The 144,179-nt window shown below is 40.1% G+C and overlaps 7 protein-coding genes, 1 long non-coding RNA gene and 1 pseudogene across 8 annotated transcripts; 4 read left to right on the top strand and 5 right to left on the bottom strand.

The window, feature by feature from the left end:
• Window positions 1–15,733: 15,733 nt before the first annotated feature.
• Window positions 15,734–36,474, bottom strand: LOC114464623 (paired box protein Pax-6-like). The gene is made up of 11 exons (XM_028449018.1): window positions 36,364–36,474; window positions 31,897–31,950; window positions 30,165–30,295; window positions 29,775–29,990; window positions 28,833–28,995; window positions 25,750–25,899; window positions 23,563–23,645; window positions 22,290–22,434; window positions 21,798–21,877; window positions 16,182–16,308; window positions 15,734–15,819 (listed from the first exon to the last, which is right to left on the bottom strand). The coding sequence occupies exons 1-11, from the start codon at window positions 36,374–36,376 to the stop codon at window positions 15,734–15,736; spliced, it is 1,248 nt and encodes a 415-aa protein (XP_028304819.1). The 5' UTR covers window positions 36,377–36,474.
• A 7,650-nt stretch (window positions 36,475–44,124) lies between these two features.
• LOC114465962 (transmembrane 9 superfamily member 2 pseudogene) lies at window positions 44,125–45,891 on the bottom strand (annotated as a pseudogene).
• A 5,774-nt stretch (window positions 45,892–51,665) lies between these two features.
• Window positions 51,666–52,775, top strand: LOC114466069 (uncharacterized). The gene is made up of 3 exons (XR_003674378.1): window positions 51,666–51,986; window positions 52,078–52,329; window positions 52,741–52,775. It is a non-coding gene; the product is annotated as an uncharacterized LOC114466069 (long non-coding RNA).
• Window positions 52,776–56,712: 3,937 nt separating this feature from the next.
• Window positions 56,713–60,609, bottom strand: LOC114465276 (acidic repeat-containing protein-like). Its single transcript, XM_028450185.1, has 4 exons — window positions 60,204–60,609; window positions 59,681–59,842; window positions 59,533–59,601; window positions 56,713–57,839 (listed from the first exon to the last, which is right to left on the bottom strand). Exons 1-4 carry the CDS (start codon window positions 60,388–60,390, stop codon window positions 56,941–56,943), a joined length of 1,317 nt encoding a protein of 438 aa, XP_028305986.1. The 5' UTR covers window positions 60,391–60,609; the 3' UTR covers window positions 56,713–56,940.
• A 5,414-nt stretch (window positions 60,610–66,023) lies between these two features.
• Window positions 66,024–98,976, top strand: slc26a5 (solute carrier family 26 member 5). Its single transcript, XM_028450381.1, has 18 exons — window positions 66,024–66,200; window positions 72,580–72,881; window positions 76,037–76,176; window positions 76,299–76,409; window positions 81,377–81,561; window positions 81,663–81,827; window positions 81,914–82,149; window positions 82,267–82,414; window positions 83,275–83,388; window positions 84,938–85,015; window positions 85,116–85,211; window positions 86,583–86,689; window positions 86,824–86,893; window positions 86,972–87,064; window positions 91,442–91,540; window positions 92,079–92,270; window positions 93,118–93,172; window positions 98,337–98,976. Exons 2-18 carry the CDS (start codon window positions 72,655–72,657, stop codon window positions 98,546–98,548), a joined length of 2,328 nt encoding a protein of 775 aa, XP_028306182.1. The 5' UTR covers window positions 66,024–66,200; window positions 72,580–72,654; the 3' UTR covers window positions 98,549–98,976.
• Window positions 98,977–100,152: 1,176 nt separating this feature from the next.
• psmc2 (proteasome 26S subunit, ATPase 2) lies at window positions 100,153–113,813 on the bottom strand. The gene is made up of 12 exons (XM_028450380.1): window positions 113,649–113,813; window positions 109,038–109,075; window positions 107,904–107,985; window positions 107,716–107,815; window positions 107,482–107,613; window positions 107,315–107,387; window positions 105,186–105,281; window positions 104,918–105,082; window positions 104,735–104,822; window positions 103,913–104,115; window positions 103,729–103,825; window positions 100,153–100,373 (listed from the first exon to the last, which is right to left on the bottom strand). Exons 1-12 carry the CDS (start codon window positions 113,716–113,718, stop codon window positions 100,216–100,218), a joined length of 1,302 nt encoding a protein of 433 aa, XP_028306181.1. The 5' UTR covers window positions 113,719–113,813; the 3' UTR covers window positions 100,153–100,215.
• Window positions 113,814–114,851: 1,038 nt separating this feature from the next.
• dnajc2 (DnaJ (Hsp40) homolog, subfamily C, member 2) lies at window positions 114,852–126,643 on the top strand. The gene is made up of 15 exons (XM_028450378.1): window positions 114,852–115,061; window positions 116,206–116,396; window positions 118,189–118,264; window positions 118,335–118,433; window positions 118,500–118,722; window positions 118,811–118,876; window positions 118,978–119,069; window positions 119,146–119,267; window positions 121,228–121,377; window positions 124,434–124,522; window positions 124,890–125,141; window positions 125,245–125,345; window positions 125,546–125,656; window positions 126,256–126,410; window positions 126,489–126,643. Exons 1-15 carry the CDS (start codon window positions 114,920–114,922, stop codon window positions 126,555–126,557), a joined length of 1,938 nt encoding a protein of 645 aa, XP_028306179.1. The 5' UTR covers window positions 114,852–114,919; the 3' UTR covers window positions 126,558–126,643.
• On the bottom strand, window positions 126,579–135,541 carry pmpcb (peptidase, mitochondrial processing subunit beta). Its single transcript, XM_028450379.1, has 13 exons — window positions 135,420–135,541; window positions 133,970–134,107; window positions 132,786–132,872; window positions 132,581–132,710; window positions 130,394–130,592; window positions 130,234–130,313; window positions 129,745–129,857; window positions 129,330–129,473; window positions 129,085–129,245; window positions 128,926–129,011; window positions 128,763–128,851; window positions 128,092–128,167; window positions 126,579–126,761 (listed from the first exon to the last, which is right to left on the bottom strand). The coding sequence occupies exons 1-13, from the start codon at window positions 135,501–135,503 to the stop codon at window positions 126,697–126,699; spliced, it is 1,452 nt and encodes a 483-aa protein (XP_028306180.1). The 5' UTR covers window positions 135,504–135,541; the 3' UTR covers window positions 126,579–126,696.
• Window positions 135,542–136,368: 827 nt separating this feature from the next.
• phax (phosphorylated adaptor for RNA export) lies at window positions 136,369–138,080 on the top strand. Its single transcript, XM_028450345.1, has one exon. The coding sequence runs from the start codon at window positions 136,640–136,642 to the stop codon at window positions 137,792–137,794; it is 1,155 nt and encodes a 384-aa protein (XP_028306146.1). The 5' UTR covers window positions 136,369–136,639; the 3' UTR covers window positions 137,795–138,080.
• The last annotated feature ends 6,099 nt before the right edge of the window (window positions 138,081–144,179 follow it).

The following is a 144,179-nucleotide window of genomic DNA, read 5'->3' as shown; positions in this document are numbered from 1 at the left end:
TTCAGTGCAAGTTTGTGGAAAACTTGTGTCCCGGCCTTATTCCGTCTACGATCTGACCAGGGACCTAGTGTGACTGAGTGTCATGAGATACACAGATGTTTGTGTTGAACAGTTCTTCTTCATATGATGTTCATATTGTGTTGGTGCTTTTATTGATGCTCAAGGACACATGACACATTATTGTGACATCAGAATTTTTTGTTTTATACCCAACGATTGTGGCTTGATTTGTTTCAATAAACTGAGATGAGGAAATTACAATAACATTATTATATGTAAATGCCCTACTTTTTATGTCTTCAATATAACGATATACAAAAAGCAAACAAAGTATAAAAGTGTAACACTGTTGTGGATCGAACTTTAGACTTTAAAGACAACATCATGTCTGCGCTCAATGTCAGTCATTCTTTGCTGTTAACAAAATACATATTCTCTGTTTTTAATGAAACACACAAACACAAAGTGTAGTTAAACTTAAAACAGACACCTTTTGTCCGTGATTGGACTCTGTTTGGTGGTTTGATGCAGTCATGAAGGGAAATAAAACGCGGGCACTTTTCGAAGGCACCTGTAAGGTTACGGCAAAAGGGTTTGGATCAACGCAGAGGGCTACGCGTAGCTATATCAACATGATGCATTAGCATGATTTAGGCTCAACTCTGCATGAAAAGAGAAACATTCACGAGCTGGTCCTCGTAACCACTGATGGACGTCTCTGTGTGTGTAATTGCTCACAAGCGAAAAAGCCTGAAATGCCCAAAAAGAAAAAAAATTACCTTATTTGCATGACATGATAAAGATGAGCCTGTGACCCGTGAAAGTGATCTTGTGACTTTGTCGGGGTCCTAACCCACAAGCTGAGGAGCCAGGCACTAAGTGACAGAGCTATTCCCCTCGCAGCAGGTCGTGACAGACTCACAAAGAGATAAACGCTGATAATCACTGCCTGCAAAGGTCACACCTGACACATCGCTCTATCCTCTCCTCCTTTCACCGCACAGAACAAGAAAAGCAGTAGAAGAGCAAAAAGTTGGAAGTTGTCAGAAGAAGCGAAAGATGGTTTGTTGGAGTAATTATCAGACAGTGGTCAGTGTGTGTATGTGTGTGTGTGTGTGTGTGTGTGTGTGTGTGTGTGTGTGTGTGTGTGTGTGTGTGTGTGTGTGTGTGTGTGTGTGTGTGTGCGTGTGTGTGTGTCCGTGTGTGTGTGTGTGTGTGCGTGTGTGTGTGTGTGTGTGTGTGCGTGAGGGGGCTGACAGCTGATGGTTAATTGAGGGCTTGGTAGAATGTTGATGTGACAGCCACAGAGACATGCTGAGACGTGCTGGGACACAAAATCACTTTCCCTCTGCAACCACCTACAATTAGAGCTCTTTAGATCACTTTCTATCAATCCTCGGCACAAAGGGCCGCTCCCTGCGCGCACACCTCATCACCATCACCTTTCTCCTCTCCTTAAAAACAACTTCTGTAAACTTTCAGCGAGAAAACAGGCCTTTGCTTAACATTTCGATACTAAAAAAGAGATCAGGCAATATCAGAATTCTCAGGTCAGCTACTGTCAGTACACAGATACATACACAAATGCATAAATATGTGAGTACAGTATATAAATATGCATATTAATGTATTAAAAGTGGGATCATATGTTACAACATAAGACAATATTAAAATGTAACAAGACGTATCGTCAAGGGTAGGAGTGGTGTCACAATATAAATGATACATTACTATGTGCACACACATGGTTGTCTGTGAGCGTGCTCGTGTTTACATGGACAGCTGGTTACGGTGTGCACTAAGTCTCCAGGAAGATGAAGCCATTCATTCTTATGTGTGTTTTTATAATAAATGATGCCCTCACCACCTCATTTAGACACAATTAACCCAACCTGGCAACGCAGCTTCTACGGCAGATGTCTTTCCTCTCGTCAGTTACTGATTATGAAGATAAAAATTAGGGTTTTCTGTGAGATCAGAGGTGAGTGCAGGCTGGGCTTCCCGTGGATGACAATAGTGTGGTGGGAGGGAGAGGGAGACCCTGACAGGGCAGGGTTCACAGATTAGGAGCAGAGTGGGGTTCTGTGAGCCAGCTCAGATTACTCACGCTTAACCTGGACTGAAGCAGTTTAAGGCCCAAGCACGCCCCACCCACTACTGGGCTTTTATCTGACAGTCTGTTCAGTGACTGCTTCATACACACACACACACCATTAAATATTTTGGACACTCAGGCCAATTGTTTTATTTTTTCGTTTGTGAATGAATTAGGACTGGGCGATATGGACCAAAATGCATATCTCTATACTTTTTCTCAAAATGGCGATATACGATATAAAATTCAATATTTTTACCTCAATAAAGTCTGAACAGCTGAACAATATGTGCCACTTTTGGCTTTTTCTCCTATAAGGGACAGCACATGTGAGTGCGTTCTGTAGTGTGGCTTGTTTAGGGGTAGGTCTGGATATAGGACACATTCAGAAATTCATCTAACTGTGCTTTTCATGCTCTTCTGAGAAGCAGTGTATGAGTATTTTGATTTAAAAAAAGCTATAAAATAAAAGCTATATTGTCATAGGCAATATTGTCACAAAACAAAAATCACGATATATCTTGACTCTCGATATATTGCCCAGGCCTAGACTGAATATATATTTGGGTTTGACATCAAACAAAGAACATGAGACAGGAGATCAACATTTTAGCTTGGATGTGAAATATCATTCACTTGCATATCATTATAAAGGAACAAGACGACACATAAAATGATAACAAAACACATTCCAAGAGGAGGGAAAACATCTTCATCAAATATCAATGAATATGAAGCAGTCACTGCACAGACTGACAGATAAGGTAGAGAAGTCCGTCATTGATTGCACCTGATGAGCTGTGTCAGCCTCAGGAACACTCACCCCTGTTCCATATTCACACAGTTCATCAGGAGTAAAATGTCATCACAGCAGTGAGCAACAACAGCCGCCATTAAAGCTGGGTTGCTATGTTAGGTTGTGAATAAAGGAGGACAACATATGTTTGTTGTTTGAGCGTATTTTCATTAGGTGGAACAGAAAGATTCCCAGAGGAGGAAAAACGTGATCTCCAAGCTTTCTGATCTCTCACCTGAAGAGACGCTTGGGAGGAATATGAAGAGCTGCACCCACTTCTTCAAGTGAAACACAACACAAATAAATACACAAAACACAAGAAAACTCCACAAAATTACTTCAAAAGCACAAAAAATGACATTAATACACAATTTTACTCCAAAAACATAAAGCAATAACAAAAATACACAAAATGATGCCAAGCCACTAAACATTCGACTTCCACGGACCTCCAGATCACATGGGTCGGTCAGTCTGGACCACATCTGCACGTCTATATGACGTCCAAAATAGGTCGGCATCTGAACGTCATGACCACGACCTCATCTGGACCTTGATATGACGTTCAACGTTTGAAGCAATTTCACAAATAAAATTTAAACAACCTTGCAATTCCACACTCAGTCACAGAGACATGCGTGTGTATGTGCTTCTGTTTATTAAAAATCATTATTCAGTATTATCCACAGTCACTAAGTATATATCCAGGTGTACTTCATTAACATTTATGCTCTGCGATCTTTTTAATAAATAATTAATGTTGAGTTCTCATTGAGCAAGTCAACGTTGAGAAGACGTCTTTTTCGAACGTCGTCGGGTCAACGAATGCACACACAACGAGAACGTCAAAATTACATATAAACATTACAATACCCCCAAAATGAATGGTATTGTATGCTCTCACTGTGCCAAACAGTTATTAAGATGTATTTTAATGCTGTATTTTGTCATAGTGTTTGAGACAATTAATTTGGTAACCGTTTCAAATAACTGATAATGTACCTTTGAAAAATGATGAGGATAGAAAAGATTAATATCTGGCTTTACAAACTTCTAGGTAAGGAAGATAGGGAAACCCACCGTGGGCCATCTTTCTTATCCATCTTTTTTGGAATATCTAGACGACGTCCGAAAAAGACGCTGTAAGCACAAAATACAACAAAAATACACAAAATGACAAAGAATAATTTCTAGAGATGGGAAATGTCTTCAACTTTCCTTTTCTCTCACATGGATATGAAAGAACGGCACAGACTGTCAGAAAAAGCCTTCAAAGATGTGGAGAAGACTATTTTCATCTTTCAGCTCATCAGCTGCATGTTAATGTGCATTCATGAATGGTTAGTTTATATTTGTACATTTAGGAACGTATCTATTCTTTATATGTCTGTAACAGGAACAGACCTATTCTTCATATTTCAGAGAATTGTGAAATGATGGGATCTGTTGTTAGGATCCGTTCAGTCGGACAGATCTCTGTGGCAGTGGATCAGCTGAGGTATTTTGTGTGAACCTTTGGGTTTGAAGAATCCAGGGTGGGCTGGACGTCTTCATCACCTCTCTGTCCTTTGTGATGAGATCATCCAAAGCCTCTTATGGAGCCTCCCTCCTTCACTTCAGCTTGTTCAGGGCTGAACTGCTCGGTGCTCCATTGTCACTGTTTGGGCTCCATTCATTCAGTGAGCATCCAAAGCCTCTTATTTTGGAGGGAGAGGTGGACAGCTGTCACTTAGATGAGAAGCTCATCAGTTTCAACATAAAGGTCTCACATAACTGCTCATTTGGTATCAGAGCCTGTACCTGCTGCTTCTTTGGATTCATGGTAGAGGAAAGATGAGAACGTACTAATCAGTTGGGGTGGGAGGATATCTAAAGTTTACGTAACGACACGATATATACGATACTGGGCTCACAATGACGATATGAGAGGATATTTTTGGAAAGGAAAAAATATATATATATTATTTTATGTGACTAACTCTTAATTGGCATACTTACATTCTTGTTCTGGGTGTGACCGTTTTAACTCAAGTGAATATAAAATATAAAATAAACAATAACAAATAAGACCAATTTGTGTTATTTAAAGTGCAAAAAGTGCCACTCTGCAAACAGAAAGCAAAAACAGAGAATGACCATTCATGTCAGTCTACACAGCCTGGATTTAAGATATGGACTACATTTTTTTGGCAGCAATTGAGACTTTTGCACAATGACTGTGTCTCCTGCAGTTAAAAACACATGTGTCATTGCAAATGAGGACCTGTTCTCAATGACTTAACTGGGTAAATAAAGGTAACATGAATATTAAAACAGATATAACAAATGGAAAGGCTTGCGTCACCCCCCCACCACCAATTCAAGATATCACAATACCACTTGTACCATCGATGAATTATCTTGTGATGTTTTACTAACGCTAAAGCTTGTATCATCCCAATCTTACTAATCAACTCTCCACACTCCTGTAGTGGATCATTCCACCTTATTAATGAGTGGACTATGACGCTAACAGCTTCTCTCCTCAGCACCAAGCAGACTTTTAAAGCAGGACTTTTCTCTAATAACCAAGTAACATCAGTTTATGATGATGATGTTGATGTGTCTGATGCATCCTTTACATTTAAAGCCTCTGTTTCCTTTAAGTCGGTAAAACTGTTTGATCCCAAACACAAACATGCAGCATTTTATTTTGTGTATTCTTTGCTCACAATTTACTCCAAACTCTGAAGGATTAGTTCATCTTTAATCTTCTTAATCGATCTGATCCACACACTGTCAATTGATCCCTTTCATTCAATTAAATAATGAAGTGTGTGTGTGTGTGTGTGTGTGTGTGTGTGTGTGTGTGTGTGTGTGTGTGTGTGTTATTCAGTCTCGTGTTGTCACTCCCAGTCTTGTCAGTGTGTGTGGGCTGTGAGTCATTAGGCTCCCTCTCTGTTTAGCTGAGTGTTTGATGGTTGATCATCATATGCTGCGGTGCCTTCACACCTCCAGGTTAAGTAAAGTCAGGCTTTGTTTCCTTGGGTTTTTGTTACGTTGTGCTGTTTGGAGCTTTGTGGAACAAACATGGATTGGTTTAATGAGCGCTACTTGTGCCTACTGCCTCCTCTCTTTGCTCCTCCAACACTTCACCACATGGCGATGTCATGTTCCTATCTTCAGGTGCATTTGTACGTTTTGGGGACTCGTTAGCATAAGGGCAGTGGTGGCCTAATGGTTTGTGAAGCTACTGTACATTGGCCACGTTTACAGGGGAGCTTTAATTCCCCTTTAATCCAGAGCAAAAGTTAATTTCTCCTTAAACTGACCCTGTAAACACTTAATTCCTAATGCAAATGTAATTCCAAAATAAACTTCAATCCAAATTAAGTGGCTGATTTGAATTCTGAAATAAATCATTCCTCGATCTTGTAAACACTTGATTCCGCTTTAAATTAATTCCGGTTGTTCTGCGCACGTGCTGGTGACGACATAGTTAATGATGGCCACCTGGACTGGAGCCAAGACAATTTATTTAATAACAGCCTTAAAAGACATGGACATAATGAAAACAGTGGATGGACGGAGACATAAACATGCGGACATTCACACGGACACATAGACTTATTACACACACGGACATGAGCAAGCTGAAAGGCTTCATCGGGGCATGAAGCACCAGAGCTTCACTAATAATGCACGGATCATTATGAAGTTCATTTTTCACTCAACGTCCTGTAAAGTGAAGGTAGAACAGCTGTTGCATTAACCCCTGGCTTTGATTGACCAAAGTACAACTTCTATCTCCTTATCCTCCTCAGCTGACCAAAGCAAAACCATATGTTATTGTTGAGCTGTTGCTTCAAAACAACAATCAAAATGAAAGCTGCAAGCAGCGTTGAATGGGCCCTCGCAAACACGCATGTTGGGACGTTGAGATGTGTTGCATGTCGGGGTGTGGTAGAAATTTTAAAGTGTTGAGACGTAGCTGACCATTTTCAAGGATTATATCACAAACATTCCTGCAATGTTCTGTGCACATATAATGCCTTTGATTTCCTTTTACCAATAGGGGGTGCTATGACTATGGATGACTGTTGGGTTAAACCATGACTAATTTTTTTGGCAAACTTAATAACTACCATCAGCTTTGCGCTTGCTCGCTCACCACGCGATGCCCCTCTGCTAAGAATTTTTTTTGGTGAGAAACCTCTTGTGGTAATGTGGTAGAAAGAAACAACAGTACTTACCCGGATCAGGGAAATCCTCAGTGTACTGAAGTAATAGTTCTTCAGTACACTGTAGAATTCTGACAATGTCAGAATTCTACAGAATTTCATAGAAGTTCCACAGTGATGTCATTAGTCCAAGCTGGGAGCCAATACAATTTTCAAGGGGGCGCTATTGAGTCATTTGACCATTCACATGTGCAATTACCCCAAAATATAAATGTTTTGGCAAGTCCTAATATGCGTACAAATTTTCAGGAGTTTTTGAACGTATTATGGCCTTCAAAAATGCAATAATTTGCCGTAAATAAAACAATAGTTATAAAAACTAGATACATTACAATATGGTCCTAACTGGTGCTCCCTTGTGTTGGGGCCCTAATAAAAGTGAATTTGTTGTGTGTTTTTCTTGATAGACCTGAATACGTCACGTTCTCCCCCTGTCCAATCAGAGCCTTCCCAACCCCCAGACCTAAAGTGGAATTGAATAAAGCCGAATAAACCTGTTTTCCATGTATACCTCAATTTGGAATTACTATTTCCATATAAACACAAAGCAGAAGAAGCAGAATTCCAAATGATTTTATTCTGATGAACTCATTCTGAATTTAAAACATGTAACCATGGTCACTGTGACTGCCCACTGCTCCTCAAGGCTGGGTTAAACGCAGAAAACAAATTTTGTGTATGTACCTCGAACAATAAAGTATATTCATCTTCTACACCAGGGGTCACCAACATGGTGCCCATGGCCACCATGTAACCCTCATGGACCATGTGAGGTGCCCTCAGGAGCTCCAGTCACCAATGAGCTCCATTTCAAATCTGATTAACTTTCCAGGATTCAAACTACAAATACATATGACAGATGTAGTTAATACATGGCAGAGTTACTGTAAATGCTGCTGCATTTGATACAGTTTTAGTATCTGATACAGTTTTAGTATCTTTAACTGTTTATTTTCACTGAAACATTGTGACATGTTTTTAAATGCTGCAGATTTGGTGTATGGTCATACATTTGTTTTTATTTTTTTTAAATGCAAAGTGGATTTTACAGATTTTACATGTTATACGATTAGTTAAAAGTGGTTTGTTTGTAGCTAGTAAAAAAGCAACATGGGGATTTTCTATGAAATATAGAAAATTAAACAATTGAATAAATTAGAAGAAATAAAGTGTTGTATGTTGAAAGTTAAACATTTTTGTACTTTTTAAGTGCCTGCTAGCCTTCCCTATTATCTTACCCTCTAATGAAAGTGAAACCGTAAAGTGGATTTAAGAAGCTCTTTTCAAACTGGTAACCTTTCAGACTATACAGTACCTATGAAGTAGCTCACAGTTCCAGAAAGGTTGGTGACCCCTGGTCTAAACCATAAAGTAAAGGGTAAAAAAAATGTATTGAACTTTTTACCCTTTTTGTACTTTTTTAACAAAAATACAAGCACATGACAGTTAAACTAAAAATCTAAACTGTGTAACACCTTAAACATGTTAGTATACATATTTAATACATAATAAACACATTTTACATCTTTACACAGATTTGTTATTGACTTCTGACTAGTTTAAACTAGGGCTTGGACTTTAGCGCGTTAGTTGCGATTAATTAATTACAGAAAAATAAGGCACAAAAAAATTATGTTGTTAATTGCTTTTTTCACTCCTTTTTAATTTATTATATCACCAAAAAGAGTTTGCCGATCACCGGAGATCTTGTAGCCTCTGCTACCACCTCAAAGCTAAACATGTAGCAGCTAGCACAGACAGCTAGCAAGGACACTCAGACAGTGCTAGCTGCTACATGCTTCAAGCAGGCAGATTGGCCAATCCGCACTCAAGATGACAGAAATTAATCCAAAATTAATAAGTACGTGTCTGTTTATTTCATGCCACAGATACTCTAACTGTTTTGCAATGTAAATTTTTCACTTCTCTGGAATGGTTTTTTTCATTTTAATACACAAAAACACATTTGTTTTAGAAAGAAAACCATGAATATAGCTTACTTACATTTAAGTTTTTGCTTTGTGAACAATGCAATCAATAATGTTATTTATTCATACTGCACATTATGTTAGCACTCAGTAATGGAAATAAAAAATGCAATGTTGTTGTTTAAGCTCATTTATTGTTTTCATTGATTCAGTAATATACAAAAATCCATTTAAATTGGAAAAACGTCGCTTCTCGTGTCAAATATTGTTAATGCGAATAATTTTGATCAATCAAGATTAATTAGATACAGTTTTTTTTATTAAGTACCACCACTAGTTTAAATATAGTTAAGAGGTGTTTAAAGTGGTCGAAGGGGCCAATGGCGCACTTTGGCAGCCTTGCTTTCAGTCTGCCCCAGGGCAGCTGTGGCTACAATAGTAGCTTACCACCACTAAGTGTGGAGTGAAAGAACTATACCTTAATTCTGTAAAGTGCCTTGAGTATCTATGATAAAGTACTATATAAAATCCAATGTATTATTATTTATTATTATTATAAAAAGTGGTAGTGATGTAATCACGAGATGGGAGCGTCCTCAGTGTGTGTGTTTTAAATAATGAAGTGTGTCTGTGTGTGTGTACATGAGATGGGAGCGTCCTCAGTGTGAGTGTGTTTGCTCTCCTCCTTCAGATGGATCAGATTAACCTCAGTGTGTAATCACTTTGAAGAGGACAGTAAACACACGTCGTTGGGCTGAATCATGACTCCATGCGTCGTCGGTCGGACCAAACCAACAGGTTTCAGTTAGTGGCGCTGACAAGCATTCAGTTTGCTTAGTCAGCGTTAAGCTGCTGTGGTTATGAGTCAAGCTGAACTCTTGACTGAGTGAAATTCTTCCCATTCATCCCCAGCAACAACAAACTGCTACAGACTTCAGGTGCTGAGTCCAAGCCTCTGAATGGAGCTTTAAGCCCGTGTTTAGATCTGTATTCAGATGTAGTGAGCCGCATTAAGACGCAGCCACACTGCTCTGTAGCTGCATTGAGGAGCACTGAGGTTGAATTGAGATGTTTTGAGCCATATTTAAGTCGTCCAGAGGCCTTATTGAGATGTATCAGAGCAGGGCTAATTGAAGCTGAGCAGCAGAGAATGTTTGGGCTTTGTAGGCCGCAGCAAAGCATTGTGGGCTAAAGGGATCCTCCGTGCTATTGTGGCCTAAGAAGATTGTCCTCAGTGGAAGCTGGGAGGAGCAGAATAGCCACGCAGAAGAAGAAACAGTGGAGCTGCCAGAGGTGGTGTAAATCTGTCTGAGACCAGCGTCTGAATGAGAACCAGGCTGGGATTAAAGCTACTTCACATCCATGGAGCTCAGCCTCTGCGCTCACCATCAAACCCATCATCATCATCATCAAATCCAGTGCTTCCCAAACTGGGGGGCATGACGTCATAACAGGGGCACAATGGGGGAGTGAGAACGTCCTGAGCGTGAAAAATATTTCTTGCTTTGCACTCAGAACTTTATCAGTACTGTTCTAAAATATTTTATTGCACATTGTTATTCTTATGATTTATTTTCTAAACCTTTTTCATTAAAGACTACTTTTTTTTTTTTTTTTTTAACATTTTTTGCAACAGAAAAAGTTTGGGAACTGCTAATCAAATCAATACCATTTGTTTGTTTTACACTATTTTTTTTTTAAAAAATTGCTGCATTTGTTCATTTTGTTTCAAACACTGAGATGAGTGTCACAGTCAGGCACAGAGACGAATGCCTCACCTTGGACTAAACCATCTCCCACAAACTGGGCTGCACGCTGGATGCTCATGGTTAACCGAATGGCCATTAACAAATACTTAACCGATTAATACTAATGGTAGTTTATCTAAATTAAGTAATTATGTCAATCAACTCATTGGGCGTGGGTCAACACGTATCGAAACGTGCAACAGGTTACTACTTAGCAGCAATGAATTGAGCAAAACAGGGCTCTGTATGGTACAATGTCACCCAAAAATAATAATTATTTGGCACAGCCAGGGGATGATTTTTGTTATATGCAATGAATGAATGCATGAATGAATGCAATGCGAGCGACCAAAATGCCCACAATGGCGCCTGAAAAAAAACAAAACTTAGTTTTCAAGACTACCGCTCATTTCCGCATTAGGTTGGTGGAGTATTATCACATCAACTTGCTGATTAGAATCATACAGGTTGCTGTGTGTGCAACACGGGGCAACAAGGCGCACATACATGGGCGCGCGTAGCTGACGTGATCGAAATATATGTCTGAAGTAGGCCCGACCCGTCAGGTCCTGTCGGGTGTGTGTTGGAATCAGTGACGTGCCGTGACCACTAGGGCAATAGCAATTAGCATTAGGTGTTATCAGCCTAATTTGATTCAATGATTCATGCTAAGCTAAAGCCACAAATGGGGTCGCCAGACTCAGAGAACGGCTGGATGAACAGGGGAAAGGTAAAACTCAATAGTTTGGAAAATGAGCATATTTGCCCAAATGGTGGTGTCTCTAACTTGAATATTTTCAGCTTCTCCCTACAAAAACTGATCTTGTCAGTCTCTTTACCCAAGCAGTTACACAACATAGTTCCAGAAAAAGTGCTTGTAGGTAGTCATTCTTAAAAACAAACTTGCGATTTGCAAGAACTCTGCATTAAACAATGCAAGAACAATGCATTAAACTTGAGTTAAAAGGGAATAAGGTAAGAACTGTAGAGAAAAATGTTCTCTAATGTGTATGTGGGCATGAAATTACCGCAACTACTTGCCATGTATTTTATCTACATTATTCAACAAACATTACAAGCAATTAATCATATTTTCATATTAAAAAAAATAGAGTGTGCTTGTGACGTATCAATTGTTGGAGAGTATGGAGTATAGCCTCCATACTCTCCAACAAGATATATCTCATGACACGACAGCACATCTGTTGTTTGTGTTGGAAACACAGAAACACAGAGAAAATGACAACTTAGAACATCCTCAGTGAGGAGCATCCACAAAGCCAATTCTTCCTTTTGTACCATTCACTGTGAAAAGTATGAAACATGTTCTGACCTTACCTTTGCTGAAGCTCTGGTAACTCAGGTGTTGGTCTCCATCTTTTAAAAGCTGTCGTTTTTCCTCAAAACAAAGTTTCTTTATCATCTCTAGCGCTGTCACTCGCCCACTAGCTAGAGAACGTAGCAGCAGCAGTCACGTGTCATCTATTCACTAATGTGCTGTGAACTTACGTATAGCATTTAGCATAGCACAGTTGAGTGCAAAGGCAGCTCTCTACGCTGCCTTTCCGCGTAAATGGATGTCATATTGGGGATCTGACTGCGCATGCGCAAACACGTAAAATCATGCAATGGGAACGGAGGCAGAAGAGCGACGTGCCTTTGGGAGGGGGCGTGGCCTCCCTCTGCCTTACAGCGGAGTGAAAAGAAAAAAAAAAGACTGTGCAGCTGTTCCAGGAAATAGCGCTGTTTAGTAATTTGGGCTATGAAACGCACAAAATGCGGACACTTTCAAACTTATAGGTACTGTAGGCTATTGGAAATGGAAAAATAAATAATTAATAATAAAAAATAAAAATTTAAAAATTAGAATTAAATAATCAAAATATCACTTCACCCTTGGGTAGGCACTGCCTACCTTGCCTACCCTGACGGCACGTCACTGCTACTATGTCTATGGATGGTAGAGAGTCATAGATCTTCTGAAGTGGTGCATAACATTGTATGATGGTAAGCTTTTGAATTATTGACATTAAACTAGCTAAAACAATCATTTCACTCACTGGTGTGACAAGTGACTTGCTGACAGAACCTATTTGAGATAGAGACATTAACTCAAGGTTTTAGTGATATCACCTAGTAACATTAAGGAGCATCCCTTGACATCCGTACCAGCATTTGACCCCAAAATCCACTACTTCCCCACAAATTTCTCATTTAAACAGGGCGGTCCTCACTTTTGCATGTAATAATAAAGCAATAGAAGTCTTAAATCACACACAATTGGCAAACCCTCAGCACTCTTGTTATTTGCGATCTCAGTAAATCATTGCCTTAATGTAGAAAGCTCTTTGAAGAAATATAAATGCCTGGGCAGTTAACGCGTTATCGCATTAGCGCAGCAATTAATTAATGTCGACAATTATTTTATCACGCATTAACGCAGTTTTTCAATGACTATTTTATTTTGAAAGATCGTTGCTCATTGGATTGGATGTTGTTATGTTACATGATGAAGAACCGGAACAGAAAATAACTTGCGGGACAGAAACAAGGCGAAAGGTAGCAAGCTCTTACAATATAATTTTAAATTGCTTCCAGACGGCCAGAAAGAAACTAACTAACTAACGAAGAAACTAACGTTATTCGTATCTACTGCAAGGCTCAATTTTCTCATCACCGGAGTACTTCAAGTCCTAAGTATCACTTAAGCGCAATGCACATTGTTGACGCTGCCAAATCACCCACCCAAACAAACAGCGAACGGAAGCTTCGGCAGTCCACATGGAATGCATCGTGTGGGCGAAGCATCGAAAAGCAAAAGCAAGACAAGTTCACAAATGCCATGGTGAAGTGGATAGCTACAAACAGCAGGCCTTAAAGTATCTTTGCAGATATTGGTCTGAGAAACGTTCTTAGGATTGTACCGAATGACGGCAGGTATGAGCCTCCCATAAGGCACCATCACGAGAAGAATACATGAGTTGTATGAAAAAAAGTCGACGATAAAAGCAACGGCGTTACAACGTGCACCAATGGTTGCTCTCACTGGAGTCTACTGGTACAGAAGAGTAAGAAAATGTAACATTGGAGGACTGGATGGATGCAGTTAATTTTGTCATTGTCAATCTTTTTTATTTATTTGTATTTATTTATTAATCTAGTACAACGTGGACTTCAAAGACTAAAAAGTCCCCTGCAGAGGAAATCGCAGTTTTGTACTTTTTAGTGTGCTCAACCACTTCATCTCACTCATTACATGGACATTTGCTACTGAAAATAGCCTGTTTATGCTGCTCCCTAATAAAATAAAAATGTTTCTGCTGTTACCTGTTTAGAAAAAAAAAATGATTTAAAAATGTTGCTGTTACTCAGACAGTTGATACTGTCTCTGGACTCTGGAGGTATATTATGTTGTACTACTGTGTAAAAGGAATTCTGCTCTTAAGCACCTTATTTGTTTGTGTTAAGTGTTCACAAGCCACATTTTGTGGCACTTTTGTTCATACACCAGTACTTTACAAATAAAAGTGTGCAATACACTACGTTTGAAATTATTATTGAATTTTGTGCACAACACTGCAATTAATCACGACTAATCGCAGAAAATAATGCGATTAATTGCGAGTCAAAATTTTGATTGTTGCCCAGCACTACATAAAATACATTACACTGATTATTAAATATGTCCACCAGCACCAATTTATTTGAATTGGAGTGAAAGTTTGAAATATTTGTGCAAAAACATGTGATATTATTATTATAGTAGTATTAATACATAACACTATGTTCACACTGCAGGTCAATTCTGATTTATTTTTTTTGTGACATATCAGATTTTTTCATGTCAATGTGAACAGTACAATTCCACTTTTTTAAAATCCAACCCAGTCCTCTTTCGTATGTGGATATAAATCATATAGGTATCTGATGCAACTGCAGTCGAGATGCTCAGGTCACGGTCATCTAACCTATACATCATCAAAAGGTGACAAACGTCACAATTGTTGGACAAAGCAGACAGGAGTGAAAAGAAAACAATCAATGGTGAAAAGACGATGCTTTAGAACTATTAAATATATAAGGCACCAGTCAGTTTAAGCAAAAGTAGATATGGTCTAATGCAATTGGGTGGTATGGGGGCTATATTTATATCCACAAAAACACTGAACCACGTGACGACGTGTTTTGTGTGCATAAGGGTCACTTCACGGACACATTCCGTTCACATTAGAAGATGCATTGGTTTTTGTACTGTGAACGACTATATAAAAATATTGGATTTTACGAAAATCCAAATTGGGCATCATACCCTGCAGTGTGAATGTAGCCGTTATTAGTTAACACAGTGTTGATGATATGACAGGTAGGTCCATATTTTGTGTGTGTGTGTGTGTGTGTGTCCTCCCCACTGACGTAAAAGCATTATAAGTCAAGGAGTTAATATTTAATTCTTTTATTACAAACCCTCCTCGATCACATGAGAAGACAAATACTTGACACTTTCACATTAGAAATAGATTTAGGCTGAAGACACACTCAAATCTTTTCCCAGTCCAATGCTGAACAGGAGCTTACATTCATGTCAGGGTTGTTACAGCACCAACCACGAACCACAGGAACCCACATTCATTCCGTCTGTACAGGGCCAGCAGTTTTTGGCTTTGGCTGAAATTAAGGAAAGAAACCACCCAGACGATGCAAACAACTTCCTTTACGTTCCAGTGGATATCTTTGATACAAACACCAGTGATAGAGAGTGTAATCAGAGGTAACAGGTTGTCCAACACAATGCCATAATAACAGTAAAAACCACAGGAACGTCGGGGGAAAGCTTCCTGAGCTTCTCCCAATGGAACTCTTCGCAGAAGGTAAATATCCTTCATCCATGTGTTTTTAGGACATTCTGATAAACGAGTTCATGATGGAGCCGATGTTGGTGAATGACATCACTGCAGTCGAGCCCAGTACTGAGACATGTCTGCTTCACTTCCTGGGACTTGGACTGGAACTGAGACACCAGCTGATATTAGACCTGAAATTAAAGCAGAAGAAAACACCACTTTAATGACAGCAGGAGGAGACCAGTGACCACATCATGGGGATTACATGACTGCTTGGTAATAGTTGGAGGACAGGTTTTGCCTCAAGATAATCAATCACACAAAGTCAGAAAAACAAGGTGACCATGGCTGTTTGTGGAATCAATTTTACGTCATTTTGTTGTCTATTTGTGTCTCCATGAGTTTCTCATGGAATATTGTGTGGCTGTGCCTTAAAAGGGAAATTGTTTTGTTGGTAAACAGGTCAATTTGCATTAATGTTGATGAACAAAGCAAAAAAAAGAAGAATGCAAAGATGTGCTGGTGGTGATGGACACTTGGGGACACGCTGTACCTGTGGATGAAGCTGCAGAGGGAGTCATGTGCTGCTGCACGTGTGCAGACGTGTACGACTCAAAGCTCCGGGCATTGACAACGGGGCTGCTGGGCAGCATGCAGGAGTACGAGTTCTGGTTGGACGTCTGAAACACACAGTAGTGAACCAGTTAGTACCAGTAATGCCTGTCGGCTCCAGGAACACCAGTAACAACTTGTAGCACCATTAAAACAACATTAACACCAGTCAGCATAGATGCCGGTAACTTAGTCACGCGTTACTCTAATATGACCACTTTTTACAGTATTGAGTATTCTGATGTGTTACTATTTCCAAACCAGAGTTAGTATTTTTGCAATTTTCCTCAAGTATGCGACAACTCATTTTTCAGCATGGGGATAACTCACGTGTTACACACAGACAAAATATGTAAATTTAAAAAAAGACAAAAAAAAAAAAAAATCTAGGTAATAGTTTGTCAGGAGTTGATTTGTCGAGGTTACTGTTAAAAATGTACTTCCAATAAAGTGAGTATTACCAAAACCAGATTTAATTTTTATGTTGAGGTGGTGGCGGGTGTTGTTTGCAGCCAGGGGCATCGGACTGGGGGGGTACAGTATATTACCAGCCACCCCTAAATTATAGCAAAAGTACAGTATGTCACAAATGCTAATTCAATATTCAATAAACCACTTAAATATAATAGAACAGATTTATAAAATACAAGCAATGGATATGGAGTCATTAGGTTATTGCAGTTTTTTTCAACCTTGGGGTCAGGGCCCCATGTGGGGTCTCCTGGAATTAAAATTTGTAACGTTTGTGATCTTAATATGGGGTCACAACTCAAAAAATGTTGGAAACTTCTGGGTTAATATGAAGAAAATGCTTATATAATAATGAAAGAATACTAGCATATCCGAGTAAAAAAAAACAGTGTACATAACTTACAGCAGGGGCCCAACAACATGGTTTGTACCCAGGGCCCAAAATGTGGTGCTATGCCCCTGTTTGCAGCTGCTGAATGTAACCAATAAAGTTACTTGTAATCTAACTTACTTCCTTTTAGCAGCAGCACCGCCAGCCGGAATTCTGTATGCACTGTGCGTAAATGTTTTTTGAAGGTGTGGAATTTTTTTTCACGTCTTGCTGGGCTGTATTAATCTGTGTTTCTGTACGCTGTTACCATCCTCTGCCGTAAAACCCAACTGATCCTCATTTTTTGTTGAGTAAAAATATACTTGATTAGAATCGTTTCTTGTTGATATTGTTTTTTGTTTGTTCTGCCGTGCACACTGCCGCTTCATGCTCTGGCAGCTGTTCACAGTGCTGAACTGGGTGACAGCATTACTACTCGGAGCGAAGCATTCGTGTGGCTTGTACGCGAATTGTGCTAGCCGAGCCGCGCTGCTCAGGGACTGGCGGGCCTACATCTGAGTGGTATTCCAGAAATACGGTTCAACAAACTGAGTCCATCCATAAACTCTGAGTCAACATACCCTGTGATGGGAAACTCTGGGTATCTGATTCCATTACAGCTGGTATGTGGGTCTATCAACTCTGAGTATGTAAACCTTGGGTATACGATTGCAATAAAAAGCCATCATCAACTGAGCAAAGATCACATCTCATTTATATTGATTTATAATGTAATGTAGTCGCCTGTCCAAAAAAGACATTATAAAGAATAAAGAAAGAATAAAGCTGCTTACAGAGGCTCTCTCCCCTATCCCCCCCCCCCCCCCCCCCCCCCTCCCACAGAGACACCTTTCTCCATCAAAGAGAGAGATGTAAATAGACTTTTCAGGAGACAAAACCCCCGTAAGGCTTGTGGACCGGACTCTGTCTCTCCTTCTACCTTAAAGCACTGTGCTGATCAGCTGTCTCCAGTGTTCACAGACATTTTTAACACCTCACTGGAGACATGCACCGTACCAGCCTGTTTTAAGGCCTCCACCATCGTTCCTGTCCCTAAAAAGCTGAGGATCACAGGACTTAATGACTACAGACCCGTCGCTCTGACATCTGTGGTCATGAAGTCCTTTGAACGCCTCATGCTCTCCCACATCAAGGACATCACCGACCCCCACCTGGACCCCCTGCAGTTCACCTACAGATCCAACAGGTCTGTAGACGATGCTGTAAACCTGGCTCTCCACTTCATCCTCCAGCACCTGGACTCCCCAGGCTCCTATGCCAGGATCCTGTTTGTGGACTTCAGCTCTGCTTTCAACACTATAATCCCAGCTCTCCTTCAGGACAAGCTTTCCCAGCTGAACGTGCCAGACTCCACCTGCAAGTGGATCACAGACTTCCTGTCTGACAGGAAGCAGCACGTGAAGCTGGGAAAAACCATCTCTGCTCCCCGGACCATCAGCACTGGATCTCCTCAGGGCTGTGTTCTTTCTCCTCTGCTCTTCTCCCTGTACACCAACAGCTGCACCTCCTCTCACCAGTTGGTCAAACTCCTGAAGTTTGCAGACGACACGACCATCATCGGTCTCATCTCTGATGGAGACGAGTCTGACTACAGGTGGGAGACAGACCGGCTGGTGTCCTGGTGCAGCCAGAACAACCTGGAGCTCAACGCTTTAAAGACAGTGGAGATGATAGCAGACTTCAGGAAGAACCCAGCCCCCCTCACCCCCCTCACCCTGGGAGACTCTACAGTGAGCTCTGTGGAGTACTTCTGCTTCCTGGGGACCATCATCACTCAGGACCTCAAGTGGGAGCTGAACATCAGCTCCCTTATCAAAAAAGCTCAGCAGAGGATGTACTTCCTGCGGCAGCTGAAGAAGTTCAGTCTACCAACAAAGATGATGGTGAACTTCTACAGCTCCATCATCCAGTCCATCGTCTGCTCCTCCATCACCATCTGGTACGCTGCAGCTACGGCCAAGGACAAGGCCAGACTGCAGCATATCATCCACTCTGCAGAGAAGGTCATCGGCTGCAATCTGCCCTCCCTCCAGGACCTGTACGCCTCCAGGATTTTGAGGCGTGCAGGAAAGATTGTGGCCAACCCCTCCCACCCCGGTCATAAACTGTTTCAATCTCTCCCTTCTGGAAGAAGGTTTCGGTCCATCAGGACCAGAACCTCCAGACACAAAAACAGCTTCTTTCCCTCTGCCACCATCCACATGAACACACCCCAAGTCACCCACTGAACCCCCACCTCACCCGATCACCACCTCCATGATGACATTATCTGCTGCCCTGTATATATATATATATATATATATATATATATATATATATATCCTATTTATCCTTTATTCTCTATCTATCCTTTATTTATCCCTCATCCTTTATATTTATCATTATTATTATTATTGTTGCTGGGTTGTTTCATTGTTCTTTGTTTTCTTTGTTTTTTGTTTCGTGCACCGACTACCAAGACAAATTCCTTGTACTGTCCTAAAAACTGTACTTGGCCATTAAAACATTTCTGATTCTGATTCTGATTCTGAAAAAAGACATTATAAAGAATATGACTGAGCTTGGATTCTAACCCCCGCCCTTACACTCAAATCAAGTAATAAGTAATCAAGTAAGTAAGTTACTATTAAAAAGAGTCATCTGTATCAGCTAGTACCGAAGGAATTTGGTCGGTACATAAAAAAAATAACTTAAATCCTTGTGATCGGATCAGTGTTTGTTTTTTTTAACTCACTGATCGGTGATCAGCCCAAAAATCCTGATCGTGTGAAGCCCAGTAAACAGTAGTCAGATTATTTTTTATGGTAACTGTGGCAACACTGCCAGTCAACTCCAGTAACAGGATTAACACCAGTAACAGCAGTAATAGCAATAACACCAGTACTACCAGTAACACCAGTCAGCACCAGAAACACTAGTTAGCACCAGTAACACCATTCAGAACCAGTAACACCAAGCAGTACCAGTAACACCAGTCAGCACCAGTAACGCCATTCAGCACCAGTAACACCATTCAGCACCAATAACACCAATCAGCACCAGTAACACCATTCAGCACCAATAACACCATTCAGCACCAGTAACACCATTCAGCACCAATAACACCTTTCAGCACCAGTAACACCATTCAGCACCAATAACACCTTTCAGCACCAATAACACCAATCAGCACCAGTAACACCATTCAGCACCAATAACACCAATCAGCACCAGTAACACCATTCAGCACCAATAACACCATTCAGCACCAATAACACCATTCAGCACCAATAACACCATTCAGCACCAGTAACACTATTCACCACCGGTAATAGCAGTCAGCACCAGTAACACCATTCAACACCAGCAATACCACTCAGCACCAGTAACGCCAGTCAGCACCAATAACACCAATCAGCACCAGTAACACCAATCAGCACCAGTAACACCAATCAGCACCAGTAACACTATTTAGCATCAGCAATACCATTTAGCACCAGTAACGCCAGTCAGCACCAGTAACACCATTCAGCACCAATAACACCATTCAGCACCAGTAACGCCAGTCAGCACCAGTAACACCAATCAGCACCAGTAACACCAATCAGCACCAGTAACACTATTTAGCATCAGCAATACCATTCAGCACCAATAACACCATTCAGCACCAGTAACACCATTCAGCACCAGTAACGCCATTCAGCACCAGTAACGCCATTCAGCACCAGTTACGCCATTCAGCACCAGTAACACCATTCAGCACCAGTATCGCCATTCAGCACCAGTAACACTATTTAGCATCAGCAATAGCATTTAGCACCAGTAAAGCCAGTCAGAACCAGTAACGCCATTCAGCACCAACTACACCATTCCGCACCAGTAACACCATTCAGCACCAGTAACGCCATTCAGCACCAGTAACACCATTCAGCACCAGTATCGCCATTCAGCACCAGTATCGCCATTCAGCACCAGTATCGCCAATCAGCACCAGTAACACCATTTAGCAGCAGGAACACCATTCACTATCAGTAACACCAGTTAGCACCAGGTACACCATTAAGCACTAGTAACACCATTCAGCATCAGCAATACCATTTAGCACCAGTAACACCAGTCAGCACCTGTAATAACAGTCAGCACCAGTAACACAATTCAGCACCAGTAACACCAATCAGAACCAGTAACACCATTTAGCAGCAGGAACACCATTCACTATCAGTAACACCAGTTACACCAGTCAGCACCAGTAACGCTGTTCAGCACCAGTTACACTATTCAGCACCAGTAATGCCATGTAACACCAGTCAGCACCAGTAACGCTATTCAGCACCAGTTACACCATTCAGCACCAGCAACACCATTCAGCACCTGTAATACCAGTCAGCACCAGTAACACAATTCAGCACCAGTAACACCAATCAGCACCAGTAACACCATTTCGCACCAGGAACACTATTCACTATCAGTAACACCATTCAGCACCAGTAACACCAGTCAGCACCAGTAAAACCATTCAGCACCAGTAACACCAGTCAGCACCAGTAACACCATTCAGCAACGGTAATTATACTGGTCATACTAGTGTTACTGGTTATACTGGTATTCCTCAGTAAATCACAAACTCTGACTCGAGGTGATGACAGTGTCAGAAAGCTGCAGCTTTTTATGTCACAGGCTGATAAACTTCACCCAGCAACGCTGAGTAGGCCTTACATGTAGAGGCAGACTGGTAGTCATCGCTGGAATCCCAAAACTACTGGACAGGACTGGATCAGACCTTCCCAGCATGGATCCTACACACACACACACACACACACACACACACACACACACACACACACACACACACACACACACACACACACACACACACACACACACACACACACACACACACACACACACACAGAGGAGGTCAGCAGGTGAGCAAGATAACTAGTCCAAAGTGTCAACAATCCAAGTGAATCACACACACACACACACACACACACACACACACACACACACACACACACACACACAGGAGGTCAGCAGGTGAGCAAGATAACTAGTCCAAAGTGTCAACAATCCAAGTGAATCACACACACACACACACACACACACACACACACACACACACACACACACACACACACACACACACACACACACACACACACACACACACACACACACACACACACACACACACACACACACACCTACCAGCAGGGGGCGGTGGTGGGACAGAGTGGTAAACAGAGGTGTTAAAGCTGCTGCTGATGGGAATGTGACTGGAGGAGTGGTGATGGCGTTGGTTCCTTAACTTCTCCTCCCGCCGCCATTTAGCTCGTCTGTTAGAGAACCACACCTGCAGGAGGCCGGGAACACAAGATTTTATCAAATAGGAACACACACACACACACACACGCCCGAGAAGACATTTTTAACCATTGTGTTGTCCAAAGTTCTGTGTTAAACAGCCATGAAAAGTCCCCTAAATATATTTTTTTTCCACCGTGAAATTCAATTACTTTTTGTAGTTTGATCCCAATGTCAGAATAGGTCAGTATCAGAGGGGGCGGGGCTTTTAGCAAGAGTGTTCTGACGGACTTCCTCCATTGAAATGTAACAGTATTTAGATCTTGTCTGTTTGTGAGCAGTTTCACAGCCTTCACAGACTATTTCCTGCATGCTCTCAGAGGAGACGGACGCTATTTTTCCCTCTCCCTCATTTTCCCTGCTTGCTGCTCTTTTGTCTTGTTCAAATTTAACAGGAGCCTCTATCAGCATCCCAATCCTGAATCTAATCATGGAATTGATTATCTGGTGTCTTTCTTCGCTTTTGGTCAATTTTCTCTCCTATAAGGATGGGCAATGGGAGAGTTCACAAGTCCTGAGGATGTGGAAGACGTCCATCACGATTGGAATGTATGATATCGGGTCTTATGCTGAATGGATCTGGCATTTTCCTGAATTATCGCAAAATTGGATTACGTTGGCAGCACTATTGGAAGCCGCAGTTAACGAAGAAAGGAGCCAAACTCTCCAAACTCTCTCAGATGGATTCCACCGTGGAACTTTAAGAGGAGGATAGTTTGTCTCACAGGATATGGCCACACTATTGGATTACTTATCGAACTGACCAGGAACAGTTGGGCTGGCAGCCATGTTATGGCTAGCCCGTCTCAAAACACCTTCCCTATTCTCATTCTCACCCCCTGTAACATGTGCAATGACAAATAAACTCAACTCTAACACTCAACTCTAACTCATATGTGGGAACAGACAGGTTCTCATGTCTGTAAATGGCACAGGCTGTAAACCTGCTGCAGAGGATAGTGTCTTGGTGCACAAGTATGAGTGTGTGGAACAGGTGCTAAAACTTAAAGAATGATTGTGAGTCTTTGAGTAACTAACTTGAACATGCACAGTTTTAAGTTCCGATGATCAAAACGCAGTGTTTAATCAATGATTTATCCACATATAACAGTCTTACCTGTATTCTTGCTTCAGGAAGGTCGATCTTGTTTGCGAGGCGTTCTCGGGCAAACACATCTGGATAGTGTGTCCTTTCAAACTCTACAATAGAGCAGAACACAGGGGGAGAGTCAGGGATTATTTATCTTCAAGTCTGTCTATCTTCTCATTTATCACCGTTAACTTCTTTCACAATGTGTCCTGCATACTGTTCTTTAGTTAGATCGGTTTAAAAGGTGGAAAAATTACTTGGAGATGCATTTTGTTTGAAGACCCAGCATAATAACTCCAATCAGACACACACAATAAACTGTGAATTGAGTTTCACTGAAATAAAAAAAAAGCATCTGAAAACAGACACAAAATACTTAAATACAAAGTTGATCCACTGGAGCAGAAATATGCAGCTGGTAGCCTAATTTTGTGCAGCCCCAAAACAAAAAGGCAAAATTACAAACATGCAAAAGTTCTACAAAATCATTCAAAATAAGAACAATTATAGCTGATGGGCAGCAATGGTCGGGGCCAGGCAATTTTAGGTAAATCTGAGTAAATGACCAAGTAGCAATGCTGTACGATTAATTACATTTGCGACAGTATCGCGATATGATAAAAAAGATTTCCTGACAGCAAAGCTGCAATTTTGAAAACATTTTTTTTAAGGTTTGGCTATGTGATTTGTAAGTGGAGCAGGGCAAAGCGGAGCAGGCAGATGGAGGGGTAGACGCACTGCGCTTCAACCTGATGCACAACGGCCTCAGGCTCGACAGAAGCCGACATTGAACAAAGTTTAGAACCAAAGAGGAGCAGCACGTCAGTTGTGTGGAAGATGCTGCGCTCCCCCGTCAAGCAACATGTCTCGTGGCCCAGGGCACAGGCACACTTGTGGGGGATGCGCCGGCGTCCGTGATCCAAAACCCCACTCTGTGCCTGGCCGTCACCGCGCCGGGTACCTTACTTTGATTTACCTAAAAAATGTGCTATTTTCTTAAGCACATATTTGTTCTTACTTTTCCTGCTCTTTAGTTTTTCATTCTGTTTGGGAGAATTTTGTTACGTTGTGTCGTGGTGAATGCTTACAAGACTGCACGTTATAGTATTTAAGTTCACAACTGTAATTGAAGTAGATCAATAAATTGCCTTTAATATTAATTCATGCTTCATTTTCCTTTAACTGAGCATAAGCCTAGCCTATAAGAAATAATTATATAACACATCTGATATTATTTATTACAATACATTACATTTATTTATTGATTATGTTTGTTGAAAAATACATGAGAAGAGGACCTTGAAGAAATAATAGTAATGAAAAAATCCAATTAGATTATTTTCCAAAATTGTTAGCCCTACCAAGTAGTTCCAAAGCCCTTTTTAATATCAGATCATTCTCACACCAATAGGACAGTGTTGCCATCACTATAGTTCACCATTTGGAGCAAGTTAGGGCCGGATTCACAAAGATCTGAAATAAAGGGTGGTAATCCAGTTCCTTCCCTAAATCCTTTAGTGACACAGTTTCCTCACCTGCTGTGTGGAATTCACTAAGATTGCAGCAATGATTAGTGCACAAGCAGAACTGGTGCAGACCGCCTCTATTTAAATGAGCGATATCGATCCATGGTCATATCCATATATCCATCTCAGTGCACAGCAAACCACTTGTGGAACTATTTTTGTTGGTGGAGCCAAATGATTAAACAAACAAACAAATCATAATCACTTATTAATGTTAACTAATAAAATGCACCTGTAGAACTGTTGTATAGAAGCAATATCACTCTAGAGGTCATGCTGTTGTGTGAAATATTAGCACTGGTGTGATTATTTTTGACCAAATCACACCAGTGCTGATATTTCATCACAACAGCACTCCCTCTCGTTTGATATTGCTTAAGTAATATGGAACATTCTTAGTGTAAAGGACTAAACATAGTTCAAATCTTTTACAGTATAACAAAACTGTCAATTTTTTTAATTTTTTTTTAAACAAACTAAAATTAGACTAAAACTAATATTGTTTTACACCGACTACATTTTAATTAAAACTAAACTAAACTAAAAGACTGAAAAGTATTTGATGAGCAACTATGACTAAAACAAAATTAATGTTCTTGTCAAAATGGTGACTTGTCTCCACATGTTGCTGTGATATACGAATCAGAACGTAGCAGGTCACAGTTTGAGCTTCAAGGCAAGGCCTTACCTTTCTCCAGAGCTTCAATTTGCTCCTGTGTGAAGGACGTTCTGTTCCTCTGCAGCTTCCTCTTCAGCTGAAGTCTCATCTGAGTCTCCTCCGTGTCCTCACCATTAGACGCCACCGACAGGTCGTCTCCTCCTTCAGTCTGCAAAGCATCTGAGCCAGAAAGGAAGGAAACCACACACACCTATTACACCATTCTCTGACATCCAAATCTGGGCTTCAGTGTAGTGCCCTCTCTGTCACACTGACAGCACACCTCACTGTTGTCTATCATCACTCAGACATGTCCTGGATTTCTGTGACATACTGATCTGTATGTTTTTTGTTCAGCTGATTTGGATTTGTGTGAAAAGTAGGAAACGTCAAAACACCCATCCTCCGCAAGAAGAGAGGAGTGTGAACAAAGCTGAGTCTGAGAATCAGAGTGATGATGATGATGATCTGACAACAGATGAGACTTCAGGCCCTCAAGGAGCTGCTGTTAGTGCTGCGAGCCTAATTATTCATTATCCCAACAGAGAGAGCGCGGCCACACACGCACACACACACACACACACCTAGACGTACAGCAGCAGTTTGTTTCAGTGTTTGTAGTCCCAGAGGAGGCAGATAAGGAAGAGTGTGTGTTTTGGTACAAATTATTAGCAGTCGTTTTTATCTCTTTGACCCTTTCAGCAGCTGTAACAACACATTACGTATAAAGACTTTCATGAAATGCATTACACTTTCTCTTCATGATGTCACAACACCTTGTTTGTTGTCGTCCATTTGTCGTCTGTAGTCTGTGGTTTTTTTTTTTTTGTCCTCTTTATTCAGTTTTTGGTATGTTATGAGTCCTCTTTTGGTCATTTCTGTATTTCTTTATATTTTTGGAATTACATAATACACAATTATATTAAAAAAAACATTAATAATAATGATGTTATATACAGTATGTATGTTAGGGGTGCAACAGACAAAAAAATTAGATCGTATCACAGTTTTGAATCACAGAACGGATCATTTTTAGAATCAGCTAATAAAAAAAAAGAAAGACAAGACAAATATAATTTGTATATCCCATAAAAAACACAACATTCAACTCAAAATGTCCAATATTGCCATTTAAATTATATGGAAACAATTTGAAGAGTAACATGAGGACATGAGCAGCTGTTTTGGTGAAAGTAGGAAACCACTTTGCTGATCCTTCCAAGGAGGCAGTCGGTCTAATTCTCAGTGATTCCTTGGAGCGATGCTAAACTTACTGCATGTGCAAAGCACTCTATCTGTGGGCCCAGTCCTCCCTCATTTACTGCATTTATCCACTCAGCCACATCCTCTATCAGTAGTTGCTCCAGGTTTGTGTCTGTGTGACTCTCATAGAGGGGGCGTGTCTGCAGAACTGGCTGGCTAATCTCCCTCTCTGCTTAATGTAGTGAGCAGTCATCGTTACATAGCTTTCCGTTGTCCTTGAAGTCCACAATTTTTCTATTTTCCTGCTGATAAAGACTTGGCACTAGCGTCTCACTTATGCTGGGGTTACAAAGAGCCACAACACCTTACAAACGCTAAGAATTTGTATTCAATTTTTTACAATTACAGTTTCATTTTGCAGAGCAGTTAGGTTTAAGAGACTTGCTCAACATCCCACAGTAATGGCACAGGTTGGATTCGATTCACGCTACTACACGCCAGTGCGGCTCGTCACAATATGATACATGGCGTCGCGAATGTTGCATGTACCGTAATTTCCAGACTATAAAGTGCACTGCTTTATTAGCTGCATTCCAATAATTTAGCAATTTTCTAAGAAAAATCCACACAAAGGCTGCGTCATCGCATAGGCCGCACTCTATTGGCTGATGAGCTTGCCCTTCAAATGACTCGACTCGAAATCCGTGTTTCAACCGATGTTTCCTTATCCACATGAAGTATCTTTCCTCACTGCCCCACGTCTACATATCATTCAATTTACAGCTTTTTATGGTCACTTTTTACTGGAACCACACCTATACACCGCTTTGTCTGTTCTTCTTATCATGAACTACCGTGGAGCTATCGCGCCGAGGCAAGACTCTGAGTCAGAATGCGAACCTGATTGCTTCTGAACAAATCCAAAGTGGTGATTTAACAACTTTTTTATCTTTATTGTTTCCTTCCAGCGCGCCCTCTCACTCTCTTTCTCCCTCTCTCTGACAACATTTCTCCGTGTCTTTGCCATGATGAGGGTGTGCATCCTGACAAAATGGCTGATCAGAATGATTCAGTGGGAGCGCCAATGATTAAATGTAAACAGTTTCATTGGTCCACCTAGTCTAACATGACAGAGCTTGGCGACATGAAGCTTGTCAAACCAGAAAAAAATCCACAAATTTGCCGTGTCAGGGTTCAAAGCGTGGGACAAAAAATAACCCAATGTGAAAACAGTAGGTGTTATGTTGAGTCATGGAGCATATGTAGCACACAGCTACACCTCAGGTTCATCTGAGTCACTCCCCTTCTGAGGAGCTGCAGGTGTGGAGGGTACTGGCTGCTGTCTGCTCCTGGACTGTGACGTGTACTTCAGCTGTGGCGTCTTGAAACATTGAGAAATAAAGTGAGGATACACTCCGAATGCTTTCAAGCTCTGCTGTGTGCCAAAATGGATCAGCACGAGGAGACACGCATGTTCACGCTCTGCTACGCACTCCATGAATATCGTAACATTCATAGAAGATCTTCTGACACGTCAAACACTTTGAGTGCGCAGCGGGTTTTCATAACCTGGCTCAAGCGCATTCTGCAGTTGAAACCGCTTGTTTTGCACAACAGTGTATAGTCTCATGTCTGCAGTAACAAACACCTTAATAGATTTTTTTGCTTTAGCTCGGTCTGGCAAAGGGCTGCCTAAATGCCGTGGTGATAAGCGGTTGATGAGCAGCCTTTGTGTTGGATCCTGTTGCTTCAAATGGGAGGCTCTCACGTAAAAACAGACAACTTTTTTTTCATCAACCAATCTGTCAAACAGGTGCACCCTGAACCATGAGAGGATCACAGATTCATGAAGATCTGTTGCACCACTAATATATGCACTTTTGTACACTTTACATTATTGGAAATCTTACCTGGTGTACAGAGTGTGGTTCCGGCGTACCAGCCTGACCGTCCTCCCCACGCCGTTTGAACATTGAGCATTTTTACTTTGTCAAAGATCCCTTCTCCTCCTATTGGGCCCATTTGATGCTTATCACTGGTCAAATTCCTGAGCACTCGATTAATTGATGAAACCTGAGGATAAATAGAATAGATGCAGTTGACTGTTTGAGCACCTGGTTAACAAAATAAGATTAAATGTGCTACTCTTAAACTACTATAACAGGATGTTGGATGGATGAATGAAAGTTAGATAAATGAATAATGGATGGATGGATGATGGATTGATTATGTTGGATGGATTTTACCTTGAATAGATGTTTGATAGATGATGGATAAATGGATGTTGAATGGTCGTTGGATGGATAATAATTGGATGTTGAATGAATCATATTTGGAGGAAGAATGATGATGATAGATAATGTTGAGTTAGATGGTGGTTGGATGAACACACTCACAGTAGGGATGGTGATTGGATGATGGTTGGATGAACACACACACTGGAGATGGTGGTTGGATGAACAGACTCACACTAAGGATGGTGACTGGATGATGGTTGGATGAATGCACTCCTACTGAGAATGGTGGTTGGATGAAAACACACACTGGAGATTGTGGTTGGATGAACACACTACTGGAGATGGTGGTTGATGGTGGTGGGATGTTGGTTGGATGGTGGATTATGAACACACATTTGGGATGGTGGTTGCATGTTGGTTGGATGGAAATGGATGAACACACTCACACTGGGGATGTTGGTTGGATGGTGGATTATGAACACACTCACATGGGGGATGTTGGTTGGATGGTGGATTATGAACACACTCACACTGGGGATGTTGGTTGGATGGTGGATTATGAACACACTCACATGGGGGATGTTGGTTGGATGGTGGATGGATGAACACACTCACACTGGGGATGTTGTCGTTGCAGCACACGGCCTCAGCCAGCAGGCGGTCTCTGATCTCCCAGGCAAAGATGGAGGGACACTCTCTCTTGTAGATGGCGATCTTATCCACCACCTCGGGCGTGGCCACTCGGGGTTTGCTCCCTCCGATCGCCCTCGGACGGATCGAGCCCGTCTCATAATAACGACCCAGAATCTTGGACACGCAGCCATTTGATACCTGGGTACAAAAACCAGCACATCAGCTGAATAAGAAGCATGGCTTTGATTAATCAGATGTTTCCATCATTAGAAGGTTCCAACACATTTGACATTTTTAAGACTTCTATTTTAGGTAACTCTTGAGGATGTGTGTGTGTGCGTGTGCGTGTGCGCGTGGGTGTGTGTGAGTGACCTGTAATATCCTGGATATGTCACATGGTCTTGCACCGCTGTGTGCGAGCTCCACAATCTTCTGCCTGGTCGAGTCAGGTAAAGGTCTGCCATTCACAAACACGCCACCGAGCTGGTTTACTCCACTGTGATCTATGATCACACACACACACACACACACAAGCAAGCGCGCACACACATATACAGATTAGATTTTCCTGAAGTCAATAAGTCAATATTTGCCGCAAATACAAAATACACTTTTTACTCTGTTGCACCCCTAACATACATACTGTATACAACATTATTATTATTAATGTATTTTTTTATATAATTGTATATTACATAATTCCAAAAATGTAAAGAAATACAGAAATGACCAAAAGAGGACTCATAACATACCAAAAACTGACTAAAGAGGACAAAAAATAAAACACAGACTACAGACGACAAATGGACGACAAACAAGGTGTTGTGACATCATGAAGAGAAAGTGTAATACATTTCATAAAAGTCTTTATACGTAATGTGTTGTTACAGGTGCTGAAAGGGTCAAAGAGCTAAACACGACTGCTAATAATTTGTACCAAAACACTCACTCTTCCTTTTCTGCCTCCTCTGGGACTACAAACACTGAAACAAACTGCTGCTGTACGTCTAGGTGTGTGTGTGTGTGTGTGTGTGTGTGTGTGTGTGTGTGTGTGGTGATTAATCCCTGTCCTGTTGAGAGGTTTATATGCCAACAATATGCTTTCCCTCACAGAGCCATTAGGAGACAATAGACGATTGGAAAATTTGAAAAATCGACTTAACCCTCAGAGTGTCAGAGAAGCACCACCTACTTCAGTACGCCAAATACACACACACACACACACACACACACAAGTCGTAAACAGCAATTAGTAGACTGCTCCTGTCCTCTGATACAGATGTATAAAGAATAGATCTTTTGCTGCCCTTTGATTAGTCCTGTGTGTGTGTGTGTGTGTGTGTGTGTGTGTGTGTGTGTGTGTGTGTGTGTGTGTGTGTGTGTGTGTGTGTGTGTGTGTGTGTGTGTGTGTGTGTGTGTGTGTGTGTGTCCACTACTGTAATGATCAGAAACTGATTGATCTGAAGACGATGGAGAGGCGCATTTAGCGTCCACATTAAAAACGGTTAAACTTTGATTCCAAGAGGTTAGAAGTTAAGGGGTACAAGGAGTGTCCTTTCTGTAAGTGTTAAAACAGCTGAAGTCTAGAAGAAAGCCATACTTTAATCAGCTAGATAAGACAGTTTAAACTAATAAGTGGACCTGGTAACATAGCCCCGCCCCTTTACCTTTTGACTTCTCTCAGCCAACTCCGCTACATGCTAAGCTAACCAAACATGTGGGACTGCTCCCTGGTATGGAGTTCCTTCCCAGTCTCAGAGGAAGAAGCTCATTTACCGTCTGTAATATACATGGAGCACAAAGATTTGCCATTAAACTTCCTTTTCATTCACCTGGAAAGTTACAGGACAACATGTTTGTCCAGCTGCTGCACAGACTGTCAGAACAGCTGCATGTTAATGTGCATTCATCAGATCTATTCTTGGTATGTCTGTAGCAGAGGACAGGAATTAATCTATTCTTTATATGTCAGTGGCAAAGGACACACTGCCAGTAACTGATGGGTTTTTGTTTTAGTTGTGATGGTTTTTGGATCGGTTAGAGAACAAACCAGTATGAATTCCATAGAAATGCCATCAGTGACATCTGTAATGATGTGACTTACTGTTATGCATCATGGAGGCCACGCCGCTCTCCCAGCTCGTCTGACTTCTGTAGTCTGTCAAAACAAACACAGCAAACTTTTATCTATGTATCTATTATTTATTAAGTTGGGGTGTTTGAATTATTTATTTATTTAATTGTTTATTTAATTATGCAAATAGATTTGTTTTATTCATTTGGTATTTCCCACTTTGGAACAGAAAATGACAACATTGCAGCAGTCTCACTGTGTCCACACTCCTTTACAGAGTAAGGAAAGGTCATTAGGAGATGAAGAACACCTGAGAGGAAACAGTGGGGAGCCAAACAAGCAAATAAAGGAGCCTAAACTTAAAGGGGTTATGCTACAAGGCTAGATAATTCTATCCTGGATTTATCTCCATTAGCGGGATTCACCGAACCAATCATTCCCTGTCAGAGAGAAGCTGTCTTACGAAGCTCGATAACAACAGGCTAATTTAAGCCAGCCAACGTGTGCGCTCCCATAAAAAGGGTGGAAATTACAGAGTCTGACCAATCACTACGATGGAAAAACCTGGCAAAGCAACCTTTTTTTTTTTTTTTACAATGGAGGAACAACTAATGATCTTGAACAAATATAATGGATTCTAAACCAAGAAGAGCAACAGTGTTAGTGCACCACACCACACCAGGAGGGATTTGGGAGGTGGTGCTTTTGATACTCCCTCATATCTGATCCACTTCATAACTTGGTCCCGACCAGGTTATGTGATGTTTAAGTTTAAAATGATGAATAATTAAAATCCATAATTCAGACCAAAAACAACACTGTTGTTACAGAAAATGCAGGAAGCTGGTGATACTGTTAATGCGTAAAAGCGTGAGATTATTTATATTAATCCATGGGATGATAAACAGACAGTGCTCTGATCAGTCAAACTTTATTACAGCACACACGTTTTTCTATTCAGTTCAACCTTTATTTATCACACACACTGGGATGAGAGCACATTGTTTCACTGTAGTATGTTCCTGCTGATGCTCTCAGCCTCACTATAGCGTATGAATGAATGAATGATTTCACCCATCCGTGCATTCAAAGACACAGGCTTCATCAGCTGACTGTAGATCAGATGTAAATCTATTTCTTTCCTAAAGCAGGGGTTCTACACTGCTGGGTCGGGACCCAAAAGTGGGTCACGGACCTGTACTGGGTGGGTCGAAAGCTGGTCAAAAATAAATAAATGCTTAATGTCTCTCATGTTGGACTTGTATTTTATTTTGAAAGAAACTTTTCTTTTGACAGGCATGCTGTGAAATGCATGTTGCACAGGAAAATATATAGATTTACGTTGAAAAAAAGATTATATGTGTGTTTTCAACAGCTATTTTTGAACTAACTTTTGATTAACTTGATGATCAAAATGTTTTAGGCTTCTTTCACTGCACATTCTTTTCTGTGCTTCTGTTGCTTCTGTATGCCTTTAGATCACTCTGTATTTATTTTGGGTTTTTTTTTTTTTTTTGCTCAATATTTTGCGAGTTTGTTGAATCAATTTGTTTATTTTTGTTTTTCTTTTATGTTTTTCTGGGTATTTTGTGTGTTTTGCAGTCATTTCCCACAAGTTACAGCAACATTTTACTGATCACTTCTGATCGGATTGAGGTTTTTTGAAGTAAAGTTGACCTTGGTGATACAAATCGTTTTCTTTCCTCGAACAATTAAAAGAACCTCGTGGTATTTTCACCAGCACTGGTGGATACACGGAGGCCACAGGGTGCTAAATGGAGCTGTGTGAGTTTAAACAGCACTGGACAAATCTGCATATGAAGAGCTTTGAAAGGTTCGGAGGAGAAAGTTGTTGTGAGAAAGACTTCAAAGCTGCCTTTTCTCTGTCACTAACAAAGTGAAGAACACGGGCCGCCTCCCGCACCTTGTTCCCGCGGTACGTGCGCGCTTTGCGCCGTGAAAGCGCACAAAGAGCCGCTAAAGACCCGCCGGGGCTTTGTGCGCCCGTGGCCTCGTTAGCGGCACCTCGTTAAAAACCCGCAGCGGCACAAAACCGCAGCGGGAAGCCCAATTTGTGCAGCACAGCGCACATAAAGGAGCTGCGCTGCACACACACACATATATATATAGGGTTAGAGCAGAGCTTCACCCAATGAAGGAGCCCAGAAAATAATAATAATAATAATAATAATAATAATAATAATAATAATAATAATAATAATAATAATAATAATAATAATCACAACAAATATAATAATCACAACGAAAATAATAGTATAATAATAACAACAACAACGCAAATAATAATAATATTATAATAACAACAACAACAACACATTAAATAGCAGGGTCATGGAACCAATGAGCGACTTCTTATGAACTCTAATATTAGGTTTATCTTGCTTCAGTCTTTGAAAGCAGACATACAGATGTTGGTATTTATTCATTTATTATTTTTCCCCTAAGGTATAATCTAATAATTTCAAGAGTCTATTTTGCCATTTGTGACTTTTTATGACCTATAGTTTGGCTTCTTTGGCCTCAGTCAATTATCATGTTATTGAAAAAAAAAACAAAACAAGAAAATGACAATAAAACTACTGTTCTTTATTTCTCTCTCAAAGAATGTAGGGGAAATGTGAAAATAAATTAGAGGAATTGATTGTGGAGTTATTATCCAATGTAAAATGACTTAAATATGGTTGATGCGACAGTTTAAAATTGACTTAAAAAAACCAATAGTTTCGACTTCTGTTGCTTCAGATTGCAATAGAAATATCTCAACTTCCTCGTAACTTAATTAAAATAGTAAAAAATAAATATAAAAAACAGCTGAAACTAAGAGCCAATATCTAATAATCAAACAAACTGTAGAATGTCGGACAAAGCCAAACATTACAATAACGTGAACCGTCATAAAATGATTCACTAATACAAATAAAGACATTGTATTTATTTATGTCATCCACGCAATTTGGAAAATATGAACAAATTAGTTGATTTTTAATTTTGTTACTCGACATTTTGAAAACTTTCAGCATTAAAGGGTCAGACTTTGAACTATGGGTTTCTTAATAACTTTTTTTTTTAAATTATTATCATTTATTCATCTTTTCAAATATTTTGTTAATAGCTTGATTCTCAGAAAATGTGTTTATACTTCATACAGAACTGGAGTGTGTGGTCCCAGGTGCACATCATGTTTCATGTTTCCATATGGCTCACCTACACACGCGCACACGCGTCCCCAAAACCCCCGTGCACGATGAATTTATTCTGCGTTGATTAATCATGCGTTTAATTGGCTCCAATTCATTTAAGAGGTTTATTAACAGCTGACTAAAGCGGATCATAAACACAAACACGCACCCACACACGCGCGCGCGCACACACACCTAAAAAACACAGCTGATCAACTGTGTGAACACACTCACTAAGTTTTTAAGGACTGATTGTGACAAATATAAATTATAATGTAATCTGTTAATGTGCACAATATTATATGCATGCTATTATCGGTTCACAGAATGATTAGAATCTTATTTATGGCCACAAACTCAGTTTTTTTTTTTTTTTTTTTTATATGACGAAAGTTGTAAAAAAAAATAATAATAATAAATAAATAAAATAAAAATAAAAAAAAGTCTGAAATGTCATGTACACGGTAAAAATAAAACTTGATATCATTAGCTAAATGACGCCAAATATTAAATGAATGCCTCAAAAATCTAGGAAATATAATATTTATGTGGTTTTGATAGAACAGAATCATTATGAGAGGCAGCTGCGCTCCCACATTATTTAAGGTCAGTGCGCAGAGCAACGCGCACAGCGGCCCAACACAGCTCAGGACAGTCATTACAATTTCTGTCAAACATTATAGCGCTTTAAGGGATGTCAGAAATAGTTACACTTTAGAGGAAAATAATAATAAAGACACATTTTCTCTTTTAATCAAAAGGGTAAAAGTTTTAGAATAGGGACGTGAAATGTTCAAAGTGTGAGAGATTATCATTACAATGGGGTTTACAAAAAAATTAATTGGGTTTAAAATAATTTCTGTCTGGTAAATAATAAAAAGAGGTGAAGAGAAGAGATTTGTCTAATTTAGTGTAACTAAACATGCACACGGGCTCACTTTAAACAGCTGTTCAACCTGCATCAACAGTTTCAGTAGCAAAAACTAAAAGAAAAAACAACTTCAAAAACTTTTCTAGTTTATAACTAATATCACACCGACTTAAGTTTTTATTTCAAACATTCAAAAAGATTTTTACAAGTTTCTAAAATCTTCAATTTTCCTTGTCCCGTTTTGTGTTCAGATTCTACACTTTTTAATGCTTTAGGTCTAAACTTACAGAAGCTTCAGTTCTCCGCTGTTAAAAGAGAAATAGAAACAGAGAGAGGGAGGAGAGAAAGAAGGAAAGACAGGGAGGGAGAGAGAGAGAGAGAGAGAGAGAGAGAGAGAGAGAGAGAGCGGAGGGAGGACAAACGTACCTTTCTGAGGCATCCCGTCGTTTAGGAAACTTCACTTCACTTCGTTTTCCAGTGACTACTCTCTTTCTCCTTTTCTTTCTTCCAATTAGTTTCTCCTTGACTGAAGAGACAAGTGCAAAGTGAGTCTGAGCTGAGGAGGGACGGGAGGAGAGCATCGCCCTGCTGGGGAGGGGGGAGGGAGGGGGGGGGGGGGGGGGGTTAAAGGGAGGGACTTTCATCTTTTTTTTTTTTCTGTTCTCTGAGTTAAACATCAGTTTATTTATCTTTTAGATCCAAACATGTAAAGTAACGCAGTACAAATACTTGGTTACTTTCAGTTGGTTTCATCTGAATACAGTATTCATTGTTTTACTTTAACAATAAAAACGGACTCCTTACTTTATAGGAAACTCAGCGGAACAAATTGACATTTGTGCTATTATGCTGCGTTGCCAGATTGGGCTGATTAGATTTTCCAGCTTTTTTTTTTTTTTTTTTTTTTTAAATAAAAAATAAGTTTTCTATCTGTTAGGGGTCAGAGTATTTCAAATTGATCGACTGTCAGGTTTCACTTTCATTTATTTATAAAACAAATAAAAACTCTATGTACAAGGAAACTCCAACAGGGAAAAACAACCAGAGATAATTTAAGATCAAAGTATACTGTATATCTGCAATAACGTGTCTGCTCAAAAGGGAGTGGGAAGAACAAAGACTTATTGAATCCCATCCCCATTTTTAATTGACTAACTATAAATCAGTAACTTAAGATATACAACAATACAATGAAAATACCCGCAATGGTAATAAATTCCATTAAATTCTAATTGTATATAAAGGCAAGACTTGCCATAAATGTAATAGGCCTATTCGTTGCATTAAGCCCCATCCATCTTTAAATCTAATTATCCCTAGTGAAAGGAGACCTACACATCAAGAACAACACAAAAATACTTAAAAGACTCCAAAAACACACTAAACAACAACAAAAACATAAAAAAACAATGCTTAAAAAAAAAATAATAATAAATAAATCAGAACATATTCATAAACTCGTCCAACGATATGCAAAATGACAATACAGAAATGAAGAGGGACCTGATGTCACCAATGTTAAAGCATTTTCCCTGACGCTGCCCCATTCAACAGAGAACATTGATGTTAAACATAATTATCAGTGAAACCATGATTATTAAACACAGAGTGAAGGAGTGACATCTGAGAGCTGATCAGCCGTCCTACAATTACTGTCTGAGGATTCATTCATGGATGTGTCTCAGTGATGGACAGATGATGAAAGAGCAGCGTGCACATGGCTCGACCCTCACTGACAGAGACACGTTAGCTCCTCCCCCTGATGATCCACACACACTGTCCCACTAGACCTTCATTTGTATTAACCTCCTCCACTGCTCCCTGTGCTCACAGCAGCTTTCCCTCACCTGCATGGCCTCCTGCTCGCTCTGCCTCACAGTAACATAATTACAGGTATTTGTCTAAGTGGATAGTAATCACTTACTGTAAGCCTCTGCTTGGACTGTGATTTACTGAGGCTGCTCTCACATATGCAGCATGCTTTCACATTCACTCTCAGGAACATTCTGTACATTCAAGCTTAAAATGAAGCTGTGAAACGGCCTCTGCACAGTTTCATAGTCCACACAGGCAGAGGGGAAGTAACACATTACAAATACTTACATTACTGTAATTGAGTTGATTTTATGTGTACTTGTACTTTCTTACGTATATTTTAAAATCAGTCATTTGACTTCTACTTAAAGTACATTTTAAAAGAAATTAAATAATTTGTTACATTTCTACAACCAACCTTTACTGAGTAAACTATTATTTTTTGTGACTTTTAGTTTTTTCCCATTTCATGATCTCTTCATAAATGAAAGCACATTGAACATAATCCATATGTTCCTAGTTCTGATCAACTCTCAGCCACTTGGGTTCAGGTTGTGGTTTCTACCTGTTATGTTGTTACACACGGCACATTTAGCCAGGCACTGTTTTAGTTCATAAATGTAGCTATATAGTTAGAGCCTGATAACATATTTTATAAATTGAATTAATTGGTGTTATTCATTTATTTTTAATGAATTGTACATTTTTGACAAACAGATGCCTTTGTGGAAAATAAAGCAATTTCTAAATGTAGGTTTGGTCTCTTCCTTTTTAAGTTTATACATGAGATGTTTACTGCAAGGGAACCATGGCAAGATCTATTACCATAATAAATGTGTGTGTCTGTGTGTGTGTGTGTGTGGGGGGGGGGGGGGGGGGGGGGGTGTGAAAATAACTAGTAACTCTTACTTTGGCTATCTCATTCAGCTACTTTTTACTTGTACTTGAGTACCATTTCAATCAAGTAACAATACACTTGAGTACGATATGTCAGTTCTCTTTACACCTCTGGTTGGTTGGTATGCAAACTTGTATTGTGATATGATCAGAAATCTATTCTGCATATTCTTTGTGTCTTTTCTTGGTCCGAACAGTTTAAAAACAATAAATTAACCTTTGAAGACAATTAACACGTTTTGGAAAGAATATGAAACAGCTACTGCACAACTGTCTAAGAAATCCCTGAAAGATGTGATTTCACCCATAGAAGGTGACAATGATAGGAAAAAAACCTCTCAATGTGTCAATTGTTGATAGTTTGACTGCTCCGTGCACCGTTTGGTGCCAGGCCACAAAGAAAGAGTGGAGTTTTTAAGCAACAATTTTTACTTTCATGAGTGTTCTGGGTATTTTATTTGCAAATAAATCTACTTAAAAGAGAACACAATGCATGTAAGGACTCTCCCCATGTTTCACACCACACACACACACACACACACTGGTAACAGCTGACATGTCCCATTTAGTGAATTGCATTGTAGCACTATGCCTTTCATCTTGTAATTAAATGAGTGAGGAGATGAGGCCACATTAATGAGGTCACAAACATATTCTCTCAGCACACACCCACCCACCCAGAAAGTTTTGATAGACGACCCAAATGCAGAGGGAGATGAAAGGGGAGGACAGGAAAGAGTAGTACACAGTGTGTACACAGAAATGCCCCAGCCTTCCTAAAGGAACTCATCCCCCAGACCTCCTCATGCACCCTCCGTTCCGGCAAAGCTCTCCTCCTCAAGTTATGTTCATTGTGGGTCTTAGGCTTTTTTCGTAGCACTTTGAGATTTCTTTAATATAAAGTGCAATACAAATAAAATGTGATTCCAACAAAGTTCAAACTAAAAACCCACACTCAAAAACCCACTAAGTGACTGACTCACAAACTGATTTACTTCCTTACAGACCGACCGACTCTCCGACTCTCACTCACAGACTGACCGTTACGGCCACAAAAAGGAAGACCGTAACTGAACAAACACCACAACTGAAGGACCACAACAAAGAGACATAACAAAGCCTTTTATTTATTGGCAGAGCACTTTTAAATGAAAATTTGCTGGAGGTAAGGACCCATAGGTTGTGCCAAATCAATGTAATTAACAAAACCCAAGCCTATCGACCTCTCTAATCTCAGCAGAAACAAAAATAACTTAAAAAGGCTGACTAACTAATCTACATAAAAAGTTTTAGTAAAAGTAAAGCAGGTGGCACCAACGTCTTACCTAATGTGTGTAGACAACAAGTTACCTATGTGCTGTAAATGTAGGGTACCCAACTTGTCTGAAACCCATACCACCTTGTAACAAACAACAGACATTTCCTAAAGCAGCTCATTTAGTGTCAGGAGAGAGAGACAAGCTGGCAGTCCTTTATAAAGACTGGCTCCAGAGCTGATTGGTGCAGCCACAGCAGAGGAGTCCAATCAGCAGTCCAGCAGCTTCTGATCAGGTGTCTCCAATCCCTCGTTAGTCACTGCAAGACAGGGACAGAAAACAGAAGAAACATACAATATTGTCAGGCACAGACTGACTGACTTACAGACTGACTGACTCACAGACTGATTGACTGACTCAAAGACTGACTGATTCACAGACCGACTCACTCAGACTGACTGACTCACAGACTTACTGACTCACAGACTGATTGACTGACTCAAAGACTGACTGATTCACAGACCGACTCACTCACAGACTGACTGATTTACAGACCGACTGACTCACAGACTCACTCAGATTGACTGACTGACTCACAGACTAATTGACTCACTCACAGATGAACTCACTCACAGACTGACTTAACTCACACACTGACTGACAGACTCATTGACTGACTGACTCACAGACTAAATGACCCACTCAGACTGACTGACTGAAAAACTCCCAGACTGATTGACTTACTCACAGACTGACTGATTCACAGACTGACTCATTCACAAACTGGCTCACAACCTGACTGAATCACGTACATACCCACTCACAGACTGACTGACTCACTCATTCACAGAATGACTGACTACATCACAGACTGATTCACAGACTGAATGACTGACTGACTGACTCTCAGACTCACTCACTGACTGATTGACTCACAGACTTACAGACTGACTGATTGACTCACAGACTTACAGACTGACTGACTGACTCACAGACTCACTCACTGACTGGTTGACTCACAGACTTACAGACTGACTGACTTGCAGACCGATCAACTCACTCACAGACTGACTGGCTGACTGACTTACAGACAAACAGGCTGACTGACTGACTCATTTCCAGAAAGACAAACTGACTCACTCACAGACTGACTGACTGACAGACTCACAGGCTGACTTACAGAATGATTGACTCACAGACTCACAGACTGGCTGACTCACAGACTGACTGACTGACAGACTCACAGGCTGACTTACAGAATGATTGACTCACAGACTCACAGACTGGCTGACTCACAGACTGACAGACTCCCTCACAGACAGACAGACTCACTCACTGACAGACTCCCTCACAGACAGACAGACTCACTCACTGACAGACAGACAGACAGACACTCACTCGCAAATTGACAGGCTGACTCAAAGACTGACTGACTGACTGACTGACTCAAAGACTCACTCACAGACTGACTGACTTACTGACTCACAGACTTACAGACACACTCACAGACTGACTGGCTGACTCACTCACAAATTGACTCACTCAGACTGACTGACTTACAGACTCACCGGCTGACTGACTCACAGAGAGACAGACAGACAGACAGACAGACAGACTCACAGACTCAATCACAGACAGACTGACTCACTCACAGACTGACCGGCTGACTCACTCACAGATTGACTCATAGACTGACTGACTGACTGGCTGGCTGACTCACTCACAGACTGACTGACTCACAGACTGACTGACTGAGTCACAGACTTACAGACTCACTCACAGACAGACAGACTGACTGACTCACAGACTTACAGACTCACTCACAGATTGACTGACTTACAGACTAAATGACCCACTCACAGACTGACTGACAAACTCAGACTGGCAGGCGAGGGGAATAAGAATAGAGAAGGTGTTTTGAGATAGGCTAGCCATAACATTATTCATAGTTTGACTTACAGAAAGACAAACTGACTCACTCACAGACTGACTGACAGATTCACAGGCTGACTGACTGACTGACTGACTGACTCACAGACTGACTGATTCACATACCGACTCACTCAGACTGACTGGCTGACTGACTCCCAGATTGACTGACTCACAGGCTGGCTGACTCAGACTGACAGACTCACTCACAAATTGACTGGCTGACTCAAAGACTGACTGACTGACTCACAGACCCACTCACAGACTGACTGACTGACTCACTCACAGACTGACTGGCTGACTCACTCACTCACAGACAGACAGACTGACTCACAGACTGATGGACTTACAGACACACTCACAGACTGACTGACTCACTGACTCAGACTCAATCACAGACTGACTGACTGACTCACAGCCTGACTGATTAGTCATAGATTGACTCACAGACAAACTAACTGACTCACCGTCTGACTGACAGACTCACACTTGTTCACAATTGTTCCATTCCTGTGCAGGACTTTCCTCCATAAAGAGGTTTGATTGGGCCCAAAAAAATCCAGCCCGACCCGAGCCTGACCCATTAACTTAAATTGTAGGTCAGAGCCCAAAGCAAACCTGACGTAAATGATTATTTCATTGAACGTATTGTTACCGGTAGATTAGTAGTGCGGTGCCTTGTGCAGATGGGGGGAGGGGTGGTGCGTGTAATGTAATGACGTGACTCGAGTCGTTATCACAGTTTTACAGGCTTTAATGGAGGTCATAGTAACACGCCAAAAATAAACAATCAAACACACAAAGAACCGTCTTACACTGTCATACACTCACACTACCGTGGGAATAGAATTTTTTACTACTCTTTTCCCTGCTTACGCCTGCTCTTTCCCCAGCCTCCCAGCCAATCAACACTCAGAACACATGTAAACAAAGACATACATTGGCAGAGAAATCTGCACATAACCATGATACCTTCTCAGCCATGGGAAATCTCAACATCAGTTAACCACTGAATACACATAAGTGGAACATAACCAGACATAGAACCCTGTTCATTACAGTATGCAGACCAGACCGGGCGGCCCGTGCGTGGAACGCAGCCCTGACTGAAGCACGCAATCATATTTGTTCCCTGCGCTCCGCAGCAGCAAGTGAGGAATGAGCAAAATAAGTAATATTCAGTGAATGTGAACGCTGAACAACAAAACGCAACACAACGCCGTCAATATCCTGTCCCACTACTAGAAAAAATCATTTTAGAAATGATACCACACCAATATAGAAACGTTTTTATGTTTATTAAAAAAATAATATTTGTGTAATAGAGATTTAATAAAAAGTGAAAAATGAAACCCAAACATGGCCCAGCCTGACAGCTGAGTGGGAAAATGATGCCCGAGGCTTGGGCCTAGAATCTAAACTCTAACTCTATACAGGTCTAAGCCTTCTCCTCTTTGTCCTTAAGGGTAGACTGAATCTGATGGTGAAAGACCAGCTCTTGACTATGTTGTGTGTAGTTACATAGTAACTACAAGTAACATAAAAAAACAAAAACAAATAACACTTCTTCTAGTACTATAGATGGCAGGACCTGCAGCCTATCAAACTTGCAGCACTTGTTGCTCTTACGATGGGGTTTTCCTCCAGTCAAAACTCTTGCTTGTGTTGTACGTTGCTTTGGACAAAAGCGTCTGATAAAAGAAATTGTAGATCTCTGTGATCACAGCTGGGGTAAACAGAATGAGATCTATCTATCACATTGTCTATGTCACATCTAAAACCTACAGTCAATCAGACTAGTAATATAATTGATTCATTGTGCGTTTGTGTGTGCGCACCTCTCTTTAGTCAGGCTTCTGTTTGTTTCTATATTTCTTTTGTCATGGGCAAAGAGCAGTAGAGATGTATCATTTTACTATCGGTGAGTTGCGGTGTTTTTCCTGTTTCTTTTTTTTATTACATTAGGTTTTTTAATGACACAAAAATAGACAAAAACAATTAATGAACATAATAATAATAAATATCAATATGAGCTGCAAAAAGTAACCAAATAAGTTGACGATGCCTGAACAGGCCACGCCCACTGTCTGAGATTACATCCATCCAATATGTCTGGCTTCAATCCCACGTGCACGACTTCACTCCCACAACAGAAAGAAAGAAATGAAAGAAAAGCAGCTCAGAGTTCACGTGAGTCTCTGGAATCATGGACTGTTCTGGTTCCAGTTCTCAGTCTGCAGCTGGTACAGAGCTTTAAAGCACAGTCTGAGAGGGGGCGGAGCTTTGACCTTCAATCCCCCTTCACCACGCTGTAGATCTTAGTAACGAACCAGAAACAGGCAAAGAAACCTATCGTACCTGTGAAGAGGAAGAAGACCAGGGCCATGTTGATAGTGTATCCAAAGTAGAGAATAGTACTGGCCAGTCCAGTAATCTGTAACTGCCAGTGATAGTCATCAGCACACAGGTGGAAGTAGCACAGCAGGATGGTGGCCTCAGAGCATGTGATGACCAGAATGATGAAGACCAGGAAGAGGAACCCAAACATGTAGTACATCTGATGGGACCAGATGGAGTTGAGGATGAAAAAAAGCTGGATGAAGATGCATCCAAAAGGCAGAACCCCTCCCATGATGAGCCCAGGGAAAGGCTTGGTGTAGAAGGACTGCTGTGGGATCTGACAAGGGATCTGATTGGTCCTCACTGAGTGCTCGATGCCAGTCGTCTTAAAGCCAAAGTACACTCCAATGAAGGTGAGGGGCACTGAGATACAGAACCACAAGGCCAGGATAGCCACCAGGGTCCCAAAGGGCATGGCTGCTGAGGAGCCAGGACACAGGAAGGCCGTCAGCAGCACGTTGGTCTTCCACTTTTCTCCTCCAAAAGATTTGTAGAGGTGAGCAGCCACGTATCCAGGAGTTTCCAGGAGAACCCAGAGAACCACAGAGCAGGTCATCAGAGCTCCACGGTTAGCAGGAGACAGGAACCCAAGGCACGCAAAGAATAGGGTGACAAAGGTCATAATGAAGATCTGAGTTCGAGACCCAAGAAACACTGCGAGCAGCATTCCCTGCTTAGGAGGATGGAACACGTCCCCATAGACCAGCTTCCATCCAAACTCCTCCTAAGCATCCTCCACAGAGTCCATCTGGTTGTATCTAGCGATGTCTTTATGTAAAGTCCTCAGCATGATCATAGCCCCCATCCCATAGAGAAACAACTCGATCACCAAGGAGTTCATGATGCTGAACCACTGGATGTTGGTGTGAGGCACTGATTCCAAGGTGTAGTCCCATAGAGAAGCCCAGCGGATGTTTTTGTCTTCCACAAAGCTGATGGAGTATGTGTACGGGATCGTAAACACTCCAGTGTGCTTGTCCTTCAGAAACTTTGGTTTCTCAAGCGGTCAGGGCTGTCCTCATTAGGATTCTTTGGCCACCACCAACCGAGCTCCGAGCTGCTCGTGTTCAACGATGTGATAATGTATGGTGATGTCCACGTGATTAAAGATCTAAAAAGCATCTTTTTCATTGAAGTTTGTATTAACCACACAGGCATCTTTGGGTCGACCAGCTTCAGTGACAAAACAGCCGATGGAAAAACCAGGATTACAGAACTTCTGACCTTCTACATCATAGCACCAGGTGTTATCTACTATCCAGTGATGCTGGTAGTTGAGTAACATTCCTTTCTTAAGGAAGTCCATCTTGGCTCTGTCTGAAGGCTTGTTGGTGTCATAGAAGCGCGTGCACACCTTCTGACACATCACGGACTTCTTAAACTCAAACTTGTACGGCAAGGGTTCGATCCTCTCTCCAAACAGAACCTGGCCCAGATGCTCTAAGGGTCGCTTCTCTTTCGTCTCTGAGCAAAAGTCAAATGCTGTGTACTCAACGGACTCCACTGAATCCAGCCTGTTCACAAACAGCTCGATGGTAGACTTGCAGTCCGGAACGTTGTTTTTCCTGGGCTCACAGAAGCTGACCGGGACCAGGTCCGGGAGGTAGAAAACAGAGACTGAAGTCGGCAGAGCGGCCCGGAGCAGCCACGGTAGCATGTCGGAGGAGGACGGAGCTCCTTCAGCCCGAACACAGGCTCTGTTCCCAGTCAGCAGTCACTTTGGGCACCGAGGGCCCTGGGTTTTTCCTGTTTCTTTAGGTAATGAGGTACAGGCTGTTTTTTTACTGAAACTATGCAATGTAGGCTACTTGCATAGTCACATAATTTTGGAATATTGCAGGATGGATACAACAATATTTATTATAAGAGAAATAATTAGAAATGTGATTTTTCTCAACCTCTCATCTAAATATATCATCACTTGTCCGCAACATTTGTTTACATGTGATGCTGGACCAGATAGGAAAGGACTCAAATGCGAGAGATTATTCCAAAACAAGTTTGGTACACGGGCAGGCAGTCAAGGATTTACCTTCTTCATATGAAACTGTAGAAAACAGTCTCTAGCTGGGTTTCTATTGGAGATTTTTGCAAAATAAAAGCAATATTTCTAAATGTCGACAAAGTATAACTGTGTTTCAGTTGAACAATGTTTTGGGCAGGAGCCTCGTAACTCCTGTGAAATCTCATCCCGTGAGGCTTCGCCACAGGAAGATAGACACTCAGAACCTCTTTATACAGTAACACTCCGTATTTCTTTGTTGTTTCACGTCTAATGTGGCAGTAAAAATTTTAAAGTCTAATTAATAAATGTCCCAGTCTCCTCTTCTGTTTACACGTACCGCGTTTCTGCGACGTGTATATGCGGAAAAAGTGTTTCCATAGCGCTTTTGTGACATATTTCAATATTGAAACGTCTGAAAATCTTCTTCATGAAAGCGTAAAAACTTTTTAGCAATATTTCAGTGTTTTTTTTCCTCAAAATTCAGGTGTTTCCATTACCTATTTTTATTGCGCTATTTAGATTTTGTGCATTTCCAAAAGTAATGGAAATGTAGCTTCTAACATGTTGCTCCACAGTTTTCTGCTTGTGAAGGCTGAGAAAAGTAAGGGCTGACGGACTTCAATGCTGTAAGTCAGCTGTGATGTCATCCCGTACTCCGACCTCAGACCCAAAGAACGAAATAAAAACTGATGCGCAGCTGGAATTACATGAAAAACAACAGGACATATGACAGGACACACAACACAATGAACAACCCAACTACAAAAGTAAATACACAAATAACAAACAAAACAAAAAATATAAAAAACAACAATTACATTACAAAACAAGAGCACAAACCTCTGCCAAGTTTTTACACTCCAAAGATTGTTCTGGATACTGTATCTACAATACCTGTCGGTTCATCTCCAAAATCAAACTCATTCTTTCTTTTGAGATTGTCTATCAGCTTACCAAATTTCATTCAAATCCTTCCAGAACTTTTTTACCTATCCTGCAAAAAAAAAAAAACATGCACATTAACAGACGGACAAACGCCGTCTCATTATTACCTCATTGGTGGAAACTAGAGACAGAAAAAGACAAAATAAACATATGAAACAAAATTCAATTAAAAACAACACAATCAACAACAAAACCACAGAAAAGGACAACAAAAACATATCAAAGGCAAGGTAAATTGATCTGTATAGCAAGTTAAATTAAGTGCTCAGTGTGCCTAAAAGAAGACATAAAATGTCAAAACACAAGAATCCATGCAGTGACAAAACCGATAAAAATAAAAACTGATTTTTAAAAACAATCAAAAACACACAAAATGTAAAAAGAAAAAAGAAGCAGTTACGTTTCCCTCACCTGAAAAAACGCCATTGAAACGATAGCGTTTGAAAGGAACATGAAATGCCAGATTGACAATCTTTGTTTAGATTGTTATAGTGTTTACTAACCTTTAGCTACTAAAGACTTTATAGAAGTAAAAAATAAATTAAAAAAAGGCTAAAGTTCATAATAACAGATTCACTTCTGTAAACTTTGTTTCTTCAAGCTGTCACCATAAGGTAGCTAACAGCTCTACAGCGCTACCCACTCTCTAAATGGTCACATTCAGAAATGACAACCTGTTTCAGGACAAGCTTTAGGAAATACTGCCACTTTGTGACCAAGCCTGGGAAGAGCATCATACTGTATCTCAGATGTGGGCAACTTTTGTCACAGCAGGGCCACAAAAATTTGATTTTTCTGATTCGAGAGCCACATTATCAATTCGTGTGAGCATTTAGAATAAATGCATTAATACTAATGCAATTTTTAGTGTAATTTTCTTGTTTTGTTTTTGTGGTCATTCTGTGTAATTTCTTTCTCATTCTGCTCTTTCTGTTGTGTTGTCTTATTTTGTCATTTTGTGTGTTTTTGAGGTCATTTAGCGTATTTTCCTCTCATTTGGTTTGTCTTAATGACCCCATTTGTGTATTTTTGTTGTGATTTTGGAGACATTTTTTGAGCCTATGCTACAAATCTAGATCATTATAATCTGGATTCATCTCTGTTAGCGGTCTTCAACTAACCAAACATTCCTTGTCAGAGAGAAGCTGTTCTACGAAGCTCGATAACAACACACTCATTTAAGCCAAGTGTTTTCAGCATCGGTACGTGGGCGTTCACATAAAAGGGGTGGAGATTGCAGCGTCTCACCAATCAATGGAGAACCTGGCAGAGCGACCATCTTTACAATGAAGGAACAGTTTATGATCTTAAACAAATATAATGAATTTAAACCCATGATGGCAGCAAAAAGCAAGTGTCAGTGCAGCGTGCACCAAGTTCGAATCCCACTCTATTCAAGTCATTGTTGTTGTGTCCTTGGGCAAGGCCTCGTAGCTTATGACATAATGGTTTCTGTACTGCTAAGCACTATATAAATCCAAGCCATTATTATTGTAGGTATTGTAGGCAATTATAGGTTATTTATTTCAGGCTCAGTAATTGTGATAACTTGTTATTGAACTTTAATAATTAAGCACATACTTTCTTCCTCTGTTTATGGCCACATCTTTATACTTAAGCAGGGTGTTGCTTCACCCTCTTTAACCTCTCTACATTTGTCACCAGACTGCTTCAACAGATTACACCCCACAAAACAATATGCACAATAGTAGCATCTCATTATACTTTCAAGGACAACCAAAAGAGCTTAGTGATGGGAGCAGGGTCGGGCCAGCTGTGGGGCTTCAGATGGGCTACAAAACCACCTTGGTGGGGGTTGTGGTACCTTTTCACCAACCAATCAGAAAGGGTTTGAAAAACGTAATTTCCACTACTTGACTTCTGTCAAAGTAGAAGTAACCCTAACCCCAAGGCTGCCCTCTTTTTACATCTTCCCTTCCAATAAAGTTTTTCTTCCAATTCCTTAGGGAGAAAATTATGCCATAAAATACATTTATTCGTTTTATTGTAATAATAAAATATGCATAGCTGTCATAAAATTATTGCACTCCATGTAGTGTTGACCTTCCATAGCTCCGGAGCCCCTAAAGGGACAGGGGTGACAAAAAAAACTTTTGCGAGATCTCGCAATGTCATTTCGTGAGCCAGTGAACCGGAAGTAAAACAGACACGACAATGGAGGAGCATATGGGAGCATAATATGAATGTGGGACTGATCATGGAAGACGATTTGGAGCGGTTCTTAGTTTGTAGAGAGGTTCCAAGAGAGGACATAACACGAATGAAGAGAGACAAGGTGAGCATACAATTCATTCTATAACTTAACACACTCGCATTCGTGGCTAACAAAGTTAGCGTTAATGCTATGCTATCGTAAGCTAATATAAGTAACGTTTGTAGAAATGCATCATTGTTTCGTTTTAATATAGGGAAGGCACACTTGACAGCCTAATGGCAGTCATGACATGATATGATTAAACTTGAACAAAGAACAAAAACTTGTTGCCATGGTAACTTTGGACGCCATGGCTGGTTGTGCTTAGCGACTGTAGACTATTGAGGCCGGTCCGGTCTGGTAAATTCGGGTAAATCAGGAAAGTGTATCATCGTGACCAGCTGGTTAACGCTCCTTGCCAGTTATTTATCATAGTATAAAGTTAGAGAAATGAATATAGCCAACACCTTTTGCGGTAAAGGTGGCTTAAAGAGCTGAGCTTGACCTTGTGAGCTTTGCATAAAGTGTAATTTAGCAAAGCAACCTTTGCCAGTGGTCAAAGATCATTCTCAGATTATTTTATTAATCAGGTTAAAACTACTCAATAAAATAACACGTTGATAAGATCTCTGACAGAGCACTGTCTTTTACTTTATTAGCATCAATACCTTTCTGAAACATACATGATTTAATGTAGAAGCCATTTGAAACTAATTGGAAGAATTCATATTTAAGTGGCAAATCAAACCTTAATTTTAAATCAATAAATGATGTATTAATTTCAATATAAGTAAGTGGGTTGTGTATGTTATATTCTATACCTGCCCATAAGAAGCTGGGTTATGGGTGGAGTTGTTTTTCTTCTTTCTTTTGATGCTGAATCATGGAATTCTCATCTGCCAAAATAAGTGGTACATTAACTTTAAGTAATGGAATTATTTAACGAATGAAAGTGGACATATCATTCAGGGTGCTTTTAAAACTGTTAAAGAGGAATCTGCACTACAGTCAATAAGTTTATACATTTGAATGAATAAATACAGAAATAAAAATTTCCATAAACCTGGGTGCTTCTGTCACTGTCAGATGAATGTGAAAGATCCTGCAGATACGTGATGGAATCATCTAAGTGAGATCCATCTTCCAGCAGCTCATTTTTCTCAGATCAGGAGATAGATAATAAATAAATAGCATTTCACTTGCATGGATTAACTAGATTTTTGATTAATAGAAATAGACATAATGTGATATGTGTGAAGTTGGACAGCTTTCTATCTGACATCTCTATGTACAAACTTTTACTGTACTTACTCTAAGACCAGCTATGTCAAATTGCGGGTTACCACTGAAACACTGCATTGACACTGTTCTCTTTCTCTTGTGTTTGCAGGTTGACAAGGCAGTGTTGCGCATCATGACTGATGAGCAAATGACAAAATACATAACGTCATATGGTGACCGAGTAGCTGTCCTATCTTTCTGTGAACAAACACAGTGCCATAGCACCAATAAAGACACTCTTTTACAGAGATTAAAAGCTAAAATAGGGACACGCAAAATAAAATCAAAGACAAAAGGATCACTGAATGGTACCCCAGATGAACCCCAAAATACCATGGCCAGACAAAGAAATTCGGCAGGAGAGAAGACTTCAAGGAAGGTTGAAATTGGGTGGCTTAATTTTGGCAGTAACGGGTACAGTCAAGTACGGACCAACAGTGGTGGAGGTACAAGACATGTTACACTGGCAAAAACAACAACTGTTGCTCAGATCATGGAATTAGGAAAGGACCTATTTTTTCCTGATGGGCAGTCCACAAAAGGACCAGCTGATGACTTCACGATTGACATTTGTGATTTTAAAATGAACAAAATTCCCTTAGATAGCACTGTTGGCCACATGTATGAACAAACTAAACTGAAGCTACTCAGATTTTACATTTGTACAAAAGAGGGAGCTTCAACAGATCACTCCTCATCTGAGAAAAATGAGCTGCTTGAAGATGGATCTCACTCAGATGATTCCATCACAGAACTGCAGGATCATTCACATTCATCTGACACTGATGGAAGCACCCAGGTTTATGAAAATTTCAATTTTTGTAATACCTAAAGTCATATGAGTAGGTACATTCCATGTAATTGTCAGTGCCTTTTGTTTTTAGAGCCATGAGACAGACGTGTGTTGCTCAGTGAACACAGTGGAGGTGAACTAAAGATGAGTTGTAAACCACTCATCACAGAACTATGTCTGGAATGTAGTTCCGTCTATGTATTTGGCATGAAAACAACTCTTTTTGTAATGTTCGTTATTGTTTCATAGCGTGGTGAATGTGCAGATCACAACTTGTCCATTAAGACTGTTCTGAAGTTGTTGGATGATTTATTTGATAAGTTTTGAACAACGGAGCATTCTTTCACCTCCATTGTGTTCACTGAGCAGCGTGTGTCTCTACTTCATGGCTCTAAAAATAACAGGCACTGATAAATAAAGGGAATAGTCCAACTCATATGACTATAGGGATTATTACAATGGTCCAATTCACCTGCATGTTCAATCATCCCTTTTAATAGATTTTGTGTTTTGGTATGTATTCTTACACAGCATTTAATATTAAATTTGGAGTATATGTTCTGATGTTACAGCTGACAACTTTTTATCTTTGACTTGTTTTCAGATACAACCAAGATCAAAAAGGATAAGGGCAATATCTGAGAGTGAGATGGCACAAAGTCCAGATCCATCACATCCCTTTCAGTCAACCCCAACAGACATTAAATATAGTGACATTGGGCAAAGGCAAAACACAAGTGAGGTTAGTTTACCGGACCCCTTGTTTGACGAGGCAGATACACTTCTATGGGATCCCGACGATGACGTGGTGGTTATGCAATTTAATCATGCTGAGGAAGATGAGGACGTCTCACAGGTAATGTTTTATTTAAAATTTCTATATGAAAATATTTTTTTTGGACTTTCATTTCAAATGTTTAGCGGTGTGTCGTGAACAACTTGTATTGAAAACAAATATCCATTGTTATCTTTAGTGAAAGTGGAAGTCAGGCAAGTCCTTTTGATCTAATTCCTGGGATTGTGCAGCAACTTTAACTGGCTAATGATTTTATTATACTGTTGTCTCTGAAATGTAAGATGTTCCCTTTTTTTTATTTCTCAAACCCTAAGTGGACTTTTTATATGTTATTTGGCGTGTTCCTGAATTTGACTCAAAGTTACACTAATCTAGAAGAGTAATTTATAAAGACTTCTATAAAACATAGTCAGCAATGACATCATATATTTTAGGGTTAATGTGTCTGCTGTCATTTATTGTATTCTTCAGGGCGCTGAGGTGAGTGAAACACCTACGCAGGTTATACAGCTTCTATTGCCTTCAGCTGATGGCCTACCTACACTGGATGAGGAGCAGTCCATACATGAGGATGCAGTGCAAACAGCCCCAGTATGACACATCACTTCAATCATTTCTGATATTCTGGGGGGTAACTTGTATTTGGGGTATGAGATCACTAATTTGGAATAGAAAGCAGTTTGTAACAGGGTCTCATAAAACATGCGTTGGTTGAGTTTTTTTATGAGATACATTGGACCCAAAACTACTTTAACCTTGGCACAAACATGCTAAAAGCTATGATACTTTGGCCTCTGCTTTATTCATTGACCACTCTGTTTTTTTGTGTTTGTTTTGTTCTTCTAGTTGGACAGTGGGCTGTATTTCAATTTGGCCTCAGATTCAAGCAACTGGATTTCATCACCAACATCAGCCAGCAACCCAGGAAATCCACAGACAACACGACGTGCTTCAATTTGCAGGATAAAGGTTGTTGATGATCTTTTAGCTGTATTTACCGACAGCAGCATCATGAATATGACTTTAAAGATGGACTTTGTAAATGAAAAAGCTGTTGATGATGCCGGAGTGTCAAGGGACGTGTATACAGCCTTCTGGGAGCAATTTCTTGAACAGTGTGAAGGGGAAACAGAGCGAGTTCCAAGGCTTAGGCCAGATTTTTCTGAGGCTGAATGGCAAGCAGTGGGACGCATTTGGGTGAAAGGATTTGTAGACCATGGTGTCATGCCAGTGAAGCTATCGATGGCTTTCATTTTAGCATGCATCAATGGAATCGACCATGTTGATACAGACATCTTGATGTCATCGTTTCTTAACTATCTACCTCCGGTCGAGAGATCAGCTGTTGAGAAGGCTCTCCAGGGCACAATGGAGGAAAGTGATCAAGAAGACTTGCTCGACCTTTTCACACGAATGGGTTCCCATTTCTTACCTCCAGAGAACAGCATGAAGTCTGCCATAGAAACAATGGCTCACAAAGCCATTCTCCAAGAGCCAAAGTATATAGTTGATTGCTTCTCCACCCCCATGTCACTTGTAAAGTTGAAGCTACCAGATAAGGAAAGTGTGTTGAGTCTGTATGAGTTAAAAAAGCCCACAGGCAAAAGAGTGAAGCAACTGCTTGAAACAACAAAGGTGGTGCTGTCTCAAAGAGAACAAGCAACCTTAAACCATCTCCAACGTTATGTGAAAAATGCTGATCAAGCCAAAGCTGAGAAAATCCTACGCTTCTGCACAGGTTCATCAGTTATATGTGTTGATAAAATTATGGTTAGCTTTAATGCTGAAACTGGGCTCAACAGGAGGCCTGTTGCTCATACCTGTGGAGCTACACTCGATGTTCCATGTACATACAGTTCTTACCCAGAATTCCGTGCAGAGTTTGACAACATTCTGTCCAGCAACTACCTAGAAATGGACATCATTTGAACTTAAGAGCAATCTGGATCAGGCCAAATAGTAGCAGACCTCATTATATGGTTGATTCTATTTTATTTATTTTTTAATTTATTTTAGTTTGTCTCTTTTTGTTATTTAAACATTATGCACTGAACATTGTGGTAAGCAGTCTTTCATTTAATTTTATATCAGCCTGCTATTCTGTTTTTTATTGGTGCAATAGTACACCTCCATAATTTGTAGATTGATTTTATATTTTGAATTATAATTTGAAAATGACTGCTGCATAAATTTCCATCAGATTGAGTCTAACCCGGCGTCAATGCTGAACTTGTTCCTAAAAACCATATTAGTGTCTTATTCTGTACTTAATGAGTTGTCCATCACTTGGAGAATTGTTGATTGTTGATGTTATGCCAGTTGGTTGCTTATTCAGAAACCGTTTGCAATTCAATGTTGAGATACCAATGAGTGTTCCTGTTTACAAAATGTGTGAGATGGCCTTCAGAATGATTTTATTATTTCCATTATATTACTTTAATTTACTGCTGAAACTTAATGCCATCACATGTATTTTTATTGAGTGTGAGTGCATTTTGCCATGAAGTGATCTTGAAGTACTGTAATGTAAATATTTGTATCAACTGTTTTTTAGTGACAGACCAGTCCTATTAGGCAAAATTTACATTTATTCAGGGTGCAGATTTCACATGTTTTTCAAAATTCATACAGAATAATAAATACATTTCCTGCTAAACTCTGACATTACAGTTCTGGGCTACAAAGTTTGTTCATCTGCAGATACTGTATCTTCACTATCAATTACACGTCATTTCATATGAGCTGCAACTAACTATTCCCATCTGTGAAATAGAAAACATTTTGTGACATTTTTAGAAGCAAGTTTCACTTAAACGATTAATCCATTATGAAAATAGTTGGCAATTAAGCGCATAATGAAATATCCCTGACTTACAGAGATGTAGTGATGGCCTCTCTTAGGTGCCTATACAAGTTCACAGCCTAATAGGGATCTCTTGGTAGAGTCAGATGGGACTCTGCCATTAATATGTTGCATAGTTCATACACATCTGAATCGCATGGTATTGGCCGGCGAAAGACACATTCATCTTTGCACAGCTGAAGATGTTCATCTTCAACAGGGGAGGCAATGCATACATCACATTTGGCCGACCACTGGGCACACTGATGTTTTTTGATGGTCTGATGGTGTGTGCATTCCAAACCTGGATAGTGTCATCCAACTCATCCTGTTAAAGACAATGTACAAAATACAATTAGGAAGAACTGTACATACATATAAACCTTAATACTGCATTTATTTATTATATATATACACACACAATTCTCCCTGTCTGTCTCCCCCTCCTGCTTCCTCCATTTTCTTTCTTTCTTTCTGTCTGTCTCTCTCTCTCACACACACACACACACACACACACACACACACACACACACACACACACACACACACACACACACACACACACACACACACACACACACACGCGCTCACACGCTCACCTGGATGAGTCCCATGCAACAAAACTGAAGGATAGCCTTGTCCAGAAAACCGCCGTCAAAGAATCCATTGTCTCTGATATTTGAAAACAAGGACATCCAGAACTCCACACACTGGTTGCGCAGAAAGCACCACCAATACTCGATCCGTTGATTGGCAGTGCTTGCGCCGTCCAGGTAGCTGTCAACAGTCCCGTCTGGATGAATCGGGACGAGGAACCGCTGAAAGCCTCTGACATAGCCGTTTTTGGTCCCGAGATCAGCTCTCACAATCCTAGGGCAGACCCCTAAATGTTGGACTGCATCAATGTAATAACCCCCGATCAACTTTGGATCACTACTCGTGGTATAGGCATTAAGTCAGATTATTTTTTGAGAAAAACCGTCGATGCTTCCGTTGATACAAAAGCCATATGGCTTCAGTTTGTCATAGCTGTCCATGTGCCAAATGAAGTTGGGACCTTTCGAAAAGTAGTTCCGTCGTCTTAGGCGTCTTGCTTGCCTTCGTGACACTCCTCTCGGATCCAGCTCCTTTAACACCAAACGCACATCTTCCTTCTTAACGTGTAGTCCATGTTCTCTACACTTTGAGTACATCCACCTGTATCCGTGAAGCTGGCCAGAGTACTGTAGTTCGTTGCTGATGAATTCAACCAGGACCGCAAGATCAGAGTATCCATTACGACGAGAAAGTCTCCTCGCCCTGAGTGTTCTTTTCAGATGTCTCTCACTTATGTCAAAGCCATGTCTGCGGCCGAGAACGGCTTTAATATCTTTACACTTTAGGCCTATAGCAAAATAGAAATCAATAAACTTCCCCCATGGATGAATATGGTCCTCCATTGTCCTGTGTGTTTTACTTCCGGTTCTCAGGCGAAGGAAATAACGCTACGAAATATCGCAAAAGTTTTTTTTGTCACCTCTGTCCCTTTAGGGGCTCCGTAAATAAGAGATGTGAAAACGACATCAACACAAACTGGAGAGAGAAGAACTGATGCCTTAAAATAAACTTCACACATTTTATTAGGATTTTCAAATCTAAAACATTAGTTTTTCAAAATATTTAGGACACTAAAAAACACTGGAACAATTCATAACATTCATAAAAACAGTATAAAACCTTTAAATGCTTTAGAGGAACTCAAAAAAAATTCAAGATAAACTTAAATGAAGTGTTAATAATCAGTGTGTGTACACACCGGTGTCCTTACTAACAGTCTATGGTTTCTAAAATCATGTGGGGAAATGGCTCCTCTTGTGCTTTTCCAACACATCCACGTTATTACAACGTTTCTCAGATTTTGAGAGCCTCGCTTTCTGCTTTCCTTCGGGTTTCTGAGACTTCTTCAGTGTGCGACGTCTTTTGCATGGCCTTTTTGCTTTGTTGTCATCGCTCCCAGAGGAATTAGAGGTCACGTTTGGGGACCTGTCGGACCTCTTTGCTGCCATGGATTGAGTCTTTTGTCCTCCGGGGACCTTTCTCCGTATTTTAGAAGGTATCTTACAAAACTTGTACTTAACGTCATCCTCGCTGTCTTCCATGTCGCTGTTGGAGGAGTCCAGAGTGGCGTCACTCTCAAATTGTAAAGCCGGAGGAGAGTTTGCTTCCTCGTTGCCGTTGTCGGCACTGCTGCTTTGCAGATCTTCCCGTCGGAGCAGTGGTGGTGGAGGGGTTTCCTTCCTCTCATGCAGGGTTGTGACCACCAGCTCCTGCTGCACATCTGGGGTTTGCTCTTTGGTGGGGCTCTGCTGCAACACCTCCAGCTGCCCATTACATTCACTGGGAGCCTCTGGTTTCACAATAAATTCACTGGGAAGCTCTGATTTCACATTTAAGTCAGTTGGAGCCACTGGTGTCCCAGTCCAGTCACTGGGAGCCTCTGATTTTACAGTGAAGTCATTGGGAGTCACTGGTGTCCCAGTACAGTCACTTGGAGCCACTGGTATTCCAGGCCAGTCACTGGGAGCCACTGGTATTCCAGGCCAGTCACTGGGAGCCTCTGATTTTACAGTAAAGTCACTGGGAGTCTCTGTTCTTCCAGTACAATCACTGGGAGCCTGTAGTTGTCCAGTCCAGTTACCAAGAGTCACTGGATTGCACACTGACAGCTGCAGGGCCTCTGGTGTAAACACTGGAAGACAAGTTTGACCGGTTACAACTCATGCTTTCACACTACACGAGCACTAGTGTTAATTTTGACAGTAAATTTTGATTTAAGTAAGTCAGTAGTTTTATAAAGCGCTTTTTGCACATAAAATCACAAAGTGCTGTACAGAGTTGTGGTAAAAGTACAAGTGCAACACAATAGAATAATAAAACAAGAGTGCATAAATATAAGAACAGTAACATTAAAGAACAAATAAAAATTACTAAAAGCTGGATTTTAATTTAGTTTTAGACAGTCTTTTGACTTAAATGCAACTTAGTTTTAGTCCAAATATTGTCATCAGGAATATTTCAGGTATAGCCTAGTTTTAGTCAACTGAATGAATGAATGAATCAATCAATCAATATTTATTAAAAAAAAACAAAAAAAAACGCTTTTTATACAGAGATTCAGTTCAAAGTGCTTTTACATTGTTAAAAATACACCCACCCCATACAAACCCCGTCCACCACACAGACAAACAAGTTAAAATGAAGACAATGGCACATGGCTGGGTACAGAGGACCTAGGTAAAGAGACATCACACAGAGCCGTCTGCACCAGGAGCAGGACACAGATCGTGGGCACAGGGCACTGAGACAGAGCCCCCAGTCCAGCAAAATAGCAAAAGCTATTCATCATCACTGAGGGCCATGAGACAGACAGCACTGCAGCCAAGGCCCATCACAGCCCCTAGTGTAGAGGGCTTCCTCTGAGGAAACACTGGGATAGTAATCCTAAAACATAACAAAACTATAAAAACAACAAAAGAATATAGCCGCAAGCAGCGATAAACGGCCCTCGCCGCGCCGCCTTCACCAAATTTAAGTGCCTACGGCAATCTGCGCCATCTTTTCCGTGCCACCTTCGTTGCACCGCCTTTGATGCCCTGCCTCAAGTTCATACAAAGACATAATATAGCAGTGATTTTTATACTATCAATACATTATTATTGATTGGTATAGACAGAAATATACTATTAGATATAAACTTAGACATATTTATGATTTTTGTTGTTGCACTAACACATCCAAGAACATTGCTGGAGTAGGAGTAGTAGTAGTAGTAGTAGTGGTAGTAGTGAAAATCACTCCAGGAGGAGTGTGTTAAAGTTTGAGCTGAAGATTTTCAAGATTTGGTCAATGTCCTGTTAACACAAAATGGAGAGTATCTTGATACAAAATAACACGATAAAAAATAAAGCATGCGTCTCATTGACTTTTTAGATCAAGAAGCCAAAACAGAAGTTCATGAAACCAGCATTTGCTTTTTATTTGGGCAAACACCTTATTTTACACATTGAGAATGAAAAAATATATAACAGATGTGTGACTTCTACAGCCACTCGCTTCCACACAATCTTTTCTCCACTCGGACACTGCCCTGAACATTAGACCTAGAACATATGAGGCATGTGGCATCCGTCCTGTATGTTGTGCGTGCATCACGTTTCCCACAACTTGTGAACAAGTTTTTGAATAGTGATGCACAATATTGGATTTTTGGCCGATATTTTACAGCCCATTTGGGGGATAACAGATATCGATATTTTTCCCCCCTTACCCAATTGCAGAGTTAATCTAGTTTCTGTTGAACTGTGGCGGTTAATTCCCAGTGAGACTGTTACAGTGTCCTAACGATGATAATGTGATCAGAATCGATTGGCACCAATACTTACGCTCTTCTCCAGGGGTACACCGCACCTCCTCCTCCTCTTCTTTAATACAGGGAAGAAGAGCCTGGTTACCTGCACATATAATTAACATTGTGGGTAAAAAAAAAAGTCAAACAAACACTTGTTAATGTGCAATAATCTTTACACAAACCGTTTGTAGTGCAGGGTGTGTTGGCATGTGTTTCCTCTGCACTCACAGCAACTATATCACTCACACACATCTTTGTGTTTGGGGGTGTTTGCACAGGCTCTTCTTCACGACTATAGACCCCCTGCTTCTCCAATTTGACCATGGAAGGCTGCTCTGGGATCTCTGCACATAGAAATAAAGGCGTTAGAAAAGAAAATGAATAATACTGTGCAGGCGAGTTCACAGAAGCACAAAATGACATTTGGAAACAACAGGCAGGTGGACTTCTCTGTCTGCTGCACAAACATTCAATAATGTAGAAAACAAAATAAACAAAAACAAGTGTTTATTAAACTTGAAAACCTAATTTTATTTTCCCCTAAATAAAAATACTGTAACTAAATCTGGGTACAGTAAAAATAATTACAGAAATATCACTATTAATAACAAGCTTAAATACAAGAGGATGATGAAGGAAAGGAATTAAGTTCAACTGAGTCAAAGATAAATAACTAAATGATTTGAATAAATAACAAAAACTAGCCTGTGTATTGTTGCGGAGACCGGGCCATGTGTGGCGGGAACAGCGCTTCTTCTCCCGAGTCAGGTGAAGGCGAAGACCGCTCCTCGACGAACTCCCTGATGGTGGTCTGGAACAGATCCATGATCTCATCGGCCATGGTGGCCATGCGCTGTTTCAACAGCTCCCTCAGCCTCTGCATGTCCGCCATAGTTTCTCCTTACAGAAAAACAACAGAGCACCCTCTCTTTACTGCACACTCTTTCTCCTTCTTCTTCTTATTTATATTTCAGGCAGTTTAGACGCTACCAAGGCGAATTACTGCCACCCACTGGTAGAAGGTAGTGAAGTACTGAGCGTGCCGAATCTTCAAAGCGTGTACAAAGATCTAAGCGAGTTTTTTTTCGAAGCTTGGGTCGAGGCGCGTGTTGGTGACGTATGTGGTGATGTTCGAAGCCTTGCGAAGCGGCCGTACCACGTGACTGAATCCGGAAATGATTCGCTGGTTTGGAGCGCGATTCAAAATAAAACAGATGAGTCGACGCAATGGATTCCCCCTCACTTTTTGTGTTTTTGTGTTATTGCGCTTATTTTGGCATCCTATTCGAGCTTCTTCTTTTGCGATGGAACCAGCAAGAAAGAGAAGATTTTCTCCAGTTTGGGAGCACTTTGAGCAGATCTCACCTAATAAGGTAAGGCATAGCAATAATTATGTAATAATAGATTACACAAATATGACAACATATAATTTCTCTTGCTCACATTTGTCTTTTCTAAATAGGTTTGAATAATAGTTTTTTTAATTGTAGGTGAAGTGTCTGTTGTGCTCTAAACAACTGGGTTATAATAATAACACCTCAGCTATGCTAAGGCACTACCGAGCCTTGCATGGCAGTGTGGATTCCAACCTGGGTGAACCAAATATTGCTCGACTTGAAAGTCCCCTTCAATATTGGGAAAAACATAAATCTACATTTCCAAATCTGTACAAACTTGCCATTACATATCTATGTACACCTGCATCATCTGTGCCCTGTGAATGGGTTTTTTTCAAAGGCGGGTGAAATCCTGTGCAAAAAAAGAAATCGCCTAAGTCAAAATACTCTCGAAAAATTATTATTTTTAAATAAAAATGAATAAATGTATTTTTGTTTTTATTAAACTCTGTCAATAGTTGCCTAAGCACATACACGAACAAAGTCACACAAGCTCATTTTACATCACAACTTTCTCCACATTATTGGCTGTATTCTTTCAGACCATAGTTCAGACCCCACCATTTGTTATAGGCCCTTGGCATGTATTACATTTTTTTGTCCACATGATGACCCTTCGAACCATGTGCTGAGTAATAGGCTGCAATCCCTCAATGCTTCATGAGGCTCCATATTGCCATCACAACTAGAAGGGTCTGGGTATCGTTGGATAATCCCAAATTCATCTGTAAACCAAAATTAAATAACCGTTTTTCTTCGTCTCCTTTTCAAACAAAAAACAAAGAAAAAGTTTTACCGTTTTAATCAAAAAACCATAAAACAATTCCAAATTGGCCCGTTTTTCGATTGTCCCGTGTCAATTTCTCCTTTTCCCTTTTACAATTGAACATTGAAAAACAGCAGTTTTTCCTTTTCCATTCTCCTTTCCCCGTTTAGAACTGAAAATAGAAAATCAGCTGTTTTCTTTTTCCGTTCTGAACGTTGAAACAAAAAACGAAGTCACGTGGTCTGGCTTTTTTTCAGCCGACATGCGGAAGTGATGTGTCAGAATAAAAGCATACGATGAGAAAGAATGTAAAGCAGGCACATGATCTATCACAGAGAGTGATACATCATTAAAAGCCTTACAAAAGCTCATAAAGATCAAGTTTTGGTGTTTTTTTTAAAATTTCGACATGAACTCGCTTAGCCGGCCTGTCGTGTTTGAAAAACATAATCCTAAATGACCAGCAGAGGTCCTTACGTCCCAACAAACAATATGAGACACCAAATCCCTCCTGAAATATGATTGCATCCATTGCCTCGGGTCCCATTTACCACATTATCTGCTGTCACAACTTATATACAACTGGTACATTGAAACATACAACTGGTACAGAGACAATTTAAGAAAATGAATGGCTTGAGGCTTTTAAAAATAAGTTTCTTTGAGTCTGGTTTTATATTATATATGTTTTTCTTTTTAGCATATTATTAAATCCACATTTTTTTGTTTTTTATTTTGCAAACTGTTAAAAAAAAACTTTTATAGGTATGCTAATTCAAATATTGTTAGGACTGATTATATGAACATAGCAATTTTTGGATCAACATCAGCATTATAATTGTGATAAACGTAAAGCCACTGTATAGACTCTAGCCTATTAATTGACGCGCTTGCCGGCTTTCTCCTGAGCGTAAGAATGTGAAATAAGACAGTCCAATATCTTCTTTGTTTACAGAATATTTATTTCTCATTCAATAATTGTCTTCATTAATGCCATATGTACAGTATTCAATTAATAGTCCACATATTTCCATTATAAATCTCTATTACTTCATAACGTGGTGTACAGCAGCCAAAAAGGTGTAGGGCCTATGTGTTCTCCGTAGCAACACACCAAACATCCCGTGAAAGTTTCTACCAATAATGAGTATCACCTTAACCGAAAGGCAACATTTGCTGGTACAAATTGTGTCTTACACTTAATTCTCCTAACCACGCCTCCTACAATGATGCTAAACAAAAGCAGGTCAACTGCAGCAACAACCCACAGGAACCAAGGTCACCCAAGATCTCCCAGGAAGAGAAATGGTTTGTGACTGTAATTGTACGTGAAGATAGTTTGTGACATTTTGTAATGTGACAAATGTGTTGTGGTGTATGAATTTTGTTGGTATTGAGTTACCAGATCAGCACAGCCAAGATACTTTTTCTGTGTGTGTACTCTGATATTAAGTTAATTAGACATTTGTATTCCATTCATGAAGTCCAGGAAATGTTGAGTATACATACAATACTTGTCCCCAGCTTGTGCAGTTGTATTCACATTATATAAACACTTAACACAGGGAGGAACACAAACAGTAACCATAGTAACCAATACAACAGTCAATGTTGGAGTTAAAGTTAAGTTCTTCAAACACGAGGGGACAGCACTCTTTCTGAAACGTACTCCCTTCCGAATCAGAGTCATGTATTTCCAAAACGACTTTCTGTCTAGTTTAATTTAATACAGACAAAGGATTAAGAAAATGTTCGTGGCCGAGTGCAGGTTGTTTATTTTTCAGTGTTTATCCAACCAAAAGCATTAGAGTCAGCAGAATTCGGAGTGTATGAGTTAAGAGGAAATAGTTCTATATGTTGTGAAGAGTGTTTGTTCAACAAACTACTAAAATAAATGAACACAGTCTTTTAAAATGAATTTTTGAACATGCTTTAAACCAATAATCAATGCATCACTGACTTTAAATGGGAAATTAAATCACTGTAACAACTCAGTGAAAGACCTAGGTCAAAGTTCACAGATGGGAAATTGACTGTATGAGTCAAGTCTGCATTAACACACAACACAGAAGAGGCTAAAAGGACACTGCAACAGTGTGGCTTTGAATTATAGACAGGATTATTCTGACATTGTTTTCCCAAGGAACCTGGAAGTAATGCTCCATGTCATCATGTGCATATTGTGTGAGGGGACAACAAGAACACCCTTGTGATAGGAGCAATTCTCAATTCTGACATATTGTACATTTTAAATATATTGACTAACACTTGATTTAAACACTAACAAGGATGAAATTAGACGAATATTTATACAATTTAGAAAGGGTGAACCATGACATCTTTTGAAATCCCACTTCATCTGCTTGACTATTTGTCTCTATTGGTGACAGTAACAATGAAATGTGCTTTTATTGTGGCTTATGCCTTGAATGAGAGACAAGTAGCATTTACAGTAAGGGACCTTTGCATGATGTGAATACACACAATGACTAACTTGCTCAGGTGATGTCTATGTTCCTCTATGCTATAGTTGCGACTGTTGTCTAATAATTTACACGTGTGGCTTATCCTCCTCTGTCATCATCTTTGAAATCTTGCGCGTGTTCAAAGTGCATGCTGGGAAATACTGTATAGCTGGATGAGTACGCACAAGTACAGTCAATGGAACAGTTGAAGAAAAGTTTTTCTGATCTATCCTCATGATCTCCGCATTTCTCTGCCCTTTCCATGCAAAACAATCTCGCCTTGCCCCCTCACTCTCCCAACAAGGTAATAGTGTTCTTACTGCAGGGTGACAATCTTCAGAATGTCCTTTAAGATTCACCCAATAATTCATTACTAATTGTATTCTCCTCAAGTGCAAAGGCATCTCGCCCATCTCAACCTGAAGGGCTGAGACAGGAGAAGTCCTAAAAGCCCCACCACAAATCCTCAATGCACTCGATTGCACTACCTCAAGCTTCTTCAACACGCTTACTGTGGCTGAACCGTATACACTACTTCCATAATATAATACTGATCTAATCAGAGCTATATCTTCTTTAATGCTGATCTACTTGCCCCCCACTCCACACCAGAAAGACACCTCATCACATTTAGAATCTTCTTACATTTTGACACAATATGATTTATATGAAAATTCCATGTTAATCCAGAGTCAACCACATTCCCAAAAACTTAAACTCCTTCACTTGTTCCACATGTTGTCCATATATCTTAATATTTGCATCAAATCTCTTTTTCCTTGTAAAAAAAAAAACATTGCTTTCGTTTTCTCCACAGAAAACCTAAACCTAAACCCCCATGAATAATATTTTTTTTTTTTTGCATTCACTATTTCTACTCAATTATGTGATCCATGTTGAATAATTTTTTTTTTCTTCCAGCTGATAAAGATACATTTTGCTCTTGAAAAAAAAACAAACAAACAAAAAAAAAAAAACAATCAATAAAAAAAGCTATTCTTACAACAGCAATAATTCCTTAATGCCTACTAACTTATATTTCTAAAAAAAATTTTTAATATGGTCCAGTGAAAAAAATCCAACATTCTTCAGAGGAAGAATTTATGATCCAACTGTTCAGATTAATTGAGTCATAACAAGCATGTAGTCTCACGAGGCTGACTGTATCTGAGTTTTCTCCACTGTGAGTGTTGCTAATTCCCAATATTACTCTTGACCACCGAGGAGCCGCAAATCTTGCGTCCGTTTATTTACATTAACAATATAACAGTAGTTAACTTACCTCAGGCTGGTGACGAACTTTATTGCCAAGATAACATTATTGGGCAAACTTGCCGCTCTGTCCCGCTCATGCATCTGGTGACTGTGGACAGTATTTGCTCTCCTGGAAAATCAATACAGGACGAAAGTTCCTACCCAGTATAAAGGTTTAAATCCCCATGCGATTAGAGTGTTGAAGACATGACTATTTATTTTAAAAGCATAAAAATGGTTTATGCTGACCAAAAAAATAAAATAATAATAATTTTGATTAAGAATCAATTATATATATATATATATGGTAGGTAAATGGTAAATGGACTTGATTTTACATAGCACTTTATCATCACACTGAAGCAGTCTCAAAGCACTTTACACATCAGCTCATTCACCCAATCACTCTCACATTCACACACCAATGGGACAGGACTGCCATGCAAGGCGCCATGGGAGTAACATAGGGTTCAGTGTCTTGCCCAAGGACACTTCGACACCGGTACTGGGATCGAACCCCCAACCTCTTGATTAGAAGACGACCCACTACCACCTGAGCCACGGTCGCTAGGATAGCCAATCCGTTTTTAGGAGTGTCACGTGCGAGGCCAAGGGGGGGCTTGGCCCCGCCCATGCCGGAAAGTATATAGAATTTCGCTATGGAGTGAGCCATCTTCTTTATCCGCCTATCTGTGGCATATCATTAGCGGTGGTTGTGTGCGCGCCTTTCTAGAGGAACGTCTCTGTTAAAGTTCAACCAGAGACAGCGAAGACCTTTTTACCATCCTCGAGCATCTTTGCAGGGACACGGCGGACGGAGGTAGGTCTCTGTTAGCCTCTGTGTACAGCTGATGCTAGTAGCCAAGCTTAAGGTAACAGACCTGCACAAACACGGACAGCAATGACAGGGCTCGAGGTGAACTCTCAAAGGTTCCGTGTTATGTAGGACAGCCAAACGATGTGACTCATTGCAAGTTAGCATTTTGTCTGGAAAACCAAAGCATGCATCGCTGATAGAAATGGTTACGATAAGATATCTTTTATTGATGGCCCTTTATTGGAATTCAGTACAGGACAAGATAGAATGGAAAATAGTGCCATCTGTCACTCTGTGTCAAACTTAAGGCTCGGGGGCCAAATCCGACCCTGTAAGGCTCGAGCAGGGGTTCTCAAACTTTTTGTATCTAGATGAGAACATATTTCAACGACCCCCTCCTAATCTTCACATTACTTGAACACAATATACTGCCAAATGTAGCCGTAAATGCTATTACGTTTCATCTTAAATACGTTAGATCTGTGTAGTAGAAATGAACTTAATGAGTTCCTGTACTAGTGTACGTTTAATGTATAAGCCTTTTCTCACTCTGGTTCAGTGCTTTCCTATTAGGTCAAAGGTCAAGAGGGATAAACTCCCCACTGACTGTGTATGAAGCGAGTCTGACAGAGATTTAGATTATTTTACCCGTTTGAGCATTGATTCCTTGAAATATTTTTTGCGTAAACGTATCAGTATCCGAGGCAGAAAGACCGAGTTATCTGCTAAAGCTAATGCTGCACAAAAAAAAAAACTAAAAATTCTGTTTTTTTTTTTCCTGATTTTCAAACTGTTTCAGCTGATGGCGTTACCCCAGTTCACTTATCGACCGGTCTGTCTTGTGCACTTCCTTCACATTTGTAAATTGAATTAAAATAATAGCTTAATAAAAATAACCACGGACCTGGTTAGTGACTCATACTGTCCTTTTCACACTTGGAAATCTCACTTGTCCCATCGGTAACAATAATATATTTTATTTATCAGCGCTTTTAAAAAAACTCTAAAACACTTTACAGTGTTTTAGTCAGAAAAAGTCAGAAAAAGATCAACAACAATGAAGTAAATACAGAAAATATATAACAATCAAAAGTGAAAAGCTTGTAGAAGGAGTGTGGAAGCAGAGTAGGTCTGTCGCTTTAATACTGTTTCTCACATCGGTTTTAGATAGATGGGTAAATACTTTATTGATCCCGAAGGAAATTGTGCAGCAGTCTGTTGCTCACATGCACACAAACAGTGCAGGATCGACAGAATTAAGAAGTTAAAAACACAACAGTCCAAGAGATGTTAAGGCACTGCAAGACAATGTTCAATACATTTCCCTCTCTACTCCACTGCTCCTCCCTGAAGTGGCTCTGTTATAAAGCCTGATGGCACGAGGAACAAATTAGTTTTTCAGTCTGTCCTTGGAGCATGCCAGAGAGAGGAGTCTGGAGCTCACGGCGCTTCTCTAGCAGGAGAGACCGAGTTAAGGGGGTGGCTCTGATTGAACAGGATCGCACTGATCTTGGAAAGCGTCCTCTGCTCCACCACCTTCTCCACTGAATCCAGACCCGGTCCAACCACCGCACCCGCCTTTTCAAGTAGCCGGTTCAGCCTCTGAGTTTGCTTTGCACTACCCCCCCAACAAACAGCAAAAAAAGGACACTGGACCCAATGGACTGATAAAACATGTACAGTAGCTTAAAACAGACCCTGAAAGAGGCCAGCGTTCTGAGAAAGTACATCCTACTCTGCCCCTTCCTGTATACATATCCGAGCACTTTTACAAAAGTGCTCAGATATGTGCATCATTCCCGGGTAGAGTCAGAATCCGCCTGCTGGAGACCCAGGTATTTGGGGTGGAAGTGAGGGGACTGCCCTTGCTTAGCTGCTCCCATCAGTTTTTAAAAGTGCTCGGATCGGCCAAAATCGGCATCAGCGGAAAATGCTGGACACCTCGAGTCCGAATATGTGTAATATTAATAATATAAACACTATTAAAACACTAACAATCTCTGGAATAACATTACAAACGCTGTTAGGTTGGAAATATCAACAGCGTGGACAAGCTTGTTTACGTTTTTTATCCCTCTCGACCTATGATCCCTGCAAGTCGCGCATGTGCAGTTCCAGAGCGTGAAAAGGCTTATTGCCAATAAACAAAATATGTGCACATTTTTCTAGGGGTGTCCTGATCAGATATTGGATATCGGTCCGATATCAGCCTGAAAACAAATATTGGATATCGGATGCAAATTCCGGAATTTCCGATTTTTTTTTTTTCTCTCCAATTAATTTTTTATTTATTTTATTATTATTTATTTATACTGTACCTGTAAAGCAGACATTGGCAACTAGTGGCCAGGGGGCCACATGCAGTCCTTGGTCTAATTTTATGCTGCCCCCAAAGTAAACTTACAAAACGACAGAACAAAAGCAAGAAATACATTAAAAAATTACAAATAATTACAGCATTGCATGAAAAAGAAAGTACAGAAAATACTCCATAAACACTCAAAACTACACCAAAAATCAACAAAATGAGCAGTAATACAAAAAATGATTCAGAAAAATATACAAAATTACAAAAAAATGACAACAAAAGTACACAAAAAGACAACAAGAACACAAAAATGATTCTGCAAATCCACAGTACTAACAAATAGAGCTGCAAATAACAATTATTTTTGTCATCGACTAATTACAATAATTTTTTTGTTTTGAAGCACATATTTTTGAATCGCTATTTTAACCCAGCTGTTTAAATCCTGTCTGATAAATAGGATTTAAACCAACCAAGTGCCTTTTTTTTAATCCCTAAAATACTTTCCAGTCTCTGCAGCAGTACATAATCTACTGTATTGAAGGCTGCACTGAGATCTAAGAGCACCAGAAGTGAGACCAACCCTCTGTCTGAGGCTAAGAGGAGATCATTGGTTACTTTTACTAAGGCAGTTTCTGTGCTGTGATGGGCTCTAAAGCCAGACTGAAAGTTCTCGTATAAATTGTTCCTAAGTAGGTGATCACATAGTTGACCTGCAATTATTTTTTTCAAGAATTTTGGAAACAAAAGGGAGATTGGATATTGGCCTATAATTGGACAAGTCACTTGGATCGAGGGTAGGTTTTTGAAGGAGAGGTTTGATTACAGCGGTTTTAAAGTCCTGTGGCACATAACATGTTACTAGAGATGCATTGATCTCGTTCACCATATTAGTGGAAAAACATCTTTAAATAGTGGAGTTGGGATTGGATCTAAAAGACAGGTTGTTGGTTTAGAACCACTAACTATTGAGGTTAGTTCAGACAGACCAATTGGAGTGAAACTGAAAATAAAAGCTACATGTTGGGGTTATTTCAGGAGCTGCTTTGTTTAAGAAATGATTGAGCACTCCTGCTATTTATCAGTAAAAAAGTTGAAGTCATCACTGCTCAGGTTGACAGGAATAGAGGGTTCAACAGAGCTGTGGCTTTTGGTGAGCCTGGCTACAGTGTTGAATAGAAACCGAGGATTGTTCTTGTTTTCCTTAAAGCTGAGTAATAGGAAGTTCTAGCTTTGCAAAGAGCTTTTTATAAGCTAACAAACTATTTCTCCAAGCAATATGAACTTCAACCATGTTTGAAGAGAGCCACCTCCTTTCCAATTTTGGCGATGCCTGTTTTAAAAGACGCAAATCAGAAAGACATCGTCTTCTTTGCACAGTTTACAAGATTATCTATTTTCTCTGTCTTAAGACAATGGCCACGGTTTCTTGTTATTTAATTCAGAATTAGTTATTCCGAATTAAATCATTCGGAATTAAAGTGTTCTGCTTCCTGTTTACATGGAAATAATAACTCCCAAATTGAGGTTTACATGGAAAAATGGTTTATTCTGCTTTATTTAATTCTGCTTTAGGTCTGGGGGTTGGGAAGGCTCTGATTGCACAGTGGGTGAACGTGACATATCAAGTCTATCGGGAAAAACACACAACAAACCTTTTATTGTTGGCTATAACACAGAAAACCACACATGAGAACTGTTTTCACTTTTATTTTGATTGTACTGTAGTTTTGAAGCAGCAGCTCAACAATAACATACGGTTTCAGTTTGGACAGTAAAAAGGCCAGTAAAACCCCAGAAAACAATCACCAGGAATAAATAATTGCTCCCTGGTAAAGGTAGTAGCTCTAACAACAGGTAAAGTGATCAATTTGGTGATATTACAGCCTGTAAATGAAGTACTCCACCTCTGGGTCCTAGTGCCAGCCGTCCGGTGAAGCCTGTTCCCTTTACCCCGTTTACAGAGGTCCGTCTGTGTTTAATAAGTCCGTGTGTAAGTCCGGATGTTTATGCTTTCGTCCATCCACTCTTTTCCTTATATCCATGTAGAGTTGTCACGATACCAAAATGAGTAACCACGATACTATACCAGACAAAGTATCACGGTTCCTGGCAATATCGCAATACTGAAGCTGCAATGTATGTGTACAAGTTAGAAATACTTATTCATTACTTATAGTGTTGTTTGGTGTATGATAGAGTACATGAACAAAAGCATATAAGCAATAAAAAAACTAATAAATGAAGTTCGAATTTATATGGTTGAAATTAAAAAAAATAATCATTCAGTTGCCTTTGCACAATAATTTATTTTTAACTAATATAAATAATCAACTTAGGATAACAAATCCAGTCTTTTTAAAAAAAAAAATAAAAATAAAATAATGCTGCTTCTCCAACATAATGAACCATAGAGGACAAAATACAATAAACAGGAGCTGATTTCCTGTGAAAACTATATTTTTATGCATTTTCTGGATTATGTCACTGGTGTTTTGAGATTGGATGTGATCCCTCCTTTGTATGTACTGTATATCATTTGTAAACATTGTTTGTACATATTGCTGTAAATAAATAATAATATTAAAAAAAAAGAGATTGCTCTGTGTCCGTGCGGAGAAAAACAAAAAAAGTGTTTCCTCCTTTGGCTCCTATAGCTGGTGACAGCGCCTGCACAGTGGACCTCCTATTGCTTTACTGTCTCTGCCTCGTTTAAATCCAAAATAGTTCCAAATGGGACTTTGGAGTTTGGTTTTTTGCTGTTGCACTTTTGCTTAAACCTGGGTTAAAGCTTGAAGTTGTTGAATGACAGAGCCTCATTTACTCTTTATTTTGGAATTGTTCTATGCATTTTAGCTCACTTAAACATTTAATCACAGCAATAAAGTTGCACTTTTGACAATATATCTGATGTCTGCAGTAATGTTTAAGTGCATTAAAAAAAAAAAATCAAAAGTCTAATCGAAACTCAGATTTTTTTTTTAGGCAAAATCGCCCAGCCCTAACAAGGTCTTTTTCTGTAAACTTTAGTTGGTAGTTTTGCTACAGTCAGCTATTTTTTGGATAATTAGGCAATGGTTTAATAGCAGAAGTAACACACACACACACACACAAAATACATGAAGAAATCTAAACTGGTTGAAACTAGAGGAAAAAAAGTTAACAGGAAATACAGATTAGATCAGTTAAGGAACTGGTTGTACTGGAAATGCAGATTAGAAACGGCAAGAGAAGTGCATGGAAATACTGCAAAAGAAAGAAGGATTGGCATTTAATAAAATGCATGATTTGTGCACCGGTTAATGTATCTTAGTTATCTAAAGTTATTGCAGAATAATGAGAAAAGGTTTAGTTTAGGATTACCTTAGTCAGCTTTAACTATACACCTTTTCCAATACAATTTGAAAGGAGTGCTAGCTTTACAAAATAAAACTGGAGCATGTTAGTGCAATTAGTTTAGAAACTGTAGGAATATTGAGTTAAGGGCCAAACATACTCAGGCTGAACGAACGAGGAGCAGACGCTGCACAGACTGATCACACCCCTCAGAGTTTTCATACTCAAGTGTACCAGGCGCGTACCGCCGTGTAGTTGTTTCCTTTGAAATTTCATTAAAATCCTACATTTAGCATGTAGCTCATTACCCAACCTTTTGTGGAACTGCATATTCATTTCAGGAGAAGAGAGATAGATGTTGAAACATGGCTCTACAGGACCAAAAAGGGGCCACCCAAAGATATAGAGCTTGATAATTTTGAATGAAGCAGAGTTTCGTAATGCTGCCTCTCAGGTAGAAGTGGAATCTCATTCCAGGACCTCTTTTGTATCCTATTATTATTCCTAATAATATGTGTGCTTTCACTGCATACCAAGGTTTTCTTTCTAAATTCTAAGAGTTATGACTTATCGTAGTTCAGTTAAGGGACTTGGCCATAGGAAAAAAAAATGAGCTGCTCAATTGTGAATCATTTACAGTGAAGTTGAACTCACAATGAAACAGACATGTCTTGTGGTTCATCCCCAGCAAGATGCATGTCTGATACGTTCATTTTTCTCCTTTTATTTCTTGAGCAGATCGGGGCAGTGGATCAGATCAGCAATGGACTAGTCAGAACAATGAATGAGAAGAACAAGTGTTTAAGATAAACAATGGAGGATACACGAATGGTGAAACAGCAAAGCCTGCACTCTGATCTCCCTCCTATGGAGCAAGAAGAAGAATGTGCAGCATCAGTTGGACCAGAGGAGGACGCAGACAGGCCACTGATGTACAGAATCGAACGTCCAGTTTACAATGAAAGGCTAATTCAGGCGTCTGTTCTGAAGCGCAAAGATAACACCTCCACTCTGCGTCAACGACTGGCTGAAAAGTTCCAGTAAGTTTACATTTTGGTCTTCACTTGTTCTGTTAAAAGTCAACAAGGTTCTAACCGTGTAGGAACATTACAAAAAATGTAATGTTTGACGTTCTTGTTACCTCAGGAGGTATTTAGTAATATATGTTATTTATATGTACAACGTAAATCACTGTTTAGTAACTCATTTGCTTTATGCCAATATTTGATTTAACCTCTTGAACACAACCAAACAATTTTTTTTAAAAAACAATCCTCATATGGTCTTTATTAAAGCTATATATCTTTACTTTTTTTGTTGCCTTTTTACAACTGTTTACGGATAGTAAACAAAGGGTATAATTTTGTCCCATTAAAACTACTATTTTAGACCAAACCTATTTCACTTGGACAAAGGTTAGGGTTTGGAATTTTTTTTATGTGACGCATCATAAAAAAGCCACAGGCTGATTCTGTAGTGAATCAGGTGACGTTCCATAAAACGCTGATGGCACTCCCGTCATCACAGAGAATTGTAACTGATAACGTGGCTGTTAGTAAGTAGTCTGATGACTAACAACACATACTGAAACACCTGCAGCAAGAACAGCCAAGCTAAGTGTAGCCTTTTTTTTTTTTTTTTTTTTAAGATGACGTGGAGATTTTTTCTCTCTCAAAATTTCCCCATATCTGTGACAAAGTATACCAAAGTACATATTTCAGTTTTGTTTTTGTTTCATCGGGTTTCCCTAAACAAATGTCATTACTGGTTATTAAAAGTCCCGAAATTGTGTCACACATGCTTCATACAGTTAATGGAGTTAACTTTTGTCATAACTTTCACATTTATACACAGCAGAAATCCACCAAAAGAAGCACACGCTGAGATTACACACGATTTTAGCGAGACATTGGACCAACCATTTTATAGTGAAATATATTACGGAAATGTGATATTGTCCAGAAACATGTTGGTGAGGGTATAGTCTATGCCATGAAGTTGTTTCCATTTCAGAAGGTGAAACGTCATACTTAGCGTGATAATGGACATTTCTGTCTCTCTAAACACCCATTTACGATGACAGATTGCAGGTAAATGAATGATATTTTCCCCAAAACATGCATGTGAGGCTATACTCAGCTTAAAAAGGCCTTTTCTGCTATAATAGAAAATAAGGATGTTGTAATTTCCGTATCAGGAAGTGAACTTTGTTTTTTTGGTCCGTTTTCTACGATGGCAGAAATTGGGAGTTCTCTGAAGACACACAGTAAAAATGAGTTACGTAAAAATAATTTACATGATAAACACATTTATTAAAAGATAAATGACAATAGCAATGTTACATCTTCATTTTAGATAATAATTTATAAAAGTTAAAAGCATTTTTAACAAAGCAAAAAATCAGCCCAGGTTTACATGTGTGTATCCGAATAGAATATATACCTATGTTTTGAAGAAGTCACATTTTATTTTTCCCAATTTTGCTGCACTGTTGTCTCCGTCCCTAAGCGGGTTCTTCAATCGCGTCATCAATCATTTTTTGTGGGTGCTGCTTTATTCCCACATCCAATTAACAATCTTAATAACACAGATCAAGTACAGTCACGATAAAGTACAGAGGATCCAAAAAGATCTCGTTAAAACTTGTGCTGACAGACTGTAAAGCCAAATTTTATGCTTCGAGGATTTTTTTGGAGGTGCTCGTCAGGCTACGGCGCAGAGTACTACGCGTCTACTGCGTCGCCGTGATGCAGAAAGAGTTGAGAGTGAACTTTTCATAGTTTTCACTCCATGCTCCATCTCAACCTCTTTGCTTGGATGCTTTAGTGCTCAGATGTACTGAAATACGTGCACACCGCAGACACGTTAGCGTATGTTAGCCTCTGTTTTTGTTTACGTCATCTGGTGTCAGCCGGGTTGATTCGGCGATAAAAGTCTTTGTCGAGAAATCAAAAATGCACTTTTGAGCCATTTTCAGCTATACATTTTTGGTGGCCAAATTTTTGGTGCATCACTAACATATATATACAACAACATATATCAAATTTTAATACTTTGGCCATAATGTTAAGAGTCGGACTAGGATCCATAAACAACACTGCATCAAATTGTTTTCAGCAGGAAAGGTTTTGGGGTTTAGTTACTTTTTCAGGTGGAAAGTAATAATTAATGATTAACAACATGTTATTTTTTAGGTTTTAGCTAGTTAACTGGTTTTGCCCAGTCTTTCTATCTTTGCTCCTCTTTACGGAGAAGTGAATATTGATGGCCTTGTGTTTTCACCTGTCTTTTCTTTTTTTCATCACCACTATCTAATATGCAATGTTACATAAGTACATGGCAATATTGACATGATCCAATAATATGCTAGCTTACTTGGTGTTGATTATGTATTGTACATTTGACTTCCACAAAAAAACAAAAAACAAGACTTAAGATAAGAAAAACCAGAGTTTACAGAAAAAATTGTGTATTCATCAGTTTTAGTGCTGCCTATCAAGCTGTTTTCTAGTTTCTGACAGAATTATATTGGTAAGATGCTGTGTTGTCACTCGCCATGACTTGCAGGCTTCACACGACATCCAACATGGCGCTGAGACAAAATCTGTAACAGTATTTGGGAAAGGTTTATTGACTGATCAAAGAGCAGGTTTACTCAAATTTACACCATGTTCCAAGTGAGAGTGGAAAAGGGTGCAAAGGGCTGTTTTTACACTTTCATAGCTTTCCATTTCAGAACTCAAGATGTTTATAGTGAATTAGAGAAATTACAGCTCATTAACGCAAATTAGGAATTTAATGAAGCCCATTGCATGTTTTCTTGTAAAGACATGGCTTTGTTTAGGAGTACAGGTGGCTTCTGAAATAGATCTTGTCTTTTTTACTGTTGTAGACTAGAGACTAACCACATTGAGACAAGTTACCAGTTGGATAGGTCAGTGTTACAAAATGTGTAAAAGAATTGTAGCCTTCTGTTTTAGTCATGGGGTAAAATTAATAAAAGGGACGTTTTAAGTCTTTAATGCTGGTTTTCTGTTTCATCAGGTTAATAATTAACAATATTCTATCAGGATTATAAACATGAAGTTGTGCTGATCTATTCCAGGACCACCTGAAACTGCATATGAAGACATCGACATTGATCAGCTTAGATACACACATAATAAACGCCAAATAAAAACATGTTGTTCCACAGATGCTCGTCGCAGAAGGCCAAATCTGCCGCCCTGAGCTTCCTGCCAATTCTGACATGGCTTCCATACTACCCAGTCAAGCAGTATCTTTTCTCAGATGTGGTCTCAGGTCTCAGCACCGGAGTGGTCCAGTTACCCCAAGGTCAGTAGCTGCAAGGCCTGGAGCACGACTGTGTTTCTGCACAGGCAATGTGACAGTCTTTGTTTTGGTCTCCCCGTGGCTCTGCAGATGTGATGAAATTACTTGTTTGCTTTGCTCCACAGGACTGGCCTACGCCATGCTGGCTGCTCTGCCTCCAGTGTATGGCTTGTACTCGTCCTTCTACCCTGTAGTGCTGTATACCTTCTTTGGCACATCCCGACACATATCAATAGGTGAGCCAAGCGTTTCTATTGAGTGGAAGCCCACTTCGCCACAACTGTGCCAAAGTTTTCCACAAGTTTGAGAACAAGTGTGCATCTGTAATAGAGGTTAGATCAGGCCCAAAAAAATCCAGCCCAGACCTGACCCGAGCCCGGCCCATTAACTTAAATTGTAGGCCCGAGCCCAAAGCAAACCCGACTTAAATTATTTTATTGAACATATTGTTACCGGTAGATTAGTAGCGCTGTGCCTCACGCAGCGAGGGGGGAGCGCGCACCGCAGCTCAGCCCAGCCCAAAAGGTATTACAATGACGTGACTTGAGCCATTATCACAGTTTTACAGGCTTTAATGGAGGTTGTAGTAACACGCCAAAAATAAACAATCAAACACAAAGAGCCATCATACACTCACACTACCGTTGAGAACAGAATTGTTCACTCTTTTCCCTGCTTACGCCTGCTCTTTCCCCAGCCTCCCAGCCAATCAACACTCAGATCACATGTAAACAAAGACGCACATTGGCAGAGAAAGCTGCACGTAACCATGATACCTTCTCGGCCATGGGAAATCTAACCACTAAACACACACAAGTGGAACATAACCAGACATAGAACCCAGTTCGTTTCAGTATGCAGACTAGACCCGGCGGCCCGTGCGTGAAGCGCAGCCCTGACTGAAGCACGCAATCATATTTGTTCCCTGCGCTCCGCAGCAGCAAGTGAGGAATGAGCAAAATAAGTAATATTCAGTGAATATGAACGCTGAGCAACTAAACACAACACAATCCCATCCCACTACTAGCAAAAATCGCTTTAGAAATAATACCACTACAATATAGAAATGTATTTGTGTTCATTATAAAAAATATTAATGTAATAGAGATTAAAAAAAAAAAGGTTAAAAATGAAGCCTGACCCGACAGCTGAGCGGGTCGGGCCATGAATCTAAACTCTAATCTGTAATATGCAAGTAGTATTATTTCCACTTAAACACCAATGGCCTTTTGCATGAACGTTTTGCCAGGCTCACTGTCATGTTCTCAAAGAATTGCAGCTGTGATTGTGTTAAATCATGCTCATCTCAAATGTAGAGTCAGCAGCCACACATACTCTGGTGTGATTATCACATCAGTTAAATGGATCAAATTAAAAGGAAGGAAATGGAGGAAATGTGTCCATTCAAACAGAATTACTGCATCCCCAGCTGGTGTGAGCAGAAGGATTGTGAAATCAGTGACACCTCATCCATCTACAGCCGTCCATTTCCCAGAAGTGACTCCATCTCAGCTGAAATGTCAGCCGCTGCCTGTGAGGCCATCATAAAAAAAAAAAAGGGCTTAGCTTTTAAAAACAACACAGCAGAGTGTGAGTGCTTAGCAGGAATCGTTTGCTTCACTCTCACATGTAGACATGGTGATACCATGGGAGGCTGGCATCAGAAGTAGTGATTCCTGGGCTGCATGCTGGGCAGGATGATAATCATGATACAGGAGAACTTAGAGCAATGATTTCTAAACTAGAAACTATTGCTCTCTCAATATCAAGCTCAATATTCTTTTTTATTTTTGTCATCACTACAGTCCACGTGTATGACGGATGCCTGCTCTCTGCTTGTTTTGTCAAGCAGAGGTGTACAGTTTTTCCTCACAACACCACCTATTGGCATCCAGGTTATGGATGGCCTTAAATGTTCCCATAGTGGTTCTTCTAAGGAGAACTTTTCCCAGCATGATGTCAACGCGAGGGAATTTATGAAGCCCTCCAAGCCTCTGTCATCCCACCTATGTGGCTACTTCTTCACTATAGTAGGGTCCAAGAGATCTCAAATGTCAGTTCAACCTTTAAGTCCAGCTGACTGTCAGGGGCAGTAAACCAAAGCTGTTTGCTGATGAAGCCACTGCAGGGGGTGGCACTTTGTCGGACACTGGGGATGTTGTTGTGATATGGGATTGGATGGTCTCTTCAGGCACTAATAGGCCAGGCAGCCATCAAGTATATATACTTATAAAGATCACCCATCTTATAATACAGAAGTGGGCAACTTGTGTGACAGTGGGGGAAAAATCAGTGCTGTGTTAAGTTGCGGTTTTGTTTATTCAGACCAGCTTTTTCTGGAACTTTTTATCTCCTGACACGTTTTGACTGAAAGGAACATCAAAGGCGATCAGCAGAACTCCTCTAATGAAGACTGGCAGTTGACAGTCAAAACATGTCAGGGAATAAAAAAATTACTGAAAAACCTTGTCTGAATAAACAAAACTTCAACTTAAAGGGGACATATGCTAAATCCACTTTTATAGCCCTTAAATGCATTTTGATGTATATTTAGATTGTTTAGACGCACAGAAAAGTTCAAATTAGTCTCTTCAGGTGCTTCGTTGATATCTTTATATTCTGTTTTGGTCATAGTTTTCAATCTGTGTTGATTTTTCGATTCTCTATTACGTTTTTTGAACAATGACATCACAGTATTTGCAGCGGAACTGCCAAATTAGGACATCGACTCCAGGCCCAACACTTTTTTATTTCTCGCTTTTATTTTGTAGTCCAAGCTCAAGGATGCAGAAGTTACGAGAGGATAAGTCAAAATGTTTGGTTGTTGGATGTAGTAACCCACACGCTTCATTACAACGTCTCCCAGCATCAGAACCTTTTTGAAGTACCTGGTTGAGTTTTATTTTTCACTGAAATGTATCCACATCTGTGGGTAAGGTCATTTTTGTGTGCGCGAAGCACTTCAAGGATGACTGCTTCGCCAGTATAAAGAAGGATTTGCCGAAAGACTTTGTCTGATTGAGGGTTCAATTCCTTCTATCTTTGGAGACGATGAACAGAGCACTTTGGTAAGCTGTAAATAACGCTATAAAGTGTGATGAAAAGACGTCCCTGTCATTGTTTTGTTAGCATTAGCAGTTGCACCGTCTTCATATGTTAGCGCTGTGTGCTCGTTTTAGATCCTTGATGATATGGCCTACGTGATTTAATTTAAGTCTAAAGTTTTCATTAGTCATTTCATTTTGCTGTTTTTGTCTTTGAAAAGACTGTATTAAAATGCATTTCGTGATGTTAGCTAGGCACTAGCGTTAGCTCGGTGCTTGTGTTAGCTCACTTGTTAGGGTTCTGCAGGTTCATCATCTTCATTTTCATCTCGCTCCACCGGGTCAGACTCTGGCTCGAACATGTAAGGCTGGATGGACAAGTCTTCTGTTGTTGAAATTTTGTAAATAACCTCTGAATAAAAAGTTTCTACGCCACTACATAATCATATCTCTTCTATCAAACTACAAAAATGGCCGAACAGGGTGGAGTTGAACCGAGTGTCACCTCTGCAACCTGCAGAGGTGACACTTGCATTTGCATTTAAAGAGACAGCACCAAAACGAGTTGCTCTCAGAAGCACATCAGAAAAGGGGTAGAAAAGGGGCCTGTGGAGCTATAATAATGAGGAATTCAGACCCAAGCATTGCAGTTCCGCTTTATATAGACCACAACTGTATGATTTATATCTAAAAAGGAAGGATTTAAAAGCATGATATGTCTCCTTTAACATACTATACAAAAAGAAGACAAAATTAATATCGCTGGAACTATTAAATGGAAGTCAAGTGAAACTTCAAAAGAACCATGAAAGATGATCAGCAGAACTCCTCTGAGAAAGACTGGCAGTTGACAGTCGAAACATGTCGGGAGATAGAACATTTCCTGAAAAACCTTGTCCCGAATAAGCGAAATCTCAACTTAACATCGCAAATGAATTTCTGTGAATGCAACCATGTCGGAAATGAACTGAATAAATAAATAAAAAATAAATAAACATACTATTCAAAAAGAAGACTAAATTAATCTCGCTGGAACTACAACAACAGTGTTTGTCTGATCTGAGGGTCACATTATCAACATTCATGTCAGGATTAAAACAATGACCGATCTGAGCAATAGTACAGGAAATAACAAATGTTTGTGTTCATTGTTTTGTTGTGTCTAGGATTATTTCTGTTGTCTCATATGCATATGTGCTATGATGGTTGTTGTGACATTTTTCCATGAGAACCAGTTTAAGCTATTTTACTTACAGTAGCTCTTGTGTGTAATTGGACCAAATCACTTGGACATCTTTTCATATTTCACATATGCAAGTATTTTTTCAGTGTGTGGGAGTGAAAATTTCATCTGGTCGCATCTATGCGAGTGCATAGGGTGATCTTATTTTGAAAATCCAAAAGGAGGAAACAGGGAGTTACGCACTGAGGCGTCCGGGCATGCGTAGCAAAAGAGCACATGTTGGATGCGCTTATCGGACCTGGGGTAGGGGGTGGGGAAGAGCGCGCTGAGTGGAGTGATAGAGTACATGTGCAGCGCGTACACGATTCCACTTAATATCGGGTGCAGTCTGCATGAGAGGCTTCTCAGAAGACACCCCACCCACTACAGAAGAAATGTATGTGCCTATTTAACTATATTTTGGATCATTACGACAATTTTCAATGTAGCCTTAGCTTCGTTTTTCACCAGAGAACCTCCCTGTCAAATTAAGATATGTCTATTTACAGTATGTATTGGTTTATTTAACATGGACAGTGTATAGCAAATGTACAAGATTTAGCCAGAAGGCTATTTTTCATCTGTAGTCCCTGGACAATTGTCACCCTAAAAGAGTACAAATGACAGGAAATATGCAATGAAATAAACAGTGAAAAATGCAACTACATAATCCATCCATCCATTTTCAGATTCGCCTGTTCCTGTTTTTCAGGGTCACGGGACAACTACATGACATATAATACTTTCATTTACATTTACATATAAAAAACAACAGTATTTGATTAGAGACAATCATCAGATATTAAAACGTACAAGTTCATGAAATAAAACATTAAAAAGTCACCAAGAGTCACACGCAGTGGGCATGGTCCTAATGTTGTGACAGATTGGTGCAGATTGGACGCCAGTGTTTTTTAGTGTGATGTCTGACCTGCAGGCACCTTTGCTGTCATCAGTCTGATGATTGGAGGCGTTGTTGTGAGAGAGGCTCCAGACTCCATGTTTTACGTCTTTCCTGCCAACGGATCCAACATCTCTGTCCCGGTCGTGAATATTGAGGCTCGTGATACCAGAAGGGTCCAGCTGGCTGTGGTTCTTACCACTCTGGTGGGAATTATCCAGGTCAGCCTCAGTTCTAAACCAATGTTGTGTTTATGCGTTCAGATCTTCATAATAGCTTCAGATTTAACAAAGCTTGTCTACGTCTCCTGTTTTCCTATCAGATGGTCTTTGGCCTACTCCGGTTTGGCTTCGTAGCGATTTACCTCACAGAGCCTCTGGTGCGAGGTTTTACCACTGCAGCTGCTGTGCACGTGGTCGTATCCCAGCTGAAGTACCTGTTAGGGGTGAAAACGCAGCGCTACGCAGGGCCACTCTCTGTTGTCTATGTGAGACTAGATATCATTTAAAAGTTTATAGTGCCACACATGGTGAATGTAGCTAATGATTCCTTTTTACCCACTTTGATCATCAGAGCCTTAAAGCAGTGTTGCTTGACATCCCTAACACCAACGTTACCACTATTCTCCTGGGCCTTGCATGTCTCGTCTTTCTGTACGGAACCAAACACATTAATGAACGCTTCAAGAACAAGCTGCTCATTCCCATTCCAGGAGAGATCATTGTGGTCATCGTGTCTACTGGTATCTCGTATGGACTGTCTCTGTCAGACCACTACCAAGTGGACGTGGTCGGGAAGATACCATCAGGGTGGGTTACATCAGAGAGATCTAAATACTACCAAACTTCCACACTCGTGTCTTTTTCTGCATTTCAGAGTAACCTTTAATGTAAGTGTAACCTGAATTCTTGCTTTTGTCTTTTCAGGCTTCTCCCTCCTTCTGTCCCACACTTCTCCCTGTTACCAAATTTGATCTCCGATTCCTTCGCAGTAGCCATAGTTGGATTCTCTATGGGGATCTCGCTCGCCAAGATCTTCGCCCTGAAACATGGCTACAGTGTGGACGGCAATCAGGTGAGTACAGTTAATGTCAGCTGTTGGTGACTCAGTGTAATTCTGCTAGAGAGTGCTGTGGCTGCCTGTCGGGCATGCATTAAGATATAGTGTTAAGTACAATAAAGAACAGCTTCAATTGCGAATTAGTTGGCATGAAAGCGTTTCAAAAAATTTGAATAGTAAAATACAAAGCGATTTAGTGGCTTCTTCTTCTTCATAGCTTGAGTTACACATCTGTTAATTTTTGTATAAACCTTGAGGTTTGATTTTAAATAGATTCCCATAATCACCTTTATATTAACCAGCTTCTTAAGTTTACGGTTGACTGCATTTTATTTTAAGTTGAGTAATGTGAAAGCAAATACCTTGTATTTGCTTTCAGTAAAGCAAATACAGTAAAGCAAATACAAGGTATTTGACATAGAGTTTTGTGGTGTTTTCTTGATTATTTAAGATGAATGCAATCCTATTTGCAGCAAAGGGGTTTCGTGGGTTGGACTAGTTTGCAGGTTCTCCTGATGCCTGTTTAGGTTTTCCACCAACAGTCCATAAATAAGGATGTCACTCCTAGTCTCCACATTGGCCTTTGTAATGAATGTGATCATCTGTCTCTGTGTGTCCTGCATTATGCCCAAAGTCAGTCTATTGGTCAATCACAGTAACTTAGTTAATTCAGTCATAGTTTGTGTACTGTATGACAATCTGAGTCATTAGTTGTGTTTTACTTTTCGTCCCTCACAGTTTACTGATAAACCGGACGTTTTTGTCAGTTATGTCCCTGAGATTTTCAAACATGTCCTACCCTTTAACCAAACTGTATATATGCATATGTTTATCAAACCCATATTGCAGCTGATCTATTCCTTGTGTTTTCGTAGGAGCTGATTGCCCTGGGCCTGTGTAACTTCATCAGTTCTTTCTTCCAGACATTTGCCATCACATGCTCCATGTCCAGGAGCTTAGTGCAGGAGAGCACTGGAGGAAAAACACAGGTGGTGCACACACACACACGCTGCCAATACACATTTCCTTGACTGCAATGGCTCTAAGGCACTGTTTACACGACAAGGTTTGGCTTCTGTTTACTTTTTTGTTTCCAAAACATTTTGCATTCACACAGCAACATTTTCAAAACAATCTCTGTTTACATAAGACCGCGGGAAACTATGTATAAAAAGCTATGTACTGTAGTAATCATGCTAGGCCGATAGATGGCAGTGTGCAAAAAACCAAAATAAGCACATGCGCAGAGACACTTCTGCTAAACACAAGTAAGACTAGAGTTTCAATGGGACATAAAAAGTTAGACCTGACCTGGCTTATGATGGCCCAAACCTGAATAAAGACTATCTCTTTTTAAGCCCGAATCCATTACTGCCCGGAGCTATTCAAATCACCTCACAAACAGTGTTCCTCACACTGAGGCTCTGCAGCCACAGTGCGCCAGCCCGTGACACAGAATGTCTGTTCCCTGTTTACACGGACACCGAGATGGAAGCATTGTCAAAAACTTACACACTGGAGCTCGTTTTAAAAAAAGTTACATTTTCAAGCACCAAAACGACGTTGCCGTGTCAACGGAATGCAACAAAACGTTTGCGTTTTTACTGGAAAACAAATAACACGCATGCAGTGAATAGGAAAAGCCAGCAGTGCCTCTTCTGTCTCAAAAAGCTGGTTCAATTCCAGGTTTACAGGTCATTGTTAATCATATTTTATTGTTATTTTATAAAGTAAGTGCTCACCTTTTCTTTAATCTGTTGGTTTCAATCTTTAAAAGGGCAGTATTACGAAAAAATTCATTTTATAATGGTTTTGCTACAGTGATATACATTCCTTTAGCCTCATTCTACTTTTAGTAGCCGTTATACCACCTTGTATCGAGTTAGAGAAAATAAACCTTAAATACTATGTTTTTAGGTTTATTAAAACATATAAAGATGGGTGAAAAATAGCATCATACTGGACCCTTAAACATGAAAAACAAAAATGTCCTTTCGAGGGTCGTCAGTCTGCTGCAAAATAATGGGTGTGACTCAGGAACCTTTTCAGGATCTGTACATTAAACAGGTGTGTAACATGGTCCATCATGTCAGATAACTCACATCCTTTACATCACCAATTGGAGCTTCTCCCATCAGGTTCCCATCTCAGACTACCATTGACAAAGCCAATAGATACAAACACTCCTTCATCCCTTCTGCCACCTCCCTTCTTAACTCCAGTAGAAGAAGATAACTCGTCTATTAACTCGACGAGTGTGATGAATTAATGGATCCGTTTCTTCGCTGGATTTATATTTATATTTGTCATTGTTTTTACATAACCTTGTGTTTTTATTGGGTCAAATTGCACTGCTTCATGTTTTTATTTACGTACTCTTATGTTTTGTTGTGGCTTGTATGTAATTTATGCTCTCCATATCTTTGTAGTCTGAATCGCCCCTATTGGTGACAAAAGTTGATTGATTGAAGACAATGCAAACAGGGCCAAAGGAAGTACAGGAGGAGAGTTGAGCCTGTGGTTTGTGTGTGTTTGCAGATTGCAGGGCTGCTGGGCTCTTTACTGGTGCTGCTAGTCGTGGTGGCCATCGGGTTTGTGTTCCAGCCGCTCCCTCAGGTGGGTGGAGTTCAGTTTAATTTATTTGTATCACATCTAGCGATGATACCTATTTATTCTCTCCTCACGTATTTCACATACTTCTTTTATTTTATCGCAGACTGTTCTCGCTGCCATCATCATGGTCAATCTGCTGGGAATGTTTAAGCAGTTCAGAGACATTCCTCATCTGTGGAGGACCAGCAAGATTGAACTGGTCAGTCTGTTTGATCTCTGTGGTTTGGACTTTTACAGATTAGTTCCCAAACCTGCAACATTAGCTCATTGATGTAGTAACTAGATCACAATATAAACAAAAAAAGAGTCTGTTCCCCAGATAGACATTACATCACATTTATCCACTATTCTTGTACACTTCAAGGCAGGGGGGGGGCTCAGAAGTCTGTTTTATACTGTATATATGTACAAAAATGCATTTTAAACATTTTAGTGAAAAAGTCAGAAAAGAGAGGGAGAGAAGGTGAAATGAGGGAAAGCTACTGTTTACTCAATTGTTCAGAGGTGAGCTTTAAAACACTCACATCTTTTTTTAGGCAACATATTATTTTGTTTGAAAAAAACTACGTGCACTGTTGCGTATTTAAATGCTGGCCCATTCCTTTTGCATCTTAATTGGAAATACAATTATTAAAATACAGGATTATTTTGAAGACTAAATTTTGCTGCCTCCATCTTAAGTAGGTCGCCAGAGTGTCTCTATGTTTATCATTCTATCTTTACATTTTATTAACCTTTGTACATGTTTGCTTTATGTGTGTTAGTTATACCCCCCCCCCCCCCCCCCAAAAAAAAAAAATTACCAGCTGCCCCTAAATTGTAGCAAAAATGTCACAAACACAATATTCAATAAACCACTAAAATATGGTAGAACAGTTTTATAAAATACAAGCAATGGATATGGAGTCATTAGGTTCTGGCAGTTTTTTTCAGCCTTAGGTTCAGGACCCCATATGGGGTCGCCTGTAATTAAAATGGGGTCGCCTAAAATGTCTAGTAATTATAAAATAGAAACATTAATTAAAAAAAAATGGAATTGTATTTTTAAAATGTTTTCAATTATTATTTTTCAATTACACATCACACACAATAAAAATCAAATAACTGTATCCTATAACTTAAACTTTTTCAAATATCATTCTAGGTCAAATAAAATTATCTAAGGTGGGGCACTTGTCAATTTGTGTGCTTTCTTGGCTACTCTGTATTTGTAACACACTTTAATAAACATAATCAAAAACTAATTCTAGAAGAAGAAAAAATGTCTCTGGGGTTGCTGGACATTTGTGATATTAAAATGGGGTTACGACCTGAGAAAGGTTGGGAACTTCTGGGTTAATGTGAAGACGAATAAAAGCTTGTATAAGAATACAAAAAATACTAGTATAGTTTCTGGGCACAAAAAAGGTGCACATAATTTACAGTAGGGGCCCAACAAGATGGTTTGTACCCAGGGCCCAAAATGTGGTGCTACGCCTCTGTTTCCACTTGGAAAGAAGATACAATAGATGATTACATTTCCCTTCAGCTGTTAGTCTACGTGTGTAAACTGTGTTGGTTTCTCCTATAGGTCATCTGGCTGGTGGCCTTTGTAGCATCGGTACTGTTGGGTCTGGATTATGGCCTTCTGGTGGCTCTGACGTTTGCCATACTAACGGTTGTTTACAGAACACAGAGGTACTGATCCAATAACTACATTTGATATTTTTGAAACTGATTTCGAGGTGCTTTGTCAGCGTGGAGAAATGTAACTAAATGACTGTCTTAGGTGTGCTTATGGGTTTCTAAGTTTTTGCCTTCTTTTTTTCCAGCCCTAAAAGTTCAGTCCTTGGACATGTTGCCCACACTGGGCTTTACTGTGATGTGGATGAATATGAAGAGGTGTGGAGAAAATACAGAGGCTTTTAAACCAGATTCTCTCCATGTGAACTTTGAGTCTGATGAGTGTTTTGTTCCCAGGCAGCAGAGTACGAGGGGATTAAGATTTTCCACTTCAACTCTTCAATCTACTTTGCCAACAGTGATCTTTATGTGAACACCCTCAAAGACAAGGTAACCCCACCCATGGTGTAACCAGGAGACCATAAACAGAACTGATTATTACTTAGATGGCATTTTGTGCATGGGAAACAGTTTAAGTAAATTGGTGCTCTTAGCAAAATAGCAAGATTGTTTCTTTTCTTTTTACATGGATAGATATAGACATATATATATTTTATTAATCCCCAGAAGGGGGAATTTAAGTGCCCAGTAGCATACAGTGTGCCATACATTCCACACACATACTCATAAATTCATAAATAAAAGGTTAAAAAGTTACTTAAAAAATGTTTAATAAAAGTGCACATTAGCAGGACCTAGGGCTGTAACGATTCACTCAACTCCCGATTCGATTCACGGTACTGGTTTCACGATACGATTCTCTCACGATTTATTTTACAAAATGGGACCGTAGTCAAATGATTACTGAAAAATATTCCTTTATTTTTTTGGGGAAAAAACTAGAAAATACTGTATTATTTTCCTTTTATTTTTAATTGTCAAAAGAATCCCTTGATAAACTATTGAAAACAATGCAATTTAACTAAAAATAAATCTTGAATGATATAAATAAAGGAATAATACAAATGAAGAAGCCTATTACTTTAAATTCTGGTTCTATAGTAAACAATGCAAAACTGCATAATAGTTCTTTTTCTTTTTAAAAGTGCAACTGAAAATGTCAATGTGCTTTAACAATTGGACTTTAAAAAAAAAAAAAAAAATCGTCATTGCACTGATTTACATCAGATATTTGCTTGGACCAGCAGAGGGCGCTGGTAACCCAGTGGTTGGTTGGCATGCAGCTAATCTAGCAGTGAAGAAGAGATGCTATGCTAGCAGACAGAGCTAATAGAAAAACGTAACTTTTACAGATATTCACGTAATATTACAAATATTCTTTCGGTGCTAAACGGGTAAGGAATCAATTACTAACATGTATCATTAACATGTAAGAGTAGAAGGCGGCCAGAAAGAAAATAGTAGCAGATCCTGCCCGCCGGTACACTGCTGGACAAGAGAAGGGATACATATATAGCGCCCTCTGCTGTTTGAAAATTGAATTGCAGTACTTTTTTTTAAAGTATCAATGTCAATCGTGATAGCTATGAATCGATTTTTAACTGCCTTGCGATTAATCGTTACATCCCTAGCAGGACCCATTGTACAGTCTTATGGCAGCTTTGATAAAAGACCTCCTCAGTCCTGCGCATGGAGAGGATTCTGTCACCACCATGTCATGTAGGGAGTGATTTCTGTTACTGAGGATGGATTTCATCAAGTTTATCATCCTACTTTCCACCAGTTCTCCAACAGAGCACACACACCCCTCTCCGTTACTGATACGTACTTACAGACCAGCGTGTCCAGTCGGTTCCCCTCCTTGGCCGTTACACTGTTCCCCCAGCACACAACAGCAAAAAACACAGCACTTACAACTACTGCCTGGTAGAAGATGTACAGCATCTCACGACAGACATCAAAAGATCTTAGTCTTTTTAGGAAGAAGAGTCTCCTCTGTTCCTTTCTGTTGGCTGCATTAGCATGCACTGACCAGTCCAGTTTTAAGTCCATTACAGCTATTGATGCTTTGGCAACACTCAGTGGTGATGCTGAGAAACTGCAGAGCTTTTCTTGTCAGAGACACAGCTACAATTCTACAATTTCATTTAGCAGATGCTTTTATCCAAAGCAACATACAACAGTAGCAGAAGTTAAGGGACTTTCTCAACATCCCACAGTGATGGACCAGGTTGGATGCAAACTGGTGAACCTCTTATTACAAGCACGCTTCCTTAACCGTTACGTCACCACTGCCCTGATATGTCTCAGTGTCTCAATTAAAACAATTTCATGATTCATAATAATGAATCTGAAATGACATCCCCTTTCAACTGGTATTTTAAAATTTAAATTCTAAGGATTTATAAGACCTTCTACCCAAATAATATGATATTGTGACAATCCTCACTGGCACATGACGTCTGTGACCGAGCATCACAGAGCTTTACCATTTGCCGCTGACCCATTCAGTTTTTCGCAATGCATTGTTCGTGGTGTTGGCATGTGAGACTCTCTGTGACTAATCTAAATTACTGGCTTAAACCCCAGCATAACTGGTTAGTTTAGGGAGCCCTCACCTCCTCCTAATCCACAACCAAAATGAGGAGAGCTGATTTAAAGTTTTAGGGTTGAGGGTTGTACAGTTTAAATTTAACATTCAACAGAAAGGGAAATTAGTGAAAAGACCTGGATAGATAGATCAATTGATGGATAGATAGCACTTTATTTATCCCTTGGATAGGCTCCCTCTGGGAAGTTAGTTTCCAGCAGCATTTAAAGAAAAAACAGCAAACATGGTCAATAGAAAATGTAAATACTGAAAATTTAGAGAATATACAAATTTACAGCAATAAATACAGAATGGTGTTTGGTGTATTGACACAAATTACTGCTCATCCTCTGTGTTTCTGATACCCCTCCTCCCCCGAAGTGAGGAGTTGTACAGTTTCATGCCCTGAGGGACAAAGGAGTGTTTTCATCTGTTAGTCCTGTACTTGGGAAGGAGTAGTCTCAATAAATGACAGACAGACAATGGTGCTACTGTATAAGAAATTATTATTTTAGCAGAAGTTAAACTAAAATTTAATTAGCTGAATTTGCTGTTTATGAGTGAACTTAAAATGAATGGAACAAAATGCAGTTCAAAGTAAGAAAGTGTACAAATTAAACTTTAATCAGTAGATAAAGACATGCTCTGAAGGTGGTCAGATCTTTTTTGAATTTGGTTTTGCTCGTGTAAATACCAACGGCCCTCTTATGGGTTCTGATTGCAGATTTGTGAAGTCTTAGCTCTCCTCCTGAGGAGAACAGCAGCTGAGGTTCAAAATCTGTGAGATGTCTTGTAAAAAGCTTATAGACATAGTTATAGAATTTAGTCTCTGAAAGAACAACTTTCCCTCCTGTTGTTGGGTTGTAGCATCTCAAAGCTTTAAAAAGAAAAAAAAAAAAAAATCTGTATTACATCTGAGAACCTTGGGAGCATAAAAGCAACTGGCACCTTTAATGTTTCTGTAGCTCTGTTAGTAGTCTAAGGTTAGTCTTCCATGGACTGTGGAGTTCAACAAACAGCTCGCAAAAGCTTATGTGTGGGCTAACTGCAGCCTGGTATTTATTACCAGTACTGTGCTCTGCTAATCTAAGGGTCATAAGGATAACAGCATCAGGACAACATGTTTAGGGGAAGGGGGGCCTGCCCTGGGTACGTCTCACCCATAGGGGATGCGACACCCGCACTGTAATGAAAACAAAAATTCATACACCTTACTTTTCGCAAAGGGATTCATTGTTGAAAACATATTGGTCCAGTTAGATTGATTGAATGATGATCAAGCCAATCACAGCCAGCCATTTGACGAAGCCGCCTACCGAGAAGGTAAACAAAGAGTCAACATTCATGAGTAAAGTGACAAACAATGCGTAACAGGTGGCAAAAATGGTCCAAAAGTGGCTGAAATGTGGCAAGAAAAGAGTGAAAAGTGACCAAAATGGGCCAAAAGCAGTCAAGAGTAGCAAAAAAATTGACATTGAGGAAACACGTGGTGTATATAATAGCAAAGGGGAGCTTAAATGAGCAAAATGTGGCAAACAATAGTGAAAAAGGGCAAAAATGTGGAACAAAAAGAGGCAAAATGTATCGGGAAAAAAAAGGAAACAAGTGTTATTTATTGGGCAAAAGGTAGCTTATTTAGATGAAAAGTGGCAAAAAATGGTTAAAGAATCAACATAAATTGGATAAGTGTAGAAAGAACTTGCAAGAATGGATAAATAATTAGGAAAAAGGGGTACTTATTGGCAAAAGGAAGCTAAAATTTAAAAAAAAAAAACAAGTGTCTTTTTTGAAAAAGGAGCAAAAATGGGAAGGAAGGAAGTTAAAAATGTCCTCTTTTAATGTTTTCTGGAGAAATGATCATTAAAATGAAGACATATTGAGTATCACTGCTTTAATAACAGCTTTATTTTGGTTTTAGTAAATAAAATTATTAAAGTAATTGGGAGTCGATGGTTGTTCTACCCTTAGAACACAGTCACTTTTAAAATTGCTGCTCCATTGCTGGCCTGCCCTATATCTCACCCCTAATAAAGTCTAACTTCCCCTTCCTTAGGGAGTGCTGCTGATGGTCACACTTACACAATATAACAAATGTACAAGTATACATCTTTTTTTTTTCTTTTTTTCAAAGTAATGCATGCATAGTTGTTGTGGAGATGGCAGTACATGTAGTGTTAACCTATGATGACAAATGCAGACATGGGGGAATAAAGGGAGCTCATGTTGATGTCTGGTCTTGTAAAGGTAAACAGTGATGATCTGCTTTGTTTTTACAGACAGGAGTAAACCTTTCCCAGACACAAACTGTGCAAAAATCTCCACAAAAGCGAAAGAAGAGCAGCAATCTGTCATCTCCTTTGAAGATGTGTGCCACAGTGAGTCCCCTGTCCTCTCCTCCTCCCTCTGGCTGTTTTCTGTTGACACATCAATTCTATTGACAGTGCAAACATAGGACCGTCTGTAATAATTAGAATAATAATGCATAGGATTTTATATAGCGCTTTATTATAGACACTCAAAGCGCTTTACAGAATTAAGGCATTATTCTTTCACTTCACGCTTAGTGGTGGTAAGCTACTATTGTAGCTACAGCCGCCCTGGGCTGACATAGCGCGCCATCGGTCCCTCCGACCACCACACTCACTACATTCATACTTGAATGTATGGGTGAAGTGCCGTGCCCAAGGACACAAGGACAGATACTACTGGAGTGATTGTCATCTACTGCGGCACCTGTAATTGTCAGCGGTCTCCCATCCAACTACTAACCAGGCTTTGCACCTGCTTAGCTTCAGAGATTTAACGAGATCAGGCAATGACAGGCTGTGTTTGGTTGTTTTTCCTAACTCTGCAGGTTTGTAATCATGTCTATGTGCTGTACCGCCATCATATATTGTTTTTTTTGTTCTGCAGTACAAGGATGAGTCTGTCACTCATGAGGTTTTGCCCCGGGAACAGAGGAATGGCCTTCTAGTGGACAAACACAGCTCCGACGTCTCTGAGGAGGTGGTGTCCCTCCAGCCTATCGGCAGCCTCCACTCTGTCATTCTGGACTGGACATCTGTTAGCTTCATCGACTCAGTGGGAGCCAAAGCCATCAAACAGGTCCGTCCGCAAATTTTAGTTACATTGCATTGTTTTGAATAGTTTATCAAGCGATTCTTTTGACAATGAAAAATAAATGGAAAATAGTACAGTATTTTCTAGTTTTTTTTCCCCAAAAAAATAAAGGAATATTTTTCAGTCATCATTTGTCTACAGCCCCATTTTGTAAAATAAATCGTGAGAGAATCGTATCGTGAACCCAGTGTTGTGAATCGAATCGTATCGGGGTGTTGAGAGAATCGTTACATCCCTAGTATATACACTACCAGTCAAAGGTTTTAGAACACCACACATTTTCCAGTTTTTACTGAAAATCATTCAATTTATTGTGTCATTGCACTCTGAAATAAAAGCACTGAACAAATAAGCAATTTGAGTTGATAAAGAAATGATGGAATCATGAACAATAGTGTTCAGCTGATGCTCATGAGGGTCTGGTACCACATTGTGTTCCAACATTGCTTTTATACAGACAGGGGGGGTTGGAAGTAACCAGGAAAAGTTGGAACACCTGTGGGAATTAGTAGCACCAGCTTTCAAGGCTGATTCACCTTCATTGCTGCAGAACAGCTTTAAATTGTTAATCCACTTCCTGTTCCCTGAAAAAGGTCCATTTGTAAAATTATTATTTTTTCTTCAGTTTTGGGTAACCAAACCTTTTCTTAACCTCTGGCTGTTCAGTATTTACCTTTGTACCATTTCAAGCTATTCATTGGACTTTCACGACTTGAACTGCAATAAATAACTGGAAAAATGAGGGTGTTCTAAAGCTTTTGACTGGTAGTGTATATATATATATATGTATATGTATGTGTATGTCTGTGTATAACTGTGCTGCTGTCTGCAGGTGGTGAAGGAATACGCTGCTGTGGATGTTCGAGTGGCCATCGCTGGCTGCAACAGTATGTCATCATTCCTTGTTTCACCAGAGTTTCCATTTACCATGTACCCACATTGTTCATTAGGTTCATACACAATTTTGGTCAGTTAACTTTGTTAAAACAAAATCCATCAAAAGTGATGAAGTAAAGTATTATGTACATTGAAATGTTTACAATAATTGGAATATCCATAAACTGTGTACCTTTCATTCTTTGGTTATTCCGTTTTAAAACCAAATCAAAATAACAAAAAAACAGTGTGGTTATTTTGTACTGATTTGAAACCAAAACAGAAAAATTATGCTTGTCTGGTTTTTGATTTTTCTGTATTTCTGTTTTAAAATTAAATTTTCTGTTTGTGTGAAATTTGGATCTTTATGGCAAGACTATGGACAAGAGCTTCATGTTTTAAGATCACACAGAGGGCACACACAGACGGGGGGAACTCAAGTACCCCCACTGCAGGGGGTACTTGGGAGAGAGATTGTGGAAAATTATCAAATAAAGTGTCAGTCTTGGTCCCACCCCAGGTGTGAGATGACCAGAAATGATAAAAACTATAGAAATACATCTATTCAGGAGCCAATAAATCAGTGTTTTTCAATCTTGGTCAAGAACCCCCTGTGGGGTTGCCTGGAGTTTAAATGAGTTTTTTTTTTTTTTTTTTTTAATTCTTCTTCTGTTTTTTTAATAATAATAAAAAACACACACAATCTTAAACAACTGTGTTTCTACATAGACCACAGCTGAGAGATTGTGTGCTATGTTTGATCCCTGTAATCTGAGTCAATGTGCTATGTTGATAGCTTTATGAAATGTTTTAACTCGCACTGTGGCTCTATTAGAAAGTGGTCTCTACACAACTTACATCATTCCTAGACTCGCACAACATTCAAGACACGTTCCAGTCAGATTTTTGAAAACACCACTCCACAGAAACGGTGCTACTGAAAGTGCCCAGTGACATCATGATGTCTGCCGATTCGTGGAAAACAAACAGTGTTGGTCCTGCTGGTCCTGTCCTCAGCCTTTGACACGGTCGACCATCATATCCTGATAAACAGGCTATGTGATCTGATTGGGCTGTCTGGTCCAGTGCGCCAGTGGTTTTCCTCATACCTGGCTGGTAGGAGTTTTAGTGTGTCTGCCAACCACACTAAGTCCGAGCCATGCAACCTGCTGTTTGGCGTGCCCCAGCGCTCTGTTCTGGGATCACTCCTGTTTTTGTTGTATGTTCTTCCCCTCAGTCGGATAATCCAGCAGTTCAGTGATGTTTCTTACCATCTCTTCGCTGACTATTTTCAGTTGTATTGTTCATGTAAGGCTTCTAAAGTTCACAAATCACAAATTTAACTGCCTGCCACAAACCAAGCAATGGTTAAGCGACAACAGTCTTCAACTGAACACATAATAAACAGACACTTATCATTGCCCTGGCTAAAGCCACTCCTACTATTAAGTAGCACATAGGTGACCTGAGCCTCTCTGCTAAAACTAAAGTGAGGCCGTTTGCAGCTGTGGCCGTAAAGTCTCTGGTGCCTGTCGTGGCGGCAATCCCCGAACCCGGTGGTGGCGCCCGGAAGTAAGGGATGTCGTCAAGCTGAAGAAGGAGACCTACCTGGCCTTTTTGACTGGTAGGACTCCAGAGGCAGCCGAGAGGTACTGGCAGGCCAAGCGTGCTGCAGCCCGCGTGGTCGCTGAGGCAAAAACTTGGGTCTGGGAGGAGTTGGGAGAAGCCATGGAGGAGGACTATCGGTCGGCTTCGAAGAGATTCTGGCAAACCGTTGGGCACCTCAGGAGGGGGAAGCAGTGCTTCACCAACACTGTTTACAGTGCAGGGGGTGAGCTGCTGACCTCAAATGGGGATGTTGTGAGGCAGTGGAAGGAGTACTTTGAGGGTCTCCTCAATCCCACTGCCACGTTTTCCGATGAGGAAGCAGAGGCTGGAGACTCAGAGGCGGACTCGCCCATCACCCGGGCTGAAGTCACCAAGGTGGTTGGAAAGCTCCTCGGGGGCAGGGCTCCGGGGGTGGATGAGATTCGTCCTGAGTACCTTAAAGGGATAGTTCGCCTATTTTAGACATGACGTTGTATGCAATCCTCACCATCACTATAGTGCATACACATTGTTTCACTCAGTGGTCACCTCCCTGGTCCGAGTTCTGGCCGTTTGAAGTTGGTCAAGAAAGTAGTCCCGGTTAGTTTCCGGGGCCACATGACTGTGCGTTTTTAATAGAAAAAGAGATATGCGTTTGAAAGCTTGATTGAATTTACATCACAAAACCGCCCACAAAAAAAAATCATACCTCCAGTTTTAATCGGCACTATTTTCTCTTCCGTTTCCATCAATCTGCGCTGCCGTCTACGTCATCGGTGGCAACTCCATCGGCATCTGCCATCGGTGGAGTCAGACATGTTGTCCGCGAGTCGCGCTATCAACAGCTGAGGATCAGCACCTCTAAATCTGAGGCCATGGTTCTCCACCGGGAAAAGATGGCTTCCCCTTTCTGGGTCAGTGTAGAGTCCTTGCCTCAAGTGGAGGAGTTCAAGTGTCTCGGGGTGTTGTTCACGAGTGAGGGTCGGATGGGGCGTGAGATCGATAGACGGATTGGTGCGGCGTCAGCAGTGATGCGGTTGCTGTATCGGACCGTCGTGGTGAAGAGGGAGCTGAGTCGGGGGGCAAAGCTCTCAATTTACCGATTGATCTACGTTCCTACCCTCACCTATGGTCATGAGATTTGGGTAATGACTGAAAGGACAAGATTGCGGATACAGGCGGCCGAAATGAGTTTCCTTCGCAGGGTGGCTGGGCGCACCCTTCATGATAGGGTGAGAAGCTCAGTCACTCGGGAGGAGCTCGGAGTAGAGTCGCTGCGCCTTCACGTCGAAAGGAGCCAGTTGAGGTGGCTCGGGCATCTGTATCGGATGCCTCCTCGTTGCCTCCCTCGGGAGGAGTTTCAGGCATGTCCTACTGGGAAGAGGCCTCTTGGAAGTCCCAGGACACGCTGGAGGGACTATGTCTCTGAGCTGGCCTGGTGTCGCCTCGGGGTCCCCCCAGAACGGCTGGAGGAGGTGTGCGTGGATCGGGAGGTCTGGGCATCTCTGCTGAGACTGCTGCCTCCGCGACCCGGCCCCGGATAAAAGTGGAAGAAGATGGATGGATGGATGGAATCGTGGGCTGATCTTTGATGAAGCCATGTCCCTTTGGCTACGTTGACACTGCAAGTCTTAACGCTCAATTCCAATTTTTTTCTCGGATCCGATTTTTTGTTTGTCCGTTCACGTTACCATATAAAATGTGACCTGTATCAGACTCCAGTGTGAACTGTTTGCGGCTCCAAACTGACCCGCATGTGCATTGTCGCATTTGTCTTAAAGTTTTTGTGCAGTGGAGCTGGAGAATGAATGAGCAGGTGGAGGAAAATGAGGAGGGGAAAAAAAAGAGCCAAATATTTAGTTTTGGCTTTTTGTGGGCTCAATTTGCTTTTAAACACAGACCATTTATGATATGAACCTTCAAGCTTTGACCAGAACCCGACAAAGCAAAACCGAAACCGACAGGTCTGACAGACATTAGGTGTTTACATCTGTGCCCGACACAAAACTGACTTTGTTTTAGTGGTAAGCCTGATTTTAATAATAAACAACTGTTAATGTCAACAGAACAGATCAACACACACGTGTGCATTTGTGTGCAAGAGACAGTGGATCTATTTACATAATCCATGTTCTTGTGCAGTAAAAAGATTGTATCAGCAGTGGATGCTTAAACCCTGTCCCAAGCCTGTCCCTTTCTGGTCCATGGTGAGAGGACAGCTCACAACTCCAGCTGTTAATAATGACGTCAACGTATCAAACGCGTATTAAATCCGCCTTAATCGTCCACACTGAGGTTGCGTTGAATAAAAAACAATCCGTATCTGATTCAGGACCACATATGAAAGTGGCTTAAAACTGATTTGAAAAGATCAAATTTGAGTGTTCACTCTGCTTTTAAAAAATCAGATCTGGTCACTTGACTCCCAAAAAATCAGATTTTGGGCCACATTTGCCTGCAGTGTGAACACAGCCTCGATCATCACTCAAGGCAGCTCCTTAAAAACTGATTCTTCCAGCTGCGCAATATTGCTAAACTCAGGCTCATGGTATTTAAGGACGAGCTCGGATTGATTATTCATTCTTTTTTCCTCGCGGCTCGACTACTGCAACAGCCTGTTCAGCTGTCTCAACAAGAAATAGTTGGCTCACCTCCAGTACGTCCAAAATTCAGCTGCGAGGCTACTAACCAGCACCAACTGGATGTCCCACATTACACCTGTTATGAAATATCTTCACTGACTCCCTGTGAATCATGTCCAGTTCAAAACTTGGGTGCTTATCTTTTAAACCCTACACAATCAGGCTCCTCTCTACATCGCTGACCTAATCAAGCCCTACAGCTCAGCTCGAAGCCTGAGGTTGTCTGGGTAGAACATACTGATGGTGCCACAAACTTGTTTTAAAACTCAGGGAGACCGGTCGTTATAAGCCACTGCGCCCCGCCTTTGGAAGGGACTTCCTTCAGCAAGCAAATTCTAATCCAACCTGATCTAGCGTTGTTTTGTTTTACTTTATACTATTTACTTGATTACATGCTCTTATACTTATCTATTTTATTTATTTTAATAGCACTTTGTGACTATTGTCTGTCTACAAATACATTTTACCTACTTACTTTCACTTTGTTAAATATAAATCTTGTTCAACTAAAATGCAGTGGGAAAAAAAAAAAACAATTGTCTGAGCTCAGACATGAACAAAAACGAATTCTAGAAAGAAAAAGAAATGTCTAAGGTCACCAGGAATTCTTGAAATCCAAATGGGGTCACGATCCAAAAAAGATTGGGAACCATTGCACTAAGTAGTGTTTATTTCCACCTACTTTCAAAATGAGATACTATGAATTGTGTGTTATCACTCGTTCATTCCATCACTATGCTTTATAGTTGTTTTGAAATTGTTTTCTAAGCAAAATGTCGTGGTCGGACAAAAGGGGGTGCATCGATTCAGAAATAAGAGAAAGGGGGTACTTGAGTCAAAAATGTTTGAGAACCACTGCCGTAGAAGACACCTGTATTTAATTTACCTGGGGTTTAATGTGTGATCCCTGTAAACAAATGCACTGACCTTATGTTTCCTCTTCCAGGAAATGTATTGAGTGAGCTGGACACTTTGCAGTTCTTTACTGGGAACATGAGCACTGATCTAATGTTCCCCACCGTCCATGATGCTGTGTTACACTGTAACAAGCTGCGTTCCCACCAATCCGCTGCTAGCACCAGCAACATGAGCTGGCGGGAGGAGACGCCAGAGACGGAGAACAAACCCTGGGACATGACACCGCGGGACATCCTCTGAAGTTCTCCCAAAGAAGCCAAATGGAAGAAGCCTCCTCAGGTTTCCAGCAGACATTCCCAAAGCCTTATTCCTCTGTGTTGTTAGCAGCACACAAACTTAACGTTGCACTTTTGTTCTGTAGCAGTAGCCAAACACCAGCTGCTGCTTCAGTTTGAGCTAGGGTTCATGTTTATACAATAGTAATGTATGAACACTATGTCTAAGACTGACCATCAGATCCTGCTGCTGCTCCTGAATGTTGTTACTGAGTAAATGTCGTCTCTGCACTTGTGTATTTTCAGCAGAAGCAAATCACGGGTGTCTCAAGTCTGTGTTTTCAATGCCGTTTGTAACACACATTTTTGAGAAATAAGAGCCAGAATAATGCTGTTACTAACCACAATGGGTTCAAATAAAGCTGAACGCTATTTATATCTGTATTGTGAAAACTGGGTCAAACAATATCCTTTTGTGTGTTTGAAATGAGGAAAGAGTTTTTTGTGCATGCACACAGGAGTGGAGCAGCGATTTTAAAAGTGGGGGTGTTCTAATGGTAGTTTATTAAATTAATTTACTATAAAACCATGATAAAACTGTTAAGTCAGTGATATTCAACATATGGCTCTTTGTCTTAGTTGTAATTATTTCCCCAGAAAACCTTAAAAGGGTCAAACTTCAAGCTCTTTACCATTTTCTTTGGCCATTTTGCAACTTCCTTAGTCCCACTTTTGCCCCTTTTCTAAAAAAATTTGACATCCTTTTGCCAATAAACATCCATTTTTTCTAGTTTTAGTCCATTTTTGACAGTTCTGTTTGACACAATGTTTGTCAATTCTTTAAACATTTTTTTTTGCCACTGCCCAACAAATAACACTTTCCCTACATTTTGCCTTTTTTTGTTCCACATTTTTGCCCTTTTTTTTTTTTTTTTTTTTACTATTTTGCAACATTTTGTTAATTTAAGCTACCCTTTACCATTACATACCTATTCCTTTTCTGACTGCTTTTGGCCCATTTTAGTCACTTTTCACACCACCTGTTACTCATTTTTTGTCACACTTTACAGCTTCATCAAATGGCTGGCTGTGATTGGCTTGATCACAATTCAATCAATCCAACAGGACCAATACGTTTTCAACAATGAATCCCCGTAAAAAGTGAGGGGGGATGAATTTGTTTTTATGAAAATGCAGGTGTCTCTTACCCCACGGGTGAGATGCACACGCAATTGCTTAGGCAGTTCTTTGCAGCACAAGCCAAGATAATGAGACAACACTCCAGCATCCATCGTCTCCCTCCTCTCTACAAATAGTTTCCCAGGCTAACAGTCAGTTTTAGGAATGAAAGTTACCCACTATCATAACTTTATTTAATAATATTATGCCTAGCAGCACCAAATCAAACAGGCAAATAATTAAGAAACTTCATATATGAAGCAGGACGGTAGATCACAAAGAGATGGGATTTTGTGTTTTATTTTGGGGAGGCTCAGAGTAAGGCTCTCAAATTATTTTTCCTTGCTTTACCCAAACAAGAGGCAGGAACGATGCCAAGATGCCTTCAAGTGTAACAGAAAATCCTGAGACAATGGTCGTCTTTATAAGTAACTGTTTGGAAAGCAGAAACTTGGAACAGGAATAAAGTTTATTTTGAAAGGAACTCCACCAGAAACTTTTACACACAAACACTCAGTTGTACGTCATGTATCTGGGCGTAGCACTGAACTTGGCGTAGGACTTGATGACTTTGTTGACGGCCTCGAGGAAATCCTTCTCGGTGGCGATCTTCCTGCGGGCTCTGATGGCAAACATTCCCGCCTCTGTGCACACGCTGCGGATCTCAGCACCTGAGAGCAAACACGCACGCACGAGGGGATGAAGACATGCTCATTGAGTAGCAGGAAACTTAGTCAAGTATGCATTCTGAGTTCTAAGCTGACTTATATTGTTTGGCTCCAGGGTCCAACACAGATGTTCTGAGTGTGAGTGGTAGTCTATCTTAGGGCTGTACAATTATAGTCATAACTGAAATCATGATTATTCAAACAATTACTTGTCAACCAAAAACATATTTATTTTTTGTACAAAATGAATATAATTCCTAAAACACTCAAATCAAGTGTGTTCCTTTTTGCACAAAACAAAAATATATCATTTGAATGAAAATGTGTAAAAAAAAAAAGGGGGCGGGGCGGATCAGCTTGCATGTGCGAGCATTAAATAACTTAAAGTTAGTATTGATAATATTTTTTTTCTCATGTGCCAAGCTTCATTCTTTTTAATTGTTATTTTTGTAATCGTAATTGATTTTCGATTAATTGCACAGCCTTGGTCTTTCTTTAGCTTGTGATGGACTGGTGCCCAGACTAGTGTTCCCCCCATTCATAAATCAATGTTTGGCTCCAGTCCTAAATTGGATACCGGACTGGGACTCTAATAACTATGATCTCTAAAATTAAACTAATTGCAAACCTTTTTTTCATGAATAATAAAAAAAAAAAAACAATTAAAAACCCTGTTTTTCCCCCAATGTGCTGTAACTTTAGTTCTCCACTTCTGTTTTCCTGTCAATTTATTTTTTTAACATGAATGCACATATTGTTTTTCCTGTTATCATCTCGTGTACTGACAAACACTTTAATGCAAGTTTTTGCACGAGATGTCGCAGAAAGTTAATCTCCATCTGTAGTCGGTGGTGGTGGGTTAGCTGTTAAAGATGTAAACCAGTAAGTGAATGGTGCCAAGTTGGAGTCACACCCTGATCAATGTGGGTCTCCACAGCTGCTTCACCGTGGCAGCTCACAGCTGTCCATAGGGTAACGGGTCTAAATGAAGAATTTTACTGGAAAAATTTCAAAAGCTTTAAAGTGATCAATGAAGTACTGCATCATCACTATTTGTTAATCGCATTTAGTCCTTATAACTATCATAATTACACCAATAATGTAATGAGAATGTAGCTGATGTATTAAATGTAAATTGATGATATTTTCCTCAGTGTCTTAGTGTAAGTCCAACCTAAAACCACTTTTTCTGTTTAATACATATATGATTAGGTATGAAGTAATGTCGTTTTTGGATCCTAGTCCCACTCTGAACATTATATTTTAAGTATTTAAATTTAGCGTTTTTAACTCATCGAGAGCCATTCACGTCTATAGATGTCAATTGTGTTTTTCGGCTGGGGTTGCGAGGAGACAAAGTGTGACAAAGCTCTCCGGTGAATATTTAACTTGCACAATGATATAGTGACCAACGGGTGACATGTAGGTGGCAGCAGAGCACCTTTGGATGTGAGATCACCCGTGTTTACGAGACAGAAAATGGCGCTACGAGAGTTGATGCTGAAGTTCCAGCAGCGCAGACTCTACCAGAGCATGTGTGGAACTAAGTGGACTATTGAGAGTGTGGCGATGGTGAGAGAAAACAATCAAAAAAACGGGGCAAGCGGTGACACTCGGCATGTCCGGGATGAAGAGGAAGTGGCGTGTGTGCAGACAGAGAGACTTGGAGGAATGCCAAAATACAGTAAGAAAACAATTCAGCTCTGACCCAGATAGCAAAATAATAATAATTTTACCATCAAAAGCCTGGTCTCTGTTGTTTTTGTGGTTTTATAGAAGGAGGTGTTACTAAAGCAAAAAAAAAAAAAAAAATTGGTTTTTTCAGAAAAAGACATTTTTCTCAGCTGTCACAAACTTGTGATATCTGTGAAACTTGCCTCTATTTAACTTCTGATTACAGAAGAACAAAACAAGCTACAAACAAAATCATTTTTATGATGAAACTAGAGAGTCCAATCTTTCAGAATCTGGTTTCAGATTTCAGATCATCATAGTAGAAAATATTCTGTAGGTTTTTAAAAATCAGTCAAAATGCTCTAAAACTGCTGGCACTGAATGAGTTCATTGTAAAATGTCAGAGTGAATGCCCTCTATGGGTTGAACGGCAGCTATTACAATTGAATTTTGCTGTTGGCTGAGATTATATCAGTGACGTCATCAACAGTCACTGCTGGCTCCGCCCCTCCCATATAAGATGGGAGGAGGGACTGGTTTTCTCCTCTGACAGCCTTCAGTGAACATTAATTGACAGCTCCATGTGGAACTGTGTAGCTCTGTGGGGGCGGGGCTGCTGTGACTGGGCGTGTCTTTACTCTAGGAGCGACGCCCATAATCAAGGCATTTTTTAAATTTCTCCCTAGTGGCATGTCAGCAAAAACCTGGAGGTGTAGTTACACTTTAAGTTCAAATTAAGCTGATTTTCATGTTGATACAGCACAATAAGGGTCGGAAAACAAATAGATCTTACAATTTATCGCAATTTTTTTGGGTGTCGATTTTAATAATCGATTCTGCTTCCCCGTATCAATTTTGAAAATTTTATTTTTCACGTTTTTGTGGGCGACCAATGGGTGGCAGTAATGCACCAACAAGTGAGTGCAAACACGAGGAAGACTTGTAGCACGAAGAAGAGTTGCAGCAGCTGCAACTTCCCTTGAGCAAACGAACCAACAACCGTGATGAAACCCACATCTATACGATCGATTCCATGGCGAACGGATTTAGACGTGACCAAAGGTGTATTAAACTCTGCTCCGTGTGTCGAGGTGTGCACGTCAGCTGCAGCTTGTGAAATGAAACTCAGATGTCAGAGTAATGTCCACACTGGTCAACTATTTTAACACAGTGTCCAACGTAAAGCCACAATTTGATCCACTACAGAGTAAATAACAAGTGTAACATTGATGACAGATGATGATAATGATGATGACGACTAATGTGCGCTGATCATTTCTGAAGAAGTTAATAAAATCAGGCTTTCCACACAAACAAACGTTATTCTGTCGTTATTCTGGGGGAAAGAGACATTTTAACTGTGGCTCAGACAAAAAAATGTATTCAAACTGAATACATTGTGACTTGTGCATTGTTTTTGGGAACTGTGACATATTTCTAGAAGTTCAAGATTCCACTTATGTGCTTTTAATGAAGAAAAAAAAGTTGTAATAATCATCACTGTAGAATCGCAATACTTGTAAACGCAGAATCGCAATATAAAGCGAATCAGCACTCAAGAATCAGGATTCAAATCGAATCGTCCCAGCCCTACAGCACTAAGCCCTTTAGTCTCAATAGCCACTTGTATGGACGGAGGTGGGCTACATCTGTACCCACAGTCTGATCTGTCCTTGACTCGTACCTGTGCTGTTAGGGCAGAGACGAGCCAGCAGCTCAAAGCGAATGTCTCTCTCCACACTCATGGAGCGGGCGTGGATCTTGAAGATGTGAGTGCGACCCTGCAGAAAAATACACAGAGTAAGTAAGCAAGAGTTATTTTTAGAAAAGCACACACTCAACACACTTCAGCTGTGTCACATGCTCACCTCCAGGTCAGGCAGGCTGAACTCGATCTTCCTGTCCAGACGTCCAGGTCTCATCAGTGCTGGGTCCAAAGTGTCCGGCCTGTTGGTGGCCATCAGAACCTTGATGTTCCCCCGAGGGTCGAAGCCATCCAGCTGGTTGATGAGCTCCAACATCGTCCTCTGCACCTCATTGTCTCCACCAGCACCGTCGTCAAAACGAGCACCTGCAGCCGGGGTTGGTGTCAATTATTACTGTAATCGCTCAACTTACAATTACAGTTATAATTACATCATAATTGTAATTAATTATAACTTTAAATTACTGTTGTAAGCGTAATTTAGTTCAAGTAATTGACTTAGTAATTGTAATTGGCATAGAAATTACTTTAATTAAATTGTGGATGAAAGTTTTAAACGCAAATTAATACCAATATTTTCATTAATTAGGAAGCCTAACAAGGTAACCAAGAGATGAGAAACAAATTGGATGATAGATAATATTGTGTAGTGTAATTTACAGTAGATTTATTTAGATTTTTCAAAACTGATGCGTTATAAAATATGCTAACAGACAGCAGGAGGGTTGGCTCAGTAATTGTGATTAATTGTAATTGAACTTTAGTAATCGAGGATGTAACTAAGTTACTTGAGGGGTAAAACAATAATTGTAATTTTAATTGTAAGTGGAAAAAATGCTGGTCACCGTAACCGAGTTACAATCAAACATGGATAATTGAATTGTAATTGAAAAATGTAATTGACCCTAAACCTCTGTAATCCATCTACACATTGGAGGCAGTGTATCTGAACAGATGTTGAAATGATCCACAAAGGAACCCGTACCTCCAATTGCATCGATTTCATCAAAAAAGATGAGACAGGCCTTTTTGGTCCTGGCCATTTCAAACAGCTCACGCACCATCCGGGCTCCCTGCACAGTGACACACACACACACACACACACAGTCTCATTGTGGTTCATGATAGAGCACCGTGATCCAAACTGACCCCAGATCAGCCAGCTCACCTCTCCCACATATTTCTGCACCAGCTCAGAGCCGATGACTCTGATGAAGCAGGCATCTGTGCGGTTAGCTACAGCCCGGGCACACAGAGTTTTTCCAGTGCCAGGCGGCCCAAACAACAACACACCTTTGGGGGGCTCGATACCCAGATTGACAAATCTCTCAGGCTGTTTGGCAGAGAGCAGTGGAACAGTTTAGTTCATTTCACACACATGCAGGTGATGTTATGAGCAGCAATAATGTTGATGTGGAGTATTGGTAAAGACGAACATGGAGCAGTGGAGTCTCCACCACTTCTCTCAGCTTCTCTATCTGCTCTTTGCAACCACCGACATCACTGTAGGTCACGTCAGGCTTCTCCTCCACCTGTAGAGCAACAGAAAAATACCTCATCAGCTGGATAACTTTAAAGAAACATCTGCTCCAGTGTTTCCCACACATTCAATTATCTGTGGCGGGCCCCCAAAGATAGATTTTGGCACTGTTCGTCCTTGCTCTATGAATGTAGCATGTCGTGACTACTCCTGTACATTTGGTGGCGGCGTGCATCGCCTCCACCAATAAAACCAAAGAGGAAGACGCGCTTCTTAAGGCACTTGATCCGCCAGACAAGAAAACGACATTGCAAAAGCAGGAGACGAGGCTTAAAACTGCATTTTCGGTTTTTGATAAATAACTTTTCCCACTGGAACAACACAGCCCAAAACTAGACATTGTGATGATGCGACCAAACACTACGTTCATCACGCACGTGTCAGGAAATGGGTCAACGTGTCCACAGAGCAGCTGTCGGTTGAGACAGAGTGAAAACAATGAAGGTTACTCTCAAGTGCCATTTGTGTTTGTCACATCGACGCCTGGCTCCAAAAAATCCTAACTACGCATCAGTTTTAGTCTGTCAGAGCTCGTTTCACAGAAATCATCTGGACTTCATCACAAAGGATTTAATTTGACTCTTTCCGAAACAGAGTCAGTTATAGGCCTGTACATTATTATTTAAAGAGTAGGTACACCCAAAACCAACTTTTTTTCTGTAATTCTGTGGATTGGTCCTAGTCCCACTCTTTACATTTTAGTAAAATTATTCTAATGTTGTGTATTTAGCTGTAAAATATCCAGTATACTGGACACTGAGGGTTGAACACCGGCTATTACAAAGGAATTTTGCAATTGGTTGAACGGTAAGCTGTTGAAATCCCTGCATCATTACTTTAACTGTTGGCCCCGCCCCTCCTATAAAAGTTGAGAGAAGGAAGTGGGTTTCCTCCAATCACAGGCCCCACTGAGCATTGACTAACAGTATAACTAAGGAAGTCTAATGCTCCGTGTGTTCCTGCAGTGAAGTTTTTGACTCTGTGCTTCTATAAAGAGCAGAATCTGTGCTAATCAGAGGGTTCATCAAGCTATGTGTGTATTAACAAACACACAGTGTGCTTATTCCCGTCTTACCCGTCTACTGTGTGTCCGTCTCTCTATGTGCACGGGGTGGTGGGAGAGCAGGACCCTGAGTGGTGTCTGTAATGCTGTGTGTGAGCTTCACATCGTGATTTTGTTTGCCTGTAGATGTAGTGACAATTTTCAGCTTATGAACTCGCTGTGTGTGTGTGTACAAACACAATTGTGTGTCTTACAGTCTGTCTCTGCGAACAGCCACCGGGCTATCTGAGTGGGCGTGTCTTACTGCTACAGCAGTAACGCCCATAATCAAGGCATTTTTTTAATTTCCCTCCTAGTGGCCGGTCAGCAGAAAGCAGGGGCGTACTTACTCTTTAATGTATACATGAATGGGTCAAGTTAAACATATATATATATATATATATTGCATTATTGGAATGTCGGTGCAAAAAAAAGTTTTTTTTTTTTTTTGTTTTTAAGCATCAATATTAATGTATGCAATAGTAATGCTTTATTTTGTTGAGGTTAGTAAAGGTCAGAGCATAAATGCAGCGGTACTAATAAACACCATAATAATTTCTTTCTGCATTTCGGGTTTCAGCCTTGTTTTTCTTATTTTCGGTTTCAGCCAAGAATTTTCCTTTGGGTGCTTCCTAGTTATCATAAAGACCTCTCAGTACAAATATGTGGGCAAACAAGTCCAGAAGTCTGAACAGCTCAAACTTATGTTATATTAACCTGTATCTATATAAATGTAGCTGGAAACTCAACATACACATAAACGTGGCTAGCTGCTGCTGTCGGCTAAGTTACCTCATTTATTTATTCAACTTTATTATTTTATTTCAGTATTTTTGATTTGTTTTGTTATTTAAATGTATTTATTTTAAGTCGAGTATTTCTAACTCCTTCTTTCTTTGTAACTCCCCTGAAACCACAAATAAACTCTGAATGTACAGAACATCACACCTGTCTGTGGTTAAACTCCCCACATCCATCCGTACCTGCATCATGGTGACAGTAGGGTCGATCTTAGGCGGCAGAGGAATGTGAATCTGATATTTGTTCCTGTCCACCCTGAGAGAAGAATAACATCCACATGTAGCAAACTGGCTTGGACTATTATCAACATAATTACACATGCATACTAGAGCATCATCCCGTGGCTCACCCGACTCTCATGCCCTCCTCAATGTCAGTGGGAGCAACCTGATCACTTAGATCCACTACAAACTTGGCGAACTGTTTGACGTTAATGATGTATTTGGGGTCCTCAGAGTCTGCGTTGATGATCTTTGTGCATCTTATCACAACACAGAAATACATTTTAATTAACAACAGAAAACAAATGGAACAATTGCTAATATATGGTGGGGATTTTGGAAGGAGCAGCAGCTGGGTTTACCTCGCTACCTGTAGCGGCTGCTCACTCTGCAGGGTCTGTTTGTCTGCAGCCAGATCCCAGAGCGCAGGTGGAGCTAGGCCTGTGTCCGACTCCTTTATACCTGTTAAACACAGCACAGGTCACGTGACCACCATCACCGCCTGCTGCTATTAAGTCCAATGTGTGACATGCAAACTACAGCTACATACCTGTCAGCTCATTGATCTTTTTCAGCTGCTGCTGAATGTCGTCCTCCACCTGTTTGATCTGTCTGGAGTAGGTACTTTGACCCTGGAAATAAAGAACACAGCTACTAGTCAGCCAATCCAATGAACATATACTCACCCAGGTCTTAAAGTAAGCTTCAATTGGTGACAATAGGGATGAACCGAATATTCAGCCACCGAATTTTTTCGGCCGAATATTGCAAAAAAAGTAACATTCAGCCTTTGGTTTTGTTAGTTAAAAGCAAGGCCGAACAGTAGCGTGTGACGCAATCAAACGTGCAGGGGTTTTAAGTCGGAAAAGTGTGTGCACACTGCACACAAACACAGCCAGACTCTCTCCTTACCGCTCTCCGTTGTCCATCACCACGTAAAAGTTGGAAGCTGTCCAATTCCACGACCAAGTCCGTTGTTAGCGCTGTGAGCCACAAATCCGTAAACATCCCCATCATTTCCTCCTTACACTACACCGGGTCTCGCTGCATAGGCTGGTGTAGCATTAGCAAAGTGCTAACAGCTGATGTGTGTAAACAATGGGTCCGTGGCTCCAAGCAGTGACTCCCAACAACGGCAGCAGAAATAGTAGTGCAGTTTGTGTTTACATATATGGCAATAAAGTATAATATATATTCTATATTAAATAGCAGTGTTGTTTTAGCTGTTAGATAGAGAGGGAGGAGCTCACATGTCCCTCTGAATGAGGCAAAAGGGATGTAATCACTGTAGTAAAACCATTATAAAGTGTTTTTTTCATCATACCTCCCCTTTAATGCACTTTAGCTTTTTCTGGAATGCATGTTTTGTTTTATTTGAAAGGCTCACAAAGGAAAAACTTTGTTGTGCTTTATTTTGAAAAGCAAAGGCTACTGGAATATTTAAAAAATGTCGTAATATTCAATAAACATTTACTTTCTTTAAAAAAAAAACATGTCTAACAATGTATTCTAGGCTATTTATGCACTATTTAAAAAAATAGTGAAAAACTTAACCACATTCGATATTCGGTATTCGGCCATGCGTTTATATTTTAATCGGCTTCGGCCTCAAATTTTCATTTCGGTGCATCCCTAGGTCACACATTACACATGTTCCATGCCTGTGCTCTAAAGCTGTACTTACATATGTTTTAAGTAGAGCGATGTCTCCTTCATCCAGAGCTACGAAGACAAAGATAAAACAATGCATGAGTCAGCACCACAACAGAATTTCCCTGATTCACTTTGGACTTCTTTGCATCAACTGAGCATGTTTCAAACTCTATATTAGCCTATCTGTATCTGTACATACGCTGATGTTCTGTGACCCCGAGAAAGGAACAGAAAATGTTCTGAAACGGAAAAAGCAAGAATCCAAACCAGGTTTATCTCTCTTTTAATTCTAGCCCCAACATGACATGGAAATACCTCACATGCATGTCTTGGGATAATAATATCCCATATTTGCATACATGATCGGTCTCATCTCTGATGGAGACGAGTCTGACTACAGGTGGGAGACAGACCGGCTGGTGTCCTGGTGCAGCCAGAACAACCTGGAGCTCAACGCTTTAAAGACAGTGGAGGTGATAGCAGACTTCAGGAAGAACCCAGCCCCCCTCACCCTGGGAGACTCTACAGTGAGCTCTGTGGAGTACTTCTGCTTCCTGGGGACCATCATCACTCAGGACCTCAAGTGGGAGCTGAACATCAGCTCCCTTATCAAAAAAGCTCAGCAGAGGATGTGCTTCCTGCGGCAGCTGAAGAAGTTCAGTCTGCCAACAAAGATGATGGTGAACTTCTACAGCTCCATCATCCAGTCCATCCTCTGCTCCTCCATCACCATCTGGTACGCTGCAGCTACGGCCAAGTACAAGGCCAGACTGCAGCGTATCATCCACTCTGCAGAGAAGGTCATCGGCTGCAATCTGCCCTCCCTCCAGGACCTGTACGCCTCCAGGATTTTGAGGCGTGCAGGAAAGATTGTGGCCGACCCCTCCCACCCCGGTCATAAACTGTTTCAATCTCTCCCTTCTGGAAGGAGGTTTCGGTCCATCAGGACCAGAACCTCCAGACACAAAAACAACTTCTTTCCCTGTGCCACCATCCACATGAACACACCCCAAGTCACCCACTGAACCCCCCCCCACCCGATCACCACCTCCATGATGACATTATCTGCTGCACTGTATATATATATATTTATCCTTTATTCTCTATCTATCCTTTATTTATCCCTCATCCTTTATATTTATCATTATTATTATTATTATTATTGTTGCTGGGTTGTTCTTTGTTTTTTTTTTTTGTTTTTTTGTTGTTTGTTTATACTGTAGCATCTTGATACATTGTTGGGTTGCACCCTTCTGGTGAACTCCTGTGACCAGTTTGCATCTATATGCATTTATATAGGTGTGTATATATGTTTACTGTATCTGTTGGTCTCCCTCTGTATCTTTGTTAGTGTAGATGCTCCTTCTGGGCTTGATTTTGTCTTGTGGTAAAGTATGTATGTATAAGTTTATTTTTATTCCTGTTGAAAACTAAAAAAAAGTGAATTACAAAACAAACTAAAATAGCATGTAAATGTGGTATTTTTTTTGTCTGGAAAGCCAGTGACAGAATGTCTGACAAATGTAGCAAATAATGATAAATTATCTCCAACTTTCCTCATTTATCTTGTTCAATATTTAATGTTATGGTTCAAGTAGCGATCATGCTATCCTGTGATTGAAAACAAATGCAGATCATCATCAGTGGCTCAGATTATTACCTCCACCAAGGTAATGCTTTCACCAGTGTCTGTCTGTCTGCTAATGTGAATGTTTGTTGGCAGGATATCACAAAAGGTTCTGAACAGATTTAAATAAAATGTAGTGAGCTGATAGACATTGTCCAAAGGAAGAATCATGATTGAGTACGATATTGGAGATGATCCAGCAGGTGTTGTAGATACAGTATCCAGTAGGGGTGTGCACTGCCTGGCATCTGGCGATATGATTTGTATCCCGATATTAAAGTATAAGGCAATTATTGCGATTTTTTATATATGTATGACTTAAGAAACAACTAATCTGTAAATGTGTACACCTTCAAGAGAACATTATGTATGAAATATATTTTATTGGCATATTTTACACTCAAAACATTGGCTACAATCTGCTTAGTGCTCAGTGAATGCATTCAAACCTGAAAAAACATTGGTACAAAGACAAGTTTCGCTGTTGGTGTATTAGCTGAACGAGTGATCGTTTTACCTGGTGACACATCACGGACAAATCATTACACCTCCAATCACACGGCTGTGAGGGATTTTGTGCCAAATGTAATGGTGATTTGCTGGTTGATGGTGATTAAATGTTTCACAAATAATATTTTGGGACCATGTCACATATTTCCATGAGATTTTTTTTTTGTAAAACAGGTGGCTGAGGGTCAAAAGTGTCATGAAAAGACACAATAAGTGTTGCGACCTAATGTCACGTGATTTCAGTGTAACCCGGTTAAAAATTAAAAAAAAACAGTAGTTAGAGAACAGTTTATGGTTAAAATAAGTTTACCACTGATCATGTTCCAAAATAGCTTAACAATAATCATTGGTTATGTTATTATGTGCTCATGAACCACTGATTGAGAACCACTGTATAAAAGGTCACTTTTAGGTAGAGCTGGGCGATATATCGAATATACTCGATATATCGCAGCTTGTAGTCTGTGCGGTGTTGAAAATGACCATACCGTTAAACTCGCGGACTTTTTTTTTTTTTTTTTTTTTTTTTTTTGAAATGTCATTGTAACCCACGTCATAAAGAAATGTATTATATTTATATTATTTAATTATATTATATTTAGCAGAAGTAAATTTATTATAACATCTACTCTTCAGTTATTTATATACAATATTATTTCACCGCACTAATAGACTGCACTGACGTCACTCATCCACACGCGCACACGCCAGCCAATCACAGACCAGTATCCTAGTATAAACAGGAAGCATGAGATACGGGAGGAGAAGGCTTGAATACGGGAAACGATCAAGCAGCAGCTGAAAACGCAGCATATGAACGGTAGCACGCACACCCGGTGCTCAGCAGACAGCACTTTACTAACTGTGCAGACCAGCGGTTGTGCCTTGCACCTGACAAAAGGAGCGATCGGCAGCAGAACGGAGGACTTTGTATAGGCGACTCAGATTGCATCGGCCAGGTTTTTTAAACCCCCCCATGGATCTAAAGATGGTGAACTACCCACGGAGATGACGTAGTGGACGGTGAACTGCAGGTCTACCAGAGCGGTAGGACCGCCGCACCGATCCTCTTACCAGGAACGCATGAACTACAATCCTACCAGGGTGGTAGGATCAACTTTATTTAATTAGGTTCTCTTCCAGTGGACCAACCCAACGAACTTCAGTCCTACCAGGGTGGTAGGACTGACTTCATTTTTCGTTTGAGTGGAACTATTTTTTTTCCCCAGGCTGTGACGCCTTATGAACTGAGCTAAATCCCAGCGGGTGAACTGGAGTCTGTTTTGAGACCACTTTTGTTTATTATTATTTTCTGTAATATAATAAATCCATGGTACTTATTTTCTATAAACAACAAATTGTCTGTCTATTCTCTGCACATCTTAGTAATCATTCCCAACTCACACTTGAACCTAGAAACTAATCTCAGAGAAAAAAATTATTAACCAACAGTAAATGTACAATTGACTACATCATCTTAATGACAACATGCACAAAAGGGCACTATTTGTTTTAAAATATTGTAGTGGCATTATGTACAAAAAGTGCACTTTAATTTTGTGTTTTGAAATGCCATGTGAGTTGCATCCTGCACTAATGTCTTGTTTTGAATTGTCTCTGTGACAATTTTGCACAGAACGTGCACTTTCTGTTGACAATTTTATGTTTGAGCCACTCACTGTTTAATAAATACAGTTATGTCAACTTTGACTTAGTTGTGATATCCCCTTTTTTGCATGAAAGTTTAAAATTGGCATATATTAATGCAGTATGATCAAGAATGTTTTAATGTAGACATATAGAATCATCATACTGGTGTGATTTTGTGCATCAAAGTGTTAATTCAAGGGTAATGCAAAATATCGAGATATATATCGTGTATCGTGACATGGCCTACAAATATCGCGGTATTTATAAAAGGCCATATCGCCCAGCCCTACTTTTAGGATGCTCTGGAATGAGACAGGCTCATCGTGGACATGGACATGTTAACGTGGACCGACATCAGGAAACAGAATCCAATCAAGTAGGAACAAAGTGCAGTCATCGATTTAGGAATGGATTTGGCAATAGATTTGTGGAATTGAGCAGTTTTGTGAATGTGGGATGGGGTCTGTTGTTGTCAGGGTACGGTGGAGAAAAGCTACATGAATAATCACTACTTAAAGTTTCTACTTTTGGATAATCAAGAGTATTTTACCACGTTAAGATTGAGCTGACTGAGCTCATGCAGCGGGAGGCAACGTAAACCAACCGATTCCTGATCATCGGCTAACGTGGACTAAACATTAGGTTAGAGTGCAGCACATAAATTAAAACAAAGTCATGTGATTAACATTAATCATTAAATATACCAATAAAGTCTGATCGGTTTGATAAAATCAGTTTTTTTTTTAAGATGCTAATGTTTACCGAACGAAGCTAACGTTAGCGAAGCAGCTAGCTGACATAGACGCTTCTAACCAATGAGCTCTGAATGTTTAGAAATTCTGAGCTCTAACAAACCTCTGATGGGTGCGTCATCTTTCTCCTCTTCTTTAGTCTTCCTCTGGTCGTCTCCCAAATAGTCCGGCATGGTTAATGTTAAAGAAAGCGAGGTATTACCAATAAACAGAGCAGCAGAACTCAACTATTACACAGCAGCTTTGCGTTTCCGCTGCTCACCGGAAATCTATGTAGGAAGTATATGAGGAGTGCACAGATCACCTTAAGATGTGTCGTTGTTTTTATTTTATTTTTTTTAATTTTTACCTACAACTATTCTGAATTCAACATTGATAAAATATCAAATGAATAGCACTTCGTTGCAATTTTTGAATGTGTAAGATAATTTTAAAAAATTATTTGGCTTCTTCAATTAATCAACAATAAATGTAATTATAAAGACCAATTTGGAATGTTTGTAGAATAAATTCTGAACAAGCATCGGAAGTGTACTTTCTAAGTGTATCCCTAGAATATACGTGTACACCTTTTCGCGTGAGGTCAGCACTTGACTTAGCAACACGCGCCGCCATCTTAAGAGGGGTAAACATTAGCCTGACAACCACTATTTACCACTGATATCATGATGGAGAATTTGTAGTCTGGCTGGTTTTTATCATATAATGCCCAAATCCTGCGTAGTATTTGGTTGTCACAACCACGCCTGGTGGAAGGAAAAGATAGCCTTTTACAGAATACCGACAGAAAAAGGCCAGTAACGTAAATTATGGATCCAAGCACTGAGGCGAACAAACGTAAATGGAACTACATGGAGCCCAAAATCAAAGTTGTCACATGTTTGCAGTAGACATTTCGTTAATGGTAGGTTGTGTATTTTGGGGATCTAATTTCTTCCTGACTGATTTTATAACATCGATTATGAATTAATATTATTTCTTCGACAATATTGTAGGGTGTAAATATTTAAACTCAATATATTTGGGATATTGCTGCTTCTTCATGATAAGGAAGTACCACACATACACAGATTATATGACAGATCGTTTTATTTTGTAAAACATTAAAAAAAAAATTATAGAACAATTAAAACATTGGAAAACGGTTCAAAAACAAATGCTGGGATGATATGAAACTTTCTTAAAAATATATTTTGTAGAAATCAATAAACTAAGAAATAAGAATCAATAGCCCCAAAATATGTAAGTAAATCACACACTTGTTGGTAATAAAATGGTAAAAGAGGAACCTTATCCTAACCGATAGGATGCGGTGAACACGGAGCGGTGAGCGCAGTGCACGGCTCGGTGAATGGAGGCCCATGTGCCGCGTCCATGACGGGATTCGAACCAGGACCTTCCCTCGGAGCTGCCCCCCGGTGCCCTGACCCGCTGTACGGTGCTGTGGGCCCCGGTGTAAACATGCTGCCAGAGGCACAGGACGGAGAGGAGACGGTGGTGTTTAAAGCCGTTGCCGGTGAGACGGGATACTCGCAGCTAGCATGTAGCTAGCTAACCTCTCACACTGACCACTAACTTCACCAACCCATCTATTGGCTTTCACAGCTTTCTGCTCTAAAGTAAACCTTCGGAACATGTCCTATAATTTGTTCTCAAAGCTTCCGTTTAGTGTTGTCATTATAAAATGGTTTTGTGCCAAAGCGATTATCGGGAACGCGCACAGCTTTTTAACCCTGTGCCCAATTTATACTCGATTAATCTGCTTTAATATCCCTTCATACCAGAGATGACAAACTCATTTTAACCCAGGGGCCAAATATAGATCAGTTTGATCTTAACAGGGCCAAAGATTACAGGTGGGAAAAGTGTCTTTTTATGGCCAATTTTTTGACTTCCACATAAAACTGATTTGGTATGTATGAAATTACCATAATTGTATGTATAAAGTGCATATGCACTACACTATCCATTCAAATAACGGTGGTGAATGCCATAACCAAAAACACATTTGTTGGATTTCATAATTAATTTAACTTTGTACTTAAGAAGAAAATATGAGTTGTTCTCAAATCAATTATAGTTTTATTAAAAAGGAAAATAGTAACAGTGAAATAAATCCATATGGTGCATCCCTGGTAGATTTGATTTATAAACAAAAAAAAAAAAAAAAGCCATTATAAATGTTGTGTCTCTTATGTCAGTCTATAAATAGCCACATGACATGGAATACATTCTCACATGCAAATATCTTGCATTTACACCATATTTTCTTGCCATTAAATGTGCAGTCCATTATGTAGCAAGTTTATCAAATGAATGGACATCAATTCTTGTGTGATGTCAGCATGTGAAGCATGCTTCTGGGAAACTAGTGCATCATAGAAATATGAAAGGAATAGTATTAGTGCACTACATTTTCGGAGAGTGTTATTGCTTTTAATGACATCTGATTAGGGATAGTTGATAAAAAGGAAATATGTAAACTGATGCAGTGATGGCTTTGAAATGGCTGAACACTGAAACAGAATTGAGGAAATTTGAAAACAGGAAATCAGAGCCTCTGCTTACCCGTTTTAGTGCATTATTGTTTACTTTACACCATAATGGAACAAAAATCCATGTTCTAAAAGCTGTATCCTAAACCTTCCTTCCCTCCACAGCGTCTGTCCAGGTTCAGGTGGAGCCAGTGGGTCGGTGGTTCGAGGCCTACGTCAAGAGGAGGAACAGGAATGTGTCGGCCTCTTTCCAGGAGCTGGAGGTAGAAGAGTCTTCCTCTGAGGAGGAGGAGGATGATGAACTTCAGCTGGAGGAGCACCCCTTGCTCCGGACGCTGGATCCTAAAGACTGCAAGGTGTGTGTTTGAGAGAGAGAGAGAGAGTTGTTCACTGTCTGTACACGAGCCTCTGATTATAAAGCTGACTGACGGCTGCAGCACAAGTAAAAAAAAAAAAAAAAAAAAAAAAAAAAAGAAGAACCCATAAAACATCAAAAACGGCTCATATGCAGATGAAAGCTGTGAATAGAGGAAGGCCTCTTGATGAGGCATTTGTGGGGAAAAAAGCCAAAGAAATAGAACAGATGATAAAATAGTATAATGTACGGCATTTGGTAGATAGAATATTATTAATTTATTATTTTGTAATTGGTTAGGATTCATTTGTTCTTGACTTTGAAATTTGGAAGAAGAGATGAGTTTTTTTGTCTTAACAAATTACATTTTTAAAAGTGGGGAAAAAAATGATCGTATGGTTGTGGAAGTTATCCATATGGGTGCATCCCTAGTAGATTTTATAATAAAGGCATTATTAATGACACGTTTATCTTTTGTCAGACTAATGACTGTTAATTGCAAATGATCAATTTCTATCAAGATCATTGTTTTGAAGTGCATGTTTGAGTTGTGGTTTTGTGCATTTCATTGTGTACAACAGGTGTCTTTGCACTCAAATGGGTTTGTTTGAAGTGCTAAACAAATAGTTTGTTAATAATTTAGACTTTTTGAACTTTCTATGTTCTTAGTCATTTCCTTTTCAACTTCTGTCACATGCTTGTTGTGTTGTAGTCTCACTGATGGACATGGTAATCTGGGCGGCCTTTGGTTCATTGATTTTCAGGCTGATGGACTCTAAAAATTGTATTCATCATTATGTGAAATAGGTAAACTAGAAATTAGGGCTGCCAACTTTGGTCGTGGTCGACAAGCAATGGCATCAGTTTCAATACCGTTTAGAAAAGAAAAAAAAATGCAATGCACTTATATGGGTGATAAGGATTAAATATCAATATAATGTATTTAACGCCTAAACATGATTCTACATTCAGCAACAGCTGTGTGTGAGTGTGTGCTGGCTGCAAAAAAGAAAGTGTTGCGCCTCAGCTAACAGTGCGCTGTCCTCAGAGCAGATCAGAGAGGGAACAAATTAAGACAGGCTTGAAGCACAAGCATCCACTGTTAAATCAATACTTTTTCTGCACGAGAACATGGATTATCTTTATGTTTGATATGTGGATTATGTAAATAGATTCACTGCTGTCTCTGCGCACCTGTGTTTGACGTGCGTTTGTTTCCCGATGCGCTGATTTGATGTTGACATTAACAGTTTATTAATAAAAGCAGACTTACCACTAAAGCAAATGTAAATATGTCATTTGTATGAGAGAAAAATAGGTTTTAATTGTGGTTTCAGGTCGGGCACGGATATAAATACCTAATGTCTGTCGGACCTGTAGGTTTCACTTTTGCTTTGTCAGGTTCTGGTCAAAGCTTGAATAAGGTTCATATCATAAATGGTCTGTGTTTAAGAGCAAATCGGCACCACAAAACGCCAAAATAAAATGTCTCTTTTTCTTTCTCCTCCTCCTCCTCTGCACCTTGCTCATTCATTCTGTTTTTTTATTTTTTTATTTTCCATTCTCTGTTTTGTTTTTGTTTTTTTGTTTTTTGGTCGACTAATCGCTACGTGTGCCATAGTCTTAGTTGACCAACCATTTCCTTGGTTGACTACAGCCCTAGTAGAAAAAAATAAAAAAATATTTAAAGACGCTAAAAGGGTAGTTGCAGAAATAGAGAAGCTCTGCTATCTTTACTATGGTTTAACAGTGGTTCTGATTCATCATAAGTTGTTCTGTGTGTACTTCCTTAGAACCAGGATCACTATGCCGTCCTTGGGCTCCCACACCTCAGATACAAAGCTACGCAGAGACAGATCAAAGCTGCTCGTAAGTGTGAATCATCCTCTTCCTCTCTCTGCCCAGCTGTGATGAGTCCATCTAACGTTGTGTTCTGTAGATAAAACTGTGGTGTTGAAGCATCACCCTGACAAAAGGAAAGCAGCTGGAGATCAGATCGTAGAAGGGGACAATGACTACTTCACCTGCATCACTAAAGGTATGCAGCTCTAACTCTGGCTCTGCCTCCAAAGTATCCTGAGCCCACTCACTGTTTGTCCCTCAGCTATAGAAACTCTGTCTGACCCTGTGAAGAGGAGAGCCTTCGACAGCGTTGATCCCACCTTCGACAACAGCGTGCCTTCTAAGGGCGAAGGCAAAGAGAACTTCTTTGAGGTGTTTTCTCCCGTGTTTGAGAGGAACGCCCGGTGGTCTTCCAAAAAGCATGTGCCTGCACTCGGAAGCTTGGAATCAACGTTTGAAGAAGTGGATAATTTTTACTCCTTTTGGTAGGACATGGTTTTGTTTTGTGTTTTAAGCCAAAAAATATGTAACCAAAGCAGTTTAGGTTGTAAAGTTAGCTTTTTACTGTCGTAGGTACAACTTTGACTCATGGAGGGAATTCTCATACTTGGATGAAGAGGAGAAGGAAAAAGCAGAATGGTAGGTGGTTCTGCATTGCTGCTCTGTGCAGGACTGCTGAAGCACTACATTCTTCTGTGTGTGTATATATATATGTGTGTGTGTGTGCTTTCCTCCTCCAGTCGAGATGAGAGGAGGTGGATTGAGAAGCAGAATCGAGCATCGCGAGCCCAGAGGAAGAAGGAGGAGATGAACAGAATACGGACTTTAGTCGGTACAGTCAGCACAGGATCCTCCTCATTATTCACCACACACTGTAGGAATCCTAAACTCTGCACGCTTCTCTGCAGACACGGCCTACAGCTGCGACCCAAGGATAAAAAAATTCAAAGAAGACGAAAAGGCCCGGAAGGAGTCCGAGAAAAAAGCTAAAGCTGAAGCCAAGAAGAAGGAGCAAGAGGAGAAGGAAAGAGTGAGTGTAAAATTTGACCTAAATTAACATGCAATTTCCTGCATTCTGGTGCATTTTAGCTTCATGAACAAGTAAAAAATCTTAATAAAAACATTGGCACAATATTTTACTGAACTCGGTCACACTTTTGTCACAACTAGTGATCGACCGATTCATCAGCCTGCCGATTTAATCGGCCGATTTTTATGTGTATCGTCATCGGCCGATGTGCACTGCTGCCTTCGCCGATCCAATTTATAAACAGAACGGCTGCTACAGGCTGCTCTGTGTTACTGGAGACAGAGGCTGCAGAGCCCCTCCCCCCACTAGCAGAGCGTGAAGGAAGCTCTTCAATCCCAACGGCGGGGTTTAAACTTTCAAAGCATCTTTTAACTGTTTAACTTAGTGGTTGTTCCGTGGGTTCAAGTGTTGTTGTCGTCACTGTTGTAGTTAACAAGCAGCTGGCTGGAGGTTTGACGTGTGTATATGTTGTTTCTCCCTCTCTCTCTGCTTCTCTCTCAGCGCTGCGCTGAGAAGAAATTTTTAACTTTGAGAAGCAGTTTACTACATGTATGAATATTTATTTTTGTTGATGCACTTTAGAACAGAAACTCGAACAGTTTGTTGCTTATTGCGCATCTGACATCACGTTATTTTCCTCTGCTAATTTATGTTCAGGGGTTGTGTTGGAATGGACTATTATTCGTGGTTTTTTTTGGTGTTTAATACTATAGTTATATATCTTTATACTCAATAATCCTGTTAATAAAATATATCTTCAGTCAGGCCAACTTTTGTCAAAGCTATTTTCAGGCCAAGGACAAACGTTCTTTCATATAATTTCATGAGATGTCTTACTCTATTTTTTACTTGTTGTTCTACATCACCTGTTTTTATTACTTGTTAAATACTTTTTACTTGGTGTTGTTCTACCTCACCTTTGTTAATTTCAATAAATGTTCTTTTTTTTTTTAAATTGAGACTTGTAGCATTTGTTATCATATTTGTGTAATTTTTGTGATGTAAATTGACAGAGAAAAAGTAGTATCGGCTCCAAACATCGGCTCAAGAAAATCTGCAGTCCGTATCGGTCATTGGCTAAGGCTGATGGGAAAAAAAATCGGTATCTGTCCTAAAAAACCCATATTCGTCGATCCCTAGTCACAACAGTCTGTAATGAATAAACTGTATTTCTTTACTTTTTATTTCATGTTGCAACAAATTATTCACAGAATTACAGGGTTGATACAGGCAGAAGCAAGTCAAATTTAATGCTTTATTTTTAATGCCCAAATACTATATTTCAATGCCTGGTGCAGGCTGGGGATCCACTTGGCCAACAGGTTACTGGGAGGAGCCGTCGCTCTCCAGACACTTCTTACAGAAACTATGTCCGCACGGCAGCGTGGCAGGCTCGAACAAAAAGCTCAGACATATCCGACAAGAGAAGCTCTCAAAGTGGGTGCCGGTGGTTCCCACAGCCATCCTGCCTGCGAACACTCTAGGACAGGTAGTCAGTTAGGTTGGCCAGGTGAGCCGGTCTCAGCCTCTCCACCTCCTATCGGCAGCCAGGTCGAAGTCTTCTTGTAAAATACATCACACATCAGCGTAGGAAATTTTAAATTAAATGTTTTGGAATTTATGTTTGGACAAAAATATTGGGGGTTTAAATTGAATATTGGGGGGTTGTTTTCCCCCTATCATTATGGTATTACTAATAATATTCATTCAAAATAAAGCACTTGTTATTTTTCTGTACAATTTTTTTTATATACATATTGTTTAATTTAAGTTTACAAAGTCTACAAACACAAGGATGTGTGTTTGAGCCACTCTGGACATGCCTGGAGCTGTTCCTGCGCCTTGCTAATGGAGTAGCCTTTTCAATGTCAGGGAAATTATTTCCATGATTTTGGTTTTCTACAATCTACTATCAGATCACCTTTATGAACCCCCTCCCACGTGTGTTTGTGTTTTACAGGCCCGAAAGGTGGAGTTGGAGGCTGCTCGTCTGCTGAAAGAGAAGGAGGAAGAGGAGGCAAAGCAAGCTGCTCAGCAGGCCAAGAAAGAGAAGGAGATCCAGAAGAAGGCAATTAAGAAGGAGAGGCAGAAACTCAGGATGACCTGCAAAGTATGCACACACACTAGACCGGGAGACACAAGGGTGAACCTGGTTTTGTCGGATAAAGTTTTTTTTTTTCTCTGTTCTTTCAGGTAGTTTTGGGCATGCTTATCATGAATCAGGGGGTGACAGTTGATATCCTTTGGGCAATTTTAGTTATTAACCCCCTCATGTCCGACACTCCCAAATCATCAGAACATGAGAATTTCCTATGATTCCACGGTATTAATCTGTAAATTTGAAATTTCAAGTTTCAAATTTCTGAAACTTAATATTTATTTATACAGTGTTTAATGCTGGCTGACATGAATCCAAGTAGAAAAGAATTAACCCTTTTCTAGTTATTGTTAAAAAGCAAATTATCATAATTTTACCAGCAAGACTTTAAATAGCTGAAGTAAAAAGGAAAGAATAATGCAAAAACTTCAAATTTCAAAATTTTGAAGACGGTAATATGAAGTTTCTACCCATTTGTCAAAGCTCAGAAATCTAGCATTGGTTTATATTATGTATTTACTATGTCTACAATGTCTTATTCAAAGAACTTGGAAGTGAGCAGGTCAACATGGCACACTCCCTAAACTGGAAGATTGTAAAATGAGGAATGGCATTAAAGCTGCAGTATGTAGAATTGTGAGACGTATAGAAACAACCACACTCCACCCTCCCCTCCCTATTTTTAAACCTATGGTCCCTTACTGGTATCCTGGTCAACGCTCCAACTATGGAGCTCTTAGCGACTTTTTTCGCAATAGAGACAAGTGACAAATGGGGGCGACCGTGGATCAGTGGTAGAGTGGGTTGTCCATTGACCGAAGGGTTGGGGGTTCAAATCTTGCTCTAACCGAGTCATTGTCGTTGTGGCAGCCACGCCTCTGTCAGTCTGCCCCAGGGCAGCTGTGGCTACATTGTAGCTTACCACCACTGGTATGACTGTGTGAGTGAATGAATAATGGTTTCTGTAACGCGCTTTTGAGTCTCCTCGAAGAAAGCGCTATATCAATTCAAGCCATCATTATTATTATTAAATGTAGGGACTTTATCTTCTATTATTGGAGAGTTTTCTGATGTTTTTGAGACTGACATGAAAGCTTGTATCACTCTCTAGTTATTGTCCTCCAAAGCAACGATGGCTGCTGCTGTAGCTCCTCCCTCCCCCACACCGCTCAAATTAATTGCGTCTGTTATCTCCACCTTGTATGTCCCTCTGAGGTTTACACTCCATTTATCCCGTGTGTTCTCGCTCTCCCTCTGACACCAGTATGTGAGGCGGACTGTGCACGGACAGTGTCACAGACCTCATTGAGGTTTCAGTATGTTTGTTCTTTATTCTGTTGCTCCTCCACGTGGGTCTTCCTTTTTCCTCTGTCTTTACTGACCTCTCCTGATGGAATGTCCACCATTGATGCAGATAAGACGTGAACGCACATTGACTTTAGTCAGGCAGCCAATAGTTATGCCCCAAAACAGCTCTTGGAGTACTCTGTAAAAAGATCTCTAATTGGCTGAAAGGTCATGCCACGCTCCTATATTTATAAAGCTCAGTGTGGGTGATTTGTTTATTGTGTCCTTTTCCCATCCAAAGTGGGTTTAGTGGTGGCAGGTCAGAACCAGAATTTTACCAATGGGCCCTCTCCTCATTTTCAATGGAAGCTTCCCTCATTGGTGGAAGAGCATGCAAGTCTGGGAAAACGAATGACCCTTCCCATTCATTCTTACCCCATACAAGCAGCCCTGTACAAGCTCATAGGCAAACACCTCCTTTACATTAACATCTGTTACTGGCTAATAATGCAATGGCCCTTGAGTAGATGGAATTCAGGTCAGAAACCTTGGATTCACCAATCTTCACAGGTTTGCTGGAATCTTTTCTAGCTTCTTAGAGATTGTACTGTAAAATCCCTCTGGCCATTGTCGAAGTCTTTTAACATTGTCCCTCCAATCACGATGGCATTTTCATCATTTACAGATCCCGGCACTAGCTTTGAAAAGATGGCAGCACATACTAATTGTGAGTGCTTGCTTAATCCTATTAAAACACAATTAAACCTGGCCTTAAGCTTGGTCAAACTTTGAACATAAACCATTCTAGTGATGCTTTCACTGACATTACGTGCCCTCAAAACAGTGGATAGTCACGGTTTGATTTCTATCCTAAGCAAAAGAACATTGAAGAAAGGCACTGTAAACATGTGCTTAAAACAATAGTGACTGTACAGTGTCATCTGGAGTGTTTTTCAGTAACTAGGCCCTAGACTAATTTCTAAGACACGAGGGACAAGACTAAAGTGACAGCCATCAGTCTTTAATGACCAACCCCTACCCCACATGCAAATTTGAAGGGGATGGGTTCATTTGCAATATTATACTCCTAAAGTGATTCTGACAATCTCTTTAATATCAATTATTGCAGAATATAAGCATATTTCAAGTTTGTTCAGCATAATTAGTTGAAAAAGCAGAGGAATCTGGAATATTTCAGAGTTTGAAAGGGGTTAATATCATGAGTTGCCCAACAGATATCAACTGTCACCCCCCCTGATTCATGACAAGCATGCCCTAGAGTCTAAGGGTGTCAAACTCCAGTCCTCGAGGGCCGGATTCCTGAGACTTTTAGATGTGTCCCTACTCAAACACTCCTGATGGAGACCAATGTGTTGTGATCAAGCTCTGCAGAAGCATGATAACGAGCCATTCATTTGATTCAGGTGTGTTGGAGCAGGGACACATCTAAGAGTCTGAGGAATCCGGCCCTCGAGGACTGGAGTTCGACACCCCTGCTCTAGACTACCAGAAAAATTGAGAAAAAAAAACTTTATCCGACAAAACCATGTTCACTGAAATTTAGGAGTTTGGCTCCCAGACTACACTGCCTTCAGGGGTGTCCACAGTGAACCCTCTGTCTCCATCTAACTCTATCCTCTACATCCTCTGTTCTTACATCAACTGACTTCATGTCCTCTCTCACTACATCCATAAATGCTGCTCATTGATGGATATGACGGATACTGTATTTGAGCTGAAGTTTTGGAAACATTGACAGTTTGTTTAAATTTTCTTTTCAGAACTGGAATTACTTTGCTGATAATGAAGCTGAAAGTGTGAAAATGATGGAGGAGGTGGAGAAACTGTGTGACCGGTTGGAGCTGACCAGGTACTGAACATCAGCCATTGAAATGTTCATGACTCTCTTTACTGTCCGATTATTAACACTACCTGACAGAGCTTTCATAATGGTGTGGGACCAGTTTGCTTTATGTGTAATTAACTGCTCATCTATATAATGCTGTAAAACTGCACCTGAAAATTATTGATCATTGAACCATTTAAGAAAATGAGTTGATGAATCGTTTCATTAGTGTTAAAATGGGTCTCATTTTTGCTCTTTGGCGTATTGAGCTTCACCCTGAGTAATTCTCATGAAGCATTACCTTTACCTCTGCTACTGAACCAAAAAACATAAATATATGTTTTATATACAGAGACAAACTATGATAGTGGTTAACAACTTTCTGTTTCAGTCTGCAGTCTCTGAATGAAATCCTGGCCTCTGGCTCCAAAGACGACAGCAAGGCAGCTGTGGACAAGCAGGTGCAAGAGGTGAACGCCCAGCTGCAGAGGGAGAAGGAGGCTGAAGTCCAGGCTCAGCAGGCTGCTCGCAGTGCTGAGCAGGCCAGTGGAGGAGGGGGACAGGTGGGGAAGGGCTGGAATGAGGAGGACCTCCAGCTGCTCATAAAAGCAGTCAACCTCTTCCCTGCTGGCACCAACGCCAGGTCACTATCCTCACACAGCAGCCAGCTTGTGACTGCTGCAAACTTTAAATGACCTTTGTAAAATGTTCCCTTCAAGTTTAACCATTGTTTTTTTCTTTTTCAGGTGGGATGTTATTGCCAATTACATGAACTTGCACTCCTCCAGTGGGATAAAGAGGACAGCCAAAGATGTCATTAACAAAGCCAAGAACCTGCAAAGACTAGGTGAGCTCACACAAGCTCCCTGCAGTGACCTCGGTCACGTAGTGAAAAGCAGACATAGCTGGACACTCAGATATAATGAGAGAACTTGTTTTATTCTAACAATGAGACCAGTGAATGATGTCAATCTATTATTCTACGCCACCACTGATTTCATGTACCAATAGTAGAGTTGTACAGGCTGATGATGCTTCTATCTTCAGATCCACTGCAGAAAGATGAGATCAATAGAAAAGCCTATGAGAAGTTTAAGAAGGCGCACACTTCAGTATCTGCTTCCATAGACAATGCTGTGCCCTCAGAGAGATTTGATGGTAAGTTTGTGTTTTAAATCATTCCCCACACCACAGGGATCCCTGAAAATGTAACTTACATTTAAAACCCTTAACGGATACTATCTGCTATGTTACATCCTGAGGAGGTTCTCTACATGTCTTTGTTATTGCACACTGAGAACACAGCTGCTGGGCCCATTTTAGGAGGTGATGATGCATACAGCCCTTCCAACTGTGCAGAGAACACAGTATTAATTTTGACCTATTTAAATCTGAACATTGGTGCACTGATCCCCAGATATAAAACTGGGGATCAGATGTAGTATTTGTACTGTAACCCTAGTTAATGAACACACTTAAACTAAACTCTGTTGTTGCATCAGCAGGTAGAGATACATTTAAAAATGTTTCCACAACTTCAGCAGGAGGATTAGAATACAACTGCTATCAGGCTTTAATTTAGTTTAAACTCTTTTTGATGCAGTGAATTAAACTCAGCTGCAGATGAGACATTAGTTATTTCTCCAACTTTCTTCTTGATCACAGAACTGTGCGTTCTGTATGTGTAACCAAAGGATGGCTGCTGTTAGCCAGGAAATATCTCTAAGAAGAGTTGTTCTGCTGTTGGGCCTCATTAGGTGGAGATAGCAATGCTGCCCCCTGGACCACAGAGGAGCAGAAGCTTCTGGAACAAGCCCTCAAGACATACCCAGTGAGCACACCTGAGCGCTGGGACAAGATTGCAGCAACTGTCCCTGGTCGCAACAAGAAAGACTGCATGAAGAGATACAAGGTACGTGAGAGTGCACACAGCAACATCTACAGTACATGATAAAGGTTGCTAATAAGAACACTGTCTCCCTTTAAACAGGAGCTGGTGGAAATGGTGAAAGCCAAAAAAGCAGCTCAGGAACAAGTCACAACCAAGACTAAGAAATGACAAGAATCTAAACCATTAGAATATTTGTGTTATTTTAACATTATTGTGTTGGTCTTTATTTTATAATAAAACTTTAAGGAGACGAAGGTGGTTCAGTGTTTTTGTGGCTGCTGTACATGTGATTGTTTTCTGAAGAGGTTCAGGTTCTCATCCAGAACATCCCACTACGAATTTGATTGTAGTCTGGCAGCTGTTCAATTGGACCTGCAATGAAAATAAGCAAACAAGATATTAAGTGTCACAGCAGGTGAAGTGTTTTGGAGATAACTGGATTTAATTGTTCAATCCTTAATTATCATTCTGTCGAGCATCTGTCTGAAACATGTTTGTAGCTTCTGTGTATCATGAAAATGTAGGTTTTGGAATGAAGAGATTTAAGGTCGGCAGACAAATCAGCAGCAGGCCCAATTAAACAATCCACGTGTTTCCTGCAGGTGTGCAGAAACAAGTGGTGAGGTAAGTGTCCTTCAGGAAGGACTCTTTCCTTCACTTTGTCAGCATGTATCTATTGAGTCCCGGGATGTACATGCTGAACACACACAGAGCCGTTTAGGGAGAGAGTTGCGACTTCGGTGTCGCAAAACATTTATTTTTCATGGTACTTCCGGGTTTCTCTTTTATCTCAACAACCTGCGATGGATTATGTGCATACGCCCAGCTGGCGCGCGTGTGAGAGATAAGGCACGGAGGAGATGGAGGTACACAGTATTTATAATAAAAATATCCTAAATGAGAAAAAATAAGAGGAAACCAAATATTTATACAAAAAGTACAACAATAGAAATGCACAAATATACAAAAAGGCTCCAAAAACACAAAATGACATGTACAGTATTACAGAAATACACCAAACAAAAACATGAAAATGACAATACACAAAATGACAACATAAATGCAGAAAAAAGATGTAAAAATACACAATGACTCCAGAATCACACTACAATGGCAATCAAAACTAATAATTATACACAAAAACAACAGAAAGATACAAAAATACACAAGTCCAACAAACATACATTACAGAAAAAAACAAATTATAAAAATTAGTTAATGCGCATGTCTCAGAATTAAACCAGGAAAATTGCACCTATTTTACTTTGCTCCCGCAAATAAACCCCTTTATAACACGAGTATGCACACCTCTTTGTACATCCAACCTTCAAACATATACTCATTTGCCCATAATTGACATCTCTATTTAGTTCTCCCATTATATAAATACATACTTCCGACAGGCACTGTACTAGTATCTATAAAGCAAAGAATCCTCAAATATCTCTGTGATTCAGTCTCAGATTGACCTGAGTCTTTCACCATGGCTGCTGTTTGGTTAAAGGTGTGCAATATCAGATTTGTTTGGACCGCAATGATACCGTTCATAAATTATTTCAACAACCTGCCTACCCAACCCTCGTGCTCACGGCACGTCACTGATGTAGCCTATATTACAGGGCTAAATATTAAACCTCCCACTTTTCTATAGCAATACATACTTCTTACGGGCACTACTAGTTAAATAGAAACAAGAACCTACCAACTGCTGCGATTGCTGGAGCTCTGTTGTAGATATACTTGGTGCATACGTCCTTTATGGTGTCAGCGTCGATGGCCTGTTTAAAAAAAAAAAACATGCATTATTACCTAAAGTGTAGTGACTCCAACACGACTAACAATATCCATAACACTTCACTGTTAAAAAAAAAAAAAAAAAAAAGGCACATTAAAAACCAACAATGCGAGGAACAGTGTTTCCTCCATCAACATTTATTAAGTTGGTGCTATTCTCTTAACTGGATATGATTTTATCTTTAGGTTAGGGCTGTGTATCTTCACTGGTCTTGAGATTTGATTACAACTATCATGTCTTCGATAAATTGATGCATCACAATGCTGAAGACGTTAATGAGGAAACCTGTTATTAATATGTTCAACCTTTCTGAGATGAATGATTGAACTTTTACTTAGACATGCTGTTTAGTTTTAAGTTCAGGATCATCTCAAGGTATCCACATCATTTTTTAACTTCAGTGTCTAAGGCTGCCTAAAAATCCCACTTCTTTGGTGCTGAGATATTTTCACCTTGTGTTCTGAAGTGTAGCAATTTCCTCGTCGGTTTTACTTAATACAGGGCGTCGTCCTATGACGTCACAAGTTGGAAGAAAGTGTACATAAGGAGTGCAGCAGAACCCTCTCAGCTCTACTTACATCTATCCGAGCCTCCAGCTCGTGCAGAGGAATCCTGCGACCATAGCACAGCATCTGTCTGCCAATGTCCTCACAAATGGGAGTGGATCCTATAAAACATACCAACATGAAGATACCAGAAACTATCTGGGGTGGAAAAGCATCGCTGTCCTTTGTTTATTACCATCAAGGTGCAGGAGCATGTTGGTCTTGAGCAGATTCTTGGCACGAGTCACCTCGCTCTCTGTCACACTGGTACACAGAGACATCCTGATGGCACAGGAATAAGCACATGATGACATCAGAGCATGTATGTACCAAAGTCTCCTGACTGACCACTCACCATTCCATCTGAGTGAAGTGCATCATGTCGTTGATGGTGCTAGGCTCACACACCATATAGAGCCCCCACAGGCCTGTGTCGGTATAGCAGGTGTTGAAAGACTGGAAGCTGTGGCAAAGGTTTCCCTGACAGGCCATCTGAGCCAGTTTACTGGACAAATTCTGCACGCACACGCACGTCTATGTCAGAACCCCAAACTGATGATAACCAAACTTAAACTCTCCATTGTTGCATCAGTTTCTCACCACGCCTCCTCCAAAAGAGCGGTCCCAGTTTCCAATCAGTGTGTTGGCCACCATCAGGGGGATGGTGTCAGGGTGAGACCAGCCCACTGCCTCTATGGCGATGGCGATGTGTGCCAGCGGCATTTTATCGTCTCGCACTCTAATCTGAAACATCAGTGGATAAGGTTTATAGTATCAGAGACAAGACAGGAAGTGTACAGCAAGTGTTTAGTGACCAAATCAGTGGTCCCAAGATCCTGAACATTAAGTAGAAACAGGAGATGAATGGATGCAGACCAAGGCCAGTGAGGTGTTTACAGTGTCACAGGTACAAAAATGTGGAACTTAATTCATATTTATTATCAAAGCAATGAACACAAGAGGGTCTGAATCCATCAGCCTCTAAATAATCATGTTTATTTCATTTTAATCTTACCTCACTTCCTGTGAAGTGGCATGGAGGAAGTGCTGGTGCCTCGCCTTGGTATCTGTTGGGCAGTTTTCCAAAGTGATACTTGGCCAGATCGATGAGTTCATGGTGATTAACACCTGAAACAAGCCACACAGTGTCACAACACAAATGGAGAGTTCTTTGAAAGTTAAGTTCTCAGCATCACTGGACATTGTACCTGCAATATCAGCCTATAGCCTGTGCTTGTTCAGGTTATTTGATTCTTAGGCTATGTGGACCTTTAGAAAACCAATACACATTTTCAGAATGAATATTTGTAACAATGAAATAAAATCAAATATTATTGTGACTGCAACTTTGAGCTCTGTGAAAAGCTGTGTGTGTGTGTGTTTTATCAGATAGACGAACTCAGACACTTGTCCCATCATGACGTTCCTCTGTTGTGAGAGTGAAGTCACAACTAAAGGCAGCGTCTTTATCCTATGTTAGTGTGTGAATGCAGAGAAATCACACCTCCAGCAGCAGACAGCACTATTCTGGGTCCTTTGTAGTGGGTGGTGATGTACTCCACCAGGTCTCCTCTGTTGATGGTCCTGTCGCGCACACACACAGAGCTCAGTCAGGTGTGTGACACCATAGTATGAGTGCAGCATAAAAACAACAACCCTCTTACTTGATGTTTTCTGCGGGACCCAGGATGGTCCTGCCCAGTGCTGTAGACTGGTAGGCTGTGGCGTGCAGGTAATCAAACACCACTTCCTGCAGGTTGGTCTCCACCTCCTGCATCTCTCGAAGGATCACTCCTCGCTCCCTCTCGATCTCCGCCTCCCCCAGCGTGCTGTTCTGAATGATGTCAGCCAGGATCTCCACCGCTGGGAAAACACACACACACACACACAAAATTGTAGGTCAGGAGACAAACTATTTTTCCTGAAGCTTCAGCAATGAGGTAGATGACAAACTTCACACCATGTACAAATCCCATTACCAAAATAAGAGCAGATTCAGGATAGTATTTATTGAACAAAACAAAAGTATTTGTTTGACTTTCTTCTTGTTGCAAAGTTTGCAAACAGACTCACAACCTGAAGGAGACAAGAAGATCCCTGAAGATAAACATCATGATCTGATCAGAAGAACCTTGAGAGAAAATTTAACGACAAATTAAAGTGTTGGAAATGGTTTTAAACTTTTTTTGACAGGCATGCTGTGAAATGCATTTTGCAAAAGAAAATATGAAGATTTATTTGATTAAAAAAAAAAAAAAAAAAAAAAAAATTACATATATGTGTTTCCAACAGCTATTTTTTTAATTATTTAGTTGGTTGAAAAATAGTGGTTCACGATTTAAAGACCGTGGAAAAATGTGGGTCCCAGGGTGAGACCAGTTGAGAACCCCTGCTTTAGACTGATAGAGAGACCTTTGAAGGGGCTCAAAGTTAAAAAGGACACATGAGCACAAACATGTTTTTGTTTCACTATCCTCTCCTTAAGAGACATCACTGAGAATAAAATATGATAAACTATAGTCTGATGCACAAAACACAGTAACATTTTATACCTCTACAAAATATACAGTATACTGTTCATTTCCTCAACTAAAAGTTTTTGTCATAGTTTTTAGTGATAATAAACCACATTGATGAAGACTATATCAAAATCTATTTATATTTTTGTTTACTATTATAAACTAAACTATAAATTTGTCACATGAATGAAACCCAATCAGAAATCATGTGATCATATGGTCTTACATGTTGATCACATTAAATATGTCTGTGTATTTACAAACATTAATAACATCTCAAATCAGGTTGATTAATGTTAATTGAATCAAGAGGAAAAAAAGCATAAACCCTCATGCTGTATGTTTTAGTCGACTATACAGATTTAGTCGACTAAAATCTTAACGTCATTTACCAAACATATATTTATAATAGTCCTGGTAACTAATTTTTTACTAAAACTAAGTTGCATTGTGGACCTGAGGAGAACCAAGAGGCCAGTCAGCCCGTCTCCATCCAGGGGTCAGTGTGGACATTGTGGAGGAGTACAAATACCTGGGAGTGGTGATTGACAATAAACTGGACTGGGGGAGGAACACTGACTCCCTCTACAGGAAGGGCCAAAGCCGCCTCTATTTTCTGAGACGACTGAGGTCCTTCAACATCTGCAGGAAAATGCTGAGGATGTTTTATGAGTCAGTGGTGGTGAGTGCGATCCTCTACGCTGTTGTTTGCTGGGGGAGCAGACTGAGGGTCACAGACGCCAACAGACTCAACAGACTCATCCACAGCTCCACTGGCTCCCCATCAAGTTCAGAATCAACTTCAAACTCCTCCTGTCCCTCAGGTCTAAATCCTCCATCCACCTCACTGTACCCAATACCCACCTCAGTACCATGGGAAGCAGAGCTTTCAGTCACTCTGCTTCCAAATATCAGAAACATTGACCCCTTACCCCTCTTCAAATCCAGGCTAAAAACCCATCTCTTCTAATCTGCCCACTCTGTAAATTCACATCCCTAATTTCACTTACATTGCTTTTCTTTTCTCTTCTTTGGATTATATATTGTTTTTAATGTATTGCACTGTCTTTATTATTTTGTTTTTATTGTAAAGTGTCCTTGGGTGGCCTGAAAGGCACTTTTAAATAAAATGAATAATTATTATTATTATGACTAAAACTAAATCAAAATTTGCTGTCAAAACAAACTGCCAATCTTTCCCTGCTATTCAGTTATTGGTGATGCTGTTATTCTGCTGCTTTCTTTGCCAGTTATAACCAACCTCTATGTTAAATCTAAAAGTTGAATAGGAGTAAATCAAGCTGTGACTCCTGCTCTTCTGTCTGCGTGTACCTCGAGGTAAGTCCTTGGAGAAAGCCTTGGCGTAGTACACCGTCTGTTCACGAGACGTGTAGGCATTGAGGTGAGCCCCCATGTTCTCAATCTCTAACTCCAGGTCGAGCTGAGAGCGTTTCCTGGTGCCCTGTCACATACAGAGCCAAGCATGTTGGCTTCAGTTAGCTTTGTTAGAAAGTAGACTGTGGTGTTACAGTCTCACCTTAAAAGCCATGTGTTCCAGAAAGTGGGCGGTGCCATTGTTTCTCTCATTCTCATAACGACTGCCGGCGTCGATCCACAGGCCAACCTGGAAGAAAAGGGGAGTTAATCCACCATTGGGAGCAACGTAGGGTTATACTGTGTAACTAAATACTGTAGCCTTGGGATCAAACTCCTCCCATCTGAGCCACGGTTACCAAAAAGATTCTGTGCTGTACAATTATATATTTATTTACTTATTGCAGATGTAGTTCAGGCATCTCTGCAGAAAGTCTAACTATTTACAACAATAAGGTGAGCTGGAACACAGAAACAACTAAAACAGCAGCTCCTACAGTTCAAAAGGGTTTTAGTTGCAGGAAGTTAATGATACTTTACATTTGAACCACTGTAATACACTATCTATATACAGTAAGAGCAGTTTAGTTTGACCAAATACTATTGATGGCCTAATACATTATGGTTTCATTTATTCAGACAACTTTTTTCAGGAAATGCTCATTTAAATTTGCTTTGATCTCTTAACATGTTTTGACTGCTAACTGTCAGTCTTCCTCAGAGGCATCTACTGATCGCTTGGATGTGTCCTTATCAAGTTGGCCATGCCCAGAAAAAACTCATAAGGACAGATCAAAGCAATCAGTAGATGCCTCTGAGGAAGACTGACATCAGGCAGGCGAAACATGTGAGGAGATCAAAGTAAATTTCAAAGTATATTTCCTGAAGAATGTTGACTGAATAAATTAACCCATAACATTATTTCAAAAAAGAAGCTAAAATGAACTTGCTGGAATTATTGATGGCCTGTTTATTTTTTTTGTCAACTTATTGATTATTTCGTTTGTTTGGATAACCAAATAATTATTGATCGATAGCACTTGGCTATTTGTTATTCATCTTGGCTAAACTAAAAAAACAAAGAAGCACACCCTAAGCAAAAATTATCAATTAATTTCCGCTAAGAATATTATTTTCATAATTTTTGTTTTGTAAATAATTAACATTAATAGTTACATGTTAACTTCCTAAAACATCATGGTTTATTTCTGTTTTAAAAGACGGGTCTACCTCTCTCTATGTGTTTAATGCCGCTCAGCACAAACCAACAAGGTCCAACCCAGTTCTTCATTTATTGTGTCTTTCTGTTTGAAGATATAGAAATAGTAATTATGGAGCTGATCGTACCGTGCAAGTGGTGAGCCCAGCGTCCTCTGATGCCACGCGTAGCCCGTTTTCTAAAGTGGTCACTTTGGTTTCAGGAACATTGAGAGCAACCTGCTGAGCAGCTTGAGAAGCCAAGAGTCTGTGAGGAGCAGCTGGGACCTGCAGCAGGAGCCGAGGTACAGGCGTTACACACAGAACTCATCCTCTGTCTTGTCCTTAACTAACAATGTTGTTCCTTTGTTTAAACTAGAATATCAGCAGCTGGATAAAGTGTATTTAAGAAATCAATTACAAACCCCTGAAGATCTTGTTTAGCTTTTTTAAAGATAAATAACTGCGATCCAAAGAAAACTGACTACTGGCAGCAATTCAAGATCACATCCTGAATTTACCAAGTTTCCCATATAACCATGACTTGATACAAATTTTAAATATTGCTTGTGGGAGCAAACAAAGGCCTCAATTAAGTACCTACATTAGATGACATGCAATGCCAGCCTGTCATCTCTGACGCTAAGCAGGTCTGGGCCTGGTTAGTAGTTGGATGGGAAAGTGCTGAGAATTCCAGGTGCCACAGTGGGGAACAGTCGCTCCAGTGGCATCTGTCATTGTGTCCTTGGGCAAGGCACTTGTAGTGAGTGAGTGTTGGTGGTGGTCAGAGGGACCAATGGCGCACTATGGCAGCCTTACTTCCGTCAGTCTGACCCAGGGCAGATGTGGCTACAATAGTAGCTTACCACCACTCAGTGTGGCATAAAAGGATAATGCCTTAATTCTATAAAGTGCTTTGAGTGTCTATGATAAAGCCCTATAGAAAATCCAATGCATTATTATTATTTAAGTATATACAACATTCACATTTTAGAAACACTGACATTTTCTATAAAGGTGCAATCAGAGATGGTCCACTTAAATAGGTCCACGGAGGCCAGACTTGCTTTAATTACCCATCTATAAAATATAGATATAAAAGCATTACCAATTAGATAGTGAGGTGATCTTATCTTTATGAATAGATGGACAATAGTGACATCTTTTCTCTTTAGGTCCAGTAATGTATTCATTTGTTTGAAAAATAATGGGAAATGAAAGGGAGAGCAGCGACTTAATGGAAACACATCTTGTATTATTTGCATGATATGTGTATTACTTTAGTCTTTTGTGTAATATTTGAAAGTTTATAATTTAATATGATGTTGGACTGTGTAAAATCTCACTAGAAAACCAATAAATTTTTTTTTTGGTCTCACATAATAACTTACGTTACTGTCCAACATAAGTACGTATGTTGTTAACTTTACAGCTTCTTTTCGGCTGTTTTTAACCACACACACACATCTGATGGGTCAAGGATGAAGCTAAACCGAGCCTGAGCGGCCATGCTTTTCTTTTTATACCAACTGTCTGAGTCTGTCAGAGGACAATGAACTGACTCCTCTACAAGTACAAAGCTACACATGTTCATTCTTACCCTTCTTACGGAGTTTATACCGAACAATTGTCTCGGAAAAAGATATTTGCCCACTGTCGCGAGCCGCTTGATGGACGCCGCCATACTGTTTACACCAGCAGCGCACACTGCGCATGCGCTGTTTAAATGCCGTAACATCCACCAGAGATGACGGAAGAAATTTTCCTAACAAATAAGATTCGTAAAAAAAAATAATAAAATTAAAATCCAATGTGTTACTGTTTCCAAATTATTGATCATATTAAAGTTACTTATCCAAGTCAGGTTTTCAGCTTGAGGACATCTCCCGTGTTTCAAATAAACAAAATATGTCAGGTCAAAAAATACCGTCTTTATTTTATTTCTTTTCAAGTGTTTATATTTAGTGAAGTCAAGAAAGACTCTTCATTTTGTGTTTGGCCCCCGGGCCATGAATTTGCTGAGGTCTGAGTGGAACTCCTGTAATATCCTGCCCATTTAATCGTCCTTGTGAATATATGAGCGTAGTATCTTTAATGATCCCGCAGTGGGAAAATGTCATGACAGCTCACATCAGATAAAGTGCAGTACAAAAACAAACAAAAAAAGACAACAGAAGGCATTGAAAAAAAATAAATAAATAAATAAAAAAAACCCTAAAAGACACCCGAAAAATAGTGCAATGAAGATAAAATAAACAATACAATAACATAAGCTATATACAAAAATAAATAAATAAATAAATAAACCATGTAAAAACAATAAAGGTAGATAAATACATATTTACAGGCGGGGCAATGAGAGATATTTACATATTTACAGACAGTAATCTTATCTAACTTTATGTAATAGGTCGCTAACATTGTTGATATTAATCTAATCAGGCCCATTTGAGATTAAGTTAAATTAAATGTGTCTGCTGCACTGAGGTTGGTTGGCAACCCTAGTCTTATATTTAATTTCCCATATAATATTTTATTTTGAAAGTGCAAGACAGACGGAACACGGAAAAGTGAGTTTATCAACGCGCGGCTTTTCTCTTGTCATTTTTAGTAACTTGGGCGCATTTTCTCCTGTTTCTGCTCCTTACAGAGTAAGAACCGAGCCCTGTTGGCATTCACACAAAGACGGAAATTTGAAGCAGCATTACTTTTATTTTTGATAGACTAATATAAGCGCTATCATTAGCAGCTAATGAGCTGTTAGCACTATAGTTACCTCTCGCTGGTCTGTAAAGCAGGACTGTTGTGCTCTGCAACAACATGGCGAATGGCCGAAGTTTAATGGACGCGGATCTGGAGGACGGGGAGATCTCAGGCTCGGACTCGGAGATAACAGCAGCCCAGGCTCCGTCCCTCCAGAGTAGAGCCTCTCAGTCCTCCGCTAACACCGGGTACCGAAGCTCAGGCAGACCGGTGGAGTCCAGCGACAGTGACCCGGACTCCTCGGGCGATGAGGCGGCTTTGTGGCGCAAGAAGCGGCAGAAAGTGTCCAACCCGCCACCACCTCCTGCGTGTCTTCCCCGGTGTGCACCAACCCCGGCAGGCCGTAAGGTTAACAACATCTGGGGCTCTGTGGTTCAGGAGCAGTGCCAAGATTCCTTAACGGCAGAGCTGGGAATATTCGGCATGGAGGGTGTGGGCATGTCCAGTAGAGATGTCGAGACCTATAACTTTGTTCTTGCTAAGAAGATAATGGAGAACGACAGGAAGATGGAGAAGCAGCAGAAGAATGATGGCGAGGTGAGCATGCTGGACGCTGAGCTGGAGGACTACATGAAGGGCCGAGGGACAGAGGACAGAGGAGAAAGGGAAGGAAAAAGAAAGAGGTCAGCCAAAGAGAGACTTGGTCCCAGGGCTGAGATGGACATCAAGGGCCGCTTTGAGATCACAGAGGACGACTCTGAGGAGACAGTGATCAGTGAGATTGCCTACAGGTTGCAGGAGCCGAAGAAAGATCTGATTGAGAGGGTGGTTTGTGTTTTAGGAAAGAAGAAAGCCATCGAGCTGCTGGGAGAGACTGCAGCCCTGGAGGAGAACGGTGGTGTCTACACCTTGGATGGCAGCAGGCGACGAACGCCCGGTGGAGTCTACCTAAACCTCATGAAAAACACACCCAGCATCACCAAGGCTCAGATCAGAAAAATATTCATTGAGGAGCAGCAGAAAGAAGTCAAAAGCAAGAAGGCTGCCCAGAAGAGGAGGCGACAGGTGGTGGCCAGGAAAATGAAACAGGCCATCGGTACACTGAACCTCCAGGAGCATGATGATGTTTCCAGGGAGACGTTTGCTAGTGACACCAACGAGGCCTTGGAGTCCCTGGAGGAGGTTGCAGGAGAGGAGGCTCAGGAAGAAGCTGCCATTGGCACAGAGGACACGCCAGTCATCTACAGTTCTGCTGATCTCGAGGTCTTCTGATGGACCTTCCCGCTCAACTCTGACATTTATCATATTCTGATAGCACTGCACCAACTGAATACACCACCATTGTGAAATAGTGTTTTTGTGCGCTGAAAGCATGGACTGTTGGTGGTTGATTTTTTTTGTTTTGTTTTGTTTTTTTGGCCTTTTAGTTCAGTTTCTGATTAAGTAAAATCCATCCCTTTGTCAGGAACATCTCTAGTTGTATGTTTTCAACAACACTATCATTGCTTAAATTCATGTGTGTCTTTATTTGGGGAATAAATAAAGGTAACTCAGGCAATGGAAGTCCTTAATGATTTATTTTAGGCAGTGGCTATCCGTACGGTTGCCGTATCAATATACTGACATTTTATCCATACGCAGCGCCCCTATTTGGCCCGTTTAAGTCGCATGACTAAGGCTAAACTTAACCCTAAAAATTGTTGCGATATCGGGTTATAACCTAAACCTAACCCTAAGACACTACGTACTTGTACTTTGATAACCGTACCAATTGTACCGGGGGTTGTCCGTATGGCAGGCGTACAAATAGTCACTTTATTTTACTCACAAGGGTTACTCCTCGTTGGTCAAAGACTATTCAGCATTTAGCCAAAATATCACACAAAGTCATCTCTTCTGCCACATTGGTCATGTCAAAGAGACATATTTTTATAGCTAAGTATGACAGTTTAAATTATTGAAATAAAGCGTTAAAAAATGTATTGTATTTTTCTGCGACATGTAGTAGTATCATCCCATTTTAACATAATCACTGATTGTTGAAGATTTAAAATTTTTCATTTCAGATTCAAAGTATCCAAAAACACAAAGTCATTGCAGCAATGAACAACTAGGATTAAAAAAAACAAAACAAATATCTTTATAAATTATATCTATATGCACACTTAAAAAAAACTTTCCCCCTCGACCTTATTGAGGATACAGTGACCTTCACTGACCTGTTGAAACAATCCCAGTATCCACAAATGGGATGTCTCAGGGCAGTGTTTCTCAAATGGGGGAGGGGGGTCCACGATGAGACTACAAGGGGTACTTCAGCGTAGTTAAAATTGATTATCTTACCAAACATTATCAGCAACTCACAAAGCGACAATGCAAAAGCACACAAAATAAGAAAGAAATATACTGATTAATAAAAAGAATAAACAAAATGACACCAAAAACACATGCACTAAGAGAGAAAGATACTTAGTATTACCAGCAACACACAAAAGAAAAACAAAGACACTAAATGAGAGAACAATACACAAGAATCACTATGAAATACACAAAAATAACAGAGAAAAATGACAAAAACAACCAACTGACACCAAAAACACAATAGTTTAGGTAATACCAACAAAAATACTGAATAATAAAAGAACCAACAACAACAAAATGACACAAAAACACCCAAAACGATGGAAATTATTTAGATTAGAGCATGGACTGAAAATACTAAGGTCAGCCTTGGTTCCATGACAGGAAATGATAAAAACTATCAAAATAAATCTATTCAGAAGGCACTAAATACTGTTTAATTTCACTTATTTGCAAAATGTTATAGTCAGACAGGGTACTTGAGTCAAAAAAGTTTGATCAGAGTTAGAGTGATGCATTTCCTATATTTAAAGATTGGAGGAACAACATGGTCGATGTCTCTGATCATTCATGGTTAAAACTATATAGTTTGGATTTGGACACAAGATGATTTAAAGCTTAATTGCTCAGAAAGCTGGGGTAATACATGTAAAACATATATAGATACATCAATAAAATTACAAGAGATCATTAAGAATAATACATTAAGTGAAATTCCTGGCACCTACTAACAAACTGTTTAAAAAATCTAGAACAATAAAACTTATGCATTTAGTAAGGTTCAAAGTGTTAGAGATTTTATTCAGAGTGTTATGTGCTCTAGTTCAACAGTTAATATTTGATTTGATGGAGTCTATCTTCTTATAAACACAACCTTATTTCTGCATTAATTCTGTTTCCTTGTCTTTTATCCCGGTTTTGTTATTGTTCCTTTCCCTTAGTCCTCGACAGCACCACAAGGAATGTAACACAGAGTAAGAAATAAAAGCCTTCTTTTGGGTATTATATAACTTTTTAAACAAAGAAGGAAAGTATAACTGAAGTAAATTTAGAAGAAGATGTATTTCTGTTTATGGCGTTTGTGAATGGTTTTGAGGATCACTTTGAGTTAATGAGTTCACTGTCTAGGTTCAAATTTAAAAAACAAACTGTATTGCACCTATTGAAACACAAGTTGATAGGCTGATGGATAGCGCTGTTCATGAGTTTTCTATTGTTTTTTATAATTCTGTTTGGGGATGGGCTCCGATAAGCAGTTACTACTTCAGTCCATTCCATTTTTGGTTGTTAAAACAAATGTTTATTCTTTGTTTTGCATTGTACACCTTTGAAAACAGTCAATAAAAAATAAATGTAAATCAATCAAAAGTAGATATATCTCTTCCAAAAAGGCCAGGATAGCTATTCTGGTACATAATTATATTTTCCTGTATTTAACCAATAGGTGGCAGCAAAAGCCTTTCATAAGAAGGAAGCAGGATAAAGGCGGAGTTCTCTAAATAATGTAGACCAGTGGTTTCCCAAACTTTTCACAGTCCTGTAGCCCTTCAGACCTAACCTGAAGCCATGTAGCCCCAACTCCTGCACACTTAAAAACATAATAATGTAATGTCATATACAATGTAGCCCTACAGCACAACTCTGGCCCTTTAGACCGTCAAATTCAGCCTGCAGGACAAAGTTAAAATGACAGAAAAACAACTATTGTCCAAATAATTCAGTTGTAGATAAATCAGCTGAGATATCAAAATACACAAATTCAATGAAACTCCACAATATTTGGAGAGTCGCAATTTTCCCATGCTTTTTTCACATGATTGCAGTCATTTTAAATTTGAAATTGTTCTAAGAACTCAATTTCCCTGCAATTATTTCACATAATTTCCACAAATTCAATAAAAGTGGGTCACAAAATTAAGGAATTTTGAAAGAGAAAATCCTGCTGGGACTGATATCTGTCACTTATTGCTTAAATATTGTTGGCGCAATACATACTTTTTGTATGATTTATACGTTGTATAAAGTACAAACTTGGGGACATATATCAATATTTATTTAATTTCTATTCACGTACCCCCTGGGCATACCCGTAACCCTCTTTGTGAACCTAGGATGTATACAGACAAACGCAGGTATAATGTGTGGGTATAATACTTAAGTGAAGCTTGTCCGTTTATTAATTTAAACCAGTTTGGAATGGTATGCATGAATAAATAAACCCCAGCAAACAGTGACTGTTTTATTTGTTAACAAAAATGCTATTTTGTTATTTTGTAAACATATTTCATTGTGGTTATGAAAAGTTTCATTTTAATCAAAATTACAAAACAGGATCTTATTATTATTGTCCTCACTATTGTAAAGTCCCCAACATGAAAAATATATTATGAGGAAACACTGGAACTTATCCATCTTATTCCTGTATGCGCCACTTTAGAAATGTAATGTAATAAGACAGTTATATGTGTATAACAGAAACAGTAGTATTCAGCACATGGTATTTCAATAATATTTTAGTTGGTAATTGCAGCTGCTGTATTTTCCATCCTTTATAGAAATGAAATCTGCACCAGTTGATTTAAAAATCTGTGTTCTTATTTGAGCTAAACATGTGTCAGTAAACACCTCCCACAGTTCACTAATGCAGCTGCATAACAATCAAAGTGAGAGTATACAGCGGGTCTGTTGCAGCTCTGTGGGGAATGAAAGGCTTTACTGGTGCTGTTTGATTTGTCTGCAGAAATGCCTTGAAAATGATCATTATCTCTGCTCATGGCTGCCACATTAAAAGGCCGCCATGTGCTGCACAAACATTGTTTGATATTGCCGACACTCTGGGCTTGTTTTTACATTTCCTGGCAGACACGTGCACTAATAAACCATTATCTTGCAAATCATGATTCCACATGTAATATAAGCTGATCAAAGTCTTACAAAAGGTTTTACTGTCAATGAGTTTTATAGTCACTTTACTTTAAGTGCGAGCATTTGCAGGGCGTGTACAGCAAGCTGCTTGTCTTCATAGTGAAGTTGATTATGTAGAATGATAAAGGAAATGTGTATCCCTGCCTTGTCCTATTATGTACAATTGTTACCCGCTGCCTCTGGTCTCAGGACCTCTGTCACCTGGCAACAAACCTGTTGCCTGGATACGCCACACCGTTTCCTATTTCCATTGGATCAGACCAAAGCAGAGTTGAAAGACTTGTATCTCCTGATGGGGAGGTGAGGTGGGGTGGGGTGGGGTGCAGTATGATGTCAGCATTTGGAGGGGCTGTCAACAGCAATTGCTGGAGCAAAACAAGCCCAGCATGTATTTTAGTATTTGTGAAAATGAGCAGTGTTTTGTGAGCATTATTAGTATTGAGGATTATTGCTTTCTACAGTCTGACCATAATCAACAGCTCTATGAAAAATGCAGGGCTGCTGAAGTGTTAAACAGATGCAAATATAAGTTTCTCTTTCTCGCTCCTCAAGCTGACCCTTCAGCTATTTTTAAGAGGCAGCGCCATCACTAAACGACAGATCAGTGCTGCAGAAGCAAGAGGCTGCAGTCTTTTCTGTTTTCTGTCTGAGCTGCTGCAGGCGGCCAGATGAAGAGCTGTAAAGGTAGTTAGGTAACATCATCAGATGAGAGCTGAGAAGAGGCGGTGACTCATCACTTTTACTGAAACAAAGGTGACCCATTTGGGAGAAGAAAGGAGACAATGAATTACACCCAGTGTGTATAAACACTTACGATGATGTCATGCTCCTTCTTCCTGAGCTGAACACAGATTATGTTTATTTATCATCTGCTGTAATGCTATCTGTTTAATGGCTGTGGTTATCACTGTTCTGTCCTTTGATAGTGAATCAGAGGAGATATTACAGTCCCAGTCACGATCCAACTGTAGATCTAGATTCTGATTGCCTTCCTATAACAAAACATGAAGTAGATCTGAAAATCCCATAATTCCTCCATTTCAGGCAGACAGGGATTCCTCAGGTTCAGAGGGGCTGATCAACCCTTTTCATGCAAAGCTTTCAATATCAGATATGGCTGTACTGATTAACCATGCTCGCTAGAGCTGGAGGTCTTTTTGATTGGGCTGAGAGGACCATATCACCTACAAGCAGCTGAGATGAGTTCTTTCAAGCTCTGCAAGCAACTCTTTTTCTTCCTCTTTCGTGATTATTGGCATGTTGCAACTAACTTGAATAGGTGCACATCGCCAGCTATGTATATGTTTTATTTCATTACTTTAAAGCTGTTACCTGCAAGCAACTCCTCTCCAATCTGTCCTTATGGTAAATAGATTTGGAACATCCCCAACCTATTGAGAGCTCTGCAGACCTGGATTGTGCTCCTTAGGTAAATGGACTGATTATCCTTTGAAAGAGGCATGCACTCTCCAAAATCCTTGGTTTCCAGGCCATTACAAGAACCACCGTGTATCTATTTGTACCAAGGTTTCACTATTAACTAGAGCAGTGGTTCCCAAACTTTTTTGACTCAAGTACCCCCTTTCTCTTACCTCTTAATTATAGAGCATAATAATGACCTAGTGATAACATACATTTTAAAGAATCTCATTTTGTAAATAAGTGAAAATAAAAAGTATTTAGTCCAGTGGTTCCCAAACTTTTTTGGAACTTGGCCCAATTTTAATATCAATAATTTGTTGCGCTCCCAAAAACATCTTTTTTCTAGAATTTGTTTTTGATTATGTATGAGCTCATATATATATATATATATATATTACTGCATTTTAGTTGAACTAGATTTATATTTCACTAAGTGAAAGTATAGAAATACAGTTGTTTAAGATTGTGTGTTGTTTTAACTTGAAAAAATTAAAAATCTGTTTTAATTCCTCAGAAATTTCAGGCGACCCCATTTAAACTCCAGAAGGAAACGTGCTAAATGGATTTTGGACGCATTGTGACTCGCTGAAGACTCGCAGTCTTGATTCCCTGGGGTTTGTACCCCTTATTAGCTCGTGGAGTTACGTTTGGACACGTTTTACATACCACCTCTTTAGTGAATCCATCCCGGTGTCTGCTGATGATGTAGTGAGCTGGTCTGGACAGAAAATGCCAGGGCTGAATTTTTGTCCCAGTCCACCCTGGTTCAGGCATGACATTTGACCCAATCACCACCTTTCAGATCACATTATTACTGTGTTTCAACTCATGAGAGCTCTACACACAGAGCTGTCGTCCGTCCCGTGGACGGTGACTCTGGTGCAAGTTCTGTCCAATCAGGCGATGGCTGTGTCTCCGACCACGCCTTTGCTGATAGACTCTTGATCTG

This window comes from Gouania willdenowi, chromosome 6 (genome assembly GCF_900634775.1).
Source record: "Gouania willdenowi chromosome 6, fGouWil2.1, whole genome shotgun sequence".
NCBI classification, from domain to species: Eukaryota; Metazoa; Chordata; class Actinopteri; order Blenniiformes; family Gobiesocidae; genus Gouania; species Gouania willdenowi.
This window is presented reverse-complemented; position numbering and strand designations above follow the sequence as displayed.

Coding starts and splice junctions, on each gene's coding strand:
- LOC114464623 (XM_028449018.1), bottom strand. Junction 22,435..23,562: donor TTCCTGAAGCAAGAATACAG/GTAAGACTGTTA, acceptor GGCCTCCTGCAG/GTGTGGTTCTCTAACAGACG. Junction 21,878..22,289: donor CCCACCACCGCCCCCTGCTG/GTAGGTGTGTGT, acceptor GTGTGTGTGTAG/GATCCATGCTGGGAAGGTCT.
- LOC114465276 (XM_028450185.1), bottom strand. CDS start 60,390: ATGGCGGACATGCAGAGGCTGAGGGAGCTGTTGAAACAGCGCATGGCC. Junction 59,843..60,203: donor GTCTCCGCAACAATACACAG/GCTAGTTTTTGT, acceptor TTCTATGTGCAG/AGATCCCAGAGCAGCCTTCC. Junction 57,840..59,532: donor GTGTACCCCTGGAGAAGAGC/GTAAGTATTGGT, acceptor CTTGTCTTCCAG/TGTTTACACCAGAGGCCCTG.
- slc26a5 (XM_028450381.1), top strand. CDS start 72,655: ATGGAGGATACACGAATGGTGAAACAGCAAAGCCTGCACTCTGATCTC. Junction 92,271..93,117: donor GAGCCAAAGCCATCAAACAG/GTCCGTCCGCAA, acceptor TGCTGTCTGCAG/GTGGTGAAGGAATACGCTGC. Junction 93,173..98,336: donor GGCCATCGCTGGCTGCAACA/GTATGTCATCAT, acceptor TTCCTCTTCCAG/GAAATGTATTGAGTGAGCTG.
- psmc2 (XM_028450380.1), bottom strand. CDS start 113,718: ATGCCGGACTATTTGGGAGACGACCAGAGGAAGACTAAAGAAGAGGAG. Junction 103,826..103,912: donor TCAGCCTGCCTGACCTGGAG/GTGAGCATGTGA, acceptor ATTTTTCTGCAG/GGTCGCACTCACATCTTCAA. Junction 100,374..103,728: donor TCTCTGCCCTAACAGCACAG/GTACGAGTCAAG, acceptor GTTTGCTCTCAG/GTGCTGAGATCCGCAGCGTG.
- dnajc2 (XM_028450378.1), top strand. CDS start 114,920: ATGACGGGATTCGAACCAGGACCTTCCCTCGGAGCTGCCCCCCGGTGC. Junction 118,434..118,499: donor CTTCACCTGCATCACTAAAG/GTATGCAGCTCT, acceptor TTTGTCCCTCAG/CTATAGAAACTCTGTCTGAC. Junction 119,268..121,227: donor AGCAAGAGGAGAAGGAAAGA/GTGAGTGTAAAA, acceptor TGTGTTTTACAG/GCCCGAAAGGTGGAGTTGGA.
- pmpcb (XM_028450379.1), bottom strand. CDS start 135,503: ATGGCGGCGTCCATCAAGCGGCTCGCGACAGTGGGCAAATATCTTTTT. Junction 129,858..130,233: donor AGTGCTGTCTGCTGCTGGAG/GTGTGATTTCTC, acceptor GGCTTGTTTCAG/GTGTTAATCACCATGAACTC. Junction 126,762..128,091: donor TCCAGCAATCGCAGCAGTTG/GTAGGTTCTTGT, acceptor TTTTCATTGCAG/GTCCAATTGAACAGCTGCCA.
- phax (XM_028450345.1), top strand. CDS start 136,640: ATGGCGAATGGCCGAAGTTTAATGGACGCGGATCTGGAGGACGGGGAG.